The sequence below is a fragment of the Procambarus clarkii genome, chromosome 15 (assembly GCF_040958095.1).
Source record: "Procambarus clarkii isolate CNS0578487 chromosome 15, FALCON_Pclarkii_2.0, whole genome shotgun sequence".
NCBI classification, from domain to species: domain Eukaryota; kingdom Metazoa; phylum Arthropoda; class Malacostraca; order Decapoda; family Cambaridae; genus Procambarus; species Procambarus clarkii.
In genome coordinates, this window is record NC_091164.1 from 42,445,287 (window position 1) to 42,583,597 (window position 138,311).

Sequence of the window (138,311 nt, forward strand, 5' to 3'; positions counted from 1 at the left end):
AAGAGAATGATGTAGAGGCTTAATAGAGGCTTGCAGAGGCTCAAGAGAATGATGCAGAGGCTCAAGAGAGTGATGCAGAGGATTAAGAGAGGGATGCAGAGGCTTAAGAGAGTGATGCAGAGGTTCTAGAGAGTGATGCAGAGGCTCAAAAGAGTGATGCAGAGGATCATGAGAGTGATGCAGAGGCTAAAAAGAGTGATGAAGGGGCTTAAGAGAGTGATGCAGAGGCTTAAGAGAAGGATGCAGAGGCTCAAGAGAGGGATGCAGAGGCTGAAGAGAGTGATGCAGATGCTCAAGACAGGGATGCAGAGGATGAAGAGAGTGATGCAGAGGCTCGAGAGAGTGATGCAGAGGCTCAAGAGAGGGATTCAAAGGCTCTAGAGACGGATGCAGAGGCTTAAGAGAGTGATGCAGAGTCTGACGAGAGTGTTGCAGAGGCTTAAGAGCGGGATGCTGAGGCTCAAGAGAGGGATGCAGAGGCTCAAGAGAGTGATGCAGAGGTTCAAGAGAGGGATGCAGGGGCTCAAGAGAGGGACGCAGAGGCTCAAGTGAGGTATGCAGAGGCACAAGAGAGTGATGCAGAGGCTGAAGAGAGAGATGCAGAGGCTTTAGAGAGTGATGCAGAGGTTCAAGAGAGTGATGCAGAGGATCAAGAGAGTGATGCAGAGTCTTAAGAGCGGGATGCAGAGGCTGAGGAGAATGATGCAAAGGCCTAAAAGAGTGATGCAGAGGATCATGAGTGTGATGCAGAGGCTAAAAAGAGTGATGAAGGGGCTTAAGAGAGTGATGCAGAGGCTTAAGAGAGGGAAGCAGAGGCTCAAGAGAGGGATGCAGAGGCTGAAGAGAGTGATGCAGATGCTAAAGACAGGGATGCAGAGGATGAAGAGAGTGATGCAGAGGCTCGAGAAAGTGATGCAGAGGCTCAAGAGAGGGATTCAAAGGCTCTAGAGAGAGATGCAGAGGCTTAAGAGAGTGATGCAGAGTCTGACGAGAGTGTTGCAGAGGCTCAAGAGAGGGATGCAGAGGCTCAAGAGAGTGATGCAGAGACTGAAGAGAATGATGCAGAGGCTCAAGAGAGGGATTCAGAGGCTCTAGAGAAGGATGCAGAGGCTTTGGGGAGTGATGCAGAGGCTCTAGAGAGGGATGTAGACGCTCAAGAGAATGATGCAGAAGCTCAAGAGAGTGATGCAGAGGCTCAAGAGAGTGATGCAGAGGCTGAAAAGAGTGATGAAGAGGCTTAAGAGAGAGATGCAGAGGCTCAAGAGAGGGATGCATTGGATGAAGAAAGGGATGCAGGGGCTCAAGAGAGGGATGCAGAGGCTCAAGAGAGGGATGCAGAGACTCTTGAGAGTGATGCAGAACCTCAAGAGATGGATGCAGAGGCTTAAGAGAGTGAAGCAAAGGCTCAATAGGGGGATGCAAAGGCTCATGAGAGGGATGCAGAGGCTTAAGAGTGGGATGCAGAGGCTCAAGAGAGTGATGCAGAGGCTTAAAAGAGGGATGCAGAGGCTCAAGAGAATGATGCAAAGGCTCAAGAGAGTGCTGCAGAGGCTCAAGAGAGGGATGCTGAGGCACCAGAGAGGGATGCAGAGCCTTAAGAGAGTGATGCAGAGGCTGAAGAGAGAGATACAGAGGATTAAGAGAGTGATGCAGAGGCTCAAGAGAGTAATGCAGAGGCTCAAGAGAATGATGTAGAGGCTTAAGAGAGGGATGCAGAGGCTTAAGAGAGTGATGTAGAGGCTCAAGAGAGTGATGCAGAGGCTCAAGAGAGTGATGCAGAGGATCATGAGAGTGATGCAGAGACTCAAGAGAGTGAATCAGAGGATCAAGAGAGGGAAGCAGAGCCTTAAGAGAGTGATGCAAAGGCCGAAGAGAGTGATGCAGAGGCTTAAGAGAGTGAGGCAGAGGCTGAAGAGAGTGTTGCAGAGGCTTAAGAGAGTGATGCAGAGGCGCAAGAGTGGGATGCAGAGTCTGAAGAGAGTGATGCAGACGCTTAATAGAGGGATGCAGAGGCTCAAGAGAGTGATGCAGAGGCTTAAGAGAGGGATGCAGAGGCTCAAGAGAATGATGCAGAGGCTCAAGAGAGTGCTGCAAAAGGCTCAAGAGAGGGATGATGAGGCTCCAGAGAGGGATGCAGAGGCTCAAGGGAGTGATGCAGAGGATCAAGAGAGAAAGGCAGAGGATAAAGAGAGTGATGCAGAGGCTCAAGGGAGTGATGCAGAGGATCAAGAGAGAAAGGCAGAGGATAAAGAGAGTGATGCAGAGGCTCTAGGGAGTGAAGCAGACAATCAAGAGAGTGATGCAGAGGCTCAAGAGAGTGATTCAGAGGCTCAAGAGGATGATGTAGAGGCTTAAGAGAAGGATGCAGAGGCTCAAGAGAATGATGTAGAGGCTTAATAGAGGGATGCAGAGGCTCATGAGAATGATGCAGAGGCTCAAGAGAGTGATGCAGAGGATCAAGAGAGGGATACAGAGGCTTAAGAGAGTGATGCAGAGGCTCAAGAGAGTGATGCAGAGGTTCAAGAGAGTGATGCAGAGGCTCAAGAGTGATGCAGAGGCTCAAGGGAGTGATGCAGACGATCAAGAGAGTAATGCAGAGGCTCAAGAGAGTGATGCAGATGATGAAGAGAGGGAAGCTGAGGCTTAAAAGAGTGATGCAGTGGCTGAAGAGAGTGATGCAGAGGCTCTAAAGAGTGATGCAGAGGCTTAAGAGAGTAATGCAGAGGCTTAAGAGAGGGATGCAGAGGCTCAAGTGAGGGATGCAAAGGCTCAAGAGAGTGATTCAGAGGCTTAAGAAAGTGATGCAGAGGCTCAAAAAAGGGATGCAGAGGCTTAAGAGGGTGATGCAGAGGCTCAGGAGAGTGATGCAGAGGCTCAAGAGAGGGATGCAAAGGCTAAAAAGAGTTATTCAGAGGCTTAGGAGAGTGATGCAGAGGCTTAAGAGAGTGATGCAGAGGCGAGGCTTAAGAGAGGGATGCTGAGGATCAAGAGATGGATGCAGAGGCTCAAGAGAGGGATGCAGGGGCTCAAGAGAGGGACGCAGAGGCTCAAGTGAGGTATGCAGAGGCACAAGAGAGGGATGCAGAGGGTGTTGAGAGTGACGCAGAGGCTCAAGAGAATGAAGCAGAGGCTTAAGAGAGGGATGCAAAGGCTCAAAAGAGTTATTCAGAGGCTTAGGAGAGTGATGCAGAGGCTTAAGAGAGTGATGCAGAGGCGAGGCTTAAGAGAGGGATGCTGAGGATCAAGAGATGGATGCAGAGGCTCAAGAGAATGATGCAGAGGCTCAAGAGAGGGATGCATGGGCTCAAGAGAGGGATGCAGATGCTCAAGAGAGGGATGCAGTAATTCAAGAGAGGGATGCAGAGGCTCAAGAGAGTGCTGCAGAGGCTGAAGAGAGGGATGCTGAGGCTCCAGAGAGGGATGCAGAGGTTCAAGAGAGTGATGCAGAGTCTGAAGAGAGAGATGCAGAGGATTAAGAGAGGGATGCAGAGGCTCAAGAGAGTAATGCAGAGGTTCAAGAGAATGATGTAGAGGCTTAATAGAGGCTTGCAGAGGCTCAAGAGAATGATGCAGAGGCTCAAGAGAGTGATGCAGAGGATTAAGAGAGGGATGCAGAGGCTTAAGAGAGTGATGCAGAGGTTCTAGAGAGTGATGCAGAGGCTCAAAAGAGTGATGCAGAGGATCATGAGAGTGATGCAGAGGCTAAAAAGAGTGATGAAGGGGCTTAAGAGAGTGATGCAGAGGCTTAAGAGAGGGATGCAGAGGCTCAAGAGAGGGATGCAGAGGCTGAAGAGAGTGATGCAGATGCTCAAGACAGGGATGCAGAGGATGAAGAGAGTGATGCAGAGGCTCGAGAGAGTGATGCAGAGGCTCAAGAGAGGGATTCAAAGGCTCTAGAGACGGATGCAGAGGCTTAAGAGAGTGATGCAGAGTCTGACGAGAGTGTTGCAGAGGCTTAAGAGCGGGATGCTGAGGCTCAAGAGAGGGATGCAGAGGCTCAAGAGAGTGATGCAGAGGTTCAAGAGAGGGATGCAGGGGCTCAAGAGAGGGACGCAGAGGCTCAAGTGAGGTATGCAGAGGCACAAGAGAGTGATGCAGAGGCTGAAGAGAGAGATGCAGAGGCTTTAGAGAGTGATGCAGAGGTTCAAGAGAGTGATGCAGAGGATCAAGAGAGTGATGAAGAGGCTCAAGAGAGTGATGCAGAGTCTTAAGAGCGGGATGCAGAGGCTGAGGAGAATGATGCAAAGGCCTAAAAGAGTGATGCAGAGGATCATGAGTGTGATGCAGAGGCTAAAAAGAGTGATGAAGGGGCTTAAGAGAGTGATGCAGAGGCTTAAGAGAGGGAAGCAGAGGCTCAAGAGAGGGATGCAGAGGCTGAAGAGAGTGATGCAGATGCTAAAGACAGGGATGCAGAGGATGAAGAGAGTGATGCAGAGGCTCGAGAAAGTGATGCAGAGGCTCAAGAGAGGGATTCAAAGGCTCTAGAGAGAGATGCAGAGGCTTAAGAGAGTGATGCAGAGTCTGACGAGAGTGTTGCAGAGGCTCAAGAGAGGGATGCAGAGGCTCAAGAGAGTGATGCAGAGACTGAAGAGAATGATGCAGAGGCTCAAGAGAGGGATTCAGAGGCTCTAGAGAAGGATGCAGAGGCTTTGGGGAGTGATGCAGAGGCTCTAGAGAGGGATGTAGACGCTCAAGAGAATGATGCAGAAGCTCAAGAGAGTGATGCAGAGGCTCAAGAGAGTGATGCAGAGGCTGAAAAGAGTGATGAAGAGGCTTAAGAGAGAGATGCAGAGGCTCAAGAGAGGGATGCATAGGATGAAGAAAGGGATGCAGGGGCTCAAGAGAGGGATGCAGAGGCTCAAGAGAGGGATGCAGAGACTCTTGAGAGTGATGCAGAACCTCAAGAGATGGATGCAGAGGCTTAAGAGAGTGAAGCAAAGGCTCAATAGGGGGATGCAAAGGCTCATGAAAGGGATGCAGAGGCTTAAGAGTGGGATGCAGAGGCTCAAGAGAGTGATGCAGAGGCTTAAAAGAGGGATGCAGAGGCTCAAGAGAATGATGCAAAGGCTCAAGAGAGTGCTGCAGAGGCTCAAGAGAGGGATGCTGAGGCACCAGAGAGGGATGCAGAGCCTTAAGAGAGTGATGCAGAGGCTGAAGAGAGAGATACAGAGGATTAAGAGAGTGATGCAGAGGATCAAGAGAGTAATGCAGAGGCTCAAGAGAATGATGTAGAGGCTTAAGAGAGGGATGCAGAGGCTTAAGAGAGTGATGTAGAGGCTCAAGAGAGTGATGCAGAGGCTCAAGAGAGTGATGCAGAGGATCATGAGAGTGATGCAGAGACTCAAGAGAGTGAATCAGAGGATCAAGAGAGGGAAGCAGAGCCTTAAGAGAGTGATGCAAAGGCCGAAGAGAGTGATGCAGAGGCTTAAGAGAGTGAGGCAGAGGCTGAAGAGAGTGTTGCAGAGGCTTAAGAGAGTGATGCAGAGGCGCAAGAGTGGGATGCAGAGTCTGAAGAGAGTGATGCAGACGCTTAATAGAGGGATGCAGAGGCTCAAGAGAGTGATGCAGAGGCTTAAGAGAGGGATGCAGAGGCTCAAGAGAATGATGCAGAGGCTCAAGAGAGTGCTGCAAAAGGCTCAAGAGAGGGATGATGAGGCTCCAGAGAGGGATGCAGAGGCTCAAGGGAGTGATGCAGAGGATCAAGAGAGAAAGGCAGAGGATAAAGAGAGTGATGCAGAGGCTCTAGGGAGTGAAGCAGACAATCAAGAGAGTGATGCAGAGGCTCAAGAGAGTGATTCAGAGGCTCAAGAGGATGATGTAGAGGCTTAAGAGAAGGATGCAGAGGCTCAAGAGAATGATGTAGAGGCTTAATAGAGGGATGCAGAGGCTCATGAGAATGATGCAGAGGCTCAAGAGAGTGATGCAGAGGATCAAGAGAGGGATACAGAGGCTTAAGAGAGTGATGCAGAGGCTCAAGAGAGTGATGCAGAGGTTCAAGAGAGTGATGCAGAGGCTCAAGAGTGATGCAGAGGCTCAAGGGAGTGATGCAGACGATCAAGAGAGTAATGCAGAGGCTCAAGAGAGTGATGCATATGATGAAGAGAGGGAAGCTGAGGCTTAAAAGAGTGATGCAGTGGCTGAAGAGAGTGATGCAGAGGCTCTAAAGAGTGATGCAGAGGCTTAAGAGAGTAATGCAGAGGCTTAAGAGAGGGATGCAGAGGCTCAAGTGAGGGATGCAAAGGCTCAAGAGAGTGATTCAGAGGCTTAAGAAAGTGATGCAGAGGCTCAAAAAAGGGATGCAGACGCTTAAGAGGGTGATGCAGAGGCTCAGGAGAGTGATGCAGAGGCTCAAGAGAGGGATGCAAAGGCTCAAAAGAGTTATTCAGAGGCTTAGGAGAGTGATGCAGAGGCTTAAGAGAGTGATGCAGAGGCGAGGCTTAAGAGAGGGATGCTGAGGATCAAGAGATGGATGCAGAGGCTCAAGAGAGGGATGCAGGGGCTCAAGAGAGGGACGCAGAGGCTCAAGTGAGGTATGCAGAGGCACAAGAGAGGGATGCAGAGGGTGTTGAGAGTGACGCAGAGGCTCAAGAGAATGATGCAGAGGCTTAAGAGAGGGATGCAAAGGCTCAAAAGAGTTATTCAGAGGCTTAGGAGAGTGATGCAGAGGCTTAAGAGAGTGATGCAGAGGCGAGGCTTAAGAGAGGGATGCTGAGGATCAAGAGATGGATGCAGAGGCTCAAGAGAGGGATGCAGGGGCTCAAGAGAGGGACGCAGAGGCTCAAGTGAAGTATGCAGAGGCACAAGAGAGGGATGCAGAGGATGTTGAGAGTGACGCAGAGGCTCAAGAGAATGATGCAGAGGCTTAAGAGAGTGATGCAAAGGCTCAGGAGTGGAATGCAAAGGCTCATGAGAGGGATTCAGGAGTTCAAGAGAGGGATGCAGACGCTCAAGAAAGGGATGCAGAGGCTTAAGAAAGTGATGCAGAGGCTCAAAAAAGGGATGCAGAGGCTTAAGAGGGTGATGCAGAGGCTCAAGAGAGTGATGCAGAGGCTCAAGAGAGGGTTGCAGAGGCTCAAGCAAGTGATGCAGAGGATCATGAGAGGGAAGAAGAGGCTTACGAGAGTGATGCAGAGGCTCAAAAAGAGTTATTCAGAGGCTTACGAGAGTGATGCAGAGGCCACTAGAGAGTGATGCAGAGGCTGAAGAGAGTGTTGCAGAGGCTCAAGAGAGTAATGCAGATGCTCAAGAGACGGATGCAGAGGCTTAAGAGAGTGATGCAGAGGCTGAAAAGAGTGTTGCAGAGGCTTAAGAGAGGGATGCAGAGCCTCAAGAGAGGGATGTAGAGGCTCAAGAGAGTGATGCAGAGGCTCAAGAGAGTGATGCAGAGGCTGAAGAGAGAGATGCAGAGGCTTTAAAGAGTGATGCAGAGGTTCAAGAGAGTGATGCAAAGGCACAAGAGAATGATGTAGAGGCTTAAGAGAGGGTTGCAGAGGCTTTAGAGAATGATGCAGGGGCTCAAGAGAATGATGCATAGGCTTAAGAGAGGGATGCAGAGGCTTAAGAGAATGATGCAGAGGCTCAAGAGAGTGATGCAGAGGATCAAAAGCGGGTGCAGAGGCTTAGGAGAGTGATGCAGAAGCTCAAGAGAGTGATGCAGAGGCTCAAGAGAGTGATGCAGAGGCTCAAGAGAGTGATGCAGAGGCTCAAGAGAGTGATGCAGACGATCAAGAGAGTGATACAGAGGCTCAAGAGAATGATGCAGAGGCTCAAGAGAGTGATGCTGCAGATTAAGAGAGGGATGCAGAGGCTTAAGAGAGTGGTGCATAGGCTCAAGAGAGTGATGCAGAGGCTCAAGAGAGTGATGCAGAGGCTCAAGAGAGTGATTCTGAGGCTCACGAGAGTGATCCAGAGCATCAAGAGAGTGATGCAGAGGCTCAAGAGAGTGATGCAGAGGCACAAGAGAATGATGTAGAGGCTTAAGAGAGGGATGCAGAGGCTTTAGAGAATGATGCAGGGGCTCAAGAGAATGATGCAGAGGCTTAAGAGAGGGATGCAGAGGGTCAAGAGAGTGATGCAGAGGCTTAAGAGAGGAATGCAGAGGCTGAAGAGAATGATGCAGAGGCTTAAGAGAGGGATGCAGAGGCTGAAGAGAATGATGCAGAGGCTTGAGAGAGGGATGCAGAGGCTGAAGAGAGTGATGTAGAGGCTTAAGAGAGTGATGCAGAGGTTTAAGAGAGGGATCCAGAGGCTGAGAAGAATGATGAGGAGGCTTAAAAGAGTGATGCAGAGGCTCAGGAGAGTGATGCAGAGGCTCAAGATAGTGATCCAGAGGCTGAAAAGAATGATGCAGAGGCTTAAGAGAGTGATGCAGAGGCTGAAGAAAATGATGCAGAGGCTTAAGAGAGGGATGAAGAGACTCAAGAGAGTGATGCAGAGGCTCAAGAAAGGGGATGCAGAGGCTGAAGAGAGAGATGCAGAGACTCTTGAGAGTGATGGAGAGGCTCAAGCGAGGGATAGAGAGGCTGAAGAGAGTGATGCAAAGGATTAATAGATGGATGCAGAGGCTCATGAGAGGGATGCAGGAGTTCAAGAGAGGGATGCAGAGGCTCAAGAGCGTGATGCAGAGACTCAAGAGAGTTATGCAGAGGCTTACGAGAATGATACAGAGGCTCAAGAGAGGGATGCAGAGGCTTAAAAGAGTGATGCAAATGCTCAAGTGAGGGATGCAGAGGCTCATGAAAGGGATGCAGGAGTTCAACAGAGCGATGCAGAGGCTCAAGAAAGGGATGCAGGGGCCCAAGAGAGTGATGCAGATGCTCAAGAGAGGAATGCAGAGGATGAAGAGAGTGATGCAGAGGCTCAAAATAGGGATGCAGAGGCATAAGAGGGTAATGCAGGGTTCTTGAGAGTGATGCAGAGGCTCAAGAGAGGGATGCAGGGGCCCAAGAGAGTGATGCAGATGCTCTAGAGAGGAAAGCAGACGATGAAGAGATTGATGCAGAGGCTCGAGAGAGTGATGCAGAGGCTCAAGAGAGGGATTCAGAGGCTCAAGAGAGGGATGCAGAGGCTTAAGAGAGTGATGCAGAGTCTGAAGAGAGTGTTGCAGAGGCTCAAGAGAGGGATTCAGAGGCTCATGAGAGTGATGCAGAGACTCAAGAGAGGAATGCAAAGGCTCAAGAGAGTGATGCAGAGGCTTACGAGAGCGATGCAGAGGCTCAAGAGAGGGGATGTAGAGGCTCAAGAGAGTGATGCAGAAGCTCAAGAGAGTGATGCAGAGGCTTAAGAGAGTGGTGCAGAGGCTTAAGAGAGGGGATGCAGAGGCTCAAGAGAGTGATGCAGAGGCTGAAGAGAGTGATGCAGAGGCTTTAGAGAGGGGATGCAGAGGCTCAAGAGAGTGATGCAGAGGCTCAAGAGAAGGATGCAGAGGCTCAAGAGAGGGATGCAAGGGCTCAAGAGAGGGATGCAGAGGCTAAAGAGAGGGATGCAGAGACTCTTGAGAGTGATGCAGAGGCTCAAGAGAGGGATGCAGAGGCTTAGGAGAGTGATGCAAAGGTTCAATTGATGGATGCAGAGGCTCATGAGAGGGATGCAGGAGTTCAAGAGAGGGATGCAGAGGCTCAAGAGAGGGATGCAGAGGCTTAAGAGAGGGATGCAGAGGCTCAAGAGAGTGATGCAGAGGCTTAAGGGAGGAATGTAGAGGCTCAAGAGAATGGTGCAGAGGCTCAAGAGAGTGCTGCAGAGGCTTAAGTGAGTGATGCAGAGGCTTAAGAGAGGGATGCAGAGGCTCAAGAGAGTGATGCAGAGGCTGAAGAGAGAGATGCAGAGGCTAAGGAGAGTGATGCAGAGACTCACGAGAGTGATGCAGAGGCTCAAGAGTGTGATTCTGAGGCTCAGGAGAGTGATGCAGAGGCTCAAGAAAGTGATTCTGAGGCTCACGAGAGTGATGCAGAGGATCAAGAGTGATGCAGAGGTTCAAGAGAGTTATGCAGAGGATCAAGAGAGGGATTCAGAGGCTAAAAAGAAGGATTCGGAGGCTTAAGAGAGTGATGAAGAGGCTGAAGATAGTGTTGCAGAGGCTCAAGAGAGGGATGCAGAGGCTCATGAGAGTGATGCAGAGACTCAAGAGAGTTATGCAGAGGCTCATGAGAGTGATGCAGAGGCTTATGAGAGTGATGCAGAGGCTCAAGAGAGGGATGCAGAGGATTAAGAGAGTGATGTAAAGGCTCAAGAGAGGGATGCAGAGGATGAAGAGAGTGATGCAGAGGCTCAAGAGAGTGACGCAGAGGCTCAAGAGAGTGATGTAGAGGCTCAGGAGAGTGATGCAGAGGATCAAGAGAGGGATTCAGAGGCTAAAGAGAAGGATTCAGAGGCTTAAGAGAGTCATGAAGAGGCTGAAGGTAGTGTTGCTGAGGCTCAAGAGAGGGATGCAGAGGATGAAGAGAGTGATGCAGAGGCTCAAAAAAGGATGCAGAGGCATAAGAGGGTGATGCAGAGGCTCAAGAGAGTGATGCAGAGGCTCAAGAGAGGGATGCAGGGGCCCAAGAGAGTGATGCAGATGCTCAAGAGAGGGATGCAGAGGATGAAGAGAGTGTTGCAGAGGCGCAAGAGAGGGATGCAGAGGCTCAAGAGAGGGATGTAGAGGCTCAAGAGAGTGATACAGAAGCTCAAGAGAGTGATGCAGAGGCTTAAGAGAGTAGTGCAGAGGCTTAAGAGAGGGGATGCAGAGGCCTAAGAGAGTGAAGTAGAGGCTGATGAGAGTGATGCAGTGGCTTAAGAGAGGCATGCAGAGGCTCAAGAGAGGGATGCAGAGGCTCAAGAGAGGGATGCAAGGGCTCCAGAGAGGAATGCAGAGGCTCAAGAGAGGGATGCAGAGGTTTAAGAGAGTGATGCAAAGGCTCAATAGATGGATGCAGAGGCTCATGAGAGGGATGCAGGAGTTCAAGAGAGGGATGCAGAGGCTCAAGAGAGTGATGCAGAGGCTCAAAAAAGGGATGCAGAGGCTCAAGAGAGTGATGCAGAGGCTTAAGAGAGGAATGCAGAGGCTTAAGAGAGGAATGCAGAGGCTCAAGAGAATGATGCAGAGGCTCCAGAGAGGGATGCAGAGGCTCATGAGAGGGATGCAGAGGCTGAGGAGAGATGCAGAGGCTTAGGAGAGTGATGCAGAGGCTCAAGAGAGTAATGCAGAGGCTCCAGAGAATGAGGCAGAGGCTTAAGAGAGGGATGCACAGGCTTAAGAGAGTGATGCAGAGGGTCAAGAGAGTGATGCAGAGGCTCAAGAGAGTGATGTAGAGGCTCAGGAGAGTGAATGTAAGGCTCACGAGAGTGATGCAGAGGATCAAGAGAGTGATGCAGAGGCTCAAGAGAGTGATGCAGAGGATCAAGAGAGGGATTCAGAGGCTAAAGAGAAGGATTCAGAGGCTTAAGAGAGGGATGCAGAGGATGAAGAGAGTGTTGCAGAGGCGCAAGAGAGGGATGCAGAGGCTCAAGAGAGGGATGTAGAGGCTCAAGAGAGTGATACAGAAGCTCAAGAGAGTGATGCAGAGGCTTAAGAGAGTAGTGCAGAGGCTTAAGAGAGGGGGATGCAGACGCTGAAGAGAGTGATGCAGAGGCACAAAATAGGGATGCAGAGGAATAAGAGGGAGATGCAGAGGCTCAAGAGAGTGATGCAGAGGCTCAAGAGAGGGATGCAGGGGCCCAAGAGAGTGATACAGATGCTCAAGAGAGGGATGCAGAGGATGAAGAGAGTGTTGCAGAGGCGCAAGAGAGGGATGCAGAGGCTCAAGAGAGGGATGTAGAGGCTCAAGAGAGTGATACAGAAGCTCAAGAGAGTGATGCAGAGGCTTAAGAGAGTAGTGCAGAGGCTTAAGAGAAGGGATACAGAGGCTGAAGAGAGTGATGCAGTGGCTGAAGAGAGTAATGCAGAGGCTTAAGAGAGGGATGCAGAGGCTCAAGAGAGGGATGCAGAGGCTCAAGAAAGGGATGCAAGGGCTCAAGAGAGGGATGCAGAGGCTCAAGAGAGGGATGCAGAGGCTTAAGAGAGTGATGCAAAGGCTCTATAGATGGATGCAGAGGCTCATGAGAGGGATGCAAGAGTTCAAGAGAGTGATGCAGAGGCTCAAGTGAGTGATGCAGAGGCTTAAGAGAGGGATGCAGAGGCTCAAGAGCGTGATGCAGAGGCTTAAGAGAGGAATGCAGAGGCTTAAGAGAGGAATGCAGATGCTCAAGAGAATGATGCAGAGGCTTCAGAGAGGGATGCAGAGGCTCAAGAGAGTGATTCAGAGGCTGAGGAGAGATGCTGAGGCTTAGGAGAGTGATGCAGAGGCTGAAGAGAGTAATGCAGAGGCTCAAGGGAATGATGTAGAGGCTTAAGAGAGGGATGCAGAGGCTCAAGAGAATGATGCAGAGGCTCAAGAGAGTGATGCAGAGGATTAAGAGAGTGATGCAGAGGCTTAAGAGAGTGAACAGAGGCTCAAGAGAGTGATGCAGAGGCTCAAAAGAGTGATGTAGAGGCTCAAGAGTGTGATGAAGAGTCTCAGGTGAGTGATGCAGAGGATCATGAGAGTGATGCAGAGGCTAAATATTAGTGATGAATAGACTTAAGAGAGTGATGCAGAGGCTTAAGAGAGGGATGCAGAGGCCCAAGAGAGTGATGCAGAGGCTTAAGATAGTGATGCAGATGCTTTGGAGAATGATGCAGAGGCTCAAGAGAGGGATGCAGAGGCTCAAGAGAGTGATGCAGATGCTCAAGAGAAGGATGCAGAGGATGAAGAGAGTGATGCAGAGGCTCCAGAGAATGATGCAGAGGCTCAAGAGAGGGATTCAGAGGCTCTAGAGAGGAATGCAGAGGCTTAAGAGAGCGATGCAGAGTCTGAAGAGAGTGTTGCAGAGGTTCAAGAGAGGGATGCAGAGGCTCTTGAGAGTGATGCAGAGGCTCAAGAAAGGGATGCAGAGGCTCGTGAGAGGGATGCTGGAGTTCAAGAGAGGGATGCAGGGGCTCAAGAGAGGGATGCAGGGTCTCAAGAGAGGGATGCAGAGGCTGAAGAGAGGGATGCAGAGGCTCAAGAGAGGGATGCAGAGGCTCAAGAGAGGGATGCATGGGCTCAAGAGAGGGATGCAGATGCTCAAGAGAGGGATGCAGTAATTCAAGAGAGGGATGCAGAGGCTCAAGAGAGTGCTGCAGAGGCTCAAGAGAGGGATGCTGAGGCTCCAAAGAGGGATGCAGAGGCTCAAGAGAGTGATGCAGAGGCTGAAGAGAGAGATGCAGAGGATTAAGAGAGGGATGCAGAGGCTCAAGAGAGTAATGCAGAGGTTCAAGAGAATGATGTAGAGGCTTAATAGAGGGATGCAGAGGCTCAAGAGAATGATGCAGAGGCTCAAGAGAGTGATGCAGAGGTTCAGGAGAGTGATGCAGAGGCTCAAGAGACTGATGTAGAGGCTCAAGCGAGTGATGCAGAGGCTCAAAAGAGTGATGCAGAGGATCATGAGAGTGATGCAGAGGCTAAAAAGAGTGATGAAGGGGCTTAAGAGAGTGATGCAGAGGCTTAAGAGAGGGATGCAGAGGCTCAAGAGAGGGATGCAGAGGCTGAACAGAGTGATGCAGATACTCAAGACAGGGATGCAGAGGATGAAGAAAGTGATGCAGAGGCTCTAGAGAGTGATGCAGAGGCTCAAGAGAGGGATTCAAAGGCTCTAGAGAGGGATGCAGAGGCTTATGAGAGTGATGCAGAGTCTGACGAAAGTGTTGCAGAGGCTCAAGAGAGGGATGCAGAGGCTCAAGAGAGTGATGCAGAGACTCAAGAGAGTGATGCAGAGGCTCAAGAGAGGGATTCAGAGGCTCTAGAGAAGGATGCAGAGGCTTACGAGAGTGATGCAGAGGCTCTAGAGAGGGATGTAGACGCTCAAGAGAATGATGCAGAAGCTCAAGAGAGTGATGCAGAGGCTGAAGAGAGTGATGCAGAGGCTGAAGAGAGTGATGAAGAGGCTTAAGAGAGAGATGCAGGGGCTCAAGAGAGGGATGCAGAGGCTCAAGAGAGGGATGCAGAGACTCTTGAGAGTGATGCAGAACCTCAAGAGAGGGATGCAGAGGCTTAAGAGAGTGAAGCAAACGGTCAATAGGGGGATGCAAAGGCTCATGAGAGGGATGCAGAGGCTTAAGAGTGGGATGCAGAGGCTCAAGAGAGTGATGCAGAGGCTTAAAAGAGGGATGCAGAGGCTCAAGAGAATGATGCAAAGGCTCAAGAGAGTGCTGCAGAGGCTCAAGAGAGGGATGCTGAGGCACCAGAGAGGGATGCAGAGGCTTAAGAGAGTGATGCAGAGGCTGAAGAGAGAGATACAGAGGATTAAGAGAGTGATGCAGAGGCTCAAGAGAGTAATGCAGAGGCTCAAGAGAATGATGTAGAGGCTTAAGAGAGGGATGCAGAGGCTTAAGAGAGTGATGTAGAGGCTCAAGAGAGTGATGCAGAGGCTCAAGAGAGTGATGCAGAGGATCATGAGAGTGATGCAGAGACCCAAGAGAGTGAATCAGAGGATCAAGAGAGGGAAGCAGAGCCTTAAGAGAGTGAAGCAGAGGCCGAAGAGAGTGATGCAGAGGCTTAAGAGAGTGAGGCAGAGGCTGAAGAGAGTGTTGCAGAGGCTTAAGAGAGTGATGCAGAGGCGCAAGAGTGGGATGCAGAGTCTCAAGAGAGTGATGCAGACGCCTAATAGAGGGATGCAGAGGCTCAAGAGAGTGATGCAGGGCTTAAGAGAGGGATGCAGAGGCTCAAGAGAATGATGAAGAGGCTCAAGAGAGTGCTGCAAAAGGCTCAAGAGAGGGATGCTGAGGCTCCAGAGAGGGATGCAGAGGCTCAAGAGAGTGATGCAGAGGATCAAGAGAGAAAGGCAGAGGATAAAGAGAGTGATGCAGAGGCTCTAGGGAGTGAAGCAGACAATCAAGAGAGTGATGCAGAGGCTCAAGAGAGTGATTCAGAGGCTCAAGAGGATGATGTAGAGGCTTAAGAGAGGGATGCAGAGGCTCAAGAGAATGATGTAGAGGCTTAAGAGAGGGATGCCGAGGCTCATGAGAATGATGGAGAGGCTCAAGAGAGTGATGCAGAGGATCAAGAGAGGGATGCAGAGCCTTAAGAGAGTGATGCAGAGGCTCAAGAGAGTGATGCAGAGGCTCAAGAGAGTGATGCAGAGGGTCAAGAGTGATGCAGAGGCTCAAGGGAGTGATGCAGACGATCAAGAGAATAATGCAGAGGCTCAAGAGAGTGATGCAGATGATCAAGAGAGGGAAGCTGAGGCTTAAAAGAGTGATGCAGTGGCTGAAGAGAGTGATGCAGAGGCTCTAAAGAGTGATGCAGAGGCTTAAGAGAGTAATGCAGAGGCTTAAGAGAGGGATGCAGAGGCTCAAGTGATGGATGCAAAGGCTCAAGAGAGTGATTCCGAGGCTTAAGAAAGTGATGCAGAGGCTCAAAAAAGGGATGCAGATGCTTAATAGGGTGATGCAGAGGCTCAGGAGAGTGATGCAGAGGCTCAAGAGAGGGATGCAAAGGCTCAAAAGAGTTATTCAGAGGCTTAGGAGAGTGATGCAGAGGCTTAAGAGAGTGATGCAGAGGCGAGGCTTAAGAGAGGGATGCTGAGGATCAAGAGAGGGATGCAGAGGCTCAAGAGAGGGATGCAGGGGCTCAAGAGAGGGACGCAGAGGCTCAAGTGAGGTATGCAGAGGCACAAGAGAGGGATGCAGAGGGTGTTGAGAGTGACGCAGAGGCTCAAGAGAATGATGCAGAGGCTTAAGAGAGTGATGCAAAGGCTCAGGAGTGGAATGCAAAGGCTCATGAGAGGGATTCAGGAGTTCAAGAGAGTGATGCAGAGGCTCAAAAAAGGGATGCAGAGGCTTAAGAAAGTGATGCAGAGGCTCAAAAAAGGGATGCAGAGGCTTAAGAGGGTGATGCAGAGGCTCAAGAGAGTGATGCAGAGGCTCAAGAGAGGGTTGCAGAGGCTCAAGCAAGTGATGCAGAGGATCATGAGAGGGAAGAAGAGGCTTACGAGAGTGATGCAGAGGCTCAAAAAGAGTTATTCAGAGGCTTAGGAGAGTGATGCAGAGGTCACAAGAGAGTGATGCAGAGGCTGAAGAGAGTGTTGCAGAGGCTCAAGAGAGTAATGCAGATGCTCAAGAGACGGATGCAGAGGCTTAAGAGAGTGATGCAGAGGCTGAAGAGAGTGTTGCAGAGGCTTAAGAGAGGGATGCAGAGCCTCAAGAGAGGGACGTAGAGGCTCAAGAGAGTGATGCAGAGGCTCAAGAGAGTGATGCAGAGGCTGAAGAGAGAGATGCAGAGGCTTTAAAGAGTGATGCAGAGGTTCAAGAGAGTGATGCAAAGGCACAAGAGAATGATGAAGAGGCTTAAGAGAGGGTTGCAGAGGCTTTAGAGAATGATGCAGGGGCTCAAGAGAATGATGCAGAGGCTTAAGAGAGGGATGCAGAGGCTTAAGAGAATGATGCAGAGGCTCAAGAGAGTGATGCAGAGGATCAAAAGCGGGATGCAGAGGCTTAGGAGAGTGATGCAGAAGCTCAAGAGAGTGATGCAGAGGCTCAAGAGAGTGATGCAGAGGCTCAAGAGAGTGATGCAGACGATCAAGAGAGTGATGCAGAGGCTCAAGAGAATGATGCAGAGGCTCAAGAGAGTGATGCAGCAGATTAAGAGAGGGATGCAGAGGCTTAAGAGAGTGGTGCATAGGCTCAAGAGAGTGATGCAGAGGCTCAAGAGAGTGATGCAGAGGCTCAAGAGAGTGATGCAGAGGCACAAGAGAATGATGTAGAGGCTTAAGAGAGGGATGCAGAGGCTTTAGAGAATGATGCAGGGGATCAAGAGAATGATGCAGAGGCTTAAGAGAGGGATGCAGAGGGTCAAGAGAGTGATGCAGAGGCTTAAGAGAGGAATGCAGAGGCTGAAGAGAATGATGCAGAGGCTGAAGAGAGGGATGCAGAGGCTGAAGAGAATGATGCAGAGGCTTGAGAGAGGGATGCAGAGGCTGAGGAGAGTGATGTAGAGGCTCAAGAGAGTGATGCAGAGGTTTAAGAGAGGGATCCAGAGGCTGAGAAGAATGATGAGGAGGCTTAAAAGAGTGATGCAGAGGCTCAGGAGAGTGATGCAGAGGCTCAAGATAGTGATCCAGAGGCTGAAGAGAATGATGCAGAGGCTTAAGAGAGTGATGCAGAGGCTGAAGAAAATGATGCAGAGGCTTAAGAGAGGGATGAAGAGACTCAAGAGAGTGATGCAAAGGCTTAATAGATGGATGCAGAGGCTCATGAGAGGGATGCAGGAATTCAAGAGAGGGATGCAGAGGCTCAAGAGCGTGATGCAGAGACTCAAGAGAGTTATGCAGAGGCTTACGAGAATGATACAGAGGCTCAAGAGAGGGATGCAGAGGCTTAAAAGAGTGATGCAAAGGCTCAAATGAGGGATGCAGAGGCTCATGAAAGGGATGCAGGAGTTCAACAGAGCGATGCAGAGGCTCAAGAAAGGGATGCAGGGGCCCAAGAGAGTGATGCAGATGCTCAAGAGAGGAATGCAGAGGATGAAGAGAGTGATGCAGAGGCTCGAGAGAGTGATGCAGAGGCTCAAGAGAGGGATTCAGAGGCTCAAGAGAGGGATGCAGAGGCTTAAGAGAGTGATGCAGAGTCTGAAGAGAGTGTTGCAGAGGCTCAAGAGAGGGATGCAGAGGCTCATGAGAGTGATGCAGAGACTCAAGAGAGGAATGCAAAGGCTCAAGAGAGTGATGCAGAGGCTTACGAGAGCGATGCAGAGGCTCACGAGAGGGGATGTAGAGGCTCAAGAGAGTGATGCAGAAGCTCAAGAGAGTGATGCAGAGGCTTAAGAGAGTGGTGCAGAGGCTTAAGAGAGGGGATGCAGAGGCTCAAGAGAGTGATGCAGAGGCTGAAGAGAGTGATGCAGAGGCTTAAGAGAGGGGATGCAGAGGCTCAAGAGAGTGATGCAGAGGCTCAAGAGAGGGATGCAAGGGCCCAAGAGAGTGATGCAGATGCTCAAGAGAGAAATGCAGAGGATGAAGAGAGTGATGCAGAGGCTCGAGAGAGTGATGCAGAGGCTCAAGAGAGGGATTCAGAGGCTCAAGAGAGGGATGCAGAGGCTTAAGAGAGTGATGCAGAGTCTGAAGAGAGTGTTGCAGAGGCTCAAGAGAGGGATGCAGAGGCTCATGAGAGTGATGCAGAGACTCAAGAGAGGAATGCAAAGGCTCAAGAGAGTGATGCAGAGGCTTACGAGAGCGATGCAGAGGCTCAAGAGAGGGGATGTAGAGGCTCAAGAGAGTGATGAAGAATCTCAAGAGAGTGATGCAGAGGCTTAAGAAAGTGGTGCAGAGGCTTAAGAGAGGGGATGCAGAGGCTCAAGAGAGTGATGCAGAGGCTTAAGAGAGGGGATGCAGAGGCTCAAGAGAGTGATGCAGAGGCCGAAGAGAGTGATGCAGAGGCTTAAGAGAGTGAGGCAGAGGCTGAAGAGAGTGTTGCAGAGGCTTAAGAGAGTGATGCAGAGGCGCAAGAGTGGGATGCAGAGTCTCAAGAGAGTGATGCAGACGCCTAATAGAGGGATGCAGAGGCTCAAGAGAGTGATGCAGGGCTTAAGAGAGGGATGCAGAGGCTCAAGAGAATGATGAAGAGGCTCAAGAGAGTGCTGCAAAAGGCTCAAGAGAGGGATGCTGAGGCTCCAGAGAGGGATGCAGAGGCTCAAGAGAGTGATGCAGAGGATCAAGAGAGAAAGGCAGAGGATAAAGAGAGTGATGCAGAGGCTCTAGGGAGTGAAGCAGACAATCAAGAGAGTGATGCAGAGGCTCAAGAGAGTGATTCAGAGGCTCAAGAGGATGATGTAGAGGCTTAAGAGAGGGATGCAGAGGCTCAAGAGAATGATGTAGAGGCTTAAGAGAGGGATGCCGAGGCTCATGAGAATGATGGAGAGGCTCAAGAGAGTGATGCAGAGGATCAAGAGAGGGATGCAGAGCCTTAAGAGAGTGATGCAGAGGCTCAAGAGAGTGATGCAGAGGCTCAAGAGAGTGATGCAGAGGGTCAAGAGTGATGCAGAGGCTCAAGGGAGTGATGCAGACGATCAAGAGAATAATGCAGAGGCTCAAGAGAGTGATGCAGATGATCAAGAGAGGGAAGCTGAGGCTTAAAAGAGTGATGCAGTGGCTGAAGAGAGTGATGCAGAGGCTCTAAAGAGTGATGCAGAGGCTTAAGAGAGTAATGCAGAGGCTTAAGAGAGGGATGCAGAGGCTCAAGTGATGGATGCAAAGGCTCAAGAGAGTGATTCCGAGGCTTAAGAAAGTGATGCAGAGGCTCAAAAAAGGGATGCAGATGCTTAATAGGGTGATGCAGAGGCTCAGGAGAGTGATGCAGAGGCTCAAGAGAGGGATGCAAAGGCTCAAAAGAGTTATTCAGAGGCTTAGGAGAGTGATGCAGAGGCTTAAGAGAGTGATGCAGAGGCGAGGCTTAAGAGAGGGATGCTGAGGATCAAGAGAGGGATGCAGAGGCTCAAGAGAGGGATGCAGGGGCTCAAGAGAGGGACGCAGAGGCTCAAGTGAGGTATGCAGAGGCACAAGAGAGGGATGCAGAGGGTGTTGAGAGTGACGCAGAGGCTCAAGAGAATGATGCAGAGGCTTAAGAGAGTGATGCAAAGGCTCAGGAGTGGAATGCAAAGGCTCATGAGAGGGATTCAGGAGTTCAAGAGAGTGATGCAGAGGCTCAAAAAAGGGATGCAGAGGCTTAAGAAAGTGATGCAGAGGCTCAAAAAAGGGATGCAGAGGCTTAAGAGGGTGATGCAGAGGCTCAAGAGAGTGATGCAGAGGCTCAAGAGAGGGTTGCAGAGGCTCAAGCAAGTGATGCAGAGGATCATGAGAGGGAAGAAGAGGCTTACGAGAGTGATGCAGAGGCTCAAAAAGAGTTATTCAGAGGCTTAGGAGAGTGATGCAGAGGTCACAAGAGAGTGATGCAGAGGCTGAAGAGAGTGTTGCAGAGGCTCAAGAGAGTAATGCAGATGCTCAAGAGACGGATGCAGAGGCTTAAGAGAGTGATGCAGAGGCTGAAGAGAGTGTTGCAGAGGCTTAAGAGAGGGATGCAGAGCCTCAAGAGAGGGACGTAGAGGCTCAAGAGAGTGATGCAGAGGCTCAAGAGAGTGATGCAGAGGCTGAAGAGAGAGATGCAGAGGCTTTAAAGAGTGATGCAGAGGTTCAAGAGAGTGATGCAAAGGCACAAGAGAATGATGAAGAGGCTTAAGAGAGGGTTGCAGAGGCTTTAGAGAATGATGCAGGGGCTCAAGAGAATGATGCAGAGGCTTAAGAGAGGGATGCAGAGGCTTAAGAGAATGATGCAGAGGCTCAAGAGAGTGATGCAGAGGATCAAAAGCGGGATGCAGAGGCTTAGGAGAGTGATGCAGAAGCTCAAGAGAGTGATGCAGAGGCTCAAGAGAGTGATGCAGAGGCTCAAGAGAGTGATGCAGACGATCAAGAGAGTGATGCAGAGGCTCAAGAGAATGATGCAGAGGCTCAAGAGAGTGATGCAGCAGATTAAGAGAGGGATGCAGAGGCTTAAGAGAGTGGTGCATAGGCTCAAGAGAGTGATGCAGAGGCTCAAGAGAGTGATGCAGAGGCTCAAGAGAGTGATGAAGAGGCACAAGAGAATGATGTAGAGGCTTAAGAGAGGGATGCAGAGGCTTTAGAGAATGATGCAGGGGATCAAGAGAATGATGCAGAGGCTTAAGAGAGGGATGCAGAGGGTCAAGAGAGTGATGCAGAGGCTTAAGAGAGGAATGCAGAGGCTGAAGAGAATGATGCAGAGGCTGAAGAGAGGGATGCAGAGGCTGAAGAGAATGATGCAGAGGCTTGAGAGAGGGATGCAGAGGCTGAGGAGAGTGATGTAGAGGCTCAAGAGAGTGATGCAGAGGTTTAAGAGAGGGATCCAGAGGCTGAGAAGAATGATGAGGAGGCTTAAAAGAGTGATGCAGAGGCTCAGGAGAGTGATGCAGAGGCTCAAGATAGTGATCCAGAGGCTGAAGAGAATGATGCAGAGGCTTAAGAGAGTGATGCAGAGGCTGAAGAAAATGATGCAGAGGCTTAAGAGAGGGATGAAGAGACTCAAGAGAGTGATGCAAAGGCTTAATAGATGGATGCAGAGGCTCATGAGAGGGATGCAGGAGTTCAAGAGAGGGATGCAGAGGCTCAAGAGCGTGATGCAGAGACTCAAGAGAGTTATGCAGAGGCTTACGAGAATGATACAGAGGCTCAAGAGAGGGATGCAGAGGCTTAAAAGAGTGATGCAAAGGCTCAAATGAGGGATGCAGAGGCTCATGAAAGGGATGCAGGAGTTCAACAGAGCGATGCAGAGGCTCAAGAAAGGGATGCAGGGGCCCAAGAGAGTGATGCAGATGCTCAAGAGAGGAATGCAGAGGATGAAGAGAGTGATGCAGAGGCTCGAGAGAGTGATGCAGAGGCTCAAGAGAGGGATTCAGAGGCTCAAGAGAGGGATGCAGAGGCTTAAGAGAGTGATGCAGAGTCTGAAGAGAGTGTTGCAGAGGCTCAAGAGAGGGATGCAGAGGCTCATGAGAGTGATGCAGAGACTCAAGAGAGGAATGCAAAGGCTCAAGAGAGTGATGCAGAGGCTTACGAGAGCGATGCAGAGGCTCACGAGAGGGGATGTAGAGGCTCAAGAGAGTGATGCAGAAGCTCAAGAGAGTGATGCAGAGGCTTAAGAGAGTGGTGCAGAGGCTTAAGAGAGGGGATGCAGAGGCTCAAGAGAGTGATGCAGAGGCTGAAGAGAGTGATGCAGAGGCTTAAGAGAGGGGATGCAGAGGCTCAAGAGAGTGATGCAGAGGCTCAAGAGAGGGATGCAAGGGCCCAAGAGAGTGATGCAGATGCTCAAGAGAGAAATGCAGAGGATGAAGAGAGTGATGCAGAGGCTCGAGAGAGTGATGCAGAGGCTCAAGAGAGGGATTCAGAGGCTCAAGAGAGGGATGCAGAGGCTTAAGAGAGTGATGCAGAGTCTGAAGAGAGTGTTGCAGAGGCTCAAGAGAGGGATGCAGAGGCTCATGAGAGTGATGCAGAGACTCAAGAGAGGAATGCAAAGGCTCAAGAGAGTGATGCAGAGGCTTACGAGAGCGATGCAGAGGCTCAAGAGAGGGGATGTAGAGGCTCAAGAGAGTGATGAAGAATCTCAAGAGAGTGATGCAGAGGCTTAAGAAAGTGGTGCAGAGGCTTAAGAGAGGGGATGCAGAGGCTCAAGAGAGTGATGCAGAGGCTTAAGAGAGGGGATGCAGAGGCTCAAGAGAGTGATGCAGAGGCTCAAGAGAGGGATGCAGAGGTTCAAGAGAGGGATGCAAGGGCTCAAGAGAGTGATGCAGATGCTCAAGAGAGGAATGCAGAGGATGAAGAGAGTGATGCAGAGGCTCGAGAGAGTGATGCAGAGGCTCAAGAGAGGGATTCAGAGGCTCAAGAGAGGGATGCAGAGGCTTAAGAGAGTGATGCAGAGTCTGAAGAGAGTGTTGCAGAGGCTCAAGAGAGGGATGCAGAGGCTCATGAGAGTGATGCAGAGACTCAAGAGAGGAATGCAAAGGCTCAAGAGAGTGATGCAGAGGCTTACGAGAGCGATGCAGAGGCTCAAGAGAGGGGATGTAGAGGCTCAAGAGAGTGATGCAGAAGTTCAAGAGAGTGATGCAGAGGCTTAAGAGAGTGGTGCAGAGGCTTAAGAGAGGGGATGCAGAGGCTCAAGAAGTGATGCAGAGGCTGAAGAGAGTGATGCAGAGGCTTAAGAGAGGGGATGCAGAGGCTCAAGAGAGTGATGCAGAGGCTCAAGAGAGGGATGCAGAGGCTCAAGAGAGGGATGCAAGGGCTCAAGAGAGGGATGCAGAGGCTAAAGAGAGGGATGCAGAGACTCTTGAGAGTGATGCAGAGGCTCAAGAGAGGGATGCAGGAGTTCAAGAGAGGGATGCTGAGGCTCAAGAGAGGGATGCAGAGGCTTAAGAGAGGGATGCAGAGGCTCAAGAGAGTGATGCAGAGGCTCATGAGAGTGATGCAGAGTCTTAAGAGAGTGATGCAAAGGTTCAATTGATGGATGCAGAGGCTCATGAGAGGGATGCAGGAGTTCAAGAGAGGGATGATGAGGCTCAAGATAGGGATGCAGAGGCTTAAGAGAGGGATGCAGAGGCTCAAGAGAGTGATGCAGAGGCTTAAGAGAGGAATGTAGAGGTTCAAGAGAATGGTGCAGAGGCTCAAGAGAGTGCTGCAGAGGCTTAAGTGAGTGATGCAGAGGCTTAAGAGAGGGATGCAGAGGCTCAAGAGAGTGATGCAGAGGCTGAAGAGAGAGATGCAGAGGCTAAGGAGAGTGATGCAGAGACTCATGAGAGTGATGCAGAGGCTCAAGAGAGTGATTCTGAGGCTCAGGAGAGTGATGCAGAGGCTCAAGAGAGTGATTCTGAGGCTCACGAGAGTGATGCAGAGGATCAAGAGTGATGCAGAGGTTCAAGAGTGTGATGCAGAGGATCAAGAGAGGGATTCAGAGGCTAAAGAGAAGGATGCAGGGGCCCAAGAGAGTGGTGCAGATGCTCAAGAGAGGGATGCAGAGGATAAAGGGAGTGTTGCAGAGGCTCAAGAGAGGGATGCAGAGGCTCAAGAGAGTGATGCAGAGACTCAAGAGAGTTATGCAGAGGCTCATGAGAGTGATGCAGAGGCTTATGAGAGTGATGCAGAGGCTCAAGAGAGGGATGCAGAGGCTAAAGAGAGTGATGTAAAGGCTCATGAGAGGGATGCAGAGGATGAAGAGAGTGATGCAGAGGCTCAAGAGAGTGATGCAGAGGCTCAAGAGAGGGATGCAGGGGCCCAAGAGAGTGGTGCAGATGCTCAAGAGAGGGATGCAGAGGATAAAGGGAGTGTTGCAGAGGCTCAAGAGAGGGATGCAGAGGCTCAAGAGAGGGATGTAGAGGCTCAGGAGAGTGATGCAGAAGCTCAAGAGAGTGATGCAGAGGCTTAAGAGAGTAGTGCAGAGGCTTAAGAGAGGGGATGCAGAGGCTGAAGAGAGTGAAGTAGAGGCTGAAGAGAGTGATGCAGAGGCTTAAGAGAGGGATGCAGAGGCTCAAGAGAGGGATGCAGAGGCTCAAGAGAGGGATGCAAGGGCTCCAGAGAGGAATGCAGAGGCTGAAGAGAGGGATGCAGAGGTTTAAGAGAGTGATGCAAAGGCTCAATAGATGGATGCAGAGGCTCATGAGAGGGATGCAAGAGTTCAAGAGAGGGATGCAGAGGCTCAAGAGAGTGATGCAGAGGCTTAAGAGAGAAATGCAGAGGCTCAAGAGAATGATGCAGAGGCTTCAGAGAGGGATGCAGAGGCTCATGAGAGGGATGCAGAGGCTGAGGAGAGATGCAGAGGCTTAGGAGAGTGATGCAGAGGCTCAAGAGAGTAATGCAGAGGCTCAAGAGAGTGATGTAGAGGCTCAGGAGAGTGAATCTAAGGCTCACGAGAGTGATGCAGAGGATCAAGAGAGTGATGCAGAGGCTCAAGAGAGTGATGCAGAGGATGAAGAGAGGGATTCAGAGGCTAAAGAGAAGGATTCAGAGGCTTAAGAGAGTGATGAAGAGGCTGAAGGTAGTGTTGCAGAGGCTCAAGAGAGGGATGCAGAGGATGAAGAGAGTGATGCAGAGGCACAAAATTGGGATGTAGAGGCATAAGAGGGTGATGCAGAGGCTCAGGAGAGTGATGCAGAGGCTCAAGAGAGTGATGCAGGGGCCCAAGAGAGTGATACAGATGCTCAAGAGAGGGATGCAGAGGAAGAAGAGAGTGTTGCAGAGGCGCAAGAGAGGGATGCAGAGGCTCAAGAGAGGGATGTAGAGGCTCAAGAGAGTGATACAGAAGCTCAAGAGAGTGATGCAGAGGCTTAAGAGAGTAGTGCAGAGGCTTAAGAGAGGGGATGCAGAGGCTGAAGAGAGTGATGCAGTGGCTGAAGAGAGTGATGCAGAGGCTTAAGAGAGGGATGCAGAGGCTCAAGAGAGGGATGCAGAGGCTCAAGAGAGGGAGGCAAGGGCTCAAGAGAGGGATGCAGAGGCTCAAGAGATGGATGCAGAGGCTTAAGAGAGTGATGCAAAGGCTCAATAGATGGATGCAGAGGCTCATGAGAGGGATGCAAGAGTTCAAGAGAGGGATGCAGAGGCTCAAAAGAGTGATGCAGAGGCTTAAGAGAGGGATGCAGAGGCTCAAGAGAGTGATGCAGAGGCTTAAGAGAGGAATGCAGAGGCTTATGAGAGGAATGCAGATGCTGAAGAGAATGATGCAGAGGCTTCAGAGAGGGATGCAGAGGCTCAAGAGAGTGATGCAGAGGCTGAGGAGAGATGCTGAGGCTTAGGAGAGTGATGCAGAGGTTGAAGAGAGTAATGCAGAGGCTCAAGGGAATGATGTAGAGGCTTAAGAGAGGGATGCAGAGGCTCAAGAGAATGATGCAGAGGCTAAAGAGAGTGATGCAGAGGATTAAGAGAGTGATGCAGAGGCTTAAGAGAGTGATGCAGAGGCTCAAGAGAGTGATGCAGAGGCTCAAGAGAGTGATGTAGAGGCTCAAGAGTGTGATGCAGAGGCTCAGGTGAGTGATGCAGAGGATCATGAGAGTGATGCAGAGGCTAAATAATAGTGATGAATAGACTTAAGAGAGTGATGCAGAGGCTTAAGAGAGGGATGCAGAGGCGCAAGAGAGTGATGCAGAGGCTTAAGATAGTGATGCAGATGCTTTGGAGAATGATGCAGAGGCTCCAGAGAGGGATGCACAGGCTCAAGAGAGTGATGCAGATGCTCAAGAGAGGGATGCAGAGGATGAAGAGAGTGATGCAGAGGCTCCAGAGAATGATGCAGAGGCTCAAGAGAGGGATTCAGAGGCTCTAGAGACGGATGCAGAGGCTTAAGAGAGCGATGCAGAGTCTGAAGAGAGTGTTGCAGAGGCTCAAGAGAGGGATGCAGAGGCTCTTGAGAGTGATGCAGAGGCTCAAGAAAGGGATGCAGAGACTTAAGAGATTGATGCAAAGGCTCAATAGAGGGATGCAGAGGCTCATGAGCGGGATGCAGGAGTTCAAGAGAGGGATGCAGAGGCTCAAGAGAGTGATGCAGAGGCTTAAGAGAGTGATGCAGAGGCTTACGAGAGTGATGCAGAGGCTCAAGAGAGGGATGTAAACGCTCAAGGGAGTGATGCAGTGGCTCAAGAGAAGGATGCAGAGGCTAAAGAGAGGGATGCAGAGACTCTTGAGAGTGATGCAGATGCTCAAGAGAGGGATGCAGAGACTTAACAAATTGATGCAAAGGCTCAATAGAGGGATGCAGAGGCTCATGAGAGGGATTCAGGAGCTCAAGAGAGGGATGCAGAGGCTCAAGAGAATGATGCAGAGACTCAAGAGAGTGCTGCAAAAGGCTCAAGAGAGGGATGTTGAGGCTCCAGAGAGGGATGCAGAGGCTCAAGAGAGTAATGCAGAGGCTCAAGAGAGAAAGGCTGAGGCTTAAGAGAGTGATGCAGGGGCTCATGAGAGTGATGCAGAGGCTCAAGAGAATGATGTAAAGGCTTGAGAGAGGGCTGCAGAGGCTCAAGAGAATGATGCAGAATCTCAAGAGAGTGATGCAGAGGCTTACGAGAGTGATGCAGAGGCTCAAGAGAGGGATGTAGACGCTCAAGAGAGTGATGCAGTGGCTCAAGAGAAGGATGCAGAGGCTAAAGAGAGGAATGCAGAGACTCTTGAGAGTGATGCAGAGGCTAAAGAGAGGGATGCAGAGACTTAAGAGATTGGTGCAAAGGCTCAATAGAGGGATGCAGAGGCTCATGAGAGGGATGCAGGAGTTCAAGAGAGGGATGCAGAGGGTCAAGAGAGTGATGCAGAGGCTTAAGAGAGGGATGCAGAGGCTCAAGAGAATGATGCAGAGACTCAAGAGAGTGCTGCAAAAGGCTCAAGAGAGGGATGCTGAGGCTCCAGAGAGGGATGCAGAGGCTCAAGAGAGTGATGCAGAGGCTCAAGAGAGAAAGGCAGAGGCTTAAGAGAGTGATGCAGAGGCTCAAGAGAGTGATGCAGAGGCTCAAGAGAATGATGTAAAGGCTTGAGAGAGGGATGCAAAGGCTCAAGAGAGGGATGCAGAGGCTCAAGAGAGGGATGCAAGGGCTCAAGAGAGGGATGCAGAGGCTCAAGAGAGGGATGCAGAGGCTTAAGAGAGTGATGCAAAGGCTCAATAGATGGATGCAGAGGCTCATGAGAGGGATGCAAGAGTTGAAGAGATGGATGCAGAGGCTCAAGAGAGTGATGCAGAGGCTTAAGAGAGGGATGCAGAGGCTCAAGAGAGTGACGCAGAGGCTTAAGAGAGGAATGCAGAGGCTTAAGAGAGGAATGCAGATGCTCAAGAGAATGATGCAGAGGCTCCAGAGAGGGATGCAGAGGCTCAAGAGAGTGATGCAGAGGCTGAGGAGAGATGCTGTGGCTTAAGAGAGTGATGCAGAGGCTGAAGAGAGTAATGCAGAGGCTCAAGGGAATGATGTAGAGGCTTAAGAGAGGGATGCAGAGGCTCAAGAGAGTAATGCAGAGGCTCAAGAGAATGATGTAGAGGCTTAAGAGAGGGATGCACAGGCTTAAGAGAGTGATGCAGAGGCTCAAAGAGAGTGATGCAGAGGCTCAAGAGAGTGATGTAGAGGCTCAGGAGAGTGAATCTAAGGCTCACGAGAGTGATGTAGAGGATCAAGAGAGTGATGCAGAGGCTCAAGACAGTGATGCAGATGATCAAGAGAGGGATTCAGAGGCTAAGGAGAAGGATTCAGAGGCTTAAGAGAGTGATGAAGAGGCTGAAGGTAATGTTGCAGAGGCTCAAGAGAGTGATGCAGAGGCTCAAGAGAGTGATGCAGAGACTCAAGAGAGTTATGCAGAGGCTCATGAGAGTGATGCAGAGGCTTATGAGAGTGATGCAAAGGCTCAAGAGAGGGATTTAGAGGCTTAAGAGAGTGATGCAAAGGCTCAAGAGAGGGATGCAGAGGATGAAGAGAGTGATGCAGAGGCTCAAAATAGGGATCCTGAGACATAAGAGGGTGATGCAGAGGTTCAAGAGAGTGATGCAGAGGCTCAAGAGAGGGATGCAGGGGCCCAAGAGAGTGATGCAGATGCTCAAGAGAGGGATGCAGAGGATGAAGAGAGTGTTGCAGAGGCGCAAGAGAGGGATGCAGAGGCTCAAGAGAGGGATGTAGTGGCTCAAGAGAGTGATACAGAAGCTCAAGAGAATGATGCAGAGGCTCAAGAGAGTGATGCAGAGGCTCATGAGAGGGATGCAAGAGTTCAAGAGAGGGATGCAGAGGCTCAAGAGAGTGATGCAGAGGCTTAAGAGAGGGATGCAGAGGCTCAAGAGAGTGATGCAGAGGCTTAAGAGAGGAATGCAGAGGCTTAAGAGAATGATGCAGAGGCTCCAGAAGGGGATGCAGAAGCTCAAGAGAGTGATGCAGAGGCTGAGGAGAGATGATGAGGCTTAGGAGAGTGATGCAGAGGCTGAAGAGCGTGATGCAGAGGATCAAGAGAGTGATTCAGAGGCATAAGAGAGTGATGCAGAGGCTTAAGAGAGTGATGCAGTGGCTTAAGAGAGGGATGCTGAGGCTCATGAGAGGGATGCAGAGGCTCAAGAGAGGGATGCACGGGCTCAAGAGAGGGATGCAGAGGCTCAAGTGAGGGATACAGAGGCACAAGAGAGGGATGCAGAGGCTGTTGAGAGTGAAGCAGAGGCTCAAGAGAATTATGCAGAGGCTTAAGAGAGTGATCCAAAGGCTCAGGAGAGGGATGCAAAGGCTCATGGGAGCGATTCAGGAGTTCAAGAGAGTGATGCAGACGCACAAGAAAGGGATGCAGAGGCTTAAGAAACTGATGCAGAGGCTCAAACAAGGGATGCAGAGGCTTATGAGGGTGATGCATAGGCTCAAATGAGTGATGCAGAGGCTCAAGAGAGGGATGCAGAGGCTCAAGAGAGTGATGCAGAGGCTCAAGAGAGTGATGTAAAGGCTCAAGAGAGTGATGCAGAGGCTCAAGAGAGTGATGCAGAGGCTCAAGAGAGTGATGCAAAGGCTAAAGAGAGTGATGCAGAGGCTTAAGAGAATGATGCAGAGGCTCAAGAGAGGGATGCAGAGGCTGAAGAGAGTGATGCAGAGGCTTAAGTGAGTGATGCAGAGGCATAAGAGAGGGATGCAGAGGCTCAAGAGAGTGATGCAGAGGCTCATGAGAGTGATGCAGAGGATCAAGAGAGTGATGCAGAGGCTCAAGAGAGTGATGCAGAGGCTCAAGAGAGTGACGCAGAGGATCAAGAGAGGGATTAAGAGGCTCATGAGAGGGATGATGAGTTCAAGAGAGGGATGCAGAGGATCAAGAGAGTGATGCAGAGGCTTAAGCGAGGGATGCAGAGCCTCAAGAGAATGATGCAGAGACTCAAGAGAGTGCTGCAAAAGGCTCAAGAGAGGGATGCTGAGGCTCCAGAGAGGGATGCAGAGGCTCAAGAGCGTGATGCAGAGGCTCAAGAGAGAAAGGCAGAGGCTTAAGAGAGTGATGCAGAGGCTCAAGAGAGTGATGCAGAGGCTCAAGAGAATGAGGTAAAGGCTTGATAGAGGGATGCAGAGGCTCAAGAGAATTATGCAGAATCTCAAGAGAGTGATGCAGAGGCTTACGAGAGTGATGCAGAGGCTCAAGAGAGGGATGTAGACGCTCAAGAGCGTGATGCAGGGGCTCAAGAGAAGGATGCAGACGCTAAAGAGAGGGATGCAGAGACTCTTGAGAGTGATGCAGAAGCTCAAGAGAGGGATGCAGAGACTTAAGAGATTGATGCAAAGGCTCAATAGAGGGATGCAGAGGCTCATGAGAGGGATGCAGGAGTTCAAGAGAGGGATGCAGAGGCTCAAGAGAGTGATGCAGAGGATTAAGAGAGGGATGCAGAGGCTCAAGAGAATGATGCAGAGACTCAAGAGAGTTCTGCAAAAGGCTCAAGAGAGGGATGCTGAGGCTCCAGAGAGGGATGGAGAGGCTCAAGAGAGTGATGCAGAGGCTCAAGAGAGAAAGGCAGAGGGTTAAGAGACTGATGCAGAGGATCAAGAGAGTGATGCAGAGGCTCAAGAGAATGATGTAAAGGCTTGAGAGAGGGATGCAGAGGCTCAAGAGAATGATGCAGAATCTCAAGAGGGTGATGCAGAGGATCAAGAGAGGGATGCAGAGGCTTAAGAGAGTGAATCAAAGGCTCAGGAGAGTGATGTAGAGGCTCAAGAGCGTGATGCAGAGGATCAAGAGAGGGAAGCTGAGGCTTAAGAGAGTGATGCAGAGGCTTACGAGAGGGATGCAGAGGCTCAAGAGAGTGATTCAGAGGCATAAGAGAGTGATGCAGAGGCTTAAGAGAGGGATGGAGAGGCTCAAGAGAGGGATGCAGAGGCTCATGAGAGTGATGCAGAGACTCAAGAGAGGAATGCAAAGGCTCAAGAGAGTGATGCAGAGGCTTACGAGAGCGATGCAGAGGCTCAAGAGAGGGGATGTAGAGGCTCAAGAGAGTGATGCAGAAGCTCAAGAGAGTGATGCAGAGGCTTAAGAGAGTGGTGCAGAGGCTTAAGAGAGGGGATGCAGAGGCTCAAGAGAGTGATGCAGAGGCTGAAGAGAGTGATGCAGAGGCTTAAGAGAGGGGATGCAGAGGCTCAAGAGAGTGATGCAGAGGCTCAAGAGAGGGATGCAGAGGCTCAAGAGAGGGATGCAAGGGCTCAAGAGAGGGATGCAGAGGCTAAAGAGAGGGATGCAGAGACTCTTGAGAGTGATGCAGAGGCTCAAGAGAGGGATGCAGGAGTTCAAGAGAGGGATGCAGAGGCTTAAGAGAGGGATGCAGAGGCTCAAGAGAGTGATGCAGAGGCTCATGAGAGTGATGCAGAGTCTTAAGAGAGTGATGCAAAGGTTCAATTGATGGATGCAGAGGCTCATGAGAGGGATGCAGGAGTTCAAGAGAGGGATGCTGAGGCTCAAGAGAGGGATGCAGAGACTTATGAGAGGGATGCAGAGGCTCAAGAGAGTGATGCAGAGGCTTAAGAGAGGAATGTAGAGGTTCAAGAGAATGGTGCAGAGGCTCAAGAGAGTGCTGCAGAGGCTTAGGTGAGTGATGCAGAGGCTTAAGAGAGGGATGCAGAGGCTCAAGAGAGTGATGCAGAGGCTGAAGAGAGAGATGCAGAGGCTAAGGAGAGTGATGCAGAGACTCGTGAGAGTGATGCAGAGGCTCAAGAGAGTGATTCTGAGGCTCAGGAGAGTGATGCAGAGGCTCAAGAGAGTGATTCTGAGGCTCACGAGAGTGATGCAGAGGATCAAGAGTGATGCAGAGGTTCAAGAGAGTGATGCAGAGGATCAAGAGAGGGATTCAGAGGCTAAAGAGAAGGATGCAGGGGCCCAAGAGAGTGGTGCAGATGCTCAAGAGAGGGATGCAGAGGATAAAGGGAGTGTTGCAGAGGCTCAAGAGAGGGATGCAGAGGCTCAAGAGAGTGATGCAGAGACTCAAGAGAGTTATGCAGAGGCTCATGAGAGTGATGCAGAGGCTTATGAGAGTGATGCAGAGGCTCAAGAGAGGGATGCAGAGGCTAAAGAGAGTGATGTAAAGGCTCATGAGAGGGATGCAGAGGATGAAGAGAGTGATGCAGAGGCTCAAGAGAGTGATGCAGAGGCTCAAGAGAGGGATGCAGGGGCCCAAGAGAGTGGTGCAGATGCTCAAGAGAGGGATGCAGAGGATAAAGGGAGTGTTGCAGAGGCTCAAGAGAGGGATGCAGAGGCTCAAGAGAGGGATGTAGAGGCTCAGGAGAGTGATGCAGAAGCTCAAGAGAGTGATGCAGAGGCTTAAGAGAGTAGTGCAGAGGCTTAAGAGAGGGGATGCAGAGGCTGAAGAGAGTGAAGTAGAGGCTGAAGAGAGTGATGCAGAGGCTTAAGAGAGGGATGCAGAGGCTCAAGAGAGGGATGCAGAGGCTCAAGAGAGGGATGCAAGGGCTCAATAGATGGATGCGGAGGCTCATGAGAGGGATGCAGGAGTTCAAGAGAGGGATGCAGAGGCTCAAGAGAGTGATGCAGAGGCTTAAGAGAGGAATGCAGAGGCTCAAGAGAATGATGCAGAGGCTCCAGAGAGGAATGCAGAGGCTGAAGAGAGGGATGCAGAGGTTTAAGAGAGTGATGCAAAGGCTCAATAGATGGATGCAGAGGCTCATGAGAAGGATGCAGGAGTTCAAGAGAGTGATGCAGAGGCTTACGAGAGTGATGCCGAGGCTCATGAGAGGGATGTAGACGCTCAAGAGAGTGATGCGGGGGCTCAAGAGAAGGATGCAGAGGCTAAAGAGAAAGATGCAGAGACTCTTGAGAGTGATGCAGAGGCTAAAGAGAGGGATGTAGAGACTTAAGAGATTGTTGCAAAGGCTCAATAGAGGGATGCAGAGGCTCATGAGAGGGATGCAGGAGTTCAAGAGAGGGATGCAGAGGCTCAAGAGAGTGATGCAGAGGCTTAAGAGAGGGATGCAGAGGCTCAAGAGAATGATGCAGAGACTCAAGAGAGTGCTGCAAAAGGCTCAAGAGAGGGATGCTGAGGCTCCAGAGAGGGATGCAGAGGCTCAAGAGAGTGATGCAGAGGCTCAAGAGAGGGATGGAGAGGCTTAAGAGAGTGATGCAGAGGCTCAGGAGAGTGATACAGAGGCCCAAGAGCGTGATGCAGAGGATCAAGAGAGTGATTCAGAGGCATAAGAGAGTGATGCAGAGGCTTAAGAGAGTGATGCAGTGGCTTAAGAGAGGGATGCTGAGGCTCATGAGAGGGATGCAGAGGCTCAAGTGAGGGATGCACGGGCTCAAGAGAGGGATGCAGAGGCTCAAGTGAGGGATACAGAGGCACAAGAGAGGGATGCAGAGGCTGTTGAGAGTGAAGCAGAGGCTCAAGAGAATTATGCAGAGGCTTAAGAGAGTGATCCAAAGGCTCAGGAGAGGGATGCAAAGGCTCATGGGAGCGATTCAGGAGTTCAAGAGAGTGATGCAGACGCACAAGAAAGGGATGCAGAGGCTTAAGAAACTGATGCAGAGGCTCAAACAAGGGATGCAGAGGCTTATGAGGGTGATGCATAGGCTCAAATGAGTGATGCAGAGGCTCAAGAGAGGGATGCAGAGGCTCAAGAGAGTGATGCAGAGGCTCAAGAGAGTGATGTAAAGGCTCAAGAGAGTGATGCAGAGGCTCAAGAGAGTGATGCAGAGGCTCAAGAGAGTGATGCAAAGGCTAAAGAGAGTGATGCAGAGGCTTAAGAGAATGATGCAGAGGCTCAAGAGAGTGATGCAGAGGCTTACGAGAGTGATGCAGAGGCTCAAGAGAGGGATGTAGACGCTCAAGAGCGTGATGCAGGGGCTCAAGAGAAGGATGCAGACGCTAAAGAGAGGGATGCAGAGACTCTTGAGAGTGATGCAGAAGCTCAAGAGAGGGATGCAGAGACTTAAGAGATTGATGCAAAGGCTCAATAGAGGGATGCAGAGGCTCATGAGAGGGATGCAGGAGTTCAAGAGAGGGATGCAGAGGCTCAAGAGAGTGATGCAGAGGATTAAGAGAGGGATGCAGAGGCTCAAGAGAATGATGCAGAGACTCAAGAGAGTTCTGCAAAAGGCTCAAGAGAGGGATGCTGAGGCTCCAGAGAGGGATGGAGAGGCTCAAGAGAGTGATGCAGAGGCTCAAGAGAGAAAGGCAGAGGGTTAAGAGACTGATGCAGAGGATCAAGAGAGTGATGCAGAGGCTCAAGAGAATGATGTAAAGGCTTGAGAGAGGGATGCAGAGGCTCAAGAGAATGATGCAGAATCTCAAGAGGGTGATGCAGAGGATCAAGAGAGGGATGCAGAGGCTTAAGAGAGTGAATCAAAGGCTCAGGAGAGTGATGTAGAGGCTCAAGAGCGTGATGCAGAGGATCAAGAGAGGGAAGCTGAGGCTTAAGAGAGTGATGCAGAGGCTTACGAGAGGGATGCAGAGTCTCAAGTGACGGATGCAAAGGCTCAAGAGAGTGATTCAGAGGCATAAGAGAGTGATGCAGAGGCTTAAGAGAGTGATGCAGAGGCTTAAGAGAGGGATGCAGAGGCTCAAGAGAGGGATGCAGAGGCTCATGGGAGTGATGCAGAGACTCAAGAGAGGAATGCAAAGGCTCAAGAGAGTGATGCAGAGGCTTACGAGAGCGATGCAGAGGCTCAAGAGAGGGGATGTAGAGGCTCAAGAGAGTGATGCAGAAGCTCAAGAGAGTGATGCAGAGGCTTAAGAGAGTGGTGCAGAGGCTTAAGAGAGGGGATGCAGAGGCTCAAGAGAGTGATGCAGAGGCTCAAGAGAGTGATGCAGAGGCTGAAGAGAGTGATGCAGAGGCTTAAGAGAGGGGATGCAGAGGCTCAAGAGAGTGATGCAGAGGCTCAAGAGAGGGATGCAGAGGCTCAAGAGAGGGATGCAAGGGCTCAAGAGAGGGATGCAGAGGCTAAAGAGAGGGATGCAGATACTCTTGAGAGTGATGCAGAGGCTCAAGAGAGGGATGCAGGAGTTCAAGAGAGGGATGCTGAGGCTCAAGAGAGGGATGCAGAGGCTTAAGAGAGGGACGCAGAGGCTCAAGAGAGTGATGCAGAGGCTCATGAGAGTGATGCAGAGTCTTAAGAGAGTGATGCAAAGGTTCAATTGATGGATGCAGAGGCTCATGAGAGGGATGCAGGAGTTCAAGAGAGGGATGCTGAGGCTCAAGAGAGGGATGCAGAGACTTAAGAGAGGGATGCAGAGGCTCAAGAGAGTGATGCAGAGGCTTAAGAGAGGAATGTAGAGGTTCAAGAGAATGGTGCAGAGGCTCAAGAGAGTGCTGCAGAGGCTTAGGTGAGTGATGCAGAGGCTTAAGAGAGGGATGCAGAGGCTCAAGAGAGTGATGCAGAGGCTGAAGAGAGAGATACAGAGGCTAAGGAGAGTGATGCAGAGACTCATGAGAGTGATGCAGAGGCTCAAGAGAGTGATTCTGAGGCTCAGGAGAGTGATGCAGAGGCTCAAGAGAGTGATTCTGAGGCTCACGAGAGTGATGCAGAGGATCAAGAGTGATGCAGAGGTTCAAGAGAGTGATGCAGAGGATCAAGAGAGGGATTCAGAGGCTAAAGAGAAGGATGCAGGGGCCCAAGAGAGTGGTGCAGATGCTCAAGAGAGGGATGCAGAGGATAAAGGGAGTGTTGCAGAGGCTCAAGAGAGGGATGCAGAGGCTCAAGAGAGTGATGCAGAGACTCAAGAGAGTTATGCAGAGGCTCATGAGAGTGATGCAGAGGCTTATGAGAGTGATGCAGAGGCTCAAGAGAGGGATGCAGAGGCTAAAGAGAGTGATGTAAAGGCTCATGAGAGGGATGCAGAGGATGAAGAGAGTGATGCAGAGGCTCAAGAGAGTGATGCAGAGGCTCAAGAGAGGGATGCAGGGGCCCAAGAGAGTGGTGCAGATGCTCAAGAGAGGGATGCAGAGGATAAAGGGAGTGTTGCAGAGGCTCAAGAGAGGGATGCAGAGGCTCAAGAGAGGGATGTAGAGGCTCAGGAGAGTGATGCAGAAGCTCAAGAGAGTGATGCAGAGGCTTAAGAGAGTAGTGCAGAGGCTTAAGAGAGGGGATGCAGAGGCTGAAGAGAGTGAAGTAGAGGCTGAAGAGAGTGATGCAGAGGCTTAAGAGAGGGATGCAGAGGCTCAAGAGAGGGATGCAGAGGCTCAAGAGAGGGATGCAAGGGCTCAATAGATGGATGCGGAGGCTCATGAGAGGGATGCAGGAGTTCAAGAGAGGGATGCAGAGGCTCAAGAGAGTGATGCAGAGGCTTAAGAGAGGAATGCAGAGGCTCAAGAGAATGATGCAGAGGCTCCAGAGAGGAATGCAGAGGCTGAAGAGAGGGATGCAGAGGTTTAAGAGAGTGATGCAAAGGCTCATTAGATGGATGCAGAGGCTCATGAGAGGGATGCAGGAGTTCAAGAGAGGGATGCAGAGGCTCAAGAGAGTGATGCAGAGGCTCAAGAGAATGATGCAGAGGCTCCAGAGAGGGATGCAGAGGCTCATGAGAGGGATGCAGAGGCTGAGGAGAGATGCAGAGGCTTAGGAGAGTGATGCAGAGGCTCAAGAGAGTAATGCAGAGGCTCAAGAGAATGATGTAGAGGCTTAAGAGAGGGATGCACAGGCTTAAGAGAGTGATGCAGAGGCTCAAGAGAGTGATGCAGAGGCTCAAGAGAGGAATGCAGAGGCTTATGAGAGGAATGCAGATGCTCAAGAGAATGATGCAGAGGCTTCAGAGAGGGATGCAGTGGCTCAAGAGAGTGATGCAGAGGCTGAGGAGAGATGCTGAGGCTTAGGAGAGTGATGCAGAGGTTGAAGAGAGTAATGCAGAGGCTCAAGGGAATGATGTAGAGGCTTAAGAGAGGGATGCAGAGGCTCAAGAGAATGATGCAGAGGCTCAAGAGAGTGATGCAGAGGATTACGAGAGTGATGCAGAGGCTTAAGAGAGTGATGCAGAGGCTCAAGAGAGTGATGCAGAGGCTCAAGAGAGTGATGTAGAGGCTCAAGAGTGTGATGCAGAGGCTCAGGTGAGTGATGCAGAGGATCATGAGAGTGATGCAGAGGCTAAATAATAGTGATGAATAGACTTAAGAGAGTGATGCAGAGGCTTAAGAGAGGGATGCAGAGGCGCAAGAGAGTGATGCAGAGGCTTAAGATAGTGATGCAGATGCTTTGGAGAATGATGCAGAGGCTCCAGAGAGGGATGCACAGGCTTAAGAGAGTGATGCAGATGCTCAAGAGAGGGATGCAGAGGATGAAGAGAGTGATGCAGAGGCTTCAGAGAATGATGCAGAGGCTCAAGAGAGGGATTCAGAGGCTCTAGAGACGGATGCAGAGGCTTAAGAGAGCGATGCAGAGTCTGAAGAGAGTGTTGCAGAGGCTCAAGAGAGGGATGCAGAGGCTCTTGAGAGTGATGCAGAGGCTCAAGAAAGGGATGCAGAGACTTAAGAGATTGATGCAAAGGCTCAATAGAGGGATGCAGAGGCTCATGAGCGGGATGCAGGAGTTCAAGAGAGGGATGCAGAGGCTCAAGAGAGTGATGCAGAGGCTTAAGAGAGTGATGCAGAGGCTTACGAGAGTGATGCAGTGGCTCAAGAGAAGGATGCAGAGGCTAAAGAGAGGGATGCAGAGACTCTTGAGAGTGATGCAGATGCTCAAGAGAGGGATGCAGAGACTTAACAAATTGATGCAAAGGCTCAATAGAGGGATGCAGAGGCTCATGAGAGGGATTCAGGAGCTCAAGAGAGGGATGCAGAGGCTCAAGAGAGTGATGCAGAGGCTTAAGAGAGGGATGCAGAGGCTCATGAGAATGATGCAGAGACTCAAGAGAGTGCTGCAAAAGGCTCAAGAGAGGGATGTTGAGGCTCCAGAGAGGGATGCAGAGGCTCAAGAGAGTAATGCAGAGGCTCAAGAGAGAAAGGCTGAGGCTTAAGAGAGTGATGCAGGGGCTCAAGAGAGTGATGCAGAGGCTCAAGAGAATGATGTAAAGGCTTGAGAGAGGGCTGCAGAGGCTCAAGAGAATGATGCAGAATCTCAAGAGTGTGATGCAGAGGCTTGCGAGAGTGATGCAGAGGCTCAAGAGAGGGATGTAGACGCTCAAGAGAGTGATGCAGTGGCTCAAGAGAAGGATGCAGAGGCTAAAGAGAGGGATGCAGAGACTCTTGAGAAAGATGCAGAGGCTAAAGAGAGGGATGCAGAGACTTAAGAGATTGGTGCAAAGGCTCAATAGAGGGATGCAGAGGCTCATGAGAGGGATGCAGGAGTTCAAGAGAGGGATGCAGAGGGTCAAGAGAATGATGCAGAGGCTTAAGAGAGGGATGCAGAGGCTCAAGAGAATGATGCAGAGACTCAAGAGAGTGCTGCAAAAGGCTCAAGAGAGGGATGCTGAGGCTCCAGAGAGGGATGCAGAGGCTCAAGAGAGTGATGCAGAGGCTCAAGAGAGAAAGGCAGAGGCTTAAGAGAGTGATGCAGAGGCTCAAGAGAGTGATGCAGAGGCTCAAGAGAATGATGTAAAGGCTTGAGAGAGGGATGCAAAGGCTCAAGAGAGGGATGCAGAGGCTCAAGAGAGGGATGCAAGGGCTCAAGAGAGGGATGCAGAGGCTCAAGAGAGGGATGCAGAGGCTTAAGAGAGTGATGCAAAGGCTCAATAGATGGATGCAGAGGCTCATGAGAGGGATGCAAGAGTTGAAGAGATGGATGCAGAGGCTCAAGAGAGTGATGCAGAGGCTTAAGAGAGGGATGCAGAGGCTCAAGAGAGTGACGCAGAGGCTTAAGAGAGGAATGCAGAGGCTTAAGAGAGGAATGCAGATGCTCAAGAGAATGATGCAGAGGCTTCAGAGAGGGATGCAGAGGCTCAAGAGAGTGATGCAGAGGCTGAGGAGAGATGCTGTGGCTTAGGAGAGTGATGCAGAGGCTGAAGAGAGTAATGCAGAGGCTCAAGGGAATGAGGTAGAGGCTTAAGAGAGGGATGCAGAGGCTCAAGAGAGTAATGCAGAGGCTCAAGAGAATGATGTAGAGGCTTAAGAGAGGGATGCACAGGCTTAAGAGAGTGATGCAGAGGCTCAAGAGAGTGATGCAGAGGCTCAAGAGAGTGATGTAGAGGCTCAGGAGAGTGAATCTAAGGCTCACGAGAGTGATGCAGAGGATCAAGAGAGTGATGCAGAGGCTCAAGACAGTGATGCAGATGATCAAGAGAGGGATTCAGAGGCTAAGGAGAAGGATTCAGAGGCTTAAGAGAGTGATGAAGAGGCTGAAGGTAGTGTTGCAGAGGCTCAAGAGAGTGATGCAGAGGCTCAAGAGAGTGATGCAGAGACTCAAGAGAGTTATGCAGAGGCTCATGAGAGTGATGCAGAGGCTTATGAGAGTGATGCAAAGGCTCAAGAGAGGGATGCAGAGGCTTAAGAGAGTGATGCAAAGGCTCAAGAGAGGGATGCAGAGGATGAAGAGAGTGATGCAGAGGCTCAAAATAGGGATCCAGAGACATAAGAGGGTGATGCAGAGGTTCAAGAGTGTGATGCAGAGGCTCAAGAGAGGGATGCAGGGGCCCAAGAGAGTGATGCAGATGCTCAAGAGAGGGATGCAGAGGATGAAGAGAGTGTTGCAGAGGCGCAAGAGAGGGATGCTGAGGCTCAAGAGAGGGATGTAGTGGCTCAAGAGAGTGATACAGAAGCTCAAGAGAGGGGATGCAGAGGCTGAAGAGAGTGATGCAGAGGCTGAAGAGAGTGATGCAGATGCTCAAGAGAGGAATGCAAGAGTTCAAGAGAGGGATGCAGAGGCTCAAGAGAGTGATGCAGAGGCTTAAGAGAGGGATGCAGAGGCTCAAGAGAGTGATGCAGGGGCTTAAGATAGTGATGCAGATGCTTAGGTGAATGATGCAGAGGCTCAAGAGAGGGATGCAGAGGCTGAAGAGAGTGATGCAGATGCTCAAGAGAGGAATGCAGAGGATGAAAAGAGTGATGCAGAGGCTCGAGAGAATGATGCAGAGGCTCAAGAGAGGGATTCAGAGTCTGAAGAGAGTGTTGCAGAGGCTCAAGAGAGGGATGCAGAGGCTCTTGAGAGTGATGCAGAGGCTCAAGAGAGGGATGCAGAGACTTAAGAGATTGATGCAAAGGCTCAATAGAGGGATGGAGAGGCTCATGAGAGGGATGCAGGAGTTCAAGAGAGGGATGCAGAGGCTCAAGAGAGTGATGCAGAGGCTTACGAGAGGGATGCATAGGCTCAAGAGAATGATGCAGAGACTCAAGAGAGTGCTGCAAAAGGCTCAAGAGAGGGATGCTGAGGCTCCAGAGAGGGATGCAGAGGCTCAAGAGAGTGATGCAGAGGCTCAAGAGAGGGATGGAGAGGCTTAAGAGAGTGATGCAGAGGCTCAGGAGAGTGATACAGAGGCCCAAGAGCGTGATGCAGAGGATCAAGAGAGTGATTCAGAGGCATAAGAGAGTGATGCAGAGGCTTAAGAGAGTGATGCAGTGGCTTAAGAGAGGGATGCTGAGGCTCATGAGAGGGATGCAGAGGCTCAAGAGAGGGATGCACGGGCTCAAGAGAGGGATGCAGAGGCTTAAGTGAGTTATACAGAGGCACAAGAGAGGGATGCAGAGGCTGTTGAGAGTGAAGCAGAGGCTCAAGAGAATTATGCAGAGGCTTAAGAGAGTGATTCAAAGGCTCAGGAGAGGGATGCAAAGGCTCATGGGAGCGATTCAGGAGTTCAAGAGAGTGATGCAGACGCACAAGAAAGGGATGCAGAGGCTTAAGAAACTGATGCAGAGGCTCAAACAAGGGATGCAGAGGCTTAAGAGGGTGATGCAGAGGCTCAAATGAGTGATGCAGAGGCTCAAGAGAGGGATGCAGAGGCTCAAGAGAGTGATGCAGAGGATCAAGAGAGTGATGTAAAGGCTCAAGAGAGTGATGCAGAGGCTCAAGAGAGTGATGCAGAGGCTCAAGAGAGTGATGCAAAGGCTAAAGAGAGTGATGCAGAGGCTTAAGAAAATGATGCAGAGGCTCAAGAGAGGGATGCAGAGGCTGAAGAGAGTGATGCAGAGGCTTAAGTGAGTGATGCAGAGGCTCAAGAGAGTGACACAGAGGCTGAAGAGAGAGATGCAAAGGCTAAGGAGAGTGATGCAGAGGCTAAGGAGAGTGATGCAGAGGCTCATGAGAGTGATGCAGAGGCTCAAGAGAGTGATGCAGAGGATCAAGAGAGTGATGCAGAGGCTCAAGAGAGTGACGCAGAGGATCAAGAGAGGGATTAAGAGGCTCATGAGAGGGATGATGAGTTCAAGAGAGGGATGCAGAGGATCAAGAGAGTGATGCAGAGGCTTAAGAGAGGGATGCAGAGCCTCAAGAGAATGATGCAGAGACTCAAGAGAGTGCTGCAAAAGGCTCAAGAGAGGGATGCTGAGGCTCCAGAGAGGGATGCAGAGGCTCAAGAGAGTGATGCAGAGGCTCAAGAGAGAAAGGCAGAGGCTTAAGAGAGTGATGCAGAGGCTCAAGAGAGTGATGCAGAGGCTCAAGACAATGATGTAAAGGCTTGAGAGAGGGATGCAGAGGCTCAAGAGAATGATGCAGAATCTCAAGAGAGTGATGCAGCGGCTTACGAGAGTGATGCAGAGGCTCAAGAGAGGGATGTAGACGCTCAAGAGCGTGATGCAGGGGCTCAAGAGAAGGATGCAGACGCTAAAGAGAGGGATGCAGAGACTCTTGAGAGTGATGCAGAAGCTCAAGAGAGGGATGCAGAGACTTAAGAGATTGATGCAAAGGCTCAATAGAGGGATGCAGAGGCTCATGAGAGGGATGCAGGAGTTCAAGAGAGGGATGCAGAGGCTCAAGAGAGTGATGCAGACGATTAAGAGAGGGATGCAGAGGCTCAAGAGAATGATGCAGAGACTCAAGAGAGTCCTGCAAAAGGCTCAAGAGAGGGATGCTGAGGCTCCAGAGAGGGATGGAGAGGCTCAAGAGAGTGATGCAGAGGCTCAAGAGAGAAAGGCAGAGGGTTAAGAGACTGATGCAGAGGATCAAGAGAGTGATGCAGAGGCTCAAGAGAATGATGTAAAGGCTTGAGAGAGGGATGCAGAGGCTCAAGAGAATGATGCAGAATCTCAAGAGGGTGATGCAGAGGATCAAGAGAGGGATGCAGAGGCTTAAGAGAGTGAATCAAAGGCTCAGGAGAGTGATGCAGAGGCTCAAGAGCGTGATGCAGAGGATCAAGAGAGGGAAGCTGAGGCTTAAGAGAGTGATGCAGAGGCTTACGAGAGGGATGCAGAGTCTCAAGTGACGGATGCAAAGGCTCAAGAGAGTGATTCAGAGGCATAAGAGAGTGATGCAGAGGCTTAAGAGAGTGATGCAGAGGCTTAAGAGAGGGATGCAGAGGCTCAAGAGAGGGATGCAGAGGCTCATGAGAGTGATGCAGAGACTCAAGAGAGGAATGCAAAGGCTCAAGAGAGTGATGCAGAGGCTTACGAGAGCGATGCAGAGGCTCAAGAGAGGGGATGTAGAGGCTCAAGAGAGTGATGCAGAAGCTCAAGAGAGTGATGCAGAGGCTTAAGAGAGTGGTGCAGAGGCTTAAGAGAGGGGATGCAGAGGCTCAAGAGAGTGATGCAGAGGCTGAAGAGAGTGATGCAGAGGCTTAAGAGAGGGGATGCAGAGGCTCAAGAGAGTGATGCAGAGGCTCAAGAGAGGGATGCAGAGGCTCAAGAGAGGGATGCAAGGGCTCAAGAGAGGGATGCAGAGGCTAAAGAGAGGGATGCAGAGACTCAAGAGAGTGATTCAGAGGCATAAGAGAGTGATGCAGAGGCTTAAGAGAGTGATGCAGAGGCTTAAGAGAGGGATGCTGAGGCTCAAGAGAGGGATGCAGAGGCTCAAGAGAGGGATGCAGGGGCTCAAGAGAGGATGCAGAGGCTCAAGTGAGGGATACAGAGGCACAAGAGAGGGATGCAGAGGCTGTTGAGAGTGACGCAAAGGCTCAAGAGAATTATGCAGAGGCTTAAGAGAGTGATGCAAAGGCTCAGGAGAGGGATGCAAAGGCTCATGGGAGCGACTCAGGAGTTCAAGAGAGTGATGCAGACGCTCAAGAAAGGGATGCAGAGGCTTAAGAAACTAATGCAGAGGCTCAAAAACGGATGCAGAGGCGTAATAAGGTGATGCAGAGGCTCAAATGAGTGATGTAGAGACTCAAGTGAGGGATGCAGAGGCTCAAGCAAGTGATGCAGAGGATCTAGAGAGGGAAGAAGAGGCTTAAGAGAGTGATGCAGAAGCTGAAGAGAGTGATGCAGATGATCAAGAGAGGGATGCAGAGGCTCAAGAGAGGGATGCAGAGGCTCAAGAGAGTGATGCAGAGGCTTAAGAGAGGGATGCAGAGGCTCAAGAGAGTGATGCAGAGGCTCAACAGAGGGATGCAGAGGCTCAAGAGAGTGATGCAGAGGCTCAAGAGAGTGATGCAGAGGCTAAAGAGAGTGATGCAGAGGCTCAAGAGAGTGATGCAGATGCTTAAAAAATGATGCAGAGGCTCAAGAGAGGGATGCAGAGGCTGAAGAGAGTGATGCAGAGTCTTAAGTGAGTGATGCAGAGGCTTAAGAGAGGGATGCAGAGGCTCAAGAGAGGGATGCAGAGGCTCAAGAGAGGGATGCAGAGGCTCAAGAGAGGGATGTAGAGGCTCAAGAGAGGGATGCAGGGGCTCAAGAGAGGGATGCAGGGTGTCAAGAGAGGGATGCAGGGTGTCAAGAGAGGGATGCAGAGGCTGAAGAGAGGGATGCAGAGGCTCAAGAGAGGGATCCAGAGGCTCAAGAGAGGGATGCATGGGCTCAAGAGAGGGATGCAGATGCTCAAGAGAGGGATGCAGTAATTCAAGAGAGGGATGCAGAGGCTCAAGAGAGGGATGCTGAGGCTCAAGAGAGGGATGCTGAGGCTCCAGAGAGGGATGCAGAGGCTCAAGAGAGTGATGCATAGGCTGAAGAGAGAGATGCAGAGGATTAAGAGAGGGATGCAGAGGCTCAGGAGAGTAATGCAGAGGTTCAAGAGAATGATGTAGAGGCTTAATAGAGGGATGCAGAGGCTCAAGAGAATGATGGCAGAGGCTCAAGAGAGTGATGCAGATGTTCAAGAGAGTAATGCAGAGGCTCAAGAGACTGATGTAGAGGCTCAAGCGAGTGATGCAGAGGCTCAAAAGAGTGATGCAGAGGATCATGAGAGTGATGCAGAGGCTAAAAAGAGTGATGAAGTGGCTTAAGAGAGTGATGCAGAGGCTTAAGAGAGGGATGCAGAGGCTCAAGAGAGGGATGCAGAGGCTGAAGAGAGTGATGCAGATGATCAAGACAGGGATGCAGAGGATGAAGAGAGTGATGCAGAGGCTCGAGAGAGTGATGCAGAGGCTCAAGAGAGGGATTCAAAGGCTCTAGAGAGGGACGCAGAGGCTTAAGAGAGTGATGCAGAGTCTGACGAGAGTGTTGCAGAGGCTCAAGAGAGGGATGCAGAGGCTCAAGAGAGTGATGCAGAGACTCAAGAGAGTGATGCAGAGGCTCAAGAGAGGGATTCAGAGGCTCTAGAGAAGGATGCAGAGGCTTATGAGAGTGATGCAGAGGCTCAAGAGAGGGATTCAGAGGCTCTAGAGAAGGATGCAGAGGCTTACGAGAGTGATGCAGAGGCTCTAGAGAGGGATGTAGACGCTCAAGAGAATGATGCAGAAGCTCAAGAGAGTGATGCAGAGGCTCAAGAGAGTGATGCAGAGGCTCAAGAGAGTGATGAAGAGGCTTAAGAGAGAGATGCAGAGGCTCAAGAGAGGGATGCATAGGATAAAGAAAGGGATGCAGGGGCTCAAGAGAGGGATGCAGAGGCTCAAGAGAGGGATGCAGAGACTCTTGAGAGTGTTGCAGAACCTCAAGAGAGGGATGCAGAGGCTTAAGAGAGTGAAGCAAAGGCTCAATAGGGGGATGCAAAGGCTCATGAGAGGGATGCAGAGGCTTAAGGGTGGGATGCAGAGGCTCAAGAGAGTGATGCAGAGGCTTAAAAGAGGGATGCAGAGGCTCAAGAGAATGATGCAAAGGCTCAAGAGAGTGCTGCAGAGGCTCAAGAGAGGGATGCTGAGGCACCAAAGAGGGATGCAGAGGCTTAAGAGAGTGATGCAGAGGCTGAAGAGAGAGATAAAGAGGATTAAGAGGGTGATGCAGAGGCTCAAGAGAGTAATGCAGAGGCTCAAGAGAATGATGTAGAGGCTTAAGAGAGGGATGCAGAGGCTTAAGAGAGTGATGTAGAGGCTCAAGAGAGTGATGCAGAGGCTCAAGAGAGTGATGCAGAGGATCATGAGAGTGATGCAGAGACTCAAGAGAGTGAATCAGAGGATCAAGAGAGGGAAGCAGAGCCTTAAGAGAGTGATGCAGAGGCCGAAGAGAGTGATGCAGAGGCTTAAGAGAGTGAGGCAGAGGCTAAAGAGAGTGTTGCAGAGGCTTAAGAGAGTGATGCAGAGGCTCAAGAGAATGATGCAAAGGCTCAAGAGAGTGCTGCAGAGGCTCAAGAGAGGGATGCTGAGGCACCAAAGAGGGATGCAGAGGCTTAAGAGAGTGATGCAGAGGCTGAAGAGAGAGATAAAGAGGATTAAGAGGGTGATGCAGAGGCTCAAGAGAGTAATGCAGAGGCTCAAGAGAATGATGTAGAGGCTTAAGAGAGGGATGCAGAGGCTTAAGAGAGTGATGTAGAGGCTCAAGAGAGTGATGCAGAGGCTCAAGAGAGTGATGCAGAGGATCATGAGAGTGATGCAGAGACTCAAGAGAGTGAATCAGAGGATCAAGAGAGGGAAGCAGAGCCTTAAGAGAGTGATGCAGAGGCCGAAGAGAGTGATGCAGAGGCTTAAGAGAGTGAGGCAGAGGCTAAGGAGAGTGTTGCAGAGGCTTAAGAGAGTGATGCAGAGGCGCAAGAGTGGGATGCAGAGCCTCAAGAGAGTGATGCAGACGCTTAATAGAGGGATGCAGAGGCTCAAGAGAGTGATGCAGAGGCTTAAGAGAGGGATGCAGAGGCTCAAGAGAATGATGCAGAGGCTCAAGAGAGTGATGCAGAGGCCACAAGAGAGTGATGCAGAGGCTGAAGAGAGTGTTGCAGAGGCTCAAGAGAGTAATGCAGATGCGAAAGAGACGGATTCAGAGGCTTAAGAGAGTGATGCAGAGGCTTAAGAGAGGGATGCAGAGCCTCAAGAGAGGGATGTAGAGGCTCAAGAGAGTGATGCAGAGGCTCAAGAGAGTGATGCAGAGGCTGAAGAGAGAGATGCAGAGGCTTTAAAGAGTGATGCAGAGGTTCAAGAGAGTGATGCAAAGGCACAAGAGAATGATGTAGAGGCTTAAGAAAGGGTTGCAGAGGCTTTAGAGAATGATGCAGGGGCTCAAGAGAATGATGCAGAGGCTTAAGAGAGGGATGCAGAGGCTTAAGAGAATGATGCAGAGGCTCAAGAGAGTGATGCAGAGGATCATATGCGGGAAGCAGAGGCTTAGGAGAGTGATGTAGAAACTCAAGAGAGTGATGCAGAGGCTCAAGATAGTGGTGCAGAGGCTCAAGAGAGTGATGCAGAGGCTCAAGAGAGTGATGCAGACGATCAAGAGAGTGATGCAGAGGCTCAAGAGAATGATGCAGAGGCTCAAGAGAGTGATGCAGCAGATTAAGAGAGGGATGCAAAGGCTTAAGAGAGTGGTGCATAGGCTCAAGATTGTGATGCAGAGGCTCAAGAGAGTGATGCAGAGGCTCAAGAGAGTGATTCTGAGGCTCACGAGAGTGATGCAGAGGATCAAGAGAGTGATGCAGAGGCTCTAGAGAGTGATGCGGAGGCACAAGAGAATGATGTAGAGGCTTAAGAGAGGGATGCAGAGGCTTTAGAGAATGATGCAGGGGCTCAAGAGAATGATGCAGAGGCTTAAGAGAGGGATGCAGAGGGTCAAGAGAGTGATGCAGAGGCTTAAGAGAGGAATGCAGAGGCTGAAGAGAATGATGCAGAGGCTTATGAGAGGGATGCAGAGGCTGAAGAGAATGATGCAGAGGCTTGAGAGAGGGATGCAGAGGCTGAAGAGAGTGATGCAGAGGCTCAGGAGAGTGATGCAGACGCTCAAGATAGTGATCCAGAGGCTGAAGAGAATGATGCAGAGGCTTAAGAGAGTGATGCAGAGGCTGAAGAAAATGATGCAGAGGCTTAAGAGAGGGATGAAGAGACTCAAGAGAGTGATGCAGAGGCTGAAGAGAGAGATGCAGAGACTCTTGAGAGTGATGGAGAGGCTCAAGCGAGGGATGGAGAGGCTGAAGAGAGTGATGCAAAGGCTTGATAGATGGATGCAGAGGCTCATGAGAGGGATGCAGGAGTTCAAGAGAGGGATGCAGAGGCTCAAGCGCGTGATGCAGAGACTCAAGAGAGTTATGCAGAGGCTTACGAGAATGATACAGAGGCTCAAGAGAGGGATGCAGAGGCTTAAAAGAGTGATGCAAAGGCTCAAGTGAGGGATGCAGAGGCTCATGAAAGGGATGCAGGAGTTCAACAGAGCGATGCAGAGGCTCAAGAAATGGATGCAGGGGCCCAAGAGAGTGATGCAGATGCTCAAGAGAGGAATGCAGAGGATGAAGAGAGTGATGCAGAGGCTCAAAATAGGGATGCAGAGGCATAAGAGGGTAATGCAGAGGTTCATGAGAGTGATGCAGAGGCTCAAGAGAGGGATGCAGGGGCCCAAGAGAGTGATGCAGATGCTCAAGAGAGGAATGCAGAGGATGAAGAGAGTAATGCAGAGGCTCGAGAGAGTGATGCAGAGGCTCAAGAGAGGGATTCAGAGGCTCAAGAGAGGGATGCAAAGGCTTAAGAGAGTGATGCAGAGTCTGAAGAGAGTGTTGCAGAGGCTCAAGAGAGGGATGCAGAGGCTCATGAGAGTGATGCAGAGACTCAAGAGAGGAATGCAAAGGCTCAAGAGAGTGATGCAGAGGCTTACGAGAGCGATGCAGAGGCTCAAGAGAGGGGATGTAGAGGCTCAGAGAGTGATGCAGAAGCTCAAGAGAGTGATGCAGAGGCTTAAGAGAGTGGTGCAGAGGCTTAAGAGAGGGGATGCAGAGGCTCAAGAGAGTGATGCAGAGGCTGAAGAGAGTGATGCAGAGGCTTAAGAGAGGGAATGCAGAGGCTCAAGAGAGTGATGCAGAGGCTCAAGAGAGGGATGCAGAGGCTCAAGAGAGGGATGCAAGGGCTCAAAAGAGGGATGCAGAGGCTAAATAGAGGGATGCAGAGACTCTTGAGAGTGATGCAGAGGCTCAAGAGAGGGATGCAGAGGCTTAAGAGAGTGATGCAAAAGTTCAATTGATGGATGCAGAGGCTCATGAGAGGGATGCAGGAGTTCAAGAGAGGGATGCAGAGGCTCAAGAGAGGTATGCAGAGGCTTAAGAGAGGGATGCAGAGGCTCAAGAGAGTGATGCAGATGCTTAAGACAGGAATGTAGAGGCTCAAGAGAATGGTGCAGAGGCTCAAGAGAGTGCTGCAGAGGCTTAAGTGAGTGATGCAGAGGCTTAAGAGAGGGATGCAGAGGCTCAAGAGAGTGATGCAGAGGCTGAAGAGAGAGATGCAGAGGCTAAGGAGAGTGATGCAGAGGCTTAAGAGAGTGATTTTGAGGCTCAGGAGAGTGATGCAGAGGCTCAGGAGAGTGATTCTGAGGCTCACGAGAGTGATGCAGAGGATCAAGAGTGATGCAGAGGTTCAAGAGAGTGATGCAGAGGATCAAGAGAGTGATTCAGAGGCTAAAGAGAAGGATTCAGAGGCTTAAGAGAGTGATGAAGAGGCTGAAGATAGTGTTGCAGAGGCTCAAGAGAGGGATGCAGAGGCTCAAGAGAGTGATGCAGAGACTCAAGAGAGTTATGCAGAGGCTCATGAGAGTGATGCAGAGTCTTATGAGAGTGATGCAGAGGCTCAAGAGAGGGATGCAGAGGCTTAAGAGAGTGATGTAAAGGCTCAAGAGAGGGATGCAGAGGATGAAGAGAGTGATGCAGAGGCTCAAGAGAGTGACGCAGAGGCTCAAGAGAGGGATGCAGGGGCCGAAGAGAGTGGTGCAGATGCTCAAGAGAGGGATGCAGAGGATGAAGGGAGTGTTGCAGAGGCTCAAGAGAGGGATGCAGAGGCTCAAGAGAGGGATGTAGAGGCTCAGGAGAGTGATGCAGAAGCTCAGGAGAGTGAATCTAAGGCTCACGAGAGTGATGCAGAGGATCAAGAGAGTGACGCAGAGGCTCAAGAGAGTGATGCAGAGGATCAAGAGAGGGATTCAGAGGCTAAAGAGAAGGATTCAGAGGCTTAAGAGAGTGATGAAGAGGCTGAAGGTAGTGTTGCAGAGGCTCAAGAGAGGGATGCAGAGGATGAAGAGAGTGATGCAGAGGCTCAAAATAGGGATGCAGAGGCATAAGAGGGTGATGCAGAGGCTCAAGAGAGTGATGCAGAGGCTCAGGAGAGGGATGCAGGGGCCCAAGAGAGTGATGCAGATGCTCAAGAGAGGGATGCAGAGGATGAAGAGAGGGTTGCAGAGGCGCAAGAGAGGGATGCAGAGGCTCAAGAGAGGGATGTAGAGGCTCAAGAGAGTGATACAGAAGCTCAAGAGAGTGATGCAGAGGCTTAAGAGAGTAGAGCAGAGGCTTAAGAGAGGGGATGCAGAGGCTGAAGTGATTGATGCAGTGGCTGAAGAGAGTGAGGCAGAGGCTTAAGAGAGGGATGCAGAGGCTCAAGAGAGGGATGCAGAGGCGCAAGAGAGGGATGCAAGAATTCAAGAGAGGGATGCAGAGGCTCAAGAGTGTGATGCAGAGGCTTAAGAGAGGGATGCAGAGGCTCAAGAGAGTGATGCAGAGGCTTAAGAGAGGAATGCAGAGGCTTAAGAGAGGAATGCAGATGCTCAAGAGAATGATGCAGAGGCTTCAGAGAGGGATGCAGAGGCTCAAGAGAGTGATGCAGAGGCTGAGGAGAGATGCTGAGGCTTAGGAGAGTGATGCAGAGGCTGAAGAGAGTAATGCAGAGGCTCAAGGGAATGATGTAGAGGATTAAGCGAGTGATGCAGAGGCTCAAGAGAATGATGCAGAGGCTCAAGAGTGTGATGCAGAGGATTAAGAGAGTGATGCAGAGGATTAAGAGAGTGATGCAGAGGCTCAAGAGAGTGATGCAGAGGCTCAAGAGAGTGATGTAGAGGCTCAAGAGTGTGATGCAGAGGCTCAGGTGAGTGATGCAGAGGATCATGAGAGTGATGCAGAGGCTAAATAATAGTGATGAATAGACTTAAGAGAGTGATGCAGAGGCTTAAGAGAGGGATGCAGAGGCTCAAGAGAGTGATGCAGAGGCTTAAGATAGTGATGCAGATGCTTTGGAGAATGATGCAGAGGCTCAAGAGAGGGATGCAGAGGCTCAAGAGAGTGATGCAGATGCTCAAGAGAGGGATGCAGAGGATGAAGAGAGTGATGCAGAGGCTTTAGAGAATGATGCAGAGGCTCAAGAGAGGGATTCAGAGGCTCTAGAGAGGGATGCAGAGGCTTAAGAGAGCGATGCAGAGTCTGAAGAGAGTGTTGCAGAGGCTCAAGAGAGGGATGCAGAGGCTCTTGAGAGTGATGCAGAGGCTCAAGAAAGGGATGCAGAGACTTAAAAGATTGATGCAAAGGCTCAATAGAGGGATGCAGAGGCTCATGAGAGGGATCCAGGAGTTCAAGAGAGGGATGCAGAGGCTGAAGAGACTGATGCAGAGGCTTAAGAGAGTGATGCAGATGCTTACGAGAGTGATGCAGAGGCTCAAGAGAGGGATGTATACGCTCAAGAGAGTGATGCAGGGGCTCAAGAGAAGGATGCAGAGGCTAAAGAGAGGGTTGCAGAGACTCTTGAGAGTGATGCAGAAGCTAAAGAGAGGGATGCAGAGACTTAAGAGATTGATGCAAAGGCTCAATAGAGGGATGCAGAGGCTCATGAGAGGGATGCAGGAGTTCAAGAGAGGGATGCAGAGGCTCAAGAGAGTGATGCAGAGGCTTAAGAGAGGGATGCAGAGGCTCAAGAGAATGATGCAGAGACTCAAGAGAGTGCTGCAAAAGGCTCAAGAGAGGGATGCTGAGGCTCCAGAGATGGATGCAGAGGCTCAAGAGAGTGATGCAGAGGCTCAAGAGAGAAAGGCAGAGGCTTAAGAGAGTGATGCAGAGGCTGAAGAGATTGATGCAGTGGCTGAAGAGAGTGATGCAGAGGCTTAAGAGAGGGATGCAGAGGCTCAAGAGAGGGATGCAGAGGCACAAGAGAGGGATGCAAGAATTCAAGAGAGGGATGCAGAGGCTCAAGAGTGTGATGCAGAGGCTTAAGAGAGGGATGCAGAGGCTCAAGAGAGTGATGCAGAGGCTTAAGAGAGGAATGCAGAGGCTTAAGAGAGGAATGCAGATGCTCAAGAGAATGATGCAGAGGCTTCAGAGAGGGATGCAGAGGCTCAAGAGAGTGATGCAGAGGCTGAGGAGAGATGCTGAGGCTTAGGAGAGTGATGCAGAGGCTGAAGAGAGTAATGCAGAGGCTCAAGGGAATGATGTAGAGGCTTAAGCGAGGGATGCAGAGGCTCAAGAGAATGATGCAGAGGCTCAAGAGAGTGATGCAGAGGATTAAGAGAGTGATGCAGAGGATTAAGAGAGTGATGCAGAGGCTCAAGAGAGTGATGCAGAGGCTCAAGAGAGTGATGTAGAGGCTCAAGAGTGTGATGCAGAGGCTCAGGTGAGTGATGCAGAGGATCATGAGAGTGATGCAGAGGCTAAATAATAGTGATGAATAGACTTAGAGAGTGATGCAGAGGCTTAAGAGAGGGATGCAGGAGTTCAAGAGAAGGATGCAGAGGCTCAAGAGAGTGATGCAGAGGCTTAAGAGAGGGATGCAGAGGCTTAAGAGAGGGATGTATACGCTCAAGAGAGTGATGCAGGGGCTCAAGAGAAGGATGCAGAGGCTAAAGAGAGGGATGCAGAGACTCTTGAGAGTGATGCAGAAGCTAAAGAGAGGGATGCAGAGACTTAAGAGATTGATGCAAAGGCTCAATAGAGGGATGCAGAGGCTCATGAGAGGGATGCAGGAGTTCAAGAGAGGGATGCAGAGGCTCAAGAGAGTGATGCAGAGGCTTAAGAGAGGGATGCAGAGGCTCAAGAGAATGATGCAGAGACTCAAGAGAGTGCTGCAAAAGGCTCAAGAGAGGGATGCTGAGGCTCCAGAGATGGATGCAGAGGCTCAAGAGAGTGATGCAGAGGCTCAAGAGAGAAAGGCAGAGGCTTAAGAGAGTGATGCAGAGGCTCAAGAGAGTGATGCAGAGGCTCAAGAGAATGATGTAAAGGCTTGAGAGAGGGATGCAAAGGCTCAAGAGAGGGATGCAGAGACTCAAGAGAGGGATGCAAGGGCTCAAGAGAGGGATGCAGAGGCTCAAGAGAGGGATGCAGAGGCTAAGAGAGTGATGCAAAGGCTCAATAGATGGACGCAGAGGTTCATGAGAGGGATGCAAGAGTTCAAGAGAGGGATGCAGAGGCTCAAGAGAGTGATGCAGAGGCTTAAGAGAGGGATGCAGAGGCTCAAGAGAGTGACGCAGAGGCTTAAGAGAGGAATGCAGAGGCTTAAGAGAGGAATGCAGATGCTCAAGAGAATGATGCAGAGGCTCCAGAGAGGGATGCAGAGGCTCAATAGAGTGATGCAGAGGCTGAGGAGAGATGCTGTGGCTGAGGAGAGTGATGCAGATGCTGAAGAGAGTAATGCAGAGGCTCAAGGGAATGATGTAGAGGCTTAAGAGAGGGATGCAGAGGCTCAGGAGAATGATGCAGAGACTCAAGAGAGTGCTGCAAAAGGCTCAAGAGAGGGATGTTGAGGCTCCAGAGAGGGATGCAGAGGCTCAAGAGAGTGATGCAGAGGCTCAAGAGAGAAAGGCTGAGGCTTAAGAGAGTGATGCAGGGGCTCAAGAGAGTGATGCAGAGGCTCAAGAGAATGATGTAAAGGCTTGAGAGAGGGCTGCAGAGGCTCAAGAGAATGATGCAGAATCTCAAGAGAGTGATGCAGAGGCTTGCGAGAGTGATGCAGAGGCTCAAGAGAGGGATGTAGACGCTCAAGAGAGTGAAGCAGGGGCTCAAGAGAAGGATGCAGAGGCTAAAGAGAGGGATGCAGAGACTCTTGATAGTGATGCAGAGGCTAAAGAGAGGGATGCAGAGACTTAAGAGACTGATGCAAAGGCTCAATAGAGGGATGCAGAGGCTCATGAGAGGGATGCAGGAGTTCAAGAGAGGGATGCAGAGGCTCAAGAGAGTGATGCAGAGGCTTAAGAGAGGGATGCAGAGGCTCAAAAGAATGATGCAGAGACTCAAGAGAGTGCTGCAAAAGGCTCAAGAGAGGGATGCTGAGGCTCCAGAGATGGATGCAGAGGCTCAAGAGAGTGATGCAGAGGCTCAAGAGAGAAAGACAGAGGCTTAAGAGAGTGATGCAGAGGCTCAAGAGAGTGATGCAGAGGCTCAAGAGAATGATGTAAAGGCTTGAGAGAGGGATGCAAAGGCTCAAGAGAGGGACGCAGAGGCTCAAGAGAGGGATGCAAGGGCTCAAGAGGGATGCAGAGGCTCAAGAGAGGGATGCAGAGGCTTAAGAGAGTGATGCAAAGGCTCAATAGATGGATGCAGAGGCTCATGATAGGGATGCAAGAGTTCAAGAGAGGGATGCAGAGGCTCAAGAGAGTGATGCAGAGGCTTAAGAGAGGGATGCAGAGGCTCAAGAGAGTGACGCAGAGGCTTAAGAGAGGAATGCAGAGGCTTAAGAGAGGAATGCAGATGCTCAAGAGAATGATGCAGAGGCTCCAGAGAGGGATGCAGAGGCTCAAGAGAGTGATGCAGAGGCTGAGGAGAGATGCTGTGGCTTAGGAGAGTGATGCAGAGGCTGAAGATAGTAATGCAGAGGCTCAAGGGAATGATGTAGAGGCTTAAGAGAGGGATGCAGAGGCTCAAGAGAATGATGCAGAGGCTCAAGAGAGTGATGCAGAGGATTAAGAGAGTGATGCAGAGGCTCAAGAGAGTAATGCAGAAGCTCAAGAGAATGATGTAGAGGCTTAAGAGAGGGATGCACAGGCTTAAGAGAGTGATGCAGAGGCTCAAGAGAGTGATGCAGAGGCTCAAGAGAGTGATGCAGATGATCAAGAGAGGGATTCAGAGGCTAAGGAGAAGGATTCAGAGGCTTAAGAGAGTGATGAAGAGGCTGAAGATAGTGTTGCAGAGGCTCAAGAGAGTGATGCAAAGGCTCAAGAGAGTGATGCAGAGACTCAAGAGAGTTATGCAGAGGCTCATGAGAGTGATGCAGAGGCTTATGAGAGTGATGCAGAGGCTCAAGAGAGGGATGCAGAGGCTTAAGAGCGTGATGCAAAGGCTCAAGAGAGGGATGCAGAGGATGAAGAGAGTGATGCAGAGGCTCAAAATAGGGATGCAGAGACATAAGAGGGTGATGCAGAGGCTCAAGAGAGTGATGCAGAGGCTCAAGAGAGGGATGCAAAGGCCCAAGAGAGTGATGCAGATGCTCAAGAAAGGGATGCAGAGGATGAAGAGAGTGTTGCAGAGGCGCAAGAGAGGGATGCAGAGGCTCAAGAGAGGGATGTAGTGGCTCAAGAGAGTGATACAGAAGCTCAAGAGAGTGATGCAGAGGCTTAAGAGAGCAGTGCAGAGGCTTAAGAGAGGGGATGCAGAGGCTCAAGAGAGTGATGCAGAGGCTGAAGAGAGCGATGCAGAGGCTCATGAGAGGGATGCAAGAGTTCAAGAGAGGGATGCAGAGGCTCAAGAGAGTGATGCAGAGGCTTAAGAGAGGGATGCAGAGGCTCAAGAGAGTGATGCAGAGGCTTAAGAGAGGAATGCAGAGGCTTAAGAGAAGAATGCAGATGCTCAAGAGAATGATGCAGAGGCTCCAGAGAGGGATGCAGAAGCTCAAGAGAGTGATGCAGAGGCTGAGGAGAGATGATGAGGCTTAGGAGAGTGATGCAGAGGCTGAAGAGAGTAATGCAGAGGCTCAAGGTAATGATGTAGAGGCTTAAGAGAGGGATGCAGAGGCTCAAGAGAATGATGCAGGGGCTCAAGAGAGTGATGCAGAGGATTAAGAGGGTGAAGCAGAGGCTTAAGAGAGCGAAGCAGAGGCTTAAGAGAGTGATGCAGAGGCTCAAGAGAGTGATGCAGAGGCTCAAGAGAGTGATGTAGAGGCTCAAGAGAGTGATGCAGAGGCTTAAGATAGTGATGCAGATGCTTAGGAGAATGATGCAGAGGCTCAAGAGAGGGTTGCAGAGGCTGAAGAGAGTGATGCAGATGCTCAAGAGAGGAATGCAGAGGATGAAGAGAGTGATGCAGAGGCTCGAGAGAATGATGCAGAGGCTCAAGAGAGGGATTCAGAGGCTCTAGAGAGGGATGCAGAGGCTTAGGAGAGCGATGCAGAGTCTGAAGAGAGTGTTGCAGAGGCTCAAGAGAGGGATGCAGAGGCTCTTGAGAGTGATGCAGAGGTTCAAGAGAGGGATGCAGAGACTTAAGAGATTGATGCAAAGGCTCAATAGAGGGATGCAGAGGCTCATGAGAGGGATGCAGGAGTTCAAGAGAGGGATGCAGAGGCTCAAGAGAGTGATGCAGAGGCTTAAGAGAGGGATGCATAGGCTCAAGAGAATGATGCAGAGACTCAAGAGAGTGCTGCAAAAGGCTCAAGAGAGGGATGCTGAGGCTCCAGAGAGGGATGCAGAGGCTCAAGAGAGTGATGCAGAGGCTCAAGAGAGAAAGGCTGAGGCTTAAGAGAGTGATGCAGAGGCTCAAGAGAGTGATGCAGATGCTCAAGAGAATGATGTAAAGGCTTGAGAGAGGGATGCAGAGGCTCAAGAGAATGATGCAGAATCTAAAGAGAGTGATACAGAGGCTTACGAGAGTGATGCCGAGGCTCAAGAGAGGGATGTAGACGCTCAAGAGAGTGATGCACGGGCTCAAGAGAAGGATGCAGAGGCTAAAGAGAGGGATGCAGAGACTCTTGAGAGTGATGCAGAGGCTCAAGAGAGGGATGCAGAGACTTAAGAGATTGATGCAAAGGCTCAATAGAGGGATGCAGAGGCTCATGAGAGGGATGCAGGAGTTCAAGAGAGGGATGCAGAGGCTCAAGAGAGTGATGCAGAGGATTAAGAGAGGGATGCAGAGGCTCAAGAGAATGATGCAGAGACTCAAGAGAGTCCTGCAAAAGGCTCAAGAGAGGGATGCTGAGGCTCCAGAGAGGGATGGAGAGGCTCAAGAGAGTGATGCAGAGGCTCAAGAGAGAAAGGCAGAGGCTTAAGAGACTGATGCAGAGGCTCAAGAGAGTGATGCAGAGGCTCGAGAGAATGATGCAAAGGCTTGAGAGAGGGATGCAGAGGCTCAAGAGAATGATGCAGAATTTCAAGAGGGTGATGCAGAGGATCAAGAGAGGGATGAAGAGGCTTAAGAGAGTGAAGCAAAGGCTCAAGAGAGTGATGCAGAGGCTCAATTAAGAGCGTGATGCAGAGGATCAAGAGAGGGAAGCTGAGGCTTAAGAGAGTGATGCAGAGGCTTAAGAGAGGGATGCAGAGTCTCAAGTGACGGATGCAAAGGCTCAAGAGAGTGATTCAGAGGCATAAGAGAGTGATGCAGAGGCTTAAGAGAGTGATGCAGAGGCTTAAGAGAGGGATGCTGAGGCTCAAGAGAGTGATGCAGAGGCTCAAGAGAGGGATGCAGGGGCTCAAGAGAGGATGCAGAGGCTCAAGTGAGGAATACAGAGGCACAAGAGAGGGATGCAGAGGCTGTTGAGAGTGACGCAGAGGCTCAAGAGAATTATGCAGAGGCATAAGAGAGTGATGCAAAGGCTCAGGAGAGGGATGCAAAGGCTCATGGGAGCGACTCAGGAGTTCAAGAGAGTGATGCAGACGCTTAAGAAAGGGATGCAGAGGCTTAAGAAACTAATGCAGAGGCTCAAAAAAGGGATGCAGAGGCGTAAGAAGGTGATGCAGATGCTCAAACGAGTGATGCAGAGACTCAAGAGAGGGATGCAGAGGCTCAAGCAAGTGATGCAGAGGATCAAGAGAGGGAAGAAGAGGCTTAAGAGAGTGATGCAGAAGCTGAAGAGAGTGATGCAGATGATCAAGAGAGGGATGCAGAGGCTCAAGAGAGGGATGCAGAGGCTCAAGAGAGTGATGCAGTGGGTTAAGAGAGGGATGCAGAGACTCACGAGAGTGATGCAGAGGCTCATGAGAGTGATGCAGAGGCTCAAGAGAGTGATGCAGAGGCTCAAGAGAGTGATGCAGAGGCTCAAGAGAGTGATGCAGAGGCTAAAGAGAGTGATGCAAAGGCTTAAGAGAATGATGCAGAGCCTTAAGAGAGGGATGCAGAGGCTCAAGAGAGTGATGCAGAGGCTCATGAGAGTGATGCAGATGCTTACAAAATGATGCAGAGGCTCAAGAGAGGGATGCAGAGGCTGAAGAGAGTGATGCAGAGTCTTAAGTGAGTGATGCAGAGGCTTAAGAGAGGGATGCAGAGGCTCAAGAGAGTGATGCAGAGGCTGAAGAGAGAGAGGCAGAGGCTAAGGAGAGTGATGCAGAGACTCATGACAGGGATGCAGAGGCTCAGGAGAGTGATGCAGAGGCTCAAGAGAGTGATGCAGAGGCTTAAGAGAGGGATGCAGAGGCTCAAGAGAGGGATGCAGAGGCTCAAGAGGGGGATGCAAGGGCTCAAGAGAGGGATGCAGAGGCTCAAGAGAGGGATGCAGAGGCTTAAGAGAGTGATGCAAAGGCTCAATAGATGGATGCAGAGGCTCATGAGAGGGATGCAAGAGTTCAAGACAGGGATGCAGAGGCTCAAGAGAGTGATGCAGAGGCTTAAGAGAGGGATGCAGAGGCTCAAGAGAGTGATGCAGAGGCTTAAGAGAGGAATGCAGAGGCTTAAGAGAGGAATGCAGATGCTCAAGAGAATGATGCAGAGGCTTCAGAGAGGGATGCAGAGGCTCAAGAGAGTGATGCAGAGGCTGAGGAGAGATGCTGAGGCTTAGGAGAGTGATGCAGAGGCTGAAGAGAGTAATGCAGAGGCTCAAGGGAATGATGTAGTGACTTAAGAGAGGGATGCAGAGGCTCAAGAGAATGATGCAGAGGCGCAAGAGAGTGATGCAGAGGATTAAGAGAATGATGCAGAGGCTTAAGAGAGTGATGCAGAGGCTCAAGAGAGTGATGCAGAGGCTTCAGAGAGGGATGCAGAGGCTCAAGAGAGTGATGCAGAGGCTGAGGAGAGATGCTGAGGCTTAGGAGAGTGATGCAGAGGGTGAAGAGAGTAATGCAGAGGCTCAAGGGAATGATGTAGTGGCTTAAGAGAGGGATGCAGAGGCTCAAGAGAATGATGCAGAGGCTCAAGAGAGTGATGCAGAGGATTAAGAGAGTGATGCAGAGGCTTAAGAGAGTGATGCAGAGGCTCAAGAGAGTGATGCAGAGGCTCAAGAGAGTGATGTAGAGGCTCAAGAGTGTGATGCAGAGGCTCAGGTGAGTGATGCAGAGGATCATGAGAGTGATGCAGAGGCTAAATAATAGTGATGAATAGACTTAAGAGAGTGATGCAGAGGCTTAAGAGAGGGATGAAGAGGCTCAAGAGAGTGATGCAGAGGCTTAAGATAGTGATGCAGATGCTTAGGAGAATGATGTAGAGGCTCAAGAGAGGGATGCAGAGGCTCAAGAGAGTGATGCAGATGCTCAAGAGAGGGATGCAGAGGATGAAGAGAGTGATGCAGAGGCTCCAGAGAATGATGCAGAGGCTCAAGAAAGGGATTCAGAGGCTCTAGAGAGGGATGCAGAGGCTTAAGAGAGCGATGCAGAGTCTGAAGAGAGTGTTGCAGAGGCTCAAGAGAGGGATGCAGAGGCTCTTGAGTGTGATGCAGAGGCTCAAGAGACTGATACAGAGACTTAAGAGATTGATGCAAAGGCTCAATAGAGGGATGCAGAGGCTCATGAGAGGGATGCAGGAGTTCAAGAGAGGGATGCAGAGGCTCAAGAGAGTGATGCAGAGGCTTAAGAGAGTGATGCAGAGGCTTACGAGAGTGATGCAGAGGCTCAAGAGAGGGATCTAGACGCTCAAGAGAGTGATGAAGGGGCTCAAGAGAAGGATGCAGAGGCTAAAGAGAGGGATGCAGAGACTCTTGAGAGTAATGCAGATGCTCAAGAGAGGGATGCAGAGACTTAAGAGATTGATGCAAAGGCTCAATAGAGGGATGCAGAGGCTCATGAGAGGGATGCAGAGGCTCAAGAGAATGATGCAGAGACTCAAGACAGTGCTGCAAAAGGCTCAAGAGAGGGATGTTGACGCTCCAGAGAGGGATGCAGAGGCTCAAGAGAGTGATGCAGAGGCTCAAGAGAGAAAGGCTGAGGCTTAAGAGAGTGATGCAGGGGCTCAAGAGAGTGATGCAGAGGCTCAAGAGAATGATGTAAAGGCTTGAGAGAGGGATGCAGAGGCTCAAGAGAATGATGCAGACTCTCAAGAGAGTGATGCAGAGGCTTACGAGAGTGATGCAGAGGCTCAAGAGAGGGATGTAGACGCTCAAGAGAGTGATGCAGGGGCTCAAGAGAAGGATGCAGAGGCTAAAGAGAGGGATGCAGAGACTCTTGAGAGTGATGCAGAGGTTAAAGAGAGGGATGCAGAGACTTAAGAGATTGATGCAAAGGCTCAATAGAGGGATGCAGAGGCTCATGAGAGGGATGCAGGAGTTCAAGAGAGGGATGCAGAGGCTCAAGAGAGTGGTGCAGAGGCTTAAGAGAGGGATGCAGAGGATCAAGAGAATGATGCAGAGACTCAAGAGTGTGCTGCAAAAGGCTCAAGAGAGGGATGCTGAGGCTCCAGAGAGGGATGCAGAGGCTCAAGAGAGTGATGCAGAGGCTTAAGAGAGAAAGGCAGAGGCTTAAGAGAGTGATGCAGAGGCTCAAGAGAGTGATGCAGAGGCTCAAGAGTGATGCAGAGGCTCAAGAGAGTGATGCAGAGGCTCAAGAGAATGATGTAAACACTTGAGAGAGGGATGCAGAGGCTCAAGAGAATGATGCAGAATTTAAAGAGGGTGATGCAGAGGATCAAGAGAGGGATGCAGAGGCTTAAGAGAGTGATGAAAAGGCTCACGAGAGTGATGCAGAGGCTCAAGAGCGTGATGCAGAGGATCAAGAGAGGGAAGCTGAGGCTTAAGAGAGTGATGCAGAGGATTAAGAGAGGGATGCAGAGTCTCAAGTGACGGATGCAAAGGCTCAAGAGAGTGAATCAGAGGCATAAGAGAGTGATGCAGAGGCTTAAGAGAGTGATGCAGAGGCTTAAGAGAGGGATGCTGAGGCTCAAGAGAGGGATGCAGAGGCTCAAGAGAGGGATGCAGGGGCTCAAGAGAGGATGCAGAGGCTCAAGTGAGGGATACAGAGGCACAAGAGAGGGATGCAGAGGCTGTGGAGAGTGACGCAGAGGCTCAAGAGAATTATGCAGAGGCTTAAGAGAGTGATGCAAAGGCTCAGGAGAGGGATGCAAAGGCTCATGGGAGCGATTCAGGAGTTCATGAGAGTGATGCAGACGCTCAAGAAAGGGATGCAGAGGCTTAAGAAACTAATGCAGAGGCTCAAAAAAGGGATGCAGCGGCGTAAGAAGGTGATGCAGAGGCTCAAATGAGTGATGCAGAGGCTCAAGAGAGGGATGCAGAGGCTCAAGCAAGTGATGCAGATGATCAAAAGAGGGAAGAAGAGGCTTAAGCGAGTGATGCAGAAGCTGAAGAGAGTGATGTAGAGGCTCAAGAGAGTGATGCAGAGGCTCAAGAGAGGGATGCAGAGGCTCAAGAGAGTGATGCAGAGGCTCAAGAGAGTGATGCAGAGGCTTACGAGAGGGATGCAGAGGCTCAAGAGAGGGATGCAGAGGCTCAAGAGAGGGATGCAAGGGCTCAAGAGAGGGATGCAGAGGCTCAAGAGAGGGATGCAGAGGCTTAAGAGAGTGATGCAAAGGGTCAATAGATGGATACAGAGGCTCATGAGAGGGATGCATGAGTTCAAGAGAGGGATGCAGAGGCTCAAGAGAGTGATGCAGAGGCTGAAGAGAGGGATGCAGAGGCTCAAGAGAGTTATGCAGAGGCTTAAGAGAGGAATGCAGAGGCTTAAGAGAGGAATGCAGATGCTCAAGAGAATGATGCAGAGGCTTCAGAGAGGGATGCAGAGGCTCAAGAGAGTGATGCAGAGGCTGAGGAGAGATGCTGAGGCTTAGGAGAGTGATGCAGAGGCTGAAGAGAGTAATGCAGAGGCTCAAGAGAGTGATGCAGAGGATTAAGAGAGTGATGCAGAGGCTTAAGAGAGTGATGCAGAGGCTCAAGAGAGTGATGCAGAGGCTCATGAGAGTGATGTAGAGGCTCAAGAGTGTGATGCAGAGGCTTAAGAGAGTGATGCAGAGGCTCAAGAGAGTGCTGCAAAAGGCTCAAGAGAGGGATGTTGAGGCTCCAGAGAGGGATGCAGAGGCTCAAGAGAGTGATGCAGAGGCTCAAGAGAGAAAGGCTGAGGCTTAAGAGAGTGATGCAGGGGCTCAAGAGAGTGATGCAGAGGCTCAAGTGAATGATGTAAAGGCTTGAGAGAGGGATGCAGAGGCTCAAGAGAATGATGCAGAATCTCAAGAGAGTGATGCAGAGGCTTACGAGAGTGATGCAGAGGCTCAAGAGAGGGATGTAGAAGCTCAAGAGAGTGATGCAGGGGCTCAAGAGAAGGATGCAGAGGCTAAAGAGAGGGATGCAGAGACTCTTAAGAGTGATGCAGAGGTTAAAGAGAGGGATGCAGAGACTTAAGAGATTGATGCAAAGGCTCAATAGAGGAATGCAGAGGCTCATGAGAGGGATGCAGGAGTTCAAGAGAGGGATGCAGAGGCTCAAGAGAGTGATGCAGAGGCTTAAGAGAGGGATGCAGAGGCTCAAGAGAATGATACAGAGACTCAAGAGAGTGCTGCAAAAGGCTCAAGAGAGGGATGCTGAGGCTCAAGAGAGGGATGCAGAGGCTCAAGAGAGTGATGCAGAGGCTCAAGAGAGAAAGGCAGAGGCTTAAGAGAGTGATGCAGAGGCTCAAGAGAGTGATGCAGAGGCTCAAGAGAATGATGTAAAGGCTTGAGAGAGGGATGCAGAGGCTCAGGAGAGTGATGCAGAGGCTCAAGAGAGTGATGCAGAGGCTTAAGAGAGGGATGCAGAGGCTCAAGAGAGGGATGCAGAGGCTCAAGAGAGGGATGCAAGGGCTCAAGAGAGGGATGCAGAGGCTCAAGAGAGGGATGCAGAGGCTTAAGAGAGTGATGCAAAGGCTCAATAGATGGATGCAGAGGCTCATGAGAGGGATGCAAGAGTTCAAGACAGGGATGCAGAGGCTCAAGAGAGTGATGCAGAGGCTTAAGAGAGGGATGCAGAGGCTCAAGAGAGTGATGCAGAGGCTTAAGAGAGGAATGCAGAGGCTTAAGAGAGGAATGCAGATGCTCAAGAGAATGATGCAGAGGCTTCAGAGAGGGATGCAGAGGCTCAAGAGAGTGATGCAGAGGCTGAGGAGAGATGCTGAGGCTTAGGAGAGTGATGCAGAGGGTGAAGAGAGTAATGCAGAGGCTCAAGGGAATGATGTAGTGGCTTAAGAGAGGGATGCAGAGGCTCAAGAGAATGATGCAGAGGCTCAAGAGAGTGATGCAGAGGATTAAGAGAGTGATGCAGAGGCTTAAGAGAGTGATGCAGAGGCTCAAGAGAGTGATGCAGAGGCTCAAGAGAGTGATGTAGAGGCTCAAGAGTGTGATGCAGAGGCTCAGGTGAGTGATGCAGAGGATCATGAGAGTGATGCAGAGGCTAAATAATAGTGATGAATAGACTTAAGAGAGTGATGCAGAGGCTTAAGAGAGGGATGAAGAGGCTCAAGAGAGTGATGCAGAGGCTTAAGATAGTGATGCAGATGCTTAGGAGAATGATGTAGAGGCTCAAGAGAGGGATGCAGAGGCTCAAGAGAGTGATGCAGATGCTCAAGAGAGGGATGCAGAGGATGAAGAGAGTGATGCAGAGGCTCCAGAGAATGATGCAGAGGCTCAAGAAAGGGATTCAGAGGCTCTAGAGAGGGATGCAGAGGCTTAAGAGAGCGATGCAGAGTCTGACGAGAGTGTTGCAGAGGCTCAAGAGAGGGATGCAGAGGCTCTTGAGAGTGATGCAGAGGCTCAAGAGACTGATACAGAGACTTAAGAGATTGATGCAAAGGCTCAATAGAGGGATGCAGAGGCTCATGAGAGGGATGCAGGAGTTCAAGAGAGGGATGCAGAGGCTCAAGAGAGAAAGGCAGAGGCTTAAGAGAGTGATGCAGAGGCTCAAGAGAGTGATGCAGAGGCTCAAGAGTGATGCAGAGGCTCAAGAGAGTGATGCAGAGGCTCAAGAGAATGATGCAGAATTTAAAGAGGGTGATGCAGAGGATCAAGAGAGGGATGCAGAGGCTTAAGAGAGTGATGTAAAGGCTCAAGAGAGTGATGCAGAGGCTCAAGAGCGTGATGCAGAGGATCAAGAGAGGGAAGCTGAGGCTTAAGAGAGTGATGCAGAGGATTAAGAGAGGGATGCAGAGTCTCAAGTGACGGATGCAAAGGCTCAAGAGAGTGAATCAGAGGCATAAGAGAGTGATGCAGAGGCTTAAGAGAGTGATGCAGAGGCTTAAGAGAGGGATGCTGAGGCTCAAGAGAGGGATGCAGAGGCTCAAGAGAGGGATGCAGGGGCTCAAGAGAGGATGCAGAGGCTCAAGTGAGGGATACAGAGGCACAAGAGAGGGATGCAGAGGCTGTGGAGAGTGACGCAGAGGCTCAAGAAAATTATGCAGAGGCTTAAGAGAGTGATGCAAAGGCTCAGGAGAGGGATGCAAAGGCTCATGGGAGCGATTCAGGAGTTCATGAGAGTGATGCAGACGCTCAAGAAAGGGATGCAGAGGCTTAAGAAACTAATGCAGAGGCTCAAAAAAGGGATGCAGCGGCGTAAGAAGGTGATGCAGAGGCTCAAATGAGTGATGCAGAGGCTCAAGAGAGGGATGCAGAGGCTCAAGCAAGTGATGCAGAGGATCAAGAGAGGGAAGAAGAGGCTTAAGAGAGTGATGCAGAAGCTGAAGAGAGTGATGCAGATGATCAAGAGAGGGATGCAGAGGCTCAAGAGAGGGATGCAGAGGCTCAAGAGAGTGATGTAGAGGCTCAAGAGAGTGATGCAGAGGCTCAAGAGAGTGATGCAGAGGCTAAAGCGAGTGATACAAAAGCTTAAGAGAATGATGCAGAGCCTTAAGAGAGGGATGCAGAGGCTCAAGAGAGTGATGCAGAGGCTCAAGAGAGTGATGCAGATGCTTAAGAGAATGATGCAGAGGCTCAAGAGAGGGATGCAGAGGCTGAAGAGAGTGATACAGAGGCTTAAGTGAGTGATGCAGAGGCTTAAGAGAGGGATGCAGAGGCTCAAGAGAGTGATGCAGAGGCTGAAGAGAGAGAGGCAGAGGCTAAGGAGAGTGATGCAGAGACTCATGACAGGGATGCAGAGGCTCAAGAGAGTGATGCAGAGGCTGAAGAGAGTGATGCAGAGGCTTAAGAGCGGGATGCAGAGGGTCAAGAGAGGGATGCAGAGGCTCATGAGAGGGATGCAAGGGCTCAAGAGAGGGATGCAGAGGCTCAAGAGAGGGATGCAGAGGCTTAAGAGAGTGATGCAAAGGCTCAATAGATGGAAGCAGAGGCTCATGAGAGGGATGCAAGAGTTCAAGAGAGGGATGCAGAGGCTCAAGAGAGTGATGCAGAGGCTTAAGAGAGGGATGCAGAGGCTCAAGAGAGTTATGCAGAGGCTTAAGAGAGGAATGCAGAGGCTTAAGAGAGGAATGCAGATGCTCAAGAGAATGATGCAGAGGCTTCAGAGAGGGATGCAGAGGCTCAAGAGAGTGATGCAGAGGCTGAGGAGAGATGCTGAGGCTTAGGAGAGTGATGCAGAGGCTGAAGAGAGTAATGCAGAGGCTCAAGAGAGTGATGCAGAGGATTAAGAGAGTGATGCAGAGGCTTAAGAGAGTGATGCAGAGGCTCAAGAGAGTGATGCAGAGGCTCAGGTGAGTGATGCAGAGGATCTTGAGAGTGATGCAGAGGCTAAATAATAGTGATGAATAGACTTAAGAGAGTGATGCAGAGGCTTAAGAGAGGGATGAAGAGGCTCAAGAGAGTGATGCAGAGGATTAAGAGAGTGATGCAGAGGCTTAAGAGAGTGATGTAGAGGCTCAAGAGAGTGATGCAGAGGCTCAAGAGAGTGATGCAGAGGCTCAGGTGAGTGATGCAGAGGATCTTGAGAGTGATGCAGAGGCTAAATAATAGTGATGAATAGACTTAAGAGAGTGATGCAGAGGCTTAAGAGAGGGATGAAGAGGCTCAAGAGAGTGATGCAGAGGATTAAGAGAGTGATGCAGAGGCTTAAGAGAGTGATGTAGAGGCTCAAGAGAGTGATGCAGAGGCTCAGGTGAGTGATGCAGAGGATCTTGAGAGTGATGCAGAGGCTAAATAATAGTGATGAATAGACTTAAGAGAGTGATGCAGAGGCTTAAGAGAGGGATGAAGAGGCTCAAGAGAGTGATGCAGAGGATTAAGAGAGTGATGCAGAGGCTTAAGAGAGTGATGTAGAGGCTCAAGAGTGTGATGCAGAGGCTCAGGTGAGTGATGCAGAGGATCTTGAGAGTGATGCAGAGGCTAAATAATAGTGATGAATAGACTTAAGAGAGTGATGCAGAGGCTTAAGAGAGGGATGAAGAGGCTCAAGAGAGTGATGCAGAGGCTTAAGATAGTGATGCAGATGCTTAGGAGAATGATGCAGAGGCTAAAGAGAGGGATGCAGAGGCTCAAGAGAGTGATGCAGATGCTCAAGAGAGGGATGCAGAGGATGAAGAGAGTGATGCAGAGGCTCCAGAGAATGATGCAGAGGCTCAAGAGAGGGATTCAGAGGCTCTAGAGAGGGATGCAGAGGCTTAAGAGAGCGATGCAAAGTCTGAAGAGAGTGTTGCAGAGGCTCAAGAGAGGGATGCAGAGGCTCTTCAGAGTGATGCAGAGGCTCAAGAGAGGGATGCAGAGAATTAAGAGATTGATGCAAAGGCTCAATAGAGGGATGCAGAGGCTGATGAGAGGGATGCAGGAGTTCAAGAGAGGGATGCAGAGGCTCAAGAGAGTGATGCAGAGGCTTAAGAGAGTGATGCAGAGGCTTACGAGAGTGATGCAGAGGCTCAAGAGAGGGATGCAGAGACTTAAGAGATTGATGCAAAGGCTCAATAGAGGGATGCAGAGGCTCATGAGAGGGATGCAGTAGTTCAAGAGAGGGATGCAGAGGCTCAAGAGAATGATGCAGAGACTCAAGAGAGTGCTGCAAAAGGCTCAAGAGAGGGATGTTGAGGCTCCAGAGAGGGATGCAGAGGCTCAAGAGAGTGATGCAGAGGCTCAAGAGAGAAAGGCTGAGGCTTTAGAGAGTGATGCAGGGGCTCAAGAGAGTGATGCAGAGGCTCAAGAGAATGATGTAAAGGCTTGAGAGAGGGATGCAGAGGCTCAAGAGAATGATGCAGAATCTCAAGAGAGTGATGCAGAGGCTTACGAGAGTGATGCAGAGGCTCAAGAGAGGGATGTAGAAGCTCAAGAGAGTGATGCAGGGGCTCAAGAGAAGGATGCAGAGGCTAAAGAGAGGGATGCAGAGACTCTTGAGAGTGATGCAGAGGTTAAAGAGAGGGGTGCAGAGACTTAAGACATTGATGCAAAGGCTCAATAGAGGAATGCAGAGGCTCATGAGAGGGATGCAGGAGTTCAAGAGAGGGATGCAGAGGCTCAAGAGAGTGATGCAGAGGCTTAAGAGAGTGATGCAGAGGCTCAAGAGAATGATACAGAGACTCAAGAGAGTGCTGCAAAAGGCTCAAGAGAGGGATGCTGAGGCTCCAGAGAGGGATGCAGAGGCTCAAGAGAGTGATGCAGAGGCTCAAGAGAGAAAGGCAGAGGCTTAAGAGAGTGATGCAGAGGCTCAAGAGAGTGATGCAGAGGCTCAAGAGAATGATGTAAAGGCTTGAGAGAGGGATGCAGAGGCTCAGGAGAGTGATGCAGAGGCTCAAGAGAGTGATGCAGAGGCTTAAGAGAGGGATGCAGAGGCTCAAGAGAGGGATGCAGAGGCTCAAGAGAGGGATGCAAGGGCTCAAGAGAGGGATGCAGAGGCTCAAGAGAGGGATGCAGAGGCTTAAGAGAGTGATGCAAAGGCTCAATAGATGGATGCAGAGGCTCATGAGAGGGATGCAAGAGTTCAAGACAGGGATGCAGAGGCTCAAGAGAGTGATGCAGAGGCTTAAGAGAGGGATGCAGAGGCTCAAGAGAGTGATGCAGAGGCTTAAGAGAGGAATGCAGAGGCTTAAGAGAGGAATGCAGATGCTCAAGAGAATGATGCAGAGGCTTCAGAGAGGGATGCAGAGGCTCAAGAGAGCGATGCAGATGCTCAAGAGAGGGATGCAGAGGATGAAGAGAGTGATGCAGAGGCTCCAGAGAATGATGCAGAGGCTCAAGAGAGGGATGCAGAGGCTCCAGAGAATGATGCAGAGGCTCTAGAGAGGGATGCAGAGGCTTAAGAGAGCGATGCAAAGTCTGAATAGAGTGTTGCAGAGGCTCCAGAGAGGGATGCAGAGGCTCTTGAGAGTGATGCAGAGGCTCAAGAGAGGGATGCAGAGACTTAAGAGATTGATGCAAAGGCTCAATAGAGGGATGCAGAGGCTGATGAGAGGGATGCAGGAGTTCAAGAGAGGGATGCAGAGGCTCAAGAGAGTGATGCAGAGGCTTAAGAGAGTGATGCAGAGGCTTACGAGAGTGATGCAGAGGCTCAAGAGAGGGATGCAGAGACTTAAGAGATTGATGCAAAGGCTCAATAGAGGGATGCAGAGGCTCATGAGAGGGATGCAGTAGTTCAAGAGAGGGATGCAGAGGCTCAAGAGAATGATGCAGAGACTCAAGAGAGTGCTGCAAAAGCCTCAAGAGAGGGATGTTGAGGCTCCAGAGAGGGATGCAGAGGCTCAAGAGACTGATGCAGAGGCTCAAGAGAGAAAGGCTGAGGCTTAAGAGAGTGATGCAGGGGCTCAAGAGAGTGATGCAGAGGCTCAAGAGAATGATGTAAAGGCTTGAGAGAGGGATGCAGAGGCTCAAGAGAATGATGCAGAATCTCAAGAGAGTGATGCAGAGGCTTACGAGAGTGATGCAGAGACTCAAGAGAGGGATGTAGAAGCTCAAGAGAGTGATGCAGGGGCTCAAGAGAAGGATGCAGAGGCTAAAGAGAGGGATGCAGAGACTCTTGAGAGTGATGCAGAGGTTAAAGAGAGGGATGCAGAGACTTAAGAGATTGATGCAAAGGCTCAATAGAGGAATGCAGAGGCTCATGAGAGGGATGCAGGAGTTCAAGAGAGGGATGCAGAGGCTCAAGAGAGTGATGCAGAGGCTTAAGAGAGGGATGCAGAGGCTCAAGAGAATGATACAGAGACTCAAGAGAGTGCTGCAAAAGGCTCAAGAGAGGGATGCTGAGGCTCCAGAGAGGGATGCAGAGGCTTAAGAGAGTGATGCAGAGGCTCAAGAGAGAAAGGCAGAGGCTTAAGAGAGTGATGCAGAGGCTCAAGAGAGTGATGCAGAGGCTCAAGAGAATGATGTAAAGGCTTGAGAGAGGGATGCAGAGGCTCAGGAGAGTGATGCAGAGGCTCAAGAGAGTGATGCAGAGGCTTAAGAGAGGGATGCAGAGGCTCAAGAGAGGGATGCAGAGGCTCAAGAGAGGGATGCAAGGGCTCAAGAGAGGGATGCAGAGGCTCAAGAGAGGGATGCAGAGGCTTAAGAGAGTGATGCAAAGGCTCAATAGATGGATGCAGAGGCTCATGAGAGGGATGCAAGAGTTCAAGACAGGGATGCAGAGGCTCAAGAGAGTGATGCAGAGGCTTAAGAGAGGGATGCAGAGGCTCAAGAGAGTGATGCAGAGGCTTAAGAGAGGAATGCAGAGGCTTAAGAGAGGAATGCAGATGCTCAAGAGAATGATGCAGAGGCTTCAGTGAGGGATGCAGAGGCTCAAGAGAGTGATGCAGAGTCTGAGGAGAAATACTGAGGCTTAGGAGAGTGATGCAGAGGCTGAAGAGAGTAATGCAGAGGCTCAAGGGAATGATGTAGTGGCTTAAGAGAGGGATGCAGAGGCTCAACAGAATGATGCAGAGGCTCAAGAGAGTGATGCAGAGGATTAAGGGAGTGATGCAGAGGCTTAAGAGAGTGATGCAGAGGCTCAAGAGAGTGATGCAGAGGCTCAAGAGAGTGATGTAGAGGCTCAAGAGTGTGATGCAGAGGCTCAGGTGAGTGATGCAGAGGATCATGAGAGTGATGCAGAGGCTAAATAATAGTGATGAATAGACTTAAGAGAGTGATGCAGAGGCTTAAGAGAGGGATGAAGAGGCTCAAGAGAGTGATGCAGAGGCTTAAGATAGTGATGCAGATGCTTAGGAGAATGATGTAGAGGCTCAAGAGAGGGATGCAGAGGCTCAAGAGAGTGATGCAGATGCTCAAGAGAGGGATGCAGAGGATGAAGAGAGTGATGCAGAGGCTCCCGAGAATGATGCAGAGGCTCAAGAAAGGGATTCAGAGGCTCTAGAGAGGGATGCAGAGGCTTAAGAGAGCGATGCAGAGTCTGAAGAGAGTGTTGCAGAGGCTCAAGAGAGGGATGCAGAGGCTCTTGAGAGTGATGCAGAGGCTCAAGAGACTGATACAGAGACTTAAGAGATTGATGCAAAGGCTCAATAGAGGGATGCAGAGGCTCATGAGAGGGATGCAGGAGTTCAAGAGAGGGATGCAGAGGCTCAAGAGAGTGATGCAGAGGCTTAAGAGAGTGATGCAGAGGCTTACGAGAGTGATGCAGAGGCTCAAGAGAGGGATGTAGACGCTCAAGAGAGTGATGAAGGGGCTCAAGAGAAGGATGCAGAGGCTAAAGAGAGGGATGCAGAGACTCTTGAGAGTAATGCAGATGCTCAAGAGAGGGATGCAGAGACTTAAGAGATTGATGCAAAGGCTCAATAGAGGGATGCAGAGGCTCATGAGAGGGATGCAGGAGTTCAAGAGAGGGATGCAGAGGCTCAAGAGAGTGATGCAGAGGCTTAAGAGAGGGATGCAGAGGCTCAAGAGAATGATGCAGAGACTCAAGAGAGTGCTGCAAAAGGCTCAAGAGAGGGATGTTGAGGTTCCAGAGAGGGATGCAGAAGCTCAAGAGAGTGATGCAGAGGCTCAAGGGAGAAAGGCTGAGGCTTAAGAGAGTGATGCAGGGGCTCAAGAGAGTGATGCAGAGGCTCAAGAGAATGATGTAAAGGCTTGAGAGAGGGATGCAGAGGCTCAAGAGAATGATGAAGACTCTCAAGAGAGTGATGCAGAGGCTTACGAGAGTGATGCAGAGGCTCACGAGAGGGATGTAGACGCTCAAGAGAGTGATGCAGGGGCTCAAGAGAAGGATGCAGAGACTCTTGAGAGTGATGCAGAGGTTAAAGAGAGGGATGCAGAGACTTAAGAGATTGATGCAAAGGCTCAATAGAGGGATGCAGAGGCTCATGAGAGGGATGCAGGAGTTCAAGAGAGGGATGCAGAGGCTCGAGGGAGTGGTGCAGAGGCTTAAGAGAGGGATGCAGAGGCTCAAGAGAATGATGCAGAGACTCAAGAGAGTGCTGCAAAAGGCTCAAGAGAGGGATGCTGAGGCTCCAGAGAGGGATGCAGAGGCTCAAGAGAGTGATGCAGAGGCTCAAGAGAGAAAGGCAGAGGCTTAAGAGAGTGATGCAGAGGCTCAAGAGAGTGATGCAGAGGCTCAAGAGTGATGCAGAGGCTCAAGAGAGTGATGCAGAGGCTCAAGAGAATGATGTAAACACTTGAGAGATGGATGCAGAGGCTCAAGAGAATGATGCAGAATTTAAAGAGGGTGATGCAGAGGATCAAGAGAGGGATGCAGAGGCTTAAGAGAGTGATGTTAAGGCTCAAGAGAGTGATGCAGAGGCTCAAGAGCGTGATGCAGAGGATCAAGATAGGGAAGCTGAGGCTGAAGAGAGTGATGCAGAGGATTAAGAGAGGGATGCAGAGTCTCAAGTGACGGATGCAAAGGCTCAAGAGAGTGAATCAGAGGCATAAGAGAGTGATGCAGAGGCTTAAGAGAGTGATGCAGAGGCTTAAGAGAGGGATGCTGAGGTTCAAGAGAGGGATGCAGGGGCTCAAGAGAGGATGCAGAGGCTCAAGTGAGGGATACAGAGGCTCAAGAGAGGGATGCAGAGGCTGTTGAGAGTTACGCAGAGGCTCAAGAGAATTATGCAGAGGCTTAAGAGAGTGATGCAAAGGCTCAGGAGAGGGATGCAGAGGCTCAAGAGAGTGATGCAGATGCTTAAGAGAATGATGCAGAGGCTCAAGAGAGGGATGCAGAGGCTGAAGAGAGTGATGCAGAGGCTTAGGTGAGTGATGCAGAGGCTTAAGAGAGGGATGCAGAGGCTCAAGAGAGTGATGCAGAGGCTGAAGAGAGAGAGGCAGAGGCTAAGGAGAATGATGCAGAGACTCATGACAGGGATGCAGAGGCTCAAGAGAGTGATGCAGAGGCTCAAGAGAGTGATGCAGAGGCTTAAGAGAGGGATGCAGAGGCTCAAGAGAGGGATGCAGAGGCTTAAGAGAGTGATGCAAAGGCTCAATAGATGGATGCAGAGGCTCATGAGAGGGATGCAAGAGTTCAAGAGAGGGATGCAGAGGCTCAAGAGAGTGATGCAGAGGCTTAAGAGAGGGATGCAGAGGCTCAAGAGAGTTATGCAGAGGCTTAAGAGAGGAATGCAGAGGCTTAAGAGAGGAATGCAGAGGCTCAAGAGAGTGATGCAGAGGCTGAGGAGAGATGCTGAGGCTTAGGAGAGTGATGCAGAGGCTGAAGAGAGTAATGCAGAGGCTCAAGAGAGTGATGCAGAGGATTAAGAGAGTGATGCAGAGGCTTAAGAGAGTGATGCAGAGGCTCAAGAGAGTGATGCAGAGGCTCATGAGAGTGATGTAGAGGCTCAAGAGTGTGATGCAGAGGCTCAGGTGAGTGATGCAGAGGATCTTGAGAGTGATGCAGAGGCTAAATAATAGTGATGAATAGACTTAAGAGAGTGATGCAGAGGCTTAAGAGAGGGATGAAGAGGCTCAAGAGAGTGATGCAGAGGCTTAAGATAGTGATGCAGATGCTTAGGAGAATGATGCAGAGGCTAAAGAGAGGGATGCAGAGGCTCAAGAGAGTGATGCAGATGCTCAAGAGAGGGATGCAGAGGATGAAGAGAGTGTTGCAGAGGCTCCAGAGAATGATGCAGAGGCTCAAGAGAGGGATTCAGAGGCTCTAGAGAGGGATGCAGAGGCTTAAGAGAGCGATGCAAAGTCTGAAGAGAGGGTTGCAGAGGCTCAAGAGAGGGATGCAGAGGCTCTTGAGAGTGATGCAGAGGCTTAAGAGAGTGATGCAGAGGCTTACGAGAGTGATGCAGAGGCTCAAGAGAGGGATGCAGAGACTTCAGAGATTGATGCAAAGGCTCAATAGAGGGAAGCAGAGGCTGATGAGAGGGATGCAGGAGTTCAAGAGAGGGATGCAGAGGCTCAAGAGAGTGATGCAGAGGCTTAAGAGAGTGATGCAGAGGCTTACGAGAGTGATGCAGAGGCTCAAGAGAGGGATGCAGAGACTTCAGAGATTGATGCAAAGGCTCAATAGAGGGAAGCAGAGGCTCAAGAGAATGATGCAGAGACTCAAGAGAGTGCTGAAAAAGGCTCAAGAGAGGGATGTTGAGGCTCCAGAGAGGGATGCAGAGGCTCATGAGAGTGATGCAGAGGCTCAAGAGAGAAAGGCTGAGGCTTAAGAGAGTGATGCAGGGGCTCAAGAGAGTGATGCAGAGGCTCAAGAGAATGATGTAAAGGCTTGAGAGAGGGATGCAGAGGCTCAAGAGAATGATGCAGACTCTCAAGAGAGTGATGCAGAGGCTTACGAGAGTGATGCAGAGGCTCAAGAGAGGGATGTAGAAGCTCAAGAGAGTGATGCAGGGGGTCAAGAGAAGGATGCAGAGGCTAAAGAGAGGGATGCAGAGACTCTTGAGAGTGATGCAGAGGTTAAAGAGAGGGATGCAGAGACTTAAGAGATTGATGCAAAGGCTCAATAGACGAATGCAGAGGCTCATGAGAGGGATGCAGGAGTTCAAGAGAGGGATGCAGAGGCTCAAGAGAGTGATGCAGAGGCTTAAGAGAGGGATGCAGAGGCTCAAGAGAATGACACAGAGACTCAAGAGAGTGCTGCAAAAGGCTCAAGAGAGGGATGCTGAGGCTCCAGAGAGAGATGCAGAGGCTCAAGAGAGTGATGCAGAGGCTCAAGAGAGAAAGGCAGAGGCTTAAGAGAGTGATGCAGAGGCTCAAGAGAGTGATGCAGAGGCTCAAGAGAATGATGTAAAGGCTTGAGAGAGGGATGCAGAGGCTCAAGAGAGGGATGCAGAGGCTCAAGAGAGGGATGCAAGGGCTCAAGAGAGGGATGCAGAGGCTCAAGAGAGGGATGCAGAGGATTAAGAGAGTGATGCAAAGGCTCAATAGATGGATGCAGAGGCTCATGAGAGGGATGCAAGAGTTCAAGAGAGGGATGCAGAGGCTCAAGAGAGTGATGCAGAGGCTTAAGAGAGGGATGCAGAGGCTCAAGAGAGTGATGCAGAGGCTTAAGAGAGGAATGCAGAGGCTTAAGAGAGGAATGCAGATGCTCAAGAGAATGATGCAGAGGCTCCAGAGAGGGATGCAGAGGCTCAAGAGAGTGATGCAGAGGCTGAGGAGAGATGCTGAGGCTGAAGAGAGTAATGCAGAGGCTCAAGGGAATGATGTAGAGGCTTAAGAGAGGGATGCAGAGGCTCAAGAGAGTGATGCAGAGGATAAGAGAGTGATGCAGAGGCTCAAGAGAGTAATGCAGAGGCTCAAGAGAATGATGTAGAGGCTTAAGAAAGTGATGCAGAGGCTCAAGAGAGTCATACAGAGGCTCAAGAGAGTGATGTAGAGGCTCAGAAGAGTGAATCTGAGGCTCACGAGAGTGATGCAGAGGATCAAGAGAGTGATGGAGAGGCTCATGAGAGTGATGCAGAGGCTTATGAGAGTGATGCAGAGGCTCAAGAGAGGGATGCAGAGGCTTAAGAGAGTGATGCAAAGGCTCAAGAGAGGGATGCAGAGGATGAAGAGAGTGATGCAGAGGCTCAAAATAGGGATGCAGAGGCATAAGAGGGTGATGCAGAGGCTCAAGAGAGGGATGCAGGGGCCCAAGAGAGTGATGCAGATGCTCAAGAGCGGGATGCAGAGGATGAAGAGAGTGTTGCAGAGGCGCAAGAGAGGGATGCAGAGGCTCAAGAGAGGGATGTAGTGGCTCAAGAGAGTGATACAGAAGCTCAAGAGAGTGATGCAGAGGATTAAGAGAGTAGTGCAGAGGCTTAAGAGTGGGAATGCAGAGGCTGAAGAGAGTGATGCAGAGGCTGAAGAGAGTGATGCAGAGGCTTAAGAGAGGAATGCAGAGGCTCAAGAGAGGTATGCAGAGGCTCAAGAGAGGGATGCAGAGGCTTAAGAGAGTGATGCCAAGGCTCAATAGATGGATGCAGAGGCTCATGAGAGGGATGCAAGAGTTCAAGAGAGGGATGCAGAGGCTCAAGTGAGTGATGCAGAGGCTTAAGAGAGGGATGCAGAGGCTCAAGAGAGTGATGCAGAGGCTTAAGAGAGGAATGCAGAGGCTTAAGAGAGGAATGCAGATGCTCAAGAGAATGATGCAGAGGCTCCAGAGAGGGATGCAGAGGCTGAGGAGAGATGGTGAGGCTTAGGAGAGTGATGCAGAGGCTGATGAGAGTAATGCAGAGGCTCAAGAGAATGATGCAGGGGCTCAAGAGAGTGATGCAGAGGATTAAGAGAGTGAAGCAGAGGCTTAGGAGAGTGATGCAGAGGCTCATGAGAGTGATGCAGATGCTAAAGAGAAGAATGCAGAGGATGAAGAGAGTGTTGCAGATGCGCAAGAGAGGGATGCAGAGGCTCAAGAGAGGGATGTAGTGGCTCAAGAGAGTGATACAGAAGCTCAAGAGAGTGATGCAGAGGATTAAGAGAGTAGTGCAGAGGCTTAAGAGAGGGGGATGCAGAGGCTAAAGAGAGTGATGCAGAGGCTGAAGAGAGTGATGCAGAGGCTTAAGAGAGGGATGCAGAGGCTCAAGAGAGGGATGCAGAGGCTCAAGAGAGGGATGCAGAGGCTTAAGAGAGTGATGCAAAGGCTCAATAGATGGATGCAGAGGCTCATGAGAGGGATGCAAGAGTTCACGAGAGGGATGCAGAGGCTCAAGAGAGTGATGCAGAGGCTTAAAAGAGGGAGGCAGAGGCTCAAGAGAGTGATGCAGAGGCTCAAGCGAGTGATGCAGAGGCTTAAGAGAGGGATGCAGAGGCTCAAGAGAATGATGCAGAGACTCAAGAGAGTGCTGCAAAAGGCTCAAGAGAGGGATGCTGAGGCTCCAGAGAGGGATGCAGAGGCTCAAGAGAGTGATGCAGAGGCTCAAGGGAGAAAGGCAGAGGCTTAAGAGAGTGATGCAGAGGCTCAAGAGAGTGATGCAGAAGCTCAAGAGAATGATGTAAAGGCTTGAGAGAGGGATGCAGCGGCTCAAGAGAATGATGCAGAATCTCAAGATAGTGATGCAGAGGGTCAAGAGAGGGATGCAGAGGCTTAAGAGAGTGATGCAGAGGCTCAAGAGAGTGATGCAGAGGCTCAAGAGCGTGATGCAGAGGATCAAGAGAGGGAAGCTGAGGCTTAAGAGAGTGATGCAGAGGCTCAAGAGAGTGATGCAGAGGCTCAAGAGCGTGATGCAGAGGATCAAGAGAGGGAAGCTGAGGCTTAAGAGAGTGATGCAGAGGCTTACGAGAGGGATGCAGAGTCTCAAGTGACGGATGCAAAGGCTCAAGAGAGTGATTCAGAGGCATAAGAGAGTGATGCAGAGGCTTAAGAGAGTGATGCAGAGGCTTAAGAGAGGGATGCTGAGGCTCAATTAAGAGAGGGATGCAAAGGCTCAAGAGAGGGATGCAGGGGCTCAAGAGAGGGATGCAGAGGCTCAAGTGAGGGATACAGAGGCACAAGAGAGGGATGCAGAGGCTGTTGAGAGTGAAGCAGAGGCTCAAGAGAATTATGCAGAGGCTTAAGAGAGTGATGCAAAGGCTCAGGAGAGGGATGCAAATGCTCATGGGAGTGATTCAGGAGTTCAAGAGAGTGATTCAGACGCTCAAGAAAGGGATGCAGAGGCTTAAGAAACTGATGCAGAGCCTCAAACAAGGGATGCAGAGGCTTAAGAGGGTGATATGCAGAGGCTCAAATGAGTGATGCAGAGGCTCAAGAGAGGGATGCAGAGGCTCAAGCAAGTGATGCAGAGGATCAAGAGAGGGAAGACGAGGCTTAAGAGAGTGATGCAGAAGCTGAAGGGAGTGATGCAGATGATCAAGAGAGTGATGCAGAGGCTCAGGAGAGTGATGCAGAGGCTCAGGAGAGTGATGCAGACGATCATGAGAGTGATGCAGAGGCTCAAGGGAGTGATGCAGAGGATCAAGAGAGGGAAGCTGAGTCTTAAGAGAGTGATGCAGTGGCTGAAGAGAGTGATGGAGAGGCTCTAAAGAGTGATGCAGAGGCTCATGAGAGTGATGCAGAGGCTTAAGAAAGAGATGCAGAGGCTTAAGAGAGGGATGCTGAGGCTCTAGTGAGGGATGCAAAGGCACAAGAGAGTGATTCAGAGGCTTATAGAGAGTGATGCAGAGGCTTAAGTGAGTGATGCAGAGGCTTAAGAGCGGGATGCTGAGGCTCAAGAGAGGGACGCATAGGGTCAAGAGAGGGATGCAGGGGCTCAGGAGAGGGACACAGAGGCTCACGTGAGGTATGCAGAGGCACAAGAGAGGGATGCAGAGGCTGTTGAGAGTGACGCAGACGCTCAAGAGAATGATGCAGAGGCTTAAGAGAGTGATGCAAAAGCTCAGGAGAGGGATGCAAAGGCTCATGAGAGGGATTCAGTAGTTCATGAGAGTGATGCAGACGCTAAATAAAGGGATGCAGAGGCTTAAGAAAGTGATGCACAGGCTCAAAAAAGGGATGCAGAGGCTCAAGAGAGTGATGCAGAGGCTCAACCAAGTGATGCAGAGGATCAAGAGAGGGAAGAAGAGGCTTAAGAGAGTGATGCAGAAGCTGAAGAGAGTGATGCAGAGGATCAAGGGAGCGATGCAGAGGCTCGAGAGAGTGATGCAGAGGCTCAAAAGAGTTATTCAGAGGATTAGGAAAGTGATGCAGAGGCTCAAAAAAGGGATGCAGAGGCTCAAGAGAGTGATGCAGAGACTCAAGAGAGGGATGCAGAGGCTCAACCAAGTGATGCCGAGGATCAAGAGAGGGAAGAAGAGGCTTAAGAGAGTGATGCAGAAGCTGAAGAGAGTGATGCAGAGGATCAAGAGAGCGATGCAGAGGCTCGAGAGAGTGATGCAGAGGCTCAAAAGAGTTATTCAGAGGATTAGGAAAGTGATGCAGAGGCCACAAGAGAGTGATGCAGAGGCTGAAGATAGTGTTGCAGAGGCTAAACAGAGTGATGCAGAGGCTCAAGAGAGTGATGCAGAGGATCAAAAGAGTGATACAGAGGCTCAAGAGAGTGATGCAGAGGCTTAGGAGAGGGATGCAGAGGCTCAAGAGAATGATGCAGAGGCTCAAGAGAATGATGTAGCGGCTTAAGTGAGGGATGCAGAGGCTCAAGAGAATGATGCAGAGGCTCAAGAGAGTGATGTAGAGGATCAAGAGAGTGATGCAGATGCTCGAGAGGGATGCAGAGGCATAAGAGATTGATGCAGAGGCTGAAGAGAGTGTTGCAGAGGCTGAAGAGAGAGATGCAGAGGCTTAAGAGAGTGATGCAGAGGGTCAAGAGAGTGATGCAGAGGCTCAAGAGAGTGATGCAGAGGCTCAAGAGAGTGATGCAGAGGCTTAAGAGAGGGATGCAGAGGTTGAGGAGAATGATGCAGAGGCCTAAAAGAGTGATGCAGAGGCTCAGCAGATTGATGCAGAGGTTTAAGAGAGTGATACAGAGGTTCAAGAGAGTGATGCAGAGGCACAAGAGAATGATGTAGAGGCTTAAGAGAGGCATGCAGAGGCTTAAGAGAGTAATGCAGAGGCTCAAGAGAGTGATGCAGAGGCTCAAGAGAGTGATGTAGAGGCTCAAGAGAGTGATGCAGAGGCTCAAGAGAGTGATGCAGAGGCTTAAGAGAGTGATGCAGAGGCTCAAGAGAGGGATGCAGAGTCTCAAGAGAGTGATACAGACGCTTAATAGAGGGATGCAGAGGCTCAAGAGAGTGATGCAGAGGCTTAATAGAGGGGATGCAGAGGCTCAAGAGAATGATGCAGAGGCTCAAGAGAGTTCTGCAAAAGGCTCAAGAGAGGGATGCTGAGGCTCCAGAGAGGGATGCCGAGGCTCAAGAGAGTGATGCAGAGGCTCAAGAGCGAAAGGCAGAGGCTTAAGACAGTGATGCAGAGACTCAAGAGAATGATGCAGAGATTCAAGAGAATGATGTAGAGGCTTAAGAGAGGGATGCAGAGGCTCAAGAGAATGATGCAGAGGCTCAAGAGAGTGATGTAGAGGATCAAGAGAGGGATGCAGAGGCTTAAGAGAGTGATGCAGAGGCTCAAGAGAGTGATGCAGAGGCTCAAGAGAGTGATGCAGAGGCTCAGGAGAGTGATGCAGACGATCATGAGAGTGATGCCGAGGCTCAAGAGAGTGATGCAGAGGATCAAGAGAGGGAAGCTGAGGCTTAAGAGAGTGATGCATTGGCTGAAGAGAGTGATGGAGAGGCTCTAAAGAGTGATGCAGAGGCTTAAGAGAGTGATGCAGAGGCTTAAGGGAGGGATGCAGAGGCTCTAGTGAGGGATGCAAAGGCTCAAGAGAGTGATCCAGAGGCTTAAGAGTGTGATGCAGAGGCTAAAGAGAGTGATGCAGAGGCTTACGAGCTGGATGCTGAGGCTCAAGAGAGGGATGCAGAGACTCAAGAGAGGGATGCAGGGGCTCAAGAGAGGGACGCAGAGGCTCAAGTGAGGTATGCAGAGGCACAAGAGAGTGATGCAGAGGCTGAAGAGAGAGATGCAGAGGCTTTAGAGAGTGATGCAGAGGCTCAAGGAAGTGATGCAGATGATCAAGAGAGTGATGCAGAGGCTCAAGAGAGTGATGCAGAGGCTTAAGAGAGGGATGCAGAAGCTCAAGAGAATGATGCAGAGGCTCAAGAGAATGATGTAGCGGCTTAAGAGAGGGATGCAGAGGCTCAAGAGAATGATGCAGAGGCTAAAGAGAGTGATGTAGGGGATCAAGAGAGGGATGCAGAGGATTAAGAGAGTGATGCAGAGGCTCAAGAGATTGATGCAGAGGCTCAAGAGAGTGATGCAGAGGCTCAGGAGAGTGATGCAGACGATCATGAGAGTGATGCAGAGGCTCAAGAGAGTGATGCAGAGGATCAAGAGAGGGAAGCTGAGTCTTAAGAGAGTGATGCAGTGGCTGAAGAGAGTGATGGAGAGGCTCTAAAGAGTGATGCAGAGGTTCAAGAGAGTGATGCAGAGGCTTAAGAAAGTGATGCAGAGGCTTAAGAGAGGGATGCTGAGGCTCTAGTGAGGGATGCAAAGGCTCAAGAGAGTGATTCAGAGGCTTATAGAGAGTGATGCAGAGGCTTAAGTGAGTGATGCAGAGGCTTAAGAGCGGGATGCTGAGGCTCAAGAGAGGGACGCATAGGGTCAAGAGAGGGATGCAGGGGCTCAAGAGAGGGACACAGAGGCTCACGTGAGGTATGCAGAGGCACAAGAGAGGGATGCAGAGGCTGTTGAGAGTGACGCAGACGCTCAAGAGAATGATGCAGAGGCTTAAGAGAGTGATGCAAAAGCTCAGGAGAGGGATGCAAAGGCTCATGAGAGGGATTCAGTAGTTCATTAGAGTGATGCAGACGCTAAATAAAGGGATGCAGAGACTTAAGAAAGTGATGCAGAGGCTCAAAAAAGGGATGCAGACGCTCAAGAGAGTGATGCAGAGGCTCAAGAGAGGGATGCAGAGGCTCAACCAAGTGATGCAGAGGATCAAGAGAGGGAAGAAGAGGCTTAAGAGAGTGATGCAGAAGCTGAAGAGAGTGATGCAGAGTATCAAGAGAGCGATGCAGAGGCTCGAGAGAGTGATGCAGAGGCTCAAAAAAGTTATTCAGAGGATTAGGAAAGTGATGCAGGGGCCACAAGAGAGTGATGCAGAGGCCACAAGAGAGTGATGCAGAGGCTGAAGAGAGTGTTGCAGAGGCAAAAGAGAGTGATGCAGAGGCTCAAGAGAGTGATGCAGAGGATCAAGAGAGTGATGCAGAGGCTCAAGAGAGGGATGCAGAGGCTCAAGAGAATGATGCAGAGGCTTAAGAAAGTGATGCAGAGGCTCAAGAGAGTGATGCAGAGGCTTAAGAAAGTGATGCAGAGGCTTAAGAGAGGGATGCTGAGGCTCTAGTGAGGGATGCAAAGGCTCAAGAGAGTGATTCAGAGGCTTATAGAGAGTGATACAGAGGCTTAAGTGAGTGATGCAGAGGCTTAAGAGCGGGATGCTGAGGCTCAAGAGAGGGACGCATAGGGTCAAGAGAGGGATGCAGGGGCTCAAGAGACGGACGCAGAGGCTCAAGTGAGGTATGCAGAGGCACAAGAGAGGGATGCAGAGGCTGTTGAGAGTGACGCAGACGCTCAAGAGAATGATGCAGAGGCTTAAGAGAGTGATGCAAAAGCTCAGGAGAGGGATGCAAAGGCTCATGAGAGGGATTCAGTAGTTCATGAGAGTGATGCAGACACTAAATAAAGGGATGCAGAGGCTTAAGAAAGTGATGCAGAGGCTCAAAAAAGGGATGCAGAGGCTCAAGAGAGTGATGCAGAGGCTCAAGAGAGGGATGCAGAGGCTCAACCAAGTGATGCAGAGGATCAAGAGAGGGAAGAAGAGGCTTAAGAGAGTGATGCAGAAGCTGAAGAGAGTGATGCAGAGGATCAAGAGAGCGATGCAGAGGCTCGAGAGAGTGATGCAGAGGATCAAAAGAGTTATTCAGAGGATTAGGAAAGTGATGCAGAGGCCACAAGAGAGTGATGCAGAGGCTGAAGAGAGTGTTGCAGAGGCTAAAGAGAGTGATGCAGAGGCTTAAGAGAGTGATGCAGAGGATCAAAAGAGTGATACAGAGGCTCAAGAGAGTGATGCAGAGGCTTAGGAGCGGGATGCAGAGGCTCAAGAGAATGATGCAGAGGCTCAAGAGAAAGATGTAGCGGCTTAAGTGAGGGATGCAGAGGCTCAAGAGAATGATGCAGAGGCTCAAGAGAGTGATGTAGAGGATCAAGAGAGTGATGCAGATGCTCGAGAGGGATGCAGAGGTTTAAGAGAGTGATGCAGAGGCTGAAGAGAGTGTTGCAGAGGCTGAAGAGAGAGATGTAGAGGCTTTGAGAGTGATGCAGAGGGTCAAGAGAGTGATGCAGAGGCTCAAGAGAGTGATGCAGAGGCTCAAGAGAGTGATGCAGAGGCTTAAGAGAGGGATGCAGAGGTTGAGGAGAATGATGCAGAGGCCTAAAAGAGTGATGCAGAGGCTCAGCAGATTGATGCAGAGGTTTAAGAGAGTGATACAGAGGTTCAAGAGAGTGATGCAGAGGCAAAAGAGAATGATGTAGAGGCTTAAGAGAGGCATGCAGAGGCTTAAGAGAGTAATGCAGAGGCTCACGAGAGTGATGCAGAGGCTCAAGAGAGTGATGTAGAGGCTCAAGAGAGTGATGCAGAGGCTCAAGAGAGTGATACAGAGGCTTAAGAGAGTGATGCAGAGGCTCAAGAGAGAGATGCAGAGTTTCAAGAGAGTGATGCAGACGCTTAATAGAGGGATGCAGAGGCTCAAGAGAATGATGCAGAGGCTCAAGAGAGTTCTGCAAAAGGCTCAAGAGAGGGATGCTGAGGCTCCAGAGAGGGATGCAGAGGCTCAAGAGAGTGATGCAGAGGCTCAAGAGCGAAAGGCAGAGGCTTAAGAGAGTGATGCAGAGACTCAAGAGAATGATGCAGAGGCTCAAGAGAGTGATGTAGAGGATCAAGAGAGGGATGCAGAGGCTTAAGAGAGTGATGCAGAGGCTCAAGAGAGTGATGCAGAGGCTGAAGAGAGTGATGCAGAGGCTCAGGAGAGTGATGCAGACGATCATGAGAGTGATGCAGAGGCTCAAGAGAGTGATGCAGAGGATCAAGAGAGGGAAGCTGAGGCTTAAGAGAGTGATGCATTGGCTGAAGAGAGTGATGGAGAGGCTCTAAAGAGTGATGCAGAGGCTTAAGAGAGTGATGCAGAGGCTTAAGAGAGGGATGCAGAGGCTCTAGTGAGGGATGCAAAGGCTCAAGAGAGTGATTCAGAGGCTTAAGAGTGTGATGCAGAGGCTTAAGTGAGTGATGCAGAGGCTTAAGAGCGGGATGCTGAGGCTCAAGAGAGGGATGCAGAGGGTCAAGAGAGGGATGCAGGGGCTCAAGAGAGGGACGCACAGGCTCAAGTGAGGTATGCAGAGGCACATGAGAGGGATGCAGAGGCTGTTGAGAGTGACGCAGACGCTCAAGAGAATGATGCAGAGGCTTAGGAGAGTGATGCAAAAGCTCAGGAGAGGGATGCAAAGGCTCATGAGAGGGATTCAGTAGTTCACGAGAGTGATGCAGACGCTAAATAAAGGGATGCAGAGGCTTAAGAAAGTGATGCAGAGGCTCAAAAAAGGGATGCAGAGGCTCAAGAGAGTGATGCAGAGGCTCAAGAGAGGGATGCAGAGGCTCAAGCAAGTGATGCAGAGGATCAAGAGAGGGAAGAAGAGGCTTAAGAGAGTGATGCAGAAGCTGAAGAGAGTGATGCAGAGGATCAAGGGAGCGATGCAGAGGCTCGAGAGAGTGATCCAGAGGTTCAAAAGAGTTATTCAGAGAATTTGGAGAGTGATGCAGAGGCCACAAGAGAGTGATGCAGAGGCTGAAGAGAGTGTTGCAGAATCTAAAGAGAGTGATGCAGAGGCTCAAGAGAGTGATGCAGATGCTCGAGAGGGATGCAGAGGCTTAAAAGAGTGATGCAGAGGCTGAAGAGAGTGTTGCTGAGGCTGAAGAGAGAGATGCTGAGGCTTTAGAGAGTGATGCAGAGGTTCAAAAGAGTGATGCAGAGACTCAAGAGAGTGATGCAGAGGCTCAAGAGAGTGATGCAGAGGCTTAAGAGAGGGATGCAGAGGTTGAGGAGAATGATGCAGAGGCCTAAAAGAGTGATGCAGAGGCTCAGCAGATTGATGCAAAGGTTTTAAGAGAGTGATGCAGAGGTTCAAGAGAGTGATGCAAAGGCACAAGAGAATGATGCAGAGGCTTAAGAGAGTAATGCAGAGGCTCAAGAGAGTGATGCAGATGCTCAAGAGAGTGATGCAGATGATCAAGAGAGGGAAGCTGAGGCTTAAGAGAGTTATGCAGTGGCTGAAGAGAGTGATGGAGAGGCTCTAAAGAGTGATGCAGAGGCTTAAGAGAGTGATGCAGAGGCTTAAGAGAGGGATGCAGAGGCTCTAGTGAGGGATACAGAGGCTCAAGAGAGTGATTCAGAGGCTTAAGAGAGTGATGCAGAGGCTAAAGAGAGTGATGCAGAGGCTTAAGAGCGGGATGCTGAGGCTCAAGAGAGGGATGTAGAGGCTCAAGAGAGGGATGCAGGGGCTCATGAGAGGGACGCAAAGGCTCAAGTGAGGTATGCTGAGGCACAAGAGAGTGATGCAGAGGCTGAAGAGAGAGATGCAGAGGCTTTAGAGAGTGATGCAGAGGTTCAAGAGAGTGATGCAGAGGATCAAGAGAGTGATGCAGAGGCTCAAGAGAATGATGCAGAGGCTTAAGAGAGGGATGCAGAGGCTTAAGAGAGTAATGCAGAGGCTCAAGAGAGTAATGCAGAGGCTCAAGAGAGTGATGTAGAGACTCAAGAGAGTGATGCAGAGGCTCAAGAGAGTGATGCAGAGGCTTAGGAGAGTGATGCAGAGGCTCAAGAGAGGGATGCAGAGTCTCAAGAGAGTGATGCAGACGCTTAATAGAGGGATGCAGAGGCTCAAGAGAGTGATGCAGAGGATTAATAGAGGGATGCAGAGGCTCAAGAGAATGATGCAGAGGCTCAAGTGAGTTCTGCAAAAGGCTCAAGAGAGTGATGCTGAGGCTCCAGAGAGGGATGCAGAGGCTCAAGAGAGTGATGCAGAGGCTCAAGAGCGAAAGGCAGAGGCTTAAGAGAGTGATGCAGAGAGTCAAGAGAATGATGCAGAGGCTCAAGAGAATGATGTAGAGGCTTAAGAGAGTGATGCAGAGGCTCAAGACAATGATGCAGAGGCTCAAGAGAGTGATGTAGAGGATCAGGAGAGGGATGCAGAGGCTTAAGATGGTGATGCAGAGGCTCAAGAGAGTGATGCAGAGGCTCAAGAGAGTGATGCAGAGGCTCAGGAGAGTGATGCAGACGATCATGAGAGTGATGCAGAGGTTCAAGAGAGTGATGCAGAGGATCAAGAGGGGGAAGCTGAGGCTTAAGAGAGTGATGCAGTGGCTGAAGAGAGTGATGGAGAGGCTCTAAAGAGTGATGCAGAGGCTTAAGAGAGTGATGCAGAGGCTTAAGAGAGGGATGCAGAGGCTCTAGTGAGGGATGCAAAGGCTCAAGAGAGTGATTCAGAGGCTTAAGAGTGTGATGCAGAGGCTTAAGTGAGTGATGCAGAGGCTTAAGAGCGGGATGCTGAGGCTCAAGAGAGGGATGCATAGGGTCAAGAGAGGGATGCAGGGGCTCAAGAGAGGGACGCACAGGCTCAAGTGAGGTATGCAGAGGCACATGAGAGGGATGCAGAGGCTGTTGAGAGTGACGCAGACGCTCAAGAGAATGATGCAGAGGCTTAAGAGAGTGATGCAAAAGCTCAGGAGAGGGATGCAAAGGCTCATGAGAGGGATTCAGTAGATCACGAGAGTGATGCAGACGCTAAATAAAGGGATGCAGAGGCTTAAGAAAGTGATGCAGAGGCTCAAAAAAGGGATGCAGAGGCTCAAGAGAGTGATGCAGAGGCTGAAGAGATTGATGCAGAGGATCAAGAGAGCGATGCAGAGGCTCGAGAGAGTGATCCAGAGGCTCAAAAGAGTTTTTCAGAGGATTTGGAGAGTGATGCAGAGGCCACAAGAGAGTGATGCAGAGGCTGAGGAGAGTGTTGCAGAGGCTAAAGAGAGTGATGCAGAGGCTCAAGAGAGTGATGCAGATGCTCGAGAGGGATGCAGAGGCTTAAGAGAGTGTTGCAGAGGCTGAAGAGAGAGATGCAGAGGCTTTAGAGAGTGATGCAGAGGTTCAAAAGAGTGATGCAGAGACTCAAGAGAGTGATGCAGAGGCTGAAGAGAGTGATGCTGAGGATTAGGAGAATGATGCAGAGGCTCAAGAGAGTGATGCAGAGGCTCAAGAGAGTGATGCAGAGGCTCTGGAGAGTGATGCAGACGATCATGAGAGTGATGCAGAGGCTCAAGTGAGTGATGCAGAGGATCAAGAGAGGGAAGCTGAGTCTTAAGAGAGTGATGCAGTGGCTGAAGAGAGTGATGGAGAGGCTCTAAAGAGTGATGCAGAGGCTCAAGAGAGTGATGCAGAGGCTTAAGAAAGTGATGCAGAGGCTTAACAGAGGGATGCAGAGGCTCAAGAGAGTGATGCAGACGCTTAATAGTGGGATGGAGAGGCTCAAGAGAGTGATGCAGAGGCTTAATAGAGGGATGCAGAGGCTCAAGAGAATGATGCAAAGGCTCAAGAGAGTTCTGCAAAAGGTTCAAGAGAGGGATGCTGAGGCTCCAGAGAGGGATGCAGAGGCTCAAGAGAGTGATGCAGAGGCTCAAGAGAGAAAGGCAGAGGCTTAAGAGAGTGATGCAGAGACTCAAGAGAATGATGCAGAGGCTCAAGAGAGTGATGTAAAGGATCAAGAGAGGGATGCAGAGGCTTAAGAGAGTGATGCAGAGGCTCAAGAGAGTGATGCAGAGGCTCAAGAGAGTGATGCAGAGGCTCAGGAGAGTGATGCAGACGATCATGAGAGAGATGCAGAGGCTCAAGAGAGTGATGCAGAGGATCAAGAGAGGGAAGCTGAGGCTTAAGAGAGTGATGCAGTGGCTGAAAAGAGTGATGGAGAGGCTCTAAAGAGTGATGCAGAGGCTTAAGAGAGTACTGCAGAGGCTTAAGAGAGGGATGCAGAGGCTTTAGTGAGGGATGCAAAGGCTCAAGAGAGTGATTCAGAGGCTTAAGAGAGTGATGCAGAGGCTTAAGAGCGGGATGCTGAGGCTGAAGAGAGGGATGCAGAGGGTCAAGTGAGGGATGCAGGGGCTCAAGAGAGGGACGCAGAGGCTCAAGTGAGGTATGCAGAGGCACAACAGAGGGATGCAGAGGCTGTTGAGAGTGACACAGACGCTCAAGAGAATGATGCAGAGGCTTAGGAGAGTGATGCAAAAGCTCAGGAGAGGGATGCAAAGGCTCATGAGAGGGATTCAGTAGTTCACGAGAGTGATGCAGACGCTAAATAAAGGGATACAGATTCTTAAGAAAGTGATGCAGAGGCTCAAAAAAGGGATGCAGAGGCTCAAGAGAGTGATGCAGAGGCTCAGGAGAGTGATGCAGACGATCATGAGAGAGATGCAGAGGCTCAAGAGAGTGATGCAGAGGATCAAGAGAGGGAAGCTGAGGCTTAAGAGAGTGATGCAGTGGCTGAAAAGAGTGATGGAGAGGCTCTAAAGAGTGATGCAGAGGCTTAAGAGAGTGATGCAGAGGCTTAAGAGAGGGATGCAGAGGCTCTAGTGAGGGATGCAAAGGCTCAAGAGAGTGATTCAGAGGCTTAAGAGAGTGATGCAGAGGCTTAAGAGCGGGATGCTGAGGCTGAATAGAGGGATGCAGAGGGTCAAGTGAGGGATGCAGGGGCTCAAGAGAGGGACGCAGAGGCTCAAGTGAGGTATGCAAAGGCACAACAGAGGGATGCAGAGGCTGTTGAGAGTGACACAGACGCTCAAGAGAATGATGCAGAGGCTTAGGAGAGTGATGCAAAAGCTCAGGAAAGGGATGCAAAGGCTCATGAGAGGGATTCAGTAGTTCACGAGAGTGATGCAGACGCTAAATAAAGGGATACAGATTCTTAAGAAAGTGATGCAGAGGCTCAAAAAAGGGATGCAGAGGCTCAAGAGAGTGATGCAGAGGCTCAGGAGAGTGATGCAGACGATCATGAGAGAGATGCAGAGGCTCAAGAGAGTGATGCAGAGGATCAAGAGAGGGAAGCTGAGGCTTAAGAGAGTGATGCAGTGGCTGAAAAGAGTGATTGAGAGGCTCTAAAGAGTGATGCAGAGGCTTAAGAGAGTGATGCAGAGGCTTAAGAGAGGGATGCAGAGGCTCTAGTGAGGGATGCAAAGGCTCAAGAGAGTGATTCAGAGGCTTAAGAGAGTGATGCAGAGGCTTAAGAGCGGGATGCTGAGGCTGAAGAGAGGGATGCAGAGGGTCAAGTGAGGGATGCAGGGGCTCAAGAGAGGGACGCAGAGGCTCAAGTGAGGTATGCAGAGGCACAACAGAGGGATGCAGAGGCTGTTGAGAGTGACACAGACGCTCAAGAGAATGATGCAGAGGCTTAGGCGAGTGATGCAAAAGCTCAGGAGAGGGATGCAAAGGCTCATGAGAGGGATTCAGTAGTTCACGAGAGTGATGCAGACGCTAAATAAAGGGATACAGATTCTTAAGAAAGTGATGCAGAGGCTCAAAAAAGGGATGCAGAGGCTCTAGAGAGTGATGCAGAGGCTCAAGAGAGGGATGCAGAGGCTCAAGCAAGTGATGCAGAGGATCAAGAGAGGGAAGAAGAGGCTTAAGAGAGTGATGCAGAAGCTGAAGAGAGTGATGCAGAGGATCAAGAGAGCGATGCAGCGGCTCGAGAGAGTGATGCAGAGGCTCAAAAGAGTTATTCAGAGGATTAGGAGAGTGATGCAGAGGCCACAAGAGAGTGATGCAGAGGCTGAAGAGAGTGTTGCAGAGGCTAAAGAGAATGATGCAGAGGTTCGAGAGGGATGCAGAGGCTTAAGAGAGTGATGCCGAGGCTGAAGAGAGTGTTGCAGAGGTTCAAGAGAGTGATGCAGAGGCACAAGAGAATGATGCAGAGGCTTAAGAGAGTAATGCAGAGGCTCAAGAGAGTGATGCAGAGGCTCAGGAGAGTGATGCAGAGGAACAAGAGAGGGAAGCTGAGGCTTAAGAGAGTGATGCAGTGGCTGAAGAGAGTGATGGAGAGGCTCTAAAGAGTGATGCAGAGGCTTACGAGAGTGATGCAGAGGCTTAAGAGAGGGATGCAGAGGCTCTAGTGAGGGATGCAAAGGCTCAAGAGAGTGATTCAGAGGCTTAAGAGAGTGATGTAGAGGCTAAAGAGGGTGATGCAGAGGCTTAAGAGCGGGATGCTGAGGCTCAAGAGAGTGATGCAGAGGATCAAGAGAGTGATGCAAAAGCTCAGGAGAGGGATGCAAAGGCTCATGAGAGGGATTCAGTAGTTCATTAGAGTGATGCAGACGCTAAATAAAGGGATGCAGAGACTTAAGAAAGTGATGCAGAGGCTCAAAAAAGGGATGCAGACGCTCAAGAGAGTGATGCAGAGGCTCAAGAGAGGGATGCAGAGGCTCAACCAAGTGATGCAGAGGATCAAGAGAGGGAAGAAGAGGCTTAAGACAGTGATGCAGAAGCTGAAGAGAGTGATGCAGAGTATCAAGAGAGCGATGCAGAGGCTCGAGAGAGTGATGCAGAGGCTCAAAAAAGTTATTCAGAGGATTAGGAAAGTGATGCAGAGGCCACAAGAGAGTGATGCAGAGGCCACAAGAGAGTGATGCAGAGGCTGAAGAGAGTGTTGCAGAGGCAAAAGAGAGTGATGCAGAGGCTCAAGAGAGTGATGCAGAGGATCAAGAGAGTGATGCAGAGGCTCAAGAGAGGGATGCAGAAGCTCAAGAGAATGATGCAGAGGCTTAAGAAAGTGATGCAGAGGCTCAAGAGAGTGATGCAGAGGCTTAAGAAAGTGATGCAGAGGCTTAAGAGAGGGATGCTGAGGCTCTAGTGAGGGATGCAAAGGCTCAAGAGAGTGATTCAGAGGCTTATAGAGAGTGATACAGAGGCTTAAGTGAGTGATGCAGAGGCTTAAGAGCGGGATGCTGAGGCTCAAGAGAGGGACGCATAGGGTCAAGAGAGGGATGCAGGGGCTCAAGAGACGGACGCAGAGGGTCAAGTGAGGTATGCAGAGGCACAAGAGAGGGATGCAGAGGCTGTTGAGAGTGACGCAGACGCTCAAGAGAATGATGCAGAGGCTTAAGAGAGTGATGCAAAAGCTCAGGAGAGGGATGCAAAGGCTCATGAGAGGGATTCAGTTGTTCATGAGAGTGATGCAGACACTAAATAAAGGGATGCAGAGGCTTAAGAAAGTGATGCAGAGGCTCAAAAAAGGGATGCAGAGGCTCAAGAGAGTGATGCAGAGGCTCAAGAGAGGGATGCAGAGGCTCAACCAAGTGATGCAGAGGATCAAGAGAGGGAAGAAGAGGCTTAAGAGAGTGATGCAGAAGCTGAAGAGAGTGATGCAGAGGATCAAGAGAGCGATGCAGAGGCTCGAGAGAGTGATGCAGAGGATCAAAAGAGTTATTCAGAGGATTAGGAAAGTGATGCAGAGGCCACAAGAGAGTGATGCAGAGGCTGAAGAGAGAGTTGCAGAGGCTAAAGAGAGTGATGCAGAGGCTTAAGAGAGTGATGCAGAGGATCAAAAGAGTGATACAGAGGCTCAAGAGAGTGATGCAGAGGCTTAGGAGAGGGATGCAGAGGCTCAAGAGAATGATGCAGAGGCTCAAGAGAAAGATGTAGCGGCTTAAGTGAGGGATGCAGAGGCTCAAGAGAATGATGCAGAGGCTCAAGAGAGTGATGTAGAGGATCAAGAGAGTGATGCAGATGCTCGAGAGGGATGCAGAGGTTTAAGAGAGTGATACAGAGGCTGAAGAGAGTGTTGCAGAGGCTGAAGAGAGAGATGTAGAGGCTTTGAGAGTGATGCAGAGGGTCAAGAGAGTGATGCAGAGGCTCAAGAGAGTGATGCAGAGGCTCAAGAGAGTGATGCAGAGGCTTAAGAGAGGGATGCAGAGGTTGAGGAGAATGATGCAGAGGCCTAAAAGAGTGATGCAGAGGCTCAGCAGATTGATGCAGAGGTTTAAGAGTGATACAGAGGTTCAAGAGAGTGATGCAGAGGCAAAAGAGAATGATGTAGAGGCTTAAGAGAGGCATGCAGAGGCTTAAGAGAGTAATGCAGAGGCTCAAGAGAGTGATGCAGAGGCTCAAGAGAGTGATGTAGAGGCTCAAGAGAGTGATGCAGAGGCTCAAGAGAGTGATGCAGAGGCTTAAGAGAGTGATGCAGAGGCTCAAGAGAGAGATGCAGAGTTTCAAGAGAGTGATGCAGACGCTTAATAGAGGGATGCAGAGGCTCAAGAGAATGATGCAGAGGCTCAAGAGAGTTCTGCAAAAGGCTCAAGAGAGGGATGCTGAGGCTCCAGAGAGGGATGCAGAGGCTCAAGAGAGTGATGCAGAGGCTCAAGAGCGAAAGGCAGAGGCTTAAGAGAGTGATGCAGAGACTCAAGAGAATGATGCAGAGGCTCAAGAGAGTGATGTAGAGGATCAAGAGAGGGATGCAGAGGCTTAAGAGAGTGATGCAGAGGCTCAAGAGAGTGATGCAGAGGCTGAAGAGAGTGATGCAGAGGCTCAGGAGAGTGATGCAGACGATCATGAGAGTGATGCAGAGGCTCAAGAGAGTGATGCAGAGGATCAAGAGAGGGAAGCTGAGGCTTAAGAGAGTGATGCATTGGCTGAAGAGAGTGATGGAGAGGCTCTAAAGAGTGATGCAGAGGCTTAAGAGAGTGATGCAGAGGCTTAAGAGAGGGATGCAGAGGCTCTAGTGAGGGATGCAAAGGCTCAAGAGAGTGATTCAGAGGCTTAAGAGTGTGATGCAGAGGCTTAAGTGAGTGATGCAGAGGCTTAAGCGCGGGATGCTGAGGCTCAAGAGAGGGATGCAGAGGGTCAAGAGAGGGATGCAGGGGCTCAAGAGAGGGACGCACAGGCTCAAGTGAGGTATGCAGAGGCACATGAGAGGGATGCAGAGGCTGTTGAGAGTGACGCAGACGCTCAAGAGAATGATGCAGAGGCTTAGGAGAGTGATGCAAAAGCTCAGGAGAGGGATGCAAAGGCTCATGAGAGGGATTCAGTAGTTCACGAGAGTGATGCAGACGCTAAATAAAGGGATGCAGAGGCTTAAGAAAGTGATGCAGAGGCTCAAAAAAGGGATGCAGAGGCTCAAGAGAGTGATGCAGAGGCTCAAGGGAGGGATGCAGAGGCTCAAGCAAGTGATGCAGAGGATCAAGAGAGGGAAGAAGAGGCTTAAGAGAGTGATGCAGAAGCTGAAGAGAGTGATGCAGAGGATCAAGGGAGCGATGCAGAGGCTCGAGAGAGTGATCCAGAGGCTCAAAAGAGTTATTCAGAGAATTTGGAGAGTGATGCAGAGGCCACAAGAGAGTGATGCAGAGGCTGAAGAGAGTGTTGCAGAATCTAAAGAGAGTGATGCAGAGGCTCAAGAGAGTGATGCAGATGCTCGAGAGGGATGCAGAGGCTTAAAAGAGTGATGCAGAGGCTGAAGAGAGTGTTGCAGAGGCTGAAGAGAGAGATGCAGAGGCTTTAGAGAGTGATGCAGAGGTTCAAAAGAGTGATGCAGAGACTCAAGAGAGTGATGCAGAGGCTCAAGAGAGTGATGCAGAGGCTTAAGAGAGGGATGCAGAGGTTGAGGAGAATGATGCAGAGGCCTAAAAGAGTGATGCAGAGGCTCAGCAGATTGATGCAAAGGTTTTAAGAGAGTGATGCAGAGGTTCAAGAGAGTGATGCAAAGGCACAAGAGAATGATGCAGAGGCTTAAGAGAGTAATGCAGAGGCTCAAGAGAGTGATGCAGAGGCTCAAGAGAGTGATGCAGAGGCTTAAGAGAGGGATGCAGAGGCTCTAGTGAGGGATACAGAGGCTCAAGAGAGTGATTCAGAGGCTTAAGAGAGTGATGCAGAGGCTAAAGAGAGTGATGCAGAGGCTTAAGAGCGGGATGCTGAGGCTCAAGAGAGGGATGTAGAGGCTCAAGAGAGGATGCAGGGGCTCATGAGAGGGACGCAAAGGCTCAAGTGAGGTATGCTGAGGCACAAGAGAGTGATGCAGAGGCTGAAGAGAGAGATGCAGAGGCTTTAGAGAGTGATGCAGAGGTTCAAGAGAGTGATGCAGAGGATCAAGAGAGTGATGCAGAGGCTCAAGAGAATGATGCAGAGGCTTAAGAGAGGGATGCAGAGGCTTAAGAGAGTAATGCAGAGGCTCAAGAGAGTAATGCAGAGGCTCAAGAGAGTGATGTAGAGACTCAAGAGAGTGATGCAGAGGCTCAAGAGAGTGATGCAGAGGCTTAAGAGAGTGATGCAGAGGCTCAAGAGAGGGATGCAGAGTCTCAAGAGAGTGATGCAGACGCTTAATAGAGGGATGCAGAGGCTCAAGAGAGTGATGCAGAGGATTAATAGAGGGATGCAGAGGCTCAAGAGAATGATGCAGAGGCTCAAGTGAGTTCTGCAAAAGGCTCAAGAGAGTGATGCTGAGGCTCCAGAGAGGGATGCAGAGGCTCAAGAGAGTGATGCAGAGGCTCAAGAGCGAAAGGCAGAGGCTTAAGAGAGTGATGCAGAGAGTCAAGAGAATGATGCAGAGGCTCAAGAGAATGATGTAGAGGCTTAAGAGAGTGATGCAGAGGCTCAAGACAATGATGCAGAGGCTCAAGAGAGTGATGTAGAGGATCAGGAGAGGGATGCAGAGGCTTAAGATGGTGATGCAGAGGCTCAAGAGAGTGATGCAGAGGCTCAAGAGAGTGATGCAGAGGCTCAGGAGAGTGATGCAGACGATCATGAGAGTGATGCAGAGGTTCAAGAGAGTGATGCAGAGGATCAAGAGAGGGAAGCTGAGGCTTAAGAGAGTGATGCAGTGGCTGAAGAGAGTGATGGAGAGGCTCTAAAGAGTGATGCAGAGGCTTAAGAGAGTGATGCAGAGGCTTAAGAGAGGGATGCAGAGGCTCTAGTGAGGGATGCAAAGGCTCAAGAGAGTGATTCAGAGGCTTAAGAGTGTGATGCAGAGGCTTAAGTGAGTGATGCAGAGGCTTAAGAGCGGGATGCTGAGGCTCAAGAGAGGGATGCATAGGGTCAAGAGAGGGATGCAGGGGCTCAAGAGAGGGACGCACAGGCTCAAGTGAGGTATGCAGAGGCACATGAGAGGGATGCAGAGGCTGTTGAGAGTGACGCAGACGCTCAAGAGAATGATGCAGAGGCTTAAGAGAGTGATGCAAAAGCTCAGGAGAGGGATGCAAAGGCTCATGAGAGGGATTCAGTAGATCACGAGAGTGATGCAGACGCTAAATAAAGGGATGCAGAGGCTTAAGAAAGTGATGCAGAGGCTCAAAAAAGGGATGCAGAGGCTCAAGAGAGTGATGCAGAGGCTCAAGAGAGGGATGCAGAGGCTCAAGCAAGTGATGCAGAGGATCAAGAGAGGGAAGAAGAGGCTTAAGAGAGTGATGCAGAAGCTGAAGAGATTGATGCAGAGGATCAAGAGAGCGATGCAGAGGCTCGAGAGAGTGATCCAGAGGCTCAAAAGAGTTTTTCAGAGGATTTGGAGAGTGATGCAGAGGCCACAAGAGAGTGATGCAGAGGCTGAGGAGAGTGTTGCAGAGGCTAAAGAGAGTGATGCAGAGGCTCAAGAGAGTGATGCAGATGCTCGAGAGGGATGCAGAGGCTTAAGAGAGTGTTGCAGAGGCTGAAGAGAGAGATGCAGAGGCTTTAGAGAGTGATGCAGAGGTTCAAAAGAGTGATGCAGAGACTCAACAGAGTGATGCAGAGGCTGAAGAGAGTGATGCAGAGGATTAGGAGAATGATGCAGAGGCTTAAGAGAGTGATGCAGAGGCTCAAGAGAGTGATGCAGAGGCTCTGGAGAGTGATGCAGACGATCATGAGAGTGATGCAGAGGCTCAAGTGAGTGATGCAGAGGATCAAGAGAGGGAAGCTGAGTCTTAAGAGAGTGATGCAGTGGCTGAAGAGAGTGATGGAGAGGCTCTAAAGAGTGATGCAGAGGCTCAAGAGAGTGATGCAGAGGCTTAAGAAAGTGATGCAGAGGCTTACCAGAGGGATGCAGAGGCTCAAGAGAGTGATGCAGACGCTTAATAGAGGGATGGAGAGGCTCAAGAGAGTGATGCAGAGGCTTAATAGAGGGATGCAGAGGCTCAAGAGAATGATGCAAAGGCTCAAGAGAGTTCTGTAAAAGGCTCAAGAGAGGGATGCTGAGGCTCCAGAGAGGGATGCAGAGGCTCAAGAGAGTGATGCAGAGGCTCAAGAGAGAAAGGCAGAGGCTTAAGAGAGTGATGCAGAGACTCAAGAGAATGATGCAGAGGCTCAAGAGAATGATGTAGAAGCTTAAGAGAGGGATGCAGAGGCTCAAGAGAATGATGCAGAGGCTCAAGAGAGTGATGTAAAGGATCAAGAGAGGGATGCAGAGGCTTAAGAGAGTGATGCAGAGGCTCAAGAGAGTGATGCAGAGGCTCAAGAGAGTGATGCAGAGGCTCAGGAGAGTGATGCAGACGATCATGAGAGAGATGCAGAGGCTCAAGAGAGTGATGCAGAGGATCAAGAGAGGGAAGCTGAGGCTTAAGAGAGTGATGCAGTGGCTGAAAAGAGTGATGGTGAGGCTCTAAAGAGTGATGCAGAGGCTTAATAGAGTGATGCAGAGGCTTAAGAGAGGGATGCAGAGGCTCTAGTGAGGGATGCAAAGGCTCAAGAGAGTGATTCAGAGGCTTAAGAGAGTGATGCAGAGGCTTAAGAGCGGGATGCTGAGGCTGAAGAGAGGGATGCAGAGGGTCAAGTGAGGGATGCAGGGGCTCAAGAGAGGGACGCAGAGGCTCAAGTGAGGTATGCAGAGGCACAACAGAGGGATGCAGAGGCTGTTGAGAGTGACACAGACGCTCAAGAGAATGATGCAGAGGCTTAGGAGAGTGATGCAAAAGCTCAGGAGAGGGATGCAAAGGCTCATGAGACGGATTCAGTAGTTCACGAGAGTGATGCAGACGCTAAATAAAGGGATACAGATTCTTAAGAAAGTGATGCAGAGGCTCAAAAAAGGGATGCAGAGGCTCAAGAGAGTGATGCAGAGGCTCAGGAGAGTGATGCAGACGATCATGAGAGAGATGCAGAGGCTCAAGAGAGTGATGCAGAGGATCAAGAGAGGGAAGCTGAGGCTTATGAGAGTGATGCAGTGGCTGAAAAGAGTGATGGAGAGGCTCTAAAGAGTGATGCAGAGGCTTAAGAGAGTGATGCAGAGGCTTAAGAGAGGGATGCAGAGGCTCTAGTGAGGGATGCAAAGGCTCAAGAGAGTGATTCAGAGGCTTAAGAGAGTGATGCAGAGGCTTAAGAGCGGGATGCTGAGGCTGAAGAGAGGGATGCAGAGGGTCAAGTGAGGGATGCAGGGGCTCAAGAGAGGGACGCAGAGGCTCCAGTGAGGTATGCAGAGGCACAACAGAGGGATGCAGAGGCTGTTGAGAGTGACACAGACGCTCAAGAGAATGATGCAGAGGCTTAGGAGAGTGATGCAAAAGCTCAGGAAAGGGATGCAAAGGCTCATGAGAGGGATTCAGTAGTTCACGAGAGTGATGCAGACGCTAAATAAAGGGATACAGATTCTTAAGAAAGTGATGCAGAGGCTCAAAAAAGGGATGCAGAGGCTCAAGAGAGTGATGCAGAGGCTCAGGAGAGTGATGCAGACGATCATGAGAGAGATGCAGAGGCTCAAGAGAGTGATGCAGAGGATCAAGAGAGGGAAGCTGAGGCTTAAGAGAGTGATGCAGTGGCTGAAAAGAGTGATGGAGAGGCTCTAAAGAGTGATGCAGAGGCTTAAGAGAGTGATGCAGAGGCTTAAGAGAGGGATGCAGAGGCTCTAGTGAGGGATGCAAAGGCTCAAGAGAGTGATTCAGAGGCTTAAGAGAGTGATGCAGAGGCTTAAGAGCGGGATGCTGAGGCTGAAGAGAGGGATGCAGAGGGTCAAGTGAGGGATGCAGGGGCTCAAGAGAGGGACGCAGAGGCTCAAGTGAGGTATGCAGAGGCACAACAGAGGGATGCAGAGGCTGTTGAGAGTGACACAGACGCTCAAGAGAATGATGCAGAGGCTTAGGCGAGTGATGCAAAAGCTCAGGAGAGGGATGCAAAGGCTCATGAGAGGGATTCAGTAGTTCACGAGAGTGATGCAGACGCTAAATAAAGGGATACAGATTCTTAAGAAAGTGATGCAGAGGCTCAAAAAAGGGATGCAGAGGCTCTAGAGAGTGATGCAGAGGCTCAAGAGAGGGATGCAGAGGCTCAAGCAAGTGATGCAGAGGATCAAGAGAGGGAAGAAGAGGCTTAAGAGAGTGATGCAGAAGCTGAAGAGAGTGATGCAGAGGATCAAGAGAGCGATGCAGAGGCTCGAGAGAGTGATGCAGAGGCTCAAAAGAGTTATTCAGAGGATTAGGAGAGTGATGCAGAGGCCACAAGAGAGTGATGCAGAGGCTGAAGAGAGTGTTGCAGAGGCTAAAGAGAATGATGCAGAGGTTCGAGAGGGATGCAGAGGCTTAAAAGAGTGATGCCGAGGCTGAAGAGAGTGTTGCAGAGGTTCAAGAGAGTGATGCAGAGGCACAAGAGAATGATGCAGAGGCTTAAGAGAGTAATGCAGAGGCTCAAGAGAGTGATGCAGAGGCTCAGGAGAGTGATGCAGAGGAACAAGAGAGGGAAGCTGAGGCTTAAGAGAGTGATGCAGTGGCTGAAGAGAGTGATGGAGAGGCTCTAAAGAGTGATGCAGAGGCTTACGAGAGTGATGCAGAGGCTTAAGAGAGGGATGCAGAGGCTCAAGAGAATGATGTAGAAGCTTAAGAGAGGGATGCAGAGGCTCAAGAGAATGATGCAGAGGCTCAAGAGAGTGATGTAAAGGATCAAGAGAGGGATGCAGAGGCTTAAGAGAGTGATGCAGAGGCTCAAGAGAGTGATGCAGAGGCTCAAGAGAGTGATGCAGAGGCTCAGGAGAGTGATGCAGACGATCATGAGAGAGATGCAGAGGCTCAAGAGAGTGATGCAGAGGATCAAGAGAGGGAAGCTGAGGCTTAAGAGAGTGATGCAGTGGCTGAAAAGAGTGATGGAGAGGCTCTAAAGAGTGATGCAGAGGCTTAAGAGAGTGATGCAGAGGCTTAAGAGAGGGATGCAGAGGCTCTAGTGAGGGATGCAAAGGCTCAAGAGAGTGATTCAGAGGCTTAAGAGAGTGATGCAGAGGCTTAAGAGCGGGATGCTGAGGCTGAAGAGAGGGATGCAGAGGGTCAAGTGAGGGATGCAGGGGCTCAAGAGAGGGACGCAGAGGCTCAAGTGAGGTATGCAGAGGCACAACAGAGGGATGCAGAGGCTGTTGAGAGTGACACAGACGCTCAAGAGAATGATGCAGAGGCTTAGGCGAGTGATGCAAAAGCTCAGGAGAGGGATGCAAAGGCTCATGAGAGGGATTCAGTAGTTCACGAGAGTGATGCAGACGCTAAATAAAGGGATACAGATTCTTAAGAAAGTGATGCAGAGGCTCAAAAAAGGGATGCAGAGGCTCTAGAGAGTGATGCAGAGGCTCAAGAGAGGGATGCAGAGGCTCAAGCAAGTGATGCAGAGGATCAAGAGAGGGAAGAAGAGGCTTAAGAGAGTGATGCAGAAGCTGAAGAGAGTGATGCAGAGGATCAAGAGAGCGATGCAGAGGCTCGAGAGAGTGATGCAGAGGCTCAAAAGAGTTATTCAGAGGATTAGGAGAGTGATGCAGAGGCCACAAGAGAGTGATGCAGAGGCTGAAGAGAGTGTTGCAGAGGCTAAAGAGAATGATGCAGAGGTTCGAGAGGGATGCAGAGGCTTAAAAGAGTGATGCCGAGGCTGAAGAGAGTGTTGCAGAGGTTCAAGAGAGTGATGCAGAGGCACAAGAGAATGATGCAGAGGCTTAAGAGAGTAATGCAGAGGCTCAAGAGAGTGATGCAGAGGCTCAGGAGAGTGATGCAGAGGAACAAGAGAGGGAAGCTGAGGCTTAAGAGAGTGATGCAGTGGCTGAAGAGAGTGATGGAGAGGCTCTAAAGAGTGATGCAGAGGCTTACGAGAGTGATGCAGAGGCTTAAGAGAGGGATGCAGAGGCTCAAGAGAATGATGTAGAAGCTTAAGAGAGGGATGCAGAGGCTCAAGAGAATGATGCAGAGGCTCAAGAGAGTGATGTAAAGGATCAAGAGAGGGATGCAGAGGCTTAAGAGAGTGATGCAAAAGCTCAGGAGAGGGATGCAAAGGCTCATGAGAGGGATTCAGTAGTTCACGAGAGTGATGCAGACGCTAAATAAAGGGATACAGATTCTTAAGAAAGTGATGCAGAGGCTCAAAAAAGGGATGCAGAGGCTCAAGAGAGTGATGCAGAGGCTCAGGAGAGTGATGCAGACGATCATGAGAGAGATGCAGAGGCTCAAGAGAGTGATGCAGAGGATCAAGAGAGGGAAGCTGAGGCTTAAGAGAGTGATGCAGTGGCTGAAAAGAGTGATGGAGAGGCTCTAAAGAGTGATGCAGAGGCTTAAGAGAGTGATGCAGAGGCTTAAGAGAGGGATGCAGAGGCTCTAGTGAGGGATGCAAAGGCTCAAGAGAGTGATTCAGAGGCTTAAGAGAGTGATGCAGAGGCTTAAGAGCGGGATGCTGAGGCTGAAGAGAGGGATGCAGAGGGTCAAGTGAGGGATGCAGGGGCTCAAGAGAGGGACGCAGAGGCTCAAGTGAGGTATGCAGAGGCACAACAGAGGGATGCAGAGGCTGTTGAGAGTGACACAGACGCTCAAGAGAATGATGCAGAGGCTTAGGAGAGTGATGCAAAAGCTCAGGAAAGGGATGCAAAGGCTCATGAGAGGGATTCAGTAGTTCACGAGAGTGATGCAGACGCTAAATAAAGGGATACAGATTCTTAAGAAAGTGATGCAGAGGCTCAAAAAAGGGATGCAGAGGCTCAAGAGAGTGATGCAGAGGCTCAGGAGAGTGATGCAGACGATCATGAGAGAGATGCAGAGGCTCAAGAGAGTGATGCAGAGGATCAAGAGAGGGAAGCTGAGGCTTAAGAGAGTGATGCAGTGGCTGAAAAGAGTGATGGAGAGGCTCTAAAGAGTGATGCAGAGGCTTAAGAGAGTGATGCAGAGGCTTAAGAGAGGGATGCAGAGGCTCTAGTGAGGGATGCAAAGGCTCAAGAGAGTGATTCAGAGGCTTAAGAGAGTGATGCAGAGGCTTAAGAGCGGGATGCTGAGGCTGAAGAGAGGGATGCAGAGGGTCAAGTGAGGGATGCAGGGGCTCAAGAGAGGGACGCAGAGGCTCAAGTGAGGTATGCAGAGGCACAACAGAGGGATGCAGAGGCTGTTGAGAGTGACACAGACGCTCAAGAGAATGATGCAGAGGCTTAGGAGAGTGATGCAAAAGCTCAGGAGAGGGATGCAAAGGCTCATGAGAGGGATTCAGTAGTTCACAAGAGTGATGCAGACGCTAAATAAAGGGATACAGATTCTTAAGAAAGTGATGCAGAGGCTCAAAAAAGGGATGCAGAGGCTCAAGAGAGTGATGCAGAGGCTCAGGAGAGTGATGCAGACGATCATGAGAGAGATGCAGAGGCTCAAGAGAGTGATGCAGAGGATCAAGAGAGTGTTGCAGAGGCTAAAGAGAATGATGCAGAGGTTCGAGAGGGATGCAGAGGCTTAAGAGAGTGATGCCGAGGCTGAAGAGAGTGTTGCAGAGGTTCAAGAGAGTGATGCAGAGGCACAAGAGAATGATGCAGAGGCTTAAGAGAGTAATGCAGAGGCTAAAGAGAGTGATGCAGAGGCTCAGGAGAGTGATGCAGAGGAACAAGAGAGGGAAGCTGAGGCTTAAGAGAGTGATGCAGTGGCTGAAGAGAGTGATGGAGAGGCTCTAAAGAGTGATGCAGAGGCTTACGTGAGTGATGCAGAGGCTTAAGAGAGGGATGCAGAGGCTCAAGAGAATGATGTAGAAGCTTAAGAGAGGGATGCAGAGGCTCAAGAGAATGATGCAGAGGCTCAAGAGAGTGATGTAAAGGATCAAGAGAGGGATGCAGAGGCTTAAGAGAGTGATGCAGAGGCTCAAGAGAGTGATGCAGAGGCTCAAGAGAGTGATGCAGAGGCTCAGGAGAGTGATGCAGACGATCATGAGAGAGATGCAGAGGCTCAAGAGAGTGATGCAGAGGATCAAGAGAGGGAAGCTGAGGCTTAAGAGAGTGATGCAGTGGCTGAAAAGAGTGATGGAGAGGCTCTAAAGAGTGATGCAGAGGCTTAAGAGAGTGATGCAGAGGCTTAAGAGAGGGATGCAGAGGCTCTAGTGAGGGATGCAAAGGCTCAAGAGAGTGATTCAGAGGCTTAAGAGAGTGATGCAGAGGCTTAAGAGCGGGATGCTGAGGCTGAAGAGAGGGATGCAGAGGGTCAAGTGAGGGTTGCAGGGGCTCAAGAGAGGGACGCAGAGGCTCAAGTGAGGTATGCAGAGGCACAACAGAGGGATGCAGAGGCTGTTGAGAGTGACACAGACGCTCAAGAGAATGATGCAGAGGCTTAGGAGAGTGATGCAAAAGCTCAGGAGAGGGATGCAAAGGCTCATGAGAGGGATTCAGTAGTTCACGAGAGTGATGCAGACGCTAAATAAAGGGATACAGATTCTTAAGAAAGTGATGCAGAGGCTCAAAAAAGGGATGCAGAGGCTCAAGAGAGTGATGCAGTGGCTCAGGAGAGTGATGCAGACGATCATGAGAGAGATGCAGAGGCTCAAGAGAGTGATGCAGAGGATCAAGAGAGGGAAGCTGAGGCTTAAGAGAGTGATGCAGTGGCTGAAAAGAGTGATGGAGAGGCTCTAAAGAGTGATGCAGAGGCTTAAGAGAGTGATGCAGAGGCTTAAGAGAGGGATGCAGAGGCTCTAGTGAGGGATGCAAAGGCTCAAGAGAGTGATTCAGAGGCTTAAGAGAGTGATGCAGAGGCTTAAGAGCGGGATGCTGAGGCTGAAGAGAGGGATGCAGAGGGTCAAGTGAGGGATGCAGGGGCTCAAGAGAGGGACGCAGAGGCTCAAGTGAGGTATGCAGAGGCACAACAGAGGGATGCAGAGGCTGTTGAGAGTGACACAGACGCTCAAGAGAATGATGCAGAGGCTTAGGAGAGTGATGCAAAAGCTCAGGAAAGGGATGCAAAGGCTCATGAGAGGGATTCAGTAGTTCACGAGAGTGATGCAGACGCTAAATAAAGGGATACAGATTCTTAAGAAAGTGATGCAGAGGCTCAAAAAAGGGATGCAGAGGCTCAAGAGAGTGATGCAGAGGCTCAGGAGAGTGATGCAGACGATCATGAGAGAGATGCAGAGGCTCAAGAGAGTGATGCAGAGGATCAAGAGAGGGAAGCTGAGGCTTAAGAGAGTGATGCAGTGGCTGAAAAGAGTGATGGAGAGGCTCTAAAGAGTGATGCAGAGGCTTAAGAGAGTGATGCAGAGGCTTAAGAGAGGGATGCAGAGGCTCTAGTGAGGGATGCAAAGGCTCAAGAGAGTGATTCAGAGGCTTAAGAGAGTGATGCAGAGGCTTAAGAGCGGGATGCTGAGGCTGAAGAGAGGGATGCAGAGGGTCAAGTGAGGGATGCAGGGGCTCAAGAGAGGGACGCAGAGGCTCAAGTGAGGTATGCAGAGGCACAACAGAGGGATGCAGAGGCTGTTGAGAGTGACACAGACGCTCAAGAGAATGATGCAGAGGCTTAGGCGAGTGATGCAAAAGCTCAGGAGAGGGATGCAAAGGCTCATGAGAGGGATTCAGTAGTTCACGAGAGTGATGCAGACGCTAAATAAAGGGATACAGATTCTTAAGAAAGTGATGCAGAGGCTCAAAAAAGGGATGCAGAGGCTCTAGAGAGTGATGCAGAGGCTCAAGAGAGGGATGCAGAGGCTCAAGCAAGTGATGCAGAGGATCAAGAGAGGGAAGAAGAGGCTTAAGAGAGTGATGCAGAAGCTGAAGAGAGTGATGCAGAGGATCAAGAGAGCGATGCAGAGGCTCGAGAGAGTGATGCAGAGGCTCAAAAGAGTTATTCAGAGGATTAGGAGAGTGATGCAGAGGCCACAAGAGAGTGATGCAGAGGCTGAAGAGAGTGTTGCAGAGGCTAAAGAGAATGATGCAGAGGTTCGAGAGGGATGCAGAGGTTTAAGAGAGTGATGCCGAGGCTGAAGAGAGTGTTGCAGAGGTTCAAGAGAGTGATGCAGAGGCACAAGAGAATGATGCAGAGGCTTAAGAGAGTAATGCAGAGGCTCAAGAGAGTGATGCAGAGGCTCAGGAGAGTGATGCAGAGGAACAAGAGAGGGAAGCTGAGGCTTAAGAGAGTGATGCAGTGGCTGAAGAGAGTGATGGAGAGGCTCTAAAGAGTGATGCAGAGGCTTACGAGAGTGATGCAGAGGCTTAAGAGAGGGATGCAGAGGCTCTAGTGAGGGATGCAAAGGCTCAAGAGAGTGATTCAGAGGCTTAAGAGAGTGATGTAGAGGCTAAAGAGAGTGATGCAGAGGCTTAAGAGAGGGATGCTGAGGCTCAAGAGAGTGATGCAGAGGATCAAGAGAGTGATGCAGAGGCTCAAGAGAGGGATGCAGGGGCTCATGAGAGGGACGCAGAGGCTCAAGTGAGGTATGCAGAGGCACAAGAGAGTGATGCAGAGGCTGAAGAGAGAGATGCAGAGGCTTTAGAGAGTGATGCAGAGGTTCAAGAGAGTGATGCAGAGGATCAAGAGAGTGATGCAGAGGCTCAAGAGAGTGATGCAGAGGCTTAAGAGAGGGATGCAGAGGCTGAGGAGAATGATGCAGAGGCCTAAAAGACTGATGCAGAGGCTCAGCAGAGTGATGTAGAGGCTTAAGAGAGTGATGCAGAGGCTCAAGAGAGTGATGCAGAGGCTCAAGAGAGTGATGCAGAGGCTCAAGAGAGTGATGCAGAGGCTCAGGAGAGTGATGCAGACGATCATGAGAGTGATGCAGAGGCTCACGAGAGTGATGCAGAGGATCAAGAGAGGGAAGCTGAGGCTCAAGAGAGGGATGCATGCAGAGGCTCAAAAGAGGGATGCAGAGGCTCAAGAGAGGGATGCAGGGTCTCATGAGAGGGATGCAGAGGTTGAAGAGAGTGATGCAGAGGCTTAAGCGAGGGATGCAGAGACTCAAGAGAAGGATGCAGAGGCTCAAGAGAGGGATGCAGAGGCTCAAGAGAGTGATGCAGAGGCTGAAGAGAGTGATGCATAGGCTTAAGAGAGGGATGCAGAGGCTCAAGAGAGGGATGTAGAGGCTCAAGAGAGGGATGCAGGGGCTCAAGAGAGGGATGCAGGGTCTCAAGAGAGGGATGCAGAGGCTGAAGAGAGGGATGCAGAGGCTCAAGAGAGGGATGCAGAGGCTCAAGAGAGGGATGCATGGGCTCAAGAGAGGGATGCAGATGCTCATGAGAGGGATGCAGTAACTCAAGAGAGGGATGCAGAGGCTCAAGAGAGTGCTGCAGAGGCTCAAGAGAGAGATGCTGAGGCTCCAGAGAGGGATGCAGAGGCTCAAGAGAGTGATGCACAGGCTGAAGAGAGAGATGCAGAGCATTAAGAGAGGGATGCCGAGGCTCAAGAGAGTAATGCAGAGGTTCAAGAAAATGATGTAGAGGCTTAATAGAGGGATGCTGAGGCTCAAGAGAATGATGCAGAGGCTCAAGAGAGTGATGCAGAGGATTAAGAGAGGGATGCAGAGGCTTAAGAGAGTGATGCAGAGGTTCAAAAAAGTGATGCAGAGGCTCAAGAGACTGATGTAGAGGCTCAAGCGAGTGATGCAGAGGCTCAAAAGAGTGATGCAGAGGATCATGAGAGTGATGCAGAGTCTAAAAAGAGTGATGAAGGGGCTTAAGAGAGTGATGCAGAGGCTTAAGAGAGGGATGCAGAGGCTCAAGAGAGGGATGCAGAGGCTGAAGAGAGTGATGCAGATGCTCAAGACAGGGATGCAGAGGATGAAGAGAGTGATGCAGAGGCTCGAGAGAGTGATGCAGAGGCTCAAGAGAGGGATTCAAAGGCTCTAGAGAGTGATGCAGAGACTCAAGAGAGTGATGCAGAGGCTCAAGAGAGGGATTCAGAGGCTCTAGAGAAGGATGCAGAGGCTTACGAGAGTGATGCAGAGGCTCTAGAGAGGGATGTAGACGCTCAAGAGAATGATGCAGAAGCTCAAGAGAGTGATGCAGAGGCTCAAGAGAGTGATGAATAGGCTTAAGAGAGAGATGCAGAGGCTCAAGAGAGGGATGCATAGGATGAAGAAAGGGATGCATTGGCTCAAGAGAGGGATGCAGAGGCTTAAGAGAGGGATGCAGAGACTCTTGAGAGAGATGCAGAACCTCAAGAGAGGGATGCAGAGGCTTAAGAGAGTGAAGCAAAGGTTCAATAGGGGGATGCAAAGGCTCATGAGAGGGATGCAGAGGCTTAAGAGTGGGATGCAGAGGCTGAAGAGAGAGATACAGAGGATTAAGAGAGTGATGCAGAGACTCAAGAGAGGGATGCTGAGGCACCAGAGAGGGATGCAGAGGCTTAAGAGAGTGATGCAGAGGCAGAAGAGAGAGATACAGAGGATTAAGAGAGTGATGCAGAGACTCAAGAGAGTAATGCAGAGGCTCAAGAGAATGATGTAGAGGCTTAAGAGAGGGATGCAGAGGCTTAAGAGAGTGATGTAGAGGCTCAAGAGAGTGATGCAGAGGCTCAAGAGAGTGATGCAGAGGATCATGAGAGTGATGCAGAGACTCAAGAGATTGAATCAGAGGATCAAGAGAGGGAAGCAGAGCCTTAAGAGAGTGATGCAGAGGCCGAAGAGAGTGATGCAGAGGCTTAAGAGAGTGAGGCAGAGGCTGAAGAGAGTGTTGCAGAGGCTTAAGAGAGTGATGCAGAGGCGCAAGAGTGGGATGCAGAGTCTCAAGAGAGTGATGCAGACGCTTAATAGAGGGATGCAGAGGCTCAAGAGAGTGATGCAGAGGCTTAAGAGAGAGATGCAGAGGCTCAAGAGAGTGATGCAGAGGCTCAAGAGAGTGCTGCAAAATGCTCAAGAGAGGGATGCTGAGGCTCCAGAGAGGGATGCAGAGGCTCAAGAGAGTGATGCAGAGGATCAAGAGAGAAAGGCAGAGGATAAAGAGAGTGATGCAGAGGCTCTAGGGAGAGAAGCAGACAATCAAGAGAGTGATGCAGAGGCTCAAGAGAGTGATTCAGAGGCTCAAGAGGATGATGTAGAGACTTAAGAGAGGGATGCAGAGGCTCAAGAGAATGATGTAGAGGCATAAGAGAGGGATGCAGAGGCTCATGAGAATGATGCAGAGGCTCAAGAGAGTGATGCAGAGGATCAAGAGAGGGATGCAGAGGCTTAAGAGAGTGATGCAGAGGCTCATGAGAGTGATGCAGAGGCTCAAGAGAGTGATGCAGAGGCTCAAGAGTTATGCAGAGGCTCAAGGGAGTGATGCAGACGATCAAGAGAGTAATGCAGAGGCTCAAGAGAGTGATGCAGATGATCAAGAGAGGGAAGCTGAGGCTTAAAAGAGTGATGCAGTGGCTGAAGAGAGTGATGCAGAGGCTCTAAAGAGTGATGCAGAGGCTTAAGAGAGTAATGCAGAGGCTTAAGAGAGGGATGCCGAGGCTCAAGTGAGGGATGCAAAGGCTCAAGAGAGTGATTCAGAGGCTTAAGAAAGTGATGCAGAGGCTCAAAAAAGGGATGCAGATGCTTAAGAGGGTGATGCAGAGGCTCAGGAGAGTGATGCAGAGGCTCAAGAGAGGGATGCAAAGGCTCAAAAGAGTTATTCAGAGGCTTAGGAGAGTGATGCAGAGGTTTAAGAGAGTGATGCAGAGGCGAGGCTTAAGAGTGGGATGCTAAGGATCAAGAGAGGGATGCAGAGGCTCAAGAGAGGGATGCAGGGGCTCAAGAGAGGGACGCAGAGGCTCTAGTGAGGTATGCAGAGGCACAAGAGAGGGATGCAGAGGGTGTTGTGAGTGACGCAGAGGCTCAAGAGAATGATGCAGAGGCTTAAGAGAGTGATGCAAAGGCTCAGGAGTGGAATGCAAAGGCTCATGAGAGGGATTCAGGAGTTCAAGAGAGTGATGCAGACGCTCAAGAAAGGGATGCAGAGGCTTAAGAAAGTGATGCAGAGGCTCAAAAAAGGGATGCAGAGGCTTAAGAGGGTGATGCAGAGGCTGAAGAGAGTGATGCAGGGGCTCAAGAGAGGGTTGCAGAGGCTCAAGCAAGTGATGCAGAGGATCATGAGAGGGAAGAAGAGGCTTACGAGAGTGATGCAGAGGCTCAAAAAGAGTTATTCAGAGGCTTAGGAGAGTGATGCAGAGGCCACAAGAGAGTGATGCAGAGGCTGAAGAGAGTGTTGCAGAGGCTCAAGAGAGTAATGCAGATGCTCAAGAGAGGGATGCAGAGGCTTAAGAGAGTGATGCAGAGGCTGAAGAGAGTGTTGCAGAGGCTTGAGAGAGGGATGCAGAGCCTCAGGAGAGGGATGTAGAGGCTCAAGAGAGTGATGCAGAGGCGCAAGAGAGTGATCCAGAGGCTGAAGAGAGAGATGCAGAGGCTTTAGAGAGTGATGCAGAGGTTCAAGAGAGTGATGCAAAGGCACAAGAGAATGATGTAGAGGCTTAAGAGAGGGTTGCAGAGGCTTTAGAGAATGATGCAGGGACTCAAGAGAATGATGCAGAGACTTAAGAGAGGGATGCAGACGATCAAGAGAGTGATGCAGAGGCTCAAGAGAATGATGCAGAGGCTCAAGAGAGTGATGCAGCAGATTAGGAGAGGGATGCAGAGGCTTAAGAGAGTGGTGCATAGGCTCAAGAGAGTAATGCAGAGGCTCAAGAGAGTGATGCAGTGGCTCAAGAGAGTGATTCTGAGGCTCACGAGAGTGATGCAGAGGATCAAGAGAGTGATGCAGAGGCTCAAGAGAGTGATGCAGAGGCACAAGAGAATGATGTAGAGGCTTAAGAGAGGGATGCAGAGGCTTTAGAGAATGATGCAGGGGCTCAAGAGAATCATGCAGAGGCTTAAGAGAGGGATGCAGAGGGTCAAGAGAGTGATGCAGAGGCTTAAGAGAGGAATGCAGAGGCTGAAGAGAATGATGCAGAGGCTTAAGAGAGGGATGCAGAAGCTGAAGAGAATGATGCAGAGGCTTGAGAGAGGGATGCAGAGGCTGAAGAGAGTGATGTAGAGGCTCAAGAGAGTGATGCAGAGGTTTAAGAGAGGGATCCAGAGGCTGAGAAGAATGATGAGGAGGCTTAAAACAGTGATGCAGAGGCTCAGGAGAGTGATGCAGAGGCTCAAGATAGTGATCCAGAGGCTGAAGAGAATGATGCAGAGGCTTAAGAGAGTGATGCAGAGGCTGAAGAAAATGATGCAGAGGCTTAAGAGAGGGATGAAGAGACTCAAGAGAGTGATGCAGAGGCTCAAGACAAGGGATGCAGAGGCTCAAGAGAGAGATGCAGAGACTCTTGAGAGTGATGGAGAGGCTCAAGCGAGGGATGGAGAGGCTGAAGAGAGTGATGCAAAGGCTTAATAGATGGAAGCAGAGGCTCATGAGAGGGATGCAGGAGTTCAAGAGAGGGATGCAGAGGCTCAAGAGCGTGATGCAGAGACTCAAGAGAGTTATGCAGAGGCTTACGAGAATGATACAGAGGCTCAAGAGAGGGATGCAGAGGCTTAAAAGAGTGATGCAAAGGCTCAAGTGAGGGATGCAGAGGCTCATGAAAGGGATGCAGGAGTTCAACAGAGCGATGCAGAGGCTCAAGAAAGGGATGCAGGGGCCCAAAAGAGTGATGCAGATGCTCAAGAGAGGAATGCAGAGGATGAAGAGAGTAATGCAGAGGCTCAAAATAGGGATGCAGAGGCATAAGAGGGTAATGCAGAGGTTCATGAGAGTGATGCAGAGGCTCAAGACAGAGATGCAGAGGCTCAAGAGAATGATGCAGAGGCTCAAGAGAGTGCTGCAAAATGCTCAAGAGAGGGATGCTGAGGCTCCAGAGAGGGATGCAGAGGCTCAAGAGAGTGATGCAGAGGATCAAGAGAGAAAGGCAGAGGATAAAGAGAGTGATGCAGAGGCTCTAGGGAGTGAAGCAGACAATCAAGAGAGTGATGCAGAGGCTCAAGAGAGTGATTCAGAGGCTCAAGAGGATGATGTAGAGACTTAAGAGAGGGATGCAGAGGCTCAAGAGAATGATGTAGAGGCATAAGAGAGGGATGCAGAGGCTCATGAGAATGATGCAGAGGCTCAAGAGAGTGATGCAGAGGATCAAGAGAGGGATGCAGAGGCTTAAGAGAGTGATGCAGAGGCTCAAGAGAGTGATGCAGAGGCTCAAGAGAGTGATGCAGAGGCTCAAGAGTGATGCAGAGGCTCAAGGGAGTGATGCAGACGATCAAGAGAGTAATGCAGAGGCTCAAGAGAGTGATGCAGATGATCAAGAGAGGGAAGCTGAGGCTTAAAAGAGTGATGCAGTGGCTGAAGAGAGTGATGCAGAGGCTCTAAAGAGTGATGCAGAGGCTTAAGAGAGTAATGCAGAGGCTTAAGAGAGGGATGCAGAGGCTCAAGTGAGGGATGCAAAGGCTCAAGAGAGTGATTCAGAGGCTTAAGAAAGTGATGCAGAGGCTCAAAAAAGGGATGCAGATGCTTAAGAGGGTGATGCAGAGGCTCAGGAGAGTGATGCAGAGGCTCAAGAGAGGGATGCAAAGGATCAAAAGAGTTATTCAGAGGCTTAGGAGAGTGATGCAGAGGTTTAAGAGAGTGATGCAGAGGCGAGGCTTAAGAGAGGGATGCTGAGGATCAAGAGAGGGATGCAGAGGCTCAAGAGAGGGATGCAGGGGCTCAAGAGAGGGACGCAGAGGCTCAAGTGAGGTATGCAGAGGCACAACAGAGGGATGCAGAGGCTGTTGAGAGTGACACAGACGCTCAAGAGAATGATGCAGAGGCTTAGGAGAGTGATGCAAAAGCTCAGGAGAGGGATGCAAAGGCTCATGAGAGGGATTCAGTAGTTCACGAGAGTGATGCAGACGCTAAATAAAGGGATACAGATTCTTAAGAAAGTGATGCAGAGGCTCAAAAAAGGGATGCAGAGGCTCAAGAGAGTGATGCAGAGGCTCAGGAGAGTGATGCAGACGATCATGAGAGAGATGCAGAGGCTCAAGAGAGTGATGCAGAGGATCAAGAGAGTGTTGCAGAGGCTAAAGAGAATGATGCAGAGGTTCGAGAGGGATGCAGAGGCTTAAGAGAGTGATGCCGAGGCTGAAGAGAGTGTTGCAGAGGTTCAAGAGAGTGATGCAGAGGCACAAGAGAATGATGCAGAGGCTTAAGAGAGTAATGCAGAGGCTAAAGAGAGTGATGCAGAGGCTCAGGAGAGTGATGCAGAGGAACAAGAGAGGGAAGCTGAGGCTTAAGAGAGTGATGCAGTGGCTGAAGAGAGTGATGGAGAGGCTCTAAAGAGTGATGCAGAGGCTTACGTGAGTGATGCAGAGGCTTAAGAGAGGGATGCAGAGGCTCAAGAGAATGATGTAGAAGCTTAAGAGAGGGATGCAGAGGCTCAAGAGAATGATGCAGAGGCTCAAGAGAGTGATGTAAAGGATCAAGAGAGGGATGCAGAGGCTTAAGAGAGTGATGCAGAGGCTCAAGAGAGTGATGCAGAGGCTCAAGAGAGTGATGCAGAGGCTCAGGAGAGTGATGCAGACGATCATGAGAGAGATGCAGAGGCTCAAGAGAGTGATGCAGAGGATCAAGAGAGGGAAGCTGAGGCTTAAGAGAGTGATGCAGTGGCTGAAAAGAGTGATGGAGAGGCTCTAAAGAGTGATGCAGAGGCTTAAGAGAGTGATGCAGAGGCTTAAGAGAGGGATGCAGAGGCTCTAGTGAGGGATGCAAAGGCTCAAGAGAGTGATTCAGAGGCTTAAGAGAGTGATGCAGAGGCTTAAGAGCGGGATGCTGAGGCTGAAGAGAGGGATGCAGAGGGTCAAGTGAGGGTTGCAGGGGCTCAAGAGAGGGACGCAGAGGCTCAAGTGAGGTATGCAGAGGCACAACAGAGGGATGCAGAGGCTGTTGAGAGTGACACAGACGCTCAAGAGAATGATGCAGAGGCTTAGGAGAGTGATGCAAAAGCTCAGGAGAGGGATGCAAAGGCTCATGAGAGGGATTCAGTAGTTCACGAGAGTGATGCAGACGCTAAATAAAGGGATACAGATTCTTAAGAAAGTGATGCAGAGGCTCAAAAAAGGGATGCAGAGGCTCAAGAAAGTGATGCAGAGGCTCAGGAGAGTGATGCAGACGATCATGAGAGAGATGCAGAGGCTCAAGAGAGTGATGCAGAGGATCAAGAGAGGGAAGCTGAGGCTTAAGAGAGTGATGCAGTGGCTGAAAAGAGTGATGGAGAGGCTCTAAAGAGTGATGCAGAGGCTTAAGAGAGTAATGCAGAGGCTTAAGAGAGGGATGCAGAGGCTCTAGTGAGGGATGCAAAGGCTCAAGAGAGTGATTCAGAGGCTTAAGAGAGTGATGCCGAGGCTTAAGAGCGGGATGCTGAGGCTGAAGAGAGGGATGCAGAGGGTCAAGTGAGGGATGCAGGGGCTCAAGAGAGGGACGCAGAGGCTCAAGTGAGGTATGCAGAGGCACAACAGAGGGATGCAGAGGCTGTTGAGAGTGACACAGACGCTCAAGAGAATGATGCAGAGGCTTAGGAGAGTGATGCAAAAGCTCAGGAAAGGGATGCAAAGGCTCATGAGAGGGATTCAGTAGTTCACGAGAGTGATGCAGACGCTAAATAAAGGGATACAGATTCTTAAGAAAGTGATGCAGAGGCTCAAAAAAGGGATGCAGAGGCTCAAGAGAGTGATGCAGAGGCTCAGGAGAGTGATGCAGACGATCATGAGAGAGATGCAGAGGCTCAAGAGAGTGATGCAGAGGATCAAGAGAGGGAAGCTGAGGCTTAAGAGAGTGATGCAGTGGCTGAAAAGAGTGATGGAGAGGCTCTAAAGAGTGATGCAGAGGCTTAAGAGAGTGATGCAGAGGCTTAAGAGAGGGATGCAGAGGCTCTAGTGAGGGATGCAAAGGCTCAAGAGAGTGATTCAGAGGCTTAAGAGAGTGATGCAGAGGCTTAAGAGCGGGATGCTGAGGCTGAAGAGAGGGATGCAGAGGGTCAAGTGAGGGATGCAGGGGCTCAAGAGAGGGACGCAGAGGCTCAAGTGAGGTATGCAGAGGCACAACAGAGGGATGCAGAGGCTGTTGAGAGTGACACAGACGCTCAAGAGAATGATGCAGAGGCTTAGGCGAGTGATGCAAAAGCTCAGGAGAGGGATGCAAAGGCTCATGAGAGGGATTCAGTAGTTCACGAGAGTGATGCAGACGCTAAATAAAGGGATACAGATTCTTAAGAAAGTGATGCAGAGGCTCAAAAAAGGGATGCAGAGGCTCTAGAGAGTGATGCAGAGGCTCAAGAGAGGGATGCAGAGGCTCAAGCAAGTGATGCAGAGGATCAAGAGAGGGAAGAAGAGGCTTAAGAGAGTGATGCAGAAGCTGAAGAGAGTGATGCAGAGGATCAAGAGAGCGATGCAGAGGCTCGAGAGAGTGATGCAGAGGCTCAAAAGAGTTATTCAGAGGATTAGGAGAGTGATGCAGAGGCCACAAGAGAGTGATGCAGAGGCTGAAGAGAGTGTTGCAGAGGCTAAAGAGAATGATGCAGAGGTTCGAGAGGGATGCAGAGGTTTAAGAGAGTGATGCCTAGGCTGAAGAGAGTGTTGCAGAGGTTCAAGAGAGTGATGCAGAGGCACAAGAGAATGATGCAGAGGCTTAAGAGAGTAATGCAGAGGCTCAAGAGAGTGATGCAGAGGCTCAGGAGAGTGATGCAGAGGAACAAGAGAGGGAAGCTGAGGCTTAAGAGAGTGATGCAGTGGCTGAAGAGAGTGATGGAGAGGCTCTAAAGAGTGATGCAGAGGCTTACGAGAGTGATGCAGAGGCTTAAGAGAGGGATGCAGAGGCTCTAGTGAGGGATGCAAAGGCTCAAGAGAATGATTCAGAGGCTTAAGAGAGTGATGTAGAGGCTAAAGAGAGTGATGCAGAGGCTTAAGAGCGGGATGCTGAGGCTCAAGAGAGTGATGCAGAGGATCAAGAGAGTGATGCAGAGGCTCAAGAGAGGGATGCAGGGGCTCATGAGAGGGACGCAGAGGCTCAAGTGAGGTATGCAGAGGCACAAGAGAGTGATGCAGAGGCTGAAGAGAGAGATGCAGAGGCTTTAGAGAGTGATGCAGAGGTTCAAGAGAGTGATGCAGAGGATCAAGAGAGTGATGCAGAGGCTCAAGAGAGTGATGCAGAGGCTTAAGAGAGGGATGCAGAGGCTGAGGAGAATGATGCAGAGGCCTAAAAGACTGATGCAGAGGCTCAGCAGAGTGATGTAGAGGCTTAAGAGAGTGATGCAGAGGCTCAAGAGAGTGATGCAGAGGCTCAAGAGAGTGATGCAGAGGCTCAAGAGAGTGATGCAGAGGCTCAGGAGAGTGATGCAGACGATCATGAGAGTGATGCAGAGGCTCACGAGAGTGATGCAGAGGATCAAGAGAGGGAAGCTGAGGCTCAAGAGAGGGATGCATGCAGAGGCTCAAAAGAGGGATGCAGAGGCTCAAGAGAGGGATGCAGGGTCTCATGAGAGGGATGCAGAGGTTGAAGAGAGTGATGCAGAGGCTTAAGCGAGGGATGCAGAGACTCAAGAGAAGGATGCAGAGGCTCAAGAGAGGGATGCAGAGGCTCAAGAGAGTGATGCAGAGGCTGAAGAGAGTGATGCATAGGCTTAAGAGAGGGATGCAGAGGCTCAAGAGAGGGATGTAGAGGCTCAAGAGAGGGATGCAGGGGCTCAAGAGAGGGATGCAGGGTCTCAAGAGAGGGATGCAGAGGCTGAAGAGAGGGATGCAGAGGCTCAAGAGAGGGATGCAGAGGCTCAAGAGAGGGATGCATGGGCTCAAGAGAGGGATGCAGATGCTCATGAGAGGGATGCAGTAACTCAAGAGAGGGATGCAGAGGCTCAAGAGAGTGCTGCAGAGGCTCAAGAGAGAGATGCTGAGGCTCCAGAGAGGGATGCAGAGGCTCAAGAGAGTGATGCACAGGCTGAAGAGAGAGATGCAGAGCATTAAGAGAGGGATGCCGAGGCTCAAGAGAGTAATGCAGAGGTTCAAGAAAATGATGTAGAGGCTTAATAGAGGGATGCAGAGGCTCAAGAGAATGATGCAGAGGCTCAAGAGAGTGATGCAGAGGATTAAGAGAGGGATGCAGAGGCTTAAGAGAGTGATGCAGAGGTTCAAGAGAGTGATGCAGAGGCTCAAGAGACTGATGTAGAGGCTCAAGCGAGTGATGCAGAGGCTCAAAAGAGTGATGCAGAGGATCATGAGAGTGATGCAGAGTCTAAAAAGAGTGATGAAGGGGCTTAAGAGAGTGATGCAGAGGCTTAAGAGAGGGATGCAGAGGCTCAAGAGAGGGATGCAGAGGCTGAAGAGAGTGATGCAGATGCTCAAGACAGGGATGCAGAGGATGAAGAGAGTGATGCAGAGGCTCGAGAGAGTGATGCAGAGGCTCAAGAGAGGGATTCAAAGGCTCTAGAGAGTGATGCAGAGACTCAAGAGAGTGATGCAGAGGCTCAAGAGAGGGATTCAGAGGCTCTAGAGAAGGATGCAGAGGCTTACGAGAGTGATGCAGAGGCTCTAGAGAGGGATGTAGACGCTCAAGAGAATGATGCAGAAGCTCAAGAGAGTGATGCAGAGGCTCAAGAGAGTGATGAATAGGCTTAAGAGAGAGATGCAGAGGCTCAAGAGAGGGATGCATAGGATGAAGAAAGGGATGCATTGGCTCAAGAGAGGGATGCAGAGGCTTAAGAGAGGGATGCAGAGACTCTTGAGAGAGATGCAGAACCTCAAGAGAGGGATGCAGAGGCTTAAGAGAGTGAAGCAAAGGTTCAATAGGGGGATGCAAAGGCTCATGAGAGGGATGCAGAGGCTTAAGAGTGGGATGCAAAGGCTGAAGAGAGAGATACAGAGGATTAAGAGAGTGATGCAGAGACTCAAGAGAGGGATGCTGAGGCACCAGAGAGGGATGCAGAGGCTTAAGAGAGTGATGCAGAGGCAGAAGAGAGAGATACAGAGGATTAAGAGAGTGATGCAGAGACTCAAGAGAGTAATGCAGAGGCTCAAGAGAATGATGTAGAGGCTTAAGAGAGGGATGCAGAGGCTTAAGAGAGTGATGTAGAGGCTCAAGAGAGTGATGCAGAGGCTCAAGAGAGTGATGCAGAGGATCATGAGAGTGATGCAGAGACTCAAGAGATTGAATCAGAGGATCAAGAGAGGGAAGCAGAGCCTTAAGAGAGTGATGCAGAGGCCGAAGAGAGTGATGCAGAGGCTTAAGAGAGTGAGGCAGAGGCTGAAGAGAGTGTTGCAGAGGCTTAAGAGAGTGATGCAGAGGCGCAAGAGTGGGATGCAGAGTCTCAAGAGAGTGATGCAGACGCTTAATAGAGGGATGCAGAGGCTCAAGAGAGTGATGCAGAGGCTTAAGAGAGAGATGCAGAGGCTCAAGAGAGTGATGCAGAGGCTCAAGAGAGTGCTGCAAAATGCTCAAGAGAGGGATGCTGAGGCTCCAGAGAGGGATGCAGAGGCTCAAGAGAGTGATGCAGAGGATCAAGAGAGAAAGGCAGAGGATAAAGAGAGTGATGCAGAGGCTCTAGGGAGAGAAGCAGACAATCAAGAGAGTGATGCAGAGGCTCAAGAGAGTGATTCAGAGGCTCAAGAGGATGATGTAGAGACTTAAGAGAGGGATGCAGAGGCTCAAGAGAATGATGTAGAGGCATAAGAGAGGGATGCAGAGGCTCATGAGAATGATGCAGAGGCTCAAGAGAGTGATGCAGAGGATCAAGAGAGGGATGCAGAGGCTTAAGAGAGTGATGCAGAGGCTCAAGAGAGTGATGCAGAGGCTCAAGAGAGTGATGCAGAGGCTCAAGAGTGATGCAGAGGCTCAAGGGAGTGATGCAGACGATCAAGAGAGTAATGCAGAGGCTCAAGAGAGTGATGCAGATGATCAAGAGAGGGAAGCTGAGGCTTAAAAGAGTGATGCAGTGGCTGAAGAGAGTGATGCAGAGGCTCTAAAGAGTGATGCAGAGGCTTAAGAGAGTAATGCAGAGGCTTAAGAGAGGGATGCAGAGGCTCAAGTGAGGGATGCAAAGGCTCAAGAGAGTGATTCAGAGGCTTAAGAAAGTGATGCAGAGGCTCAAAAAAGGGATGCAGATGCTTAAGAGGGTGATGCAGAGGCTCAGGAGAGTGATGCAGAGGCTCAAGAGAGGGATGCAAAGGATCAAAAGAGTTATTCAGAGGCTTAGGAGAGTGATGCAGAGGCTTAAGAGAGTGATGCAGAGGCGAGGCTTAAGAGAGGGATGCTGAGGATCAAGAGAGGGATGCAGAGGCTCAAGAGAGGGATGCAGGGGCTCAAGAGAGGGACGCAGAGGCTCAAGTGAGGTATGCAGAGGCACAACAGAGGGATGCAGAGGCTGTTGAGAGTGACACAGACGCTCAAGAGAATGATGCAGAGGCTTAGGAGAGTGATGCAAAAGCTCAGGAGAGGGATGCAAAGGCTCATGAGAGGGATTCAGTAGTTCACGAGAGTGATGCAGACGCTAAATAAAGGGATACAGATTCTTAAGAAAGTGATGCAGAGGCTCAAAAAAGGGATGCAGAGGCTCAAGAGAGTGATGCAGAGGCTCAGGAGAGTGATGCAGACGATCATGAGAGAGATGCAGAGGCTCAAGAGAGTGATGCAGAGGATCAAGAGAGTGTTGCAGAGGCTAAAGAGAATGATGCAGAGGTTCGAGAGGGATGCAGAGGCTTAAGAGAGTGACGCCGAGGCTGAAGAGAGTGTTGCAGAGGTTCAAGAGAGTGATGCAGAGGCACAAGAGAATGATGCAGAGGCTTAAGAGAGTAATGCAGAGGCTAAAGAGAGTGATGCAGAGGCTCAGGAGAGTGATGCAGAGGAACAAGAGAGGGAAGCTGAGGCTTAAGAGAGTGATGCAGTGGCTGAAGAGAGTGATGGAGAGGCTCTAAAGAGTGATGCAGAGGCTTACGTGAGTGATGCAGAGGCTTAAGAGAGGGATGCAGAGGCTCAAGAGAATGATGTAGAAGCTTAAGAGAGGGATGCAGAGGCTCAAGAGAATGATGCAGAGGCTCAAGAGAGTGATGTAAAGGATCAAGAGAGGGATGCAGAGGCTTAAGAGAGTGATGCAGAGGCTCAAGAGAGTGATGCAGAGGCTCAAGAGAGTGATGCAGAGGCTCAGGAGAGTGATGCAGACGATCATGAGAGAGATGCAGAGGCTCAAGAGAGTGATGCAGAGGATCAAGAGAGGGAAGCTGAGGCTTAAGAGAGTGATGCAGTGGCTGAAAAGAGTGATGGAGAGGCTCTAAAGAGTGATGCAGAGGCTTAAGAGAGTGATGCAGAGGCTTAAGAGAGGGATGCAGAGGCTCTAGTGAGGGATGCAAAGGCTCAAGAGAGTGATTCAGAGGCTTAAGAGAGAGATGCAGAGGCTTAAGAGCGGGATGCTGAGGCTGAAGAGAGGGATGCAGAGGGTCAAGTGAGGGATGCAGGGGCTCAAGAGAGGGACGCAGAGGCTCAAGTGAGGTATGCAGAGGCACAACAGAGGGATGCAGAGGCTGTTGAGAGTGACACAGACGCTCAAGAGAATGATGCAGAGGCTTAGGAGAGTGATGCAAAAGCTCAGGAGAGGGATGCAAAGGCTCATGAGAGGGATTCAGTAGTTCACGAGAGTGATGCAGACGCTAAATAAAGGGATACAGATTCTTAAGAAAGTGATGCAGAGGCTCAAAAAAGGGATGCAGAGGCTCAAGAGAGTGATGCAGAGGCTCAGGAGAGTGATGCAGTGGCTCAAGAGAGTGATTCTGAGGCTCACGAGAGTGATGCAGAGGATCAAGAGAGTGATGCAGAGGCTCAAGAGAGTGATGCAGTGGCTCAAGAGAGTGATTCTGAGGCTCACGAGAGTGATGCAGAGGATCAAGAGAGTGATGCAGAGGCTCAAGAGAGTGATGCAGAGGCACAAGAGAATGATGTAGAGGCTTAAGAGAGGGATGCAGAGGCTTTAGAGAATGATGCAGGGGCTGAAGAGAATGATGCAGAGGCTTAAGAGAGGGATGCAGAGGGTCAAGAGAGTGATGCAGAGGCTTAAGAGAGGAATGCAGAGGCTGAAGAGAATGATGCAGAGGCTTAAGAGAGGGATGCAGAGGCTGAAGAGAATGATGCAGAGGCTTGAGAGAGGGATGCAGAGGCTGAAGAGAGTGATGTAGAGGCTCAAGAGAGTGATGCAGAGGTTTAAGAGAGGGATCCAGAGGCTGAGAAGAATGATGAGGAGGCTCAAAAGAGTGATGCAGAGGCTCAGGAGAGTGATGCAGAGGCTCAAGATAGTGATCCAGAGGCTGAAGAGAATGATGCAGAGGCTTCCGAGAGTGATGCAGAGGCTGAAGAAAATGATGCAGAGGCTTAAGAGAGGGATGAAGAGACTCAAGAGAGTGATGCAGAGGCTCAAGACAGGGGATGCAGAGGCTGAAGAGAGAGATGCAGAGACTCTTGAGAGTGATGGAGAGGCTCAAGCGAGGGATGGAGAGGCTGAAGAGAGTGAAGCAAAGGCTTAATAGATGGATGCAGAGGCTCATGAGAGGGATGCAGGAGTTCAAGAGAGGGATGCAGAGGCTCAAGAGCGTGATGCAGAGACTCAAGAGAGTTATGCAGAGGCTTACGAGAATGATACAGAGGCTCAAGAGAGGGATGCAGAGGCTTAAAAGAGTGATGCAAAGGCTCAAGTGAGGGATGCAGAGGCTCATGAAAGGGATGCAGGAGTTCAACAGAGCGATGCAGAGGCTCAAGAAAGGGATGCAGGGGCCCAAGAGAGTGATGCAGATGCTCAAGAGAGGAATGCAGAGGATGAAGAGAGTGATGCAGAGGCTCAAAATAGGGATGCAGAGGCATAAGAGGGTAATGCAGAGGTTCATGAGAGTGATGCAGAGGCTCAAGAGAGGGATGCAGGGGCCCAAGAGAGTGATGCAGATGCTCAAGAGTGGAATGCAGAGGATGAAGAGAGTGATGCAGAGGCTCGAGAGAGTGATGCAGAGGCTCAAGTGAGGGATTCAGAGGCTCAAGAGAGGGATGCAGAGTCTGAAGAGAGTGTTGCAGAGGCTCAAGAGAGGGATGCAGAGGCTCAAGAGAGGGATGCAGAGGCTCATGAGAGTGATGCAGAGACTCAAGAGAGGAATGCAAAGGCTCAAGAGAGTGATGCAGAGGCTTACGAGAGCGATGCAGAGGCTGAAGAGAGGGGATGCAGAGGCTCAAGAGAGTGATGCAGAGGCTGAAGAGAGTGATGCAGAGGCTTAAGAGAGGGGATGCAGAGGCTCAAGAGAGTGATGCAGAGGCTCAAGAGAGGGATGCAGAGGCTCAAGAGAGGGATGCAAGGGCTCAAGAGAGGGATGCAGAGGCTAAAGAGAGGGATGCAGAGACTCTTGAGAGTGATGCAGAGGCTCAAGAGAGGGATGCAGAGGCTTAAGAGAGTGATGCAAAGGTTCAATTGATGGATGCAGAGGCTCATGAGAGGGATGCAGGAGTTCAAGAGAGGGATGCAGAGGCTCAAGAGAGGGATGCAGAGGCTTAAGAGAGGGATGCAGAGGCTCAAGAGAGTGATGCAGAGGCTTAAGAGAGGAATGTAGAGGCTCAAGAGAATGGTGCAGAGGCTCAAGAGAGTGCTGCAGAGGCTTAACTGAGTGATGCAGAGGCTTAAGAGAGGGATGCAGAGGCTCAAGAGAGTGATGCAGAGGCTGAAGAGAGAGATGCAGAGGCTAAGGAGAGTGATGCAGAGACTCATGAGAGTGATGCAGAGGCTCAAGAGAGTGATTCTGAGGCTCAGGAGAGTGATGCAGAGGCTCAAGAGAGTGATTCTGAGGCTTACGAGAGTGATGCAGAGGATCAAGTGTGGTGCAGAGGTTCAAGAGAGTGATGCAGAGGATCAAGAGAGGGATTCAGAGGCTAAAGAGAAGGATTCAGAGGCTTAAGAGAGTGATGAAGAGGCTGAAGATAGTGTTGCAGAGGCTCAAGAGAGGGATGCAGAGGCTCAAGAGAGTGATGCAGAGACTCAAGAGAGTTATGCAGAGGCTCATGCGAGTGATGCAGAGGCTTATGAGAGTGATGCAGAGGCTAAAGAGAGGGATGTAGAGGCTTAAGAGAGTGATGTAAAGGCTCAAGAGAGGGATGCAGAGGATGAAGAGAGTGATGCAGAGGCTCAAGAGAGTGACGCAGAGGCTCAAGAGAGGGATGCAGGGGCCCAAGAGAGTGGTGCAGATGCTCAAGAGAGGGATGCAGAGGATGAAGGGAGTGTTGCAGAGGCTCAAGAGAGGGATGCAGAGGCTCAAGAGAGGGATGTAGAGGCTCAGGAGAGTGATGCAGAAGCTCAAGAGAGTGATGCAGAGGCTTAAGAGTGTAGTGCTGAGGCTTAAGAGAGGGGAGGCTGAGGCTGAAGAGAGTGAAGTAGAGGCTGAAGAGAGTGATGCAGAGGCTTAAGATAGGGATGCAGAGGCTCAAGAGAGGGATGCAGACGCTCAAGAGGGGGATGCAAGGGCTCCAGAGAGGAATGCAGAGGCTCAAGAGAGGGATGCAGAGGTTTAAGAGAGTGATGCAAAGGGTCAATAGATGGATGCAGAGGCTCATGAGAGGGATGCAGGAGTTCAAGAGAGGGATGCAGAGGCTCAAGAGAGTGATGCAGACGCTCAAAAAAGGGATGCAGAGGCTCAAGAGAGTGATGCAGAGGCTTAAGAGAGGAATGCAGAGGCTTAGGAGAGGAATGCAGAGGCTCAAGAGAATGATGCAGAGGCTCCAGAGAGGGATGCAGAGGCTCATGAGAGGGATGCAGAGGCTGAGGAGAGATGCAGAGGCTTAGGAGAGTGATGCAGAGGCTCAAGAGAGTAATGCAGAGGCTCAAGAGAATGATGTAGAGGCTTAAGAGAGGGATGCACAGGCTTAAGAGAGTGATGCAGAGGCTCAAGAGAGTGATGCAGAGGCTCAAGAGAGTGATGTAGAGGCTCAGGAGAGTGAATCTAAGGCTCACGAGAGTGATGCAGAAGATCAAGAGAGTGATGCAGAATCTCAAGAGAGTGATGCAGAGGATCAAGAGAGGGATTCAGAGGCTAAAGAGAAGGATTCAGAGGCTTAAGAGTGTGATGAAGAGGCTGAAGGTAGTGTTGCAGAGGCTCAAAATAGGGATGCAGAGGCATAAGAGGGTGATGCAGAGGCTCAAGAGAGTGATGCAGAGGCTCAAGAGAGGGATGCAGAGGATGAAGAGAGTGTTGCAGAGGCGCAAGAGAAAGATGCAGAGGCTCAAGAGAGGGATGTAGAGGCTCAAGAGAGTGATACAGAAGCTCAAGAGAGTGATGCAGAGGCTTAAGAGAGTAGTGCAGATGCTTAAGAGAGGGGATGCAGAGGCTGAAGAGAGTGAAGTAGAGGCTCAAGAGAGGGATGCAGAGGCTCAAGAGAGGGATGCAAGGGCTCCAGAGAGGAATGCAGAGGCTCAAGAGAGGGATGCAGAGGTTTAAGAGAGTGATGCAAAGGCTCAATAGATGGATGCAGAGGCTCATGAGAGGGATGCAGGAGTACAAGAGAGGGATGCAGAGGCTCAAGAGAGTGATGCAGAGGCTCAAAAAAGGGATGCAGAGGCTCAAGAGAGTGATGCAGAGGCTTAAGAGAGGAATGCAGAGGCTTAAGAGAGGAATGCAGAGGCTCAAGAGAATGATGCAGAGGCTCCACAGAGGGATGCAGAGGCTCATGAGAGGGATGCAGAGGCTGAGGAGAGATGCAGAGGCTTAGGAGAGTGATGCAGAGGCTCAAGAGAGTAATGCAGAGGCTCAAGAGAATGATGTAGAGGCTTAAGAGAGGGATGCACAGGCTTAAGAGAGTGATGCAGAGGCTCAAGAGAGTGATGCAGAGGCTCAAGAGAGTGATGTAGAGGGTCAGGAGAGTGAATCTAAGGCTCACGAGAGTGATGCAGAGGATCAAGAGAGTGATGCAGAGGCTCAAGAGAGTGATGCAAAGGATCAAGAGAGGGATTCAGAGGCTAAAGAGAAGGATTCAGAGGCTTAAGAGAGTGATGAAGAGGCTGAAGGTAGTGTTGCAGAGGCTCAAGAGAGGGATGCAGAGGATGAAGAGAGTGATGCAGAGGCTCAAAATATGGATGCAGAGGCATAAGAGGTTGATGCAGAGGCTCAAGAGAGTGATGCAGAGGCTCAAGAGAGGGATGCAGGGGCCCAAGAGAGTGATACAGATGCTCAAGAGAGGGATGCAGAGGATGAAGAGAGTGATGGAGAGGCTCAAGAGAGTGATGAAGAGGCTCAAGAGTGTGATGCAGAGGCTCAAGTGAATGATGCAGAGGATCATGAGAGTGATGCAGAGGCTAAATAATAGTGATGAATAGACTTAAGAGAGTGATGCAGAGGCTTAAGAGAGGGATGCAGAGGCTCAAGAGAGTGATGCAGAGGCTTAAGATAGTGATGCAGATGCTTTGGAGACTGATGCAGAGGCTCAAGAGAGGGATGCAGAGGCTCAAGAGAGGGATGCAGAGGATGAAGAGAGTGATGCAGAGGCTCCAGAGAATGATGCAGAGGCTCAAGAGAGGGATTCAGAGGCTCAAGAGAGGGATGCAGAGGCTTAAGATAGCGATGCAGAGTCTGAAGAGAGTGTTGCAGAGGCTCAAGATAGGGATGCAGAGGCTCTTGAGAGTGATGCAGAGGCTCAAGAAACGATGCAGAGACTTAAGAGATTGATGCAAAGGCTCAATAGAGGGATGCAGAGGCTCATGAGAGGGATGCAGGAGTTCACTAGAGGGATGCAGAGGCTCAAGAGAGTGATGCAGAGGCTTAAGAGAGTGATGCAGAGGCTTATGAGAGTGATGCAGAGGCTTAAGAGAGGGATGTAAACGCTCAAGCGAGTGATGCAGGGGCTCAAGAGAAGGATGCAGAGGCTAAAGAGAGGGATGCAGAGACTCTTGAGAGTGATGCAGATGTTCAAGAGAGGGATGCAGAGACTTAAGAAATTGATGCAAAGGCTCAATAGAGGGATGCAGAGGCTCATGAGAGGGATGCAGGAGTTCAAGAGAGGGATGCAGAGGCTCAAGAGAGTGATGCAGAGGCTTAAGAGACGGATGCAGAGGCTCAAGAGAATGATGCAGAGACTCAAGAGAGTGCTGCAAAAGGCTCAAGAGAGGGATGTTGAGGCTCCAGAGAGGGATGCAGAGGCTCAAGAGAGTGATGCAGAGGCTCAGGAGAGAAAGGCTGAGGCTTAAGAGAGTGATGCAGGGGCTCAAGAGAGTGATGCAGAGGCTCAAGAGAATGATGTAAAGGCTTGAGAGAGGGCTGCAGAGCCTCAAGAGAATGATGCAGAATCTCAAGAGAGTGATGCAGAGGCTTACGAGAGTGATACAGAGGCTCAAGAGAGGGATGTAGACGCTCATGAGAGTGATTCAGAGGCTTAAGAGAGGGATGCAGAGGCTCAAGAGAGTGATGCAGAGGCTTAAGAGAGGAACGCAGATGCTCAAGAGAATGATGCAGAGGCTCAGGAGAGTGCTGCAGAGGCTCAAGCAAGTGATGCAGAAGATCAATAGAGGGAAGAAGAGGTTTACGAGAGTGATGCAGAAGCTGAAGAGAGTGATGCAGAGGATCAAGAGAGTGATGCAGAGGCTCGAGAGAGTGATGCAGATGCTTAAAAGAGTTATTCAGAGGCTTAGCAGAGTGATGCAGAGGCCACAAGAGAGTGATGCAGAGGCTGAAGAGAGTGTTGCAGAGGTTCAAGAGAGTGATGGAGAGGCTCAAGAGAGTGATGCAGATGCTCATGAGAGGGATGCAGAGGCTTAAGAGAGTGATGCAGAGGCTGAAGAGAGTGTAGCAGAGGCTTAAGAGATGGATGCAGAGGCTCAAGAGAGGGATGTAGAGGCTCAAGAGAGTGATGCAGAGGCTCAAAAGAGTGATGCAGAGGCTGAAGAGAGAGATGCAGAGGCTTTAGAGAGTGATGCAGAGTTTCAAGAGATTGATGCAGTGGCACAAGAGAATGATGTAGAGGCTTAAGAGAGGGATGCAGAGGCACTAGAAAATGATGCAGGGGCTCAATAGAATGATGCAGAGGCTCAAGAGAGGGATGCAGAGGCTCATGAGAGGGATGCAGGAGTTTAAGAGAGGGATGCAGAGGCTCAAGAGAGTGATGCAGAGGCTTAAGAGAGGGATGCAGAGGCTCAAGAGAGTGATGCAGAGGCTTAAGAGAGGAATGCAGAGGCTCAAGAGAATGATGCAGAGGCTCAAGATAGTGCTGCAGAGGCTCAAGAGAGGGATGCTGAGGCTCCAGAGAGGGATGCAGAGGCTCAAGAGAGTGATGCAGACGCTTAATAGAGGGATGCAGAGGCTCAAGAGAGTGATGCAGAGGCTTAATAGAGGGATGCAGAGGCTCAAGAGAGTGATAAAGAGGCTTAACAGAGGAATGCAGAGGCTCAAGAGAATGATACAGAGGCTGAAGAGAATGATGCAGAGGCTTAAGTGAGGGATGCAGAGGCAAAAGAGAATGATGCAGAGGCTTAAGAAAGGGATGCAGAGGTTGAAGAGACTGATGCAGAGGCTCAATAGAGTGATGCAGAGGCTTAAGAGAGGGATGCAGAGGCTAAAGAGAATGATGCAGAGGCTTCAAATAGTGATGCAGAGGCCCAGGAGAGTGATGCAGAGGCTCAAGAGAGTAATGCATAGGCTGAAGAGAATGATGCAGAGGCTTAAGAGAGGTATCAAGAGACTCAAGAGAGTGATACAGAGGCTCAAGACAAGGGATGCAGAGGCTTAAGAGAGGGATGCAGAGACTCTTGAGAGTGATGCAGAGGCTCATGAGAGGGATGCAGAGGCTTAAGAGAGTGATGCAAAGGCTCAATAGAGGGATGCAGAGGCTCAAGAGAATGATGCAAATGCTCAAGATAGTGCTGCAGAGGCTCAAGAGAGGGATGCTGAGGCTCCAGAGAGGGATGCAGAGGCTCAAGAGAGTTATGCAGAGGCTCAAGAGAGAGATGCAGAGGCTTAAGAGAGTTATGCAGAGGCTCAAGAGAGTAATGCAGAGGCTCAAGAGAATGATGTAGAGGCTTAAGAGAGGGATGCAGAGGCTCAAGAGAATGATGCAGAGGCTCAAGAGAGTGATGTAGAGCCTCAAGAGAGGAATGCAGAGGCTCAAGAGAATGATGCAGAGGCTCAGGAGAGTGCTGCAGAGGCTCAAGAGAGGGATGCTGAGGCTCCAGAGAGGGATGCAGAGGCTCAAGCGAGTGATGCAGAGGCTCAAGAGAGTGATGCAGATGCTCCAGAGAGAGATGCTGAGGCTTAAGAGAGTGATGCAGAGGCTGAAGAGAGTGTTGCAGAGGCTTAAGAGATGGATGCAGAGGCTCAAGAGAGGGATGTAGAGGCTCAAGAGAGTGATGCAGAGGCTCAAAAGAGTGATGCAGAGGCTGAAGAGAGAGGTGCAGAGGCTTTAGAGAGTGATGCAGAGGTTCCAGAGATTGATGCAGAGGCACAAGAGAATGATGTAGATTAAGAGACGGATGCAGAGGCACTAGAAAATGTTGCAGGGGCTCAAGAGAATGATGCAGAGGCTTAAGAGAGGGATGCAGAGGATCAGGAGAGTGATGCAGAGGTTTAAGAGAGGAATGCAGAGGCTGAAGAGAATGATGAAGAGGCTTAAGAGAGGGATGCAGAGGCAAAAGAGAATGATACAGAGGCTTAAGAGAGGGATGCAGAGGCTGAAGAGAGTGATGCAGAGGCTCAATAGAGTGATGCAGAGGCTTAGGAGAGGGATGCAGAGGCTGAAGAGAATGATGCAGAGGCTTAAGAGAGGTATGAAGAGACTCAAGAGAGTGATACAGAGACTCTAGACAGGGGATGCAGAGGCTTTAGAGAGGGATGCAGAGACTCAAAAGAGTGATGCAGAGGCTCAAGAGAGGGATGCAGAGGCTTAGGTGAGTGATGCAAAGGCTCAAGAGAGGGATGCAGAGGCTCATGAGAGGGATGCTGAGGCTCAAGTGAGGGATGGAGAGGCTTAGGAGAATGATGCAGAGGCTCAAGAGACGGATGCAGAAGCTCAAGAGAGTGATGCAGAGGCTAAAGAGAGTGATGCATAGGCTCAAGAGAGTAATGCAGAGGCTCAAGAGATGGATGCAGAAGCTCAAGAGAGTGATGCAGAGGCTAAAGAGAGTGATGCAGAGGCTAAAGAGAGTGATGCAGAGGCTCAAGAGAGTGATGCAGAGGCTCGAGAGAGTGATGCAGAGGCTCAAAAGAGTTATTCAGAGGCTTAGGAGAGTGATGCAGAGGCCACAAGAGAGTGATGCAGAGGCTGAAGAGAGTGTTGCAGAGGCTCAAGAGAGTGATGGAGAGGCTCAAGAGAGTGATGCAGATGCTCAAGAGAGGGATACAGAGGCTTAAGAGAGTGATGCAGAGGCTTAAGAGAGTGATGCAGAGGCTGAAGAGAGTGTAGCAAAAGGCTTAAGAGATGGATGCAGAGGCTCAAGAGAGGGATGTAGAGGCTCAAGAGAGTGATGCAGAGGCTCAAGCAAGTGATGCAGAGGATCAAGAGAGGGAAGAAGAGGCTTAAGAGAGTAATGCAGAAGCTGAAGAGAGTGATGCAGAGGATCAAGAGAGTGATGCAGAGGCTCGAGAGAGTGATGAAGAGGCTCAAAAGAATTATTAAGAGGCTTAGGAGAGTGATGCAGAGGCCACAAAAGAGTGATGCACAGGCTTAAGAGAGTGTTGGAGAGGCTCAAGAGAGTGATGCAGAGGCTCAAGAGAGTGATGCAGATGCTCCAGAGAGAGATGCTGAGGCTTAAGAGAGTTATGCCGAGGCTGAAGAGAGTGTTGCAGAGGCTTAAGAGATAGATACAGAGGCTCAAGAGAGGGATGTAGAGGCTCAAGAGAGTGATGCAGAGGCTCAAAAGAGTGATGCAGAGGCTGAAGAGAGAGGTGCAGAGGCTTTAGAGAGTGATGCAGAGGTTCCAGAGATTGATGCAGAGGCACAAGAGAATGATGTAGATTAAGAGAGGGATGCAGAGGCACTAGAAAATGTTGCAGGGGCTCAAGAGAATGATGCAGAGGCTTAAGAGAGGGATGCAGAGGATCAGGAGAGTGATGCAGAGGCTAAAGAGAGTGATGCAGAGGCTCAAGAGAGTGATGCAGAGGTTCGAGAGAGTGATGCAGAGGCTCAAAAGAGTTATTCAGAGGCTTAGGAGAGTGATGCAGAGGCCACAAGAGAGTGATGCAGAGGCTGAAGAGAGTGTTGCAGAGGCTCAAGAGAGTGATGGAGAGGCTCAAGAGAGTGATGCAGATGCTCAAGAGAGGGATACAGAGGCTTAAGAGAGTGATGCAGAGGCTTAAGAGAGTGATGCAGAGGCTGAAGAGAGTGTAGCAAAAGGCTTAAGAGATGGATGCAGAGGCTCAAGAGAGGGATGTAGAGGCTCAAGAGAGTGATGCAGAGGCTCAAGCAAGTGATGCAGAGGATCAAGAGAGGGAAGAAGAGGCTTAAGAGAGTAATGCAGAAGCTGAAGAGAGTGATGCAGAGGATCAAGAGAGTGATGCAGAGGCTCGAGAGAGTGATGAAGAGGCTCAAAAGAATTATTAAGAGGCTTAGGAGAGTGATGCAGAGGCCAGAAAAGAGTGATGCACAGGCTTAAGAGAGTGTTGGAGAGGCTCAAGAGAGTGATGCAGAGGCTCAAGAGAGTGATGCAGATGCTCCAGAGAGAGATGCTGAGGCTTAAGAGAGTTATGCCGAGGCTGAAGAGAGTGTTGCAGAGGCTTAAGAGATAGATACAGAGGCTCAAGAGAGGGATGTAGAGGCTCAAGAGAGTGATGCAGAGGCTCAAAAGAGTGATGCAGAGGCTGAAGAGAGAGGTGCAGAGGCTTTAGAGAGTGATGCAGAGGTTCCAGAGATTGATGCAGAGGCACAAGAGAATGATGTAGATTAAGAGAGGGATGCAGAGGCACTAGAAAATGTTGCAGGGGCTCAAGAGAATGATGCAGAGGCTTAAGAGAGGGATGCAGAGGATCAGGAGAGTGATGCAGAGGTTTAAGAGAGGAATGCAGAGGCTGAAGAGAATGATGCAGAGGCTTAAGAGAGGGATGCAGAGGCAAAAGAGAATGATACAGATGCTTAAGAGAGGGATGCAGAGGGTGAAGAGAGTGATGCAGAGGCTCAATAGAGTGATGCAGACGCTTAAGAGAGGGATGCTGAGGCTGAAGAGAATGATGCAGAGGCTTAAGAGAGGTATGAAGAGACTCAAGAGAGTGATACAGAGACTCTAGACAGGGGATGCAGAGGCTTAAGAGAGGGATGCAGAGACTCAAAAGAGTGATGCAGAGGCTCAAAAGAGGGATGCAGAGGCTTAGGAGAGTGATGCAAAGGCTCAAGAGAGGAATGCAGAGGCTCATGAGAGGGATGCTGAGGCTCAAGTGAGGGATGGAGAGGCTTAGGAGAATGATGCAGAGGCTCAAGAGACGGATGCAGAAGCTCAAGAGAGTGATGCAGAGGCTAAAGAGAGTGATGCATAGGCTCAAGAGAGGGATGCAGAGGCTCAAGCAAGTGATGCAGAGGATCAAGAGAGGGAAGAAGAGGCTTAAGAGAGTGATGCAGAAGCTGAAGAGAGTGATGCAGAGGATCAAGAGAGTGATGCAGAGGCTCGAGAGAGTGATGCAGAGGCTCAAAAGAATTATTAAGAGGCTTAGGAGAGTGATGCAGAGGCTCAATAGAGTGATGCAGAGGCTTAAGAGAGGGATGCAGAGGCTGAAGAGAATGATGCAGAGGCTTAAGAGAGGTATGAAGAGACTCAAGAGAGTGATACAGAGACTCTAGACAGGGGATGCAGAGGCTTAAGAGAGGGATGCAGAGACTCAAAAGAGTGATGCAGAGGCTCAAAAGAGGGATGCAGAGGCTTAGGAGAGTGATGCAAAGGCTCAAGAGAGGGATGCAGAGGCTCATGAGAGGGATGCTGAGGCTCAAGTGAGGGATGGAGAGGCTTAGGAGAATGATGCAGAGGCTCAAGAGACGGATGCAGAAGCTCAAGAGAGTGATGCAGAGGCTAAAGAGAGTGATGCATAGGCTCAAGAGAGGGATGCAGAGGCTCAAGCAAGTGATGCAGAGGATCAAGAGAGGGAAGAAGAGGCTTAAGAGAGTGATGCAGAAGCTGAAGAGAGTGATGCAGAGGATCAAGAGAGTGATGCAGAGGCTCGAGAGAGTGATGCAGAGGCTCAAAAGAATTATTAAGAGGCTTAAGAGAGTGATGCAGAGGCCACAAAAGAGTGATGCACAGGCTTAAGAGAGTGTTGGAGAGGCTCAAGAGAGTGATGCAGAGACTCAAGAGAGTGATGCAGATGCTCCAGAGAGAGATGCTGAGGCTTAAGAGAGTGATGCAGAGGCTGAAGAGAGTGTTGCAGAGGCTTAAGAGATGGATGCAGAGGCTCAAGAGAGGGATGCAGAGGCTCAAGAGAGTGATGCAGAGGCTCAAAAGAGTGATGCAGAGGCTGAAGAGAGAGGTGCAGAGGCTTTAGAGAGTGATGCAGAGGTTCAAGAGATTGATGCAGAGGCACAAGAGAATGATGTAGATTAAGAGAGGGATGCAGAGGCACTAGAAAATGTTGCAGGGGCTCAAGAGAATGATGCAGAGGCTAAAGAGAGTGATGTAGGGGCTAAAGAGAGTGATGCAGAGGCTCAAGAGAGTGATGCAGAGGCTCGAGAGAGTGATGCAGAGGCTCAAAAGAGTTATTCAGAGGCTTAGGAGAGTGATGCAGAGGCCACAAGAGAGTGATGCAGAGGCTGAAGAGAGTGTTGCAGAGGCTCAAGAGAGTGATGGATAGGCTCAAGAGAGTGATGCAGATGCTCAAGAGAGGGATGCAGAGGCTTAAGAGAGTGATGCAGAGGCTGACGAGAGTGTAGCAGAGGCTTAAGAGAAGGATGCAGAGGCTCAAGAGAGGGATGTAGAGGCTCAAGACAGTGATGCAGAGGCTCAAAAGAGTGATGCAGAGGCTGAAGAGAGAGAAGCAGAGGCTGTAGAAAGTGATGCAGAGGTTCAAGAGATTGATGCAGTGGCACAAGAGAATGATGTAGAGGCTAAAGTAAGGGATGCAGAGGCACTAGAAAATGATGCAGGGGCCCAAAAGAGTGATGCAGAGGCTGAAGAGAGAGATGCAGAGGCTCTAGAGAGTGATGCATAGGTTCAAGAGATTGATGCAGTGGCACAAGAGAATGATGTAGAGGCTTAAGAGAGGGATGTAGAGGCTCAAGAGAGTGATGGGGAGGCTCAAGGGAGTGATGCAGATGCTCAAGAGAGAGATGCAGAGGCTTAAGAGAGTGATACAGAGGCTGAAGAGAGTGTAGCAGAGGCTTAAGAAATGGATGCAGAGGCTCAAGAGAGGGATGTAGAGGCTCAAGAGAGTGATGCAGATGATCAGGAGAGTGATGCAGAGGTTTAAGAGAGGAATGCATAGGCTGAAGAGAATGATGCAGAGGCTAAAGAGAGGGATGCAGAGGCAAAAGAGAATGATGCAGAGGCTTAAGAGAGGGATGCAGAGGTTAAAGAGACTGATACAGAGGCTCAATAGAGTGATGCAGAGGCTTAAGAGAGGGATGCGGAGGCTGAAGAGAATGATGCAGATGCTTAAAAGAGTGATGCAGAGGCCCAGGAGAGTGATGCAGAGGCTCAAGAGCGTGATGCGTAGGCTGAAAGGAATGATGTAGAGGCTTAAAGAGAGGTATGCAGAGACTCAAGAGAGTGATACAGAGGCTCAAGACAGGGGATGCAGAGACTCAAAAGAGTGATGCAGAGGCTAAAGAGAGGGATGCAGAGGCTTAGGAGAGTGATGCAAAGGCTCAAGAGAGGGATGCAGAGGCTCATGAGAGGGATGCTGAGGCTCAAGTGAGGGATGGAGAGGCTTAGGAGAATGATGCAGAGGCTCAAGAGACGGATGCAGAAGCTCAAGAGAGGGAAGAAGAGGCTCAAGTGAGGAATGCAAAGGCTCAAGAGAGAGATTCAGAGGCTTAAGAGAGTGATGCAGAGGCTTAAGAGAGTGATGCAGAGGCTGAAGAGAGGGATGCAGAGGCTCAAGAGAGGGATGCAAAGGCTCAAGAGAGGGATGCAAGGGCTCAAGAGAGGGATGCAGAGGCTCAAGCGAGTGATGCAAAGGCTCAGGAGAGGGATGCAAAGGCTCATAAGAGGGATTCAGGAGTTCAAGAGAGTGATGCAGACGCTCAAGAAAGGGATGCAGAGGCTTAAGAAAGTGCTGCAGAGGCTCAAAAAAGGGATGCAGAGGCTTAAGAGGGTGATGCAGAGGCTCAAGAGAGTGATGCAGAGGCTCAAGAGAGGGATGCAGAGGCTCAAGCAAGTGATGCAGAGGATCAAGAGAGGGAAGAAGAGGCTTAAAAGAGTAATGCAGAAGCTGAAGAGAGTGATGCAGAGGATCAAAAGAGTGATGCAGAGGCTCGAGAGAGTGATGAAGAGGCTCAAAAGAATTATTAAGAGGCTTAGGAGAGTGATGCAGAGGCCACAAAAGAGTGATGCACAGGCTTAAGAGAGTGTTGGAGAGGCTCAAGAGAGTGATGCAGAGGCTCAAGAGAGTGATGCAGATGCTCCAGAGAGAGATGCTGAGGCTTAAGAGAGTGATGCCGAGGCTCAAGAGAGTGTTGCAGAGGCTTAAGAGATGGATACAGAGGCTCAAGAGAGGGATGTAGAGGCTCAAGAGAGTGATGCAGAGGCTCAAAAGAGTGATGCAGAGGCTGAAGAGAGAGGTGCAGAGGCTTTAGAGAGTGATGCAGAGGTTCCAGAGATTGATGCAGAGGCACAAGAGAATGATGTAGATTAAGAGAGGGATGCAGAGGCACTAGAAAATGTTGCAGGGGCTCAAGAGAATGATGCAGAGGCTTAAGAGAAGGATGCAGAGGACCAGGAGAGTGATGCAGAGGTTTAAGAGAGGAATGCAGAGGCTGAAGAGAATGATGCAGAGGCTTAAGAGAGGGATGCAGAGGCAAAAGAAAATGATACAGATGCTTAAGAGAGGGATGCAGAGGCTGAAGAGAGTGATGCATAGGCTCAATAGAGTGATGCAGAGGCTTAAGAGAGGGATGCAGAGGCTGAAGAGAATGATGCAGAGGCTTAAGAGAGGTATGAAGAGACTCAAGAGATTGATACAGAGACTCTAGACAGGGGATGCAGAGGCTTAAGAGAGGGATGCAGAGACTCAAAAGAGTGATGCAGAGGCTCAAGAGAGGGATGCAGAGGCTTAGGAGAGTGATGCAAAGGCTCAAGAGAGGGATGCAGAGGCTCATGAGAGGGATGCTGAGGCTCAAGTGAGGGATGGAGAGGCTTAGGAGAATGATGCAGAGGCTCAAGAGACGGATGCAGAAGCTCAAGAGAGTGATGCAGAGGCTAAAGAGAGTGATGCATAGGCTCAAGAGAGTAAAGCAGAGGCTCAAGAGATGGATGCAGAAGCTCAAGAGAGTGATGCAGAGGCTAAAGAGAGTGATGCAGAGGCTAAAGAGAGTGATGCAGAGGCTCAAGAGAGTGCTGCAGAGGCTCGAGAGAGTGATGCAGAGGCTCAAAAGAGTTATTCAGAAACTTAAGAGGGTGATGCAGAGGCGACAAGAGAGTGATGCAGAGGCTGAAGAGAGTGTTGGAGAGGCTCAAGAGAGTGATGCAGAGGCTCAAGAGAGTGATGCAGATGCTCCAGAGAGAGATGCTGAGGCTTAAGAGAGTGATGCAGAGGCTGAAGAGAGTGTTGCAGAGGCTTAAGAGATGGATGCAGAGGCTCAAGAGAGGGATGTAGAGGCTCAAGAGAGTGATGCAGAGGCTCAAAAGAGTGATGCAGAGGCTGAAGAGAGAGGTGCAGAGGCTTTAGAGAGTGATGCAGAGGTTCCAGAGATTGATGCAGAGGCACAAGAGAATGATGTAGATTAAGAGAGGGATGCAGAGGCACTAGAAAATGTTGCAGGGGCTCAAGACAATGATGCAGAGGCTTAAGAGAGGGATGCAGAGGCAAAAGAGAATGATACAGAGGCTTAAGAGAGGGATGCAGAGGCTGAAGAGAGTGATGCAGAGGCTCAATAGAGTGATGCAGAGGCTTAGGAGAGGGATGCAGAGGCTGAAGAGAATGATGCAGAGGCTTAAGAGAGGTATGAAGAGACTCAAGAGAGTGATATAGAGACTCTAGACAGGGGATGCAGAGGCTTTAGAGAGGGATGCAGAGACTCAAAAGAGTGATGCAGAGGCTCAAGAGAGGGATGCAGAGGCTTACGTGAGTGATGCAAAGGCTCAAGAGAGGGATGCAGAGGCTCATGAGAGGGATGCTGAGGCTCAAGTGAGGGATGGAGAGGCTTAGGAGAATGATGCAGAGGCTCAAGAGACGGATGCAGAAGCTCAAGAGAGTGATGCAGAGGCTAAAGAGAGTGATGCATAGGCTCAAGAGAGTAATGCAGAGGCTCAAGAGATGGATGCAGAAGCTCAAGAGAGTGATGCAGAGGCTAAAGAGAGTGATGCAGAGGCTAAAGAGAGTGATGCAGAGGCTTAAGAGAGTGATGCAGAGGCTCGAGAGAGTGATGCAGAGGCTCAAAAGAGTTATTCAGAGGCTTAGGAGAGTGATGCAGAGGCCACAAGAGAGTGATGCAGAGGCTGAAGAGAGTGTTGCAGAGGCTCAACAGAGTGATGGAGAGGCTCAAGAGAGTGATGCAGATGCTCAAGAGAGGGATACAGAGGCTTAAGAGAGTGATGCAGAGGCTTAAGAGAGTGATGCAGAGGCTGAAGAGAGTGTAGCAAAAGGCTTAAGAGATGGATGCAGAGGCTCAAGAGAGGGATGTAGAGGCTCAAGAGAGTGATGCAGAGGCTCAAGCAAGTGATGCAGAGGATCAAGAGAGGGAAGAAGAGGCTTAAGAGAGTAATGCAGAAGCTGAAGAGAGTGATGCAGAGGATCAAGAGAGTGATGCAGAGGCTCGAGAGAGTGATGAAGAGGCTCAAAAGAATTATTAAGAGGCTTAGGAGAGTGATGCAGAGGCCACAAAAGAGTGATGCACAGGCTTAAGAGAGTGTTGGAGAGGCTCAAGAGAGTGATGCAGAGGCTCAAGAGAGTGATGCAGATGCTCCAGAGAGAGATGCTGAGGCTTAAGAGAGTTATGCCGAGGCTGAAGAGAGTGTTGCAGAGGCTTAAGAGATAGATACAGAGGCTCAAGAGAGGGATGTAGAGGCTCAAGAGAGTGATGCAGAGGCTCAAAAGAGTGATGCAGAGGCTGAAGAGAGAGGTGCAGAGGCTTTAGAGAGTGATGCAGAGATTCCAGAGATTGATGCAGAGGCACAAGAGAATGATGTAGATTAAGAGAGGGATGCAGAGGCACTAGAAAATGTTGCAGGGGCTCAAGAGAATGATGCAGAGGCTTAAGAGAGGGATGCAGAGGATCAGGAGAGTGATGCAGAGGCTAAAGAGAGTGATGCAGAGGCTCAAGAGAGTGATGCAGAGGCTCGAGAGAGTGATGCAGAGACTCAAAAGAGTTATTCAGAGGCTTAGGAGAGTGATGCAGAGGCCACAAGAGAGTGATGCAGAGGCTGAAGAGAGTGTTGCAGAGGCTCAAGAGAGTGATGGAGAGGCTCAAGAGAGTGATGCAGATGCTCAAGAGAGGGATACAGAGGCTTAAGAGAGTGATGCAGAGGCTTAAGAGAGTGATGCAGAGGCTGAAGAGAGTGTAGCAAAAGGCTTAAGAGATGTATGCAGAGGCTCAAGAGAGGGATGTAGAGGCTCAAGAGAGTGATGCAGAGGCTCAAGCAAGTGATGCAGAGGATCAAGAGAGGGAAGAAGAGGCTTAAGAGAGTAATGCAGAAGCTGAAGAGAGTGATGCAGAGGATCAAGAGAGTGATGCAGAGGCTCGAGAGAGTGATGAAGAGGCTCAAAAGAATTATTAAGAGGCTTAGGAGAGTGATGCAGAGGCCACAAAGGAGTGATGCACAGGCTTAAGAGAGTGTTGGAGAGGCTCAAGAGAGTGATGCAGAGGCTCAAGAGAGTGATGTAGATGCTCCAGAGAGAGATGCTGAGGCTTAAGAGAGTTATGCCGAGGCTGAAGAGAGTGTTGCAGAGGCTTAAGAGATAGATACAGAGGCTCAAGAGAGGGATGTAGAGGCTCAAGAGAGTGATGCAGAGGCTCAAAAGAGTGATGCAGAGGCTGAAGAGAGAGGTGCAGAGGCTTTAGAGAGTGATGCAAAGGTTCCAGAGATTGATGCAGAGGCACAAGAGAATGATGTAGATTAAGAGAGGGATGCAGAGGCACTAGAAAATGTTGCAGGGGCTCAAGAGAATGATGCAGAGGCTTAAGAGAGGGATGCAGAGGCAAAAGAGAATGATACAGATGCTTAAGAGAGGGATGCAGAGGGGGAAGAGAGTGATGCAGAGGCTCAATAGAGTGATGCAGAGGCTTAAGAGAGGGATGCAGAGGCTGAAGAGAATGATGCAGAGGCTTAAGAGAGGTATGAAGAGACTCAAGAGAGTGATACAGAGACTCTAGACAGGGGATGCAGAGGCTTAAGAGAGGGATACAGAGACTCAAAAGAGTGATGCAGAGGCTCAAAAGAGGGATGCAGAGGCTTAGGAGAGTGATGCAAAGGCTCAAGAGAGGGATGCAGAGGCTCATGAGAGGGATGCTGAGGCTCAAGTGAGGGATGGAGAGGCTTAGGAGAATGATGCAGAGGCTCAAGAGACGGATGCAGAAGCTCAAGAGAGTGATGCAGAGGCTAAAGAGAGTGATGCATAGGCTCAAGAGAGTAATGCAGAGGCTGAAGAGATGGATGCAGAAGCTCAAGAGAGTGATGCAGAGGCTAAAGAGAGTGATGCAGAGGCTAAAGAGAGTGATGCAGAGGCTCAAGAGAGTGATGCAGAGGCTCGAGAGAGTGATGCAGAGGCTCAAAAGAGTTATTCAGAGGCTTAGGAGAGTGATGCAGAGGCCACAAGAGAGTGATGCAGAGGGTGAAGAGAGTGTTGCAGAGGCTCAAGAGAGTGATGGAGAGGCTCAAGAGAGTGATGCAGATGCTCAAGAGAGGGATACAGAGGCTTAAGAGAGTGATGCAGAGGCTGAAGAGAGTGTTGCAAAAGGTTTAAGAGATGGATGCAGAGGCTCAAGAGAGGGATGTAGAGGCTCAAGAGAGTGATGCAGAGGCTCAAAAGAGTGATGCAGAGGCTGAAGAGAGAGATGCAGAGGCTCTAGAGAGTGATGCAGAGGCTCAAGAGATTGATGCAGTGGCACAAGAGAATGATGTAGAGGCTTAAGAGAGGGATGCAGAGGCACTAGAAAATGATGCAGGGGCTCAATAGAATGATGCAGAGGCTTAAGAGAGGGATGCAGAGGATCAGGAGAGTGATGCAGAGGTTTAAGAGAGGAATGCAGAGGCTGAAGAGAATGATGCAGAGGCTTAAGAGAGGGATGCAGAGGCAAAAGAGAATGGTGCAGAGGCTTAAGAGAGGGATGCAGAGGCTGAAGAGACTGATGCAGAGGCTCAATAGAGTGATGCAGAGGCTTAAGAGAGGGATGCAGAGGCTGAAGAGAATGATGCAGAGGCTTAAAAGAGTGATGCAGAGGCCCAGGAGAGTGATGCAGAGGCTTAAGAGCCTGATGCGAAGGCTGAAAAGAATGATGCAGAGGCTTAAGAGAGGTATGAAGAGACTCGAGAGAGTGATACAGAGGCTCAATACAGGGGATGCAGAGGCTTCAGAGAGGGATGCAGAGACTCAAAAGAGTGATGCAGAGGCTAAAGAGAGGGATGCAGAGGCTTAGGAGAGTGATGCAAAGGCTCAAGAGAGGGATGCAGAGGCTCATGAGAGGGATGCTGAGGCTCAAGTGAGGGATGGAGAGGCTTAGGAGAATGATGCAGAGGCTCAAGATACGGATGCAGAAGCTCAAGAGAGTGATGCAGAGGCTTAAGAGAGTGATGCAGATGCTGAAGCGAGTGTTGCAGAGGCTCAAGAGAGTGATGGAGAGGCTCAAGAGAGTGATGCAGATGCTCAAGAGAGAGATGCTGAGGCTTAAGAGAGTGATGCAGAGGCTGAAGAGAGTGTTGCAGGGGCTTAAGAGATGGATGCAGAGGCTCAAGAGAGGGATGCAGATGCTGAAGCGAGTGTTGCAGAGGCTCAAGAGAGTGATGGAGAGGCTCAAGAGAGTGATGCAGATGCTCAAGAGAGAGATGCTGAGGCTTAAGAGAGTGATGCAGAGGCTGAAGAGAGTGTTGCAGAGGCTTAAGAGATGGATGCAGAGGCTCAAGAGAGGGATGTAGAGGCTCAAGAGAGTGATGCAGAGGCTCAAAAGAGTGATGCAGAGGCTGAAGAGAGAGATGCAGAGGCTTTAGAGAGTGATGCAGACGTTCAAGAGATTGATGCAGAGGCACAAGAGAATGATGTAGAGGCTTAAGAGAGGGATGCAGAGGCACTAGAAAATGATGTATGGGCTCAAGAGAATGATGCAGAGGCTTAAGAGAGGGATACAGAGGATCAGGAGAGTGATGTAGAGGTTTATGAGAGGAATGCAGAGGCTGAAGAGAATGATGCAGAGGCTTAAGAGAAGGATGCAGAGGAAAAAGAGAATGATGCAGAGGATTAAGAGAGGGATGCAGAGACTGAAGAGAGTGATGCAGAGGCTCAATAGAGTGATGCAGAGGCTTAAGAGAGAGATGTGGAGGCTGAAGAGAATGATGCAAAGGCTTAAAAGAGTGATGCAGAGGCCCAGGAGAGTGATGTAGAGGCTCAAGAGAGTGATGCATAGGCTGAAGAGAATGATGCAGAGGCTTAAGAGAGGTATGAAGAGACTCAAGAGAGTGAAACAGAGGCTCACGACAAGGATGCAGAGGCTTAAGAGAGGGATGCAGAGACTCAAAAGAGTGATGCAGAGGGTCTAGAGAGGGATGCAGAGGCTAAGGAGAGTGATGCAAAGGCTCAAGAGAGGGATGCAGAGGCTCATGAGAGGGAGCTGAGGCTCAAGTGAGGGATGGAGAGGCTTAGGAGAATGACGCAGAAGCTTAAGAGACGGATGCAGAAGCTCAAGAGAGTGATGCAGAGGCTAAAGAGAGTGATGCATAGGCTCAAGAGAGTGATGCAGAGGCTCAGGAGAGGGATGCAGAGGCTGAAGAGAGTGATGCAGAGGCTCAAGAGAGTGATGCAGAGGCTAAAGAGAGTGATGCACAGGCTTAAGAGAGTGATGCAAAGGATTAAGAGAGGGATGCAGAGGCTCAAGAGAGTGATGCAGAGGCTCAAGAGAGTGATGCAGATGCATAGGAGAATGATGCAGAGGCTCAAGAGAAGGATGCAGAGGCTAAAGAGATTGATGCAGAGGCTTAAGTAAGTGATGCAGAAGCTTAGGAGAGGGATGCAGAGGCTCAAGAGAATGATGTAGAGGCATAAGAGAAGGATGCAGAGGCTCAAGAGAATGATGCAGAGGCTCAAGAGAGTGATGTAGAGGATAAAGAGAGGGATTCAGAGGCTTAAGAGAGTGATGCAGAGGCTCAAGAGAGTAATGCAGAGGCTCATGAGAGTGATGTAGAGGATCAAGAGAGTGATGCAGAGGCTCAAAAGAGTTATTCAGAGGCTTAGGAGAGTGATGCAGAGGCCACAAGAGAGTGGTGCACAGGCTGAAAAGAGTGTTGGAGAGGCTCAAGAGAGTGATGCAGAGGCTCAAGAGAGTGATGCAGAGGCTGAAGAGAGTGTTGCAGAGGCTTAAGAGATGGATGCAGAGGCTCAAGAGAGGGATGTAGAGGCTCAAGAGAGTGATGCAGAGGCTCAAAAGAGTGATGCAGAGGCTCAATAGAGTGATGCAGAGGCTTAAGAGAGGGATGCAAAGGCTGAAGAGAATGATGCAGAGGCTTACGAGAGGAATGAAGAGACTCAAGAGAGTGATACAGACTCTAGACAGGGATGCAGAGGCTTAAGAGAGGGATGCAGAGACTCAAAAGAGTGATGCAGAGGCTCAAGAGAGGGATGCAGAGGCTTAGGAGAGTGATGCAAAGGCTCAAAAGAGGGATGCGGAGGCTCATGAGAGTGATGCTGAGGCTCAAGTGAGGGATGCAGAGGCTCAAGAGAGTGATGCAGATGCATAGGAGAATGATGCAGAGGCTCAAGAGAAGGATGCAGAGGCTCAAGAGAGTGATGCAGAGGCTTAAGTGAGTGATGCAGAGGCTTAGGAGAGGGATGCAGAGGCTCAAGAGAGTGATGCAGAGGCTCAAGAGAGGGATGCAGAGGCTCAAGAGAATGATGCAGAGGCTCAAGAGAGTGCTGCAGAGGCTCACGAGAGGGATGCTGAGGCTCAAGAGAATGATGCAGAGGCTCAAGAGAGTGCTGCAGAGGCTCACGAGAGGGATGCTGAGGCTCCTGAGAGGGATGCAGAGGCTCAAGAGAGAGATGCAGAGGCTCAAGAGAGTGCTGCAGAGGCTCACGAGAGGGATGCTGAGGCTCCTGAGAGGGATGCAGAGGCTCAAGAGAGAGATGCAGAGGCTCAAGAGAATGATGTAGAGGCTTAAGAGAAGGATGCAGAGGCT